The 144,179-nt window shown below is 36.7% G+C and overlaps 2 protein-coding genes across 4 annotated transcripts; both read right to left on the minus strand.

Annotated features, from left to right (window-relative positions):
• Window positions 1-348: 348 nt before the first annotated feature.
• LOC148070187 (uncharacterized) lies at window positions 349-9,264 on the minus strand. Its single transcript, XM_087801023.1, has 6 exons — window positions 9,261-9,264; window positions 9,009-9,077; window positions 8,732-8,857; window positions 6,643-6,801; window positions 1,238-1,408; window positions 349-1,176 (listed from the first exon to the last, which is right to left on the minus strand). Exons 1-6 carry the CDS (start codon window positions 9,262-9,264, stop codon window positions 1,148-1,150), a joined length of 558 nt encoding a protein of 185 aa, XP_087657149.1. The 3' UTR covers window positions 349-1,147.
• A 1,914-nt stretch (window positions 9,265-11,178) lies between these two features.
• col7a1 (collagen, type VII, alpha 1) lies at window positions 11,179-84,984 on the minus strand. Of its 3 annotated transcripts, none has more exons than XM_087800055.1 (113): window positions 84,787-84,984; window positions 77,108-77,180; window positions 76,859-77,039; window positions 75,544-75,700; window positions 75,387-75,480; window positions 75,162-75,320; window positions 74,946-75,103; window positions 73,679-73,808; window positions 73,496-73,615; window positions 71,393-71,548; window positions 71,188-71,307; window positions 70,950-71,099; window positions 69,835-69,951; window positions 69,593-69,739; window positions 69,373-69,498; window positions 68,427-68,573; window positions 66,756-66,878; window positions 66,273-66,683; window positions 65,718-65,849; window positions 63,676-63,822; window positions 63,416-63,541; window positions 63,192-63,341; window positions 62,988-63,124; window positions 61,627-61,753; window positions 61,401-61,541; window positions 61,167-61,336; window positions 61,062-61,106; window positions 60,951-60,977; window positions 60,834-60,878; window positions 59,850-59,969; window positions 59,717-59,788; window positions 59,616-59,651; window positions 59,496-59,549; window positions 59,352-59,426; window positions 59,173-59,286; window positions 57,669-57,695; window positions 57,520-57,573; window positions 57,363-57,434; window positions 57,236-57,295; window positions 55,397-55,432; window positions 55,279-55,323; window positions 55,160-55,195; window positions 55,055-55,099; window positions 54,944-54,979; window positions 54,808-54,843; window positions 54,669-54,701; window positions 54,527-54,598; window positions 54,380-54,439; window positions 53,463-53,498; window positions 53,310-53,390; window positions 52,964-52,999; window positions 50,112-50,156; window positions 49,969-50,040; window positions 49,857-49,901; window positions 49,754-49,789; window positions 49,650-49,691; window positions 47,814-47,894; window positions 47,630-47,665; window positions 47,500-47,535; window positions 46,280-46,360; window positions 46,180-46,215; window positions 45,224-45,295; window positions 45,100-45,144; window positions 44,944-44,979; window positions 42,674-42,709; window positions 42,199-42,303; window positions 42,068-42,133; window positions 38,700-38,735; window positions 38,590-38,625; window positions 38,474-38,521; window positions 38,360-38,407; window positions 36,114-36,218; window positions 35,844-36,053; window positions 35,743-35,778; window positions 34,219-34,263; window positions 34,033-34,149; window positions 33,894-33,965; window positions 33,777-33,821; window positions 33,478-33,513; window positions 32,078-32,113; window positions 30,586-30,630; window positions 30,485-30,517; window positions 30,311-30,373; window positions 30,193-30,228; window positions 29,150-29,230; window positions 28,940-29,008; window positions 25,330-25,365; window positions 25,040-25,099; window positions 24,938-24,982; window positions 24,821-24,856; window positions 23,953-23,988; window positions 23,813-23,872; window positions 23,627-23,752; window positions 23,488-23,559; window positions 23,380-23,415; window positions 23,244-23,303; window positions 21,734-21,778; window positions 21,535-21,570; window positions 21,365-21,400; window positions 19,566-19,622; window positions 19,423-19,494; window positions 19,273-19,348; window positions 19,141-19,172; window positions 18,998-19,078; window positions 17,552-17,605; window positions 16,908-16,961; window positions 16,767-16,829; window positions 16,637-16,699; window positions 16,443-16,559; window positions 13,736-13,813; window positions 11,477-11,530; window positions 11,356-11,404; window positions 11,179-11,262 (listed from the first exon to the last, which is right to left on the minus strand). In XM_087800055.1, exons 2-113 carry the CDS (start codon window positions 77,172-77,174, stop codon window positions 11,246-11,248), a joined length of 8,664 nt encoding a protein of 2,887 aa, XP_087656181.1. In that variant the 5' UTR covers window positions 77,175-77,180; window positions 84,787-84,984; the 3' UTR covers window positions 11,179-11,245. The 3 variants fall into 3 exon arrangements, with proteins under 3 accessions (XP_087656181.1, XP_087656182.1, XP_087656180.1); XM_087800056.1 differs by having other exon boundaries at window positions 19,141-19,176; window positions 19,277-19,348; window positions 35,844-36,049; window positions 36,110-36,218; XM_087800054.1 differs by having other exon boundaries at window positions 35,844-36,049; window positions 36,110-36,218.
• Window positions 84,985-144,179: the final 59,195 nt, after the last annotated feature.

The following is a 144,179-nucleotide window of genomic DNA, read 5'->3' on the forward strand; positions in this document are numbered from 1 at the left end:
AAAATGTTGATTTTTCTTCTGGAACTTCTCAGTCAGAAGCTCTGGAAACTCAGGCCTGAGTCTTGACCAATAGAATGCTTCACGAGAGCGTCATCATCCAATGACACGCCTCGCTGCAGCCAGAAGACTTCTTATTGGCCGTCCTCGCCACGTCACAGGAAATGAGTGATAAAAGTAAAAGGTATTGTTAATTTAGATCCAAAATGGCCTTAAATAATTAAAATTTTCGTCAGTATATCATTAATAATTAAAATATGTATTAATAATAATTATTATCTATAATACTGTGTAATATTGTGTTTATTAAAGGGATGACAACGACAACATGAATAAAGTAAAATCCGTTTATTGCAAATCATTTCTTCTCACATAATAGAAACAGACATGCTTCAATCTTTATATATAATATTTAGCACCTTTTCTGCAGGTAAACAACAAACATTTCATTTAAAAAGAACATCTGCGCGATCATATTTTACATCTTTTTTCTTTTTTTAGGAAAAAACTATAAAACTAACTTTAAATGATGTTAAAAAGTGGAAGTTAAAGAAATAATATTTATAATACAAAACGTATTTTTTTTTAAACATTTGACATTTTTCAAAACATTATAAAATAGTATTTTTCTATCGTATTTGGTCGTATTACACCAGTTCACAGATTTTTTTTCTTGGAAGGTTGTATTTCTACTTTAAAAACACCTTGAAAAACGTTTCATTGAACATTTTTAAAACAGCTTTCTTTGAAAATTATTGCAGTTTCCATGACCTTAAGAAATATAATAATTATGTCTAATCATAAATATATATATTTTTTTAACCTATGGCTTATGAAACGCTGACAAATGGATGTACACACCAAGATATAACATTTAAAAAAATAATGTCTCTCTCGCTTTATGGAGTCAAACGAGTGTATTTTCTTCCTTCGAGAATCACATTCAGTTCTCAAAGCTATTTACACTAATGCAGTTGCACTGTACTGACAGTAGGGGGAGCTAGTAACAAATCTGTTCAATCTTCTTCTCTTAGAGTACAACGTTCAAACAAGCAGATGTTTTTTTAACCATGTTGCATATATTATCGTGTAGTTTAAAGTCAATAACATAAATAAACAAATGGTTTCGACGACAAACGTTGAGTCGAGATCACAAGGTCGTCTTCGTGGATTTGTCACCTTGGAACGAGTCATGTGTTAGTTTCATGGCGAGCGATCGGTGGTTCTGTGTGCGACTAACCTTCCCTGGCGAGGCAGGCGTCCTCACAGGCCTCCAGTTCTGCGAAGCGGTTTTCGTTTCCGTCGCAGCCGCCGTAGACGAACGGCCGACAGGCCTGAGCCCGGCTGTTGAAGTACCACTGCAGGCTGAAGCGACCGCAGCCGCCCTCGTCCATCGGCAGCAGGCAGATCTCTACTCCCACGACACGAGAACCAGAGTCAGAGACGAGCTACAGTCGAATACAATCAAGCAACGAGAGGACGGTGGAGGAGGCGGAGCTTATATGTCGTGTGAGCCAATCCGTGATCAGAACTGACTTCAAACAAGCTTCTGAATACAATTGAAAATTGTTTGATTATAGTTGAAAATGATTGGATTATAGTTGAAAATTGTTTGATTATAGTTGAAAATTGTTTGATTATAGTTGAAAATTGTTGGATTATAGTTGAAAATTGTTGGATTATAGTTGAAAATTGTTTGATTATAGTTTAGAATTATTGGATTATAGTTGAAAATTATTTGATTATAGTTGAAAATTGTTGGATTATAGTTGTAAATTGTTGGATTATAGTTGAAAATTGTTTGATTATAGTTGAAAATTGTTTGATTATAGTTGAAAATTGTTGGATTATAGTTGAAAATTATTTGGTTATAGTTGAAAATTGTTGGATTATAGTTGTAAATTGTTGGATTATAGTTAAAAATTGTTTGATTATAGTTGAAAATTATTTGATTATAGTTGAAAATTGTTTGATTATAGTTGAGAATTATTGGATTATAGTTGAAAATTGTTTGATTATAGTTGAAAATTGTTTGATTATAGTTGAGAATTATTGGATTATAGTTGAAAATTGTTTGATTATAGTTGAAAATTGTTGGATTATAGTTGAAAATTGTTTGATTATAGTTGAAAATTGTTTGATTACAGTTGAAAATTGTTAGATTATAGTTGAAAATTGTTTGATTATAGTCGAAAATGGTTTGATTATAGTTGAGAATTATTGGATTATAGTTGAAAATTGTTTGATTATAGTTGAAAATTGTTGGATTATAGTTGAAAATTGTTTGATTATAGTTGAAAATTGTTGGATTATAGTTGAAAATTGTTTGATTATAGTTGAAAATTGTTGGATTATAGTTGAGAATTATTGGATTATAGTTGAAAATTGTTTGATTATAGTTGAGAATTATTGGATTATAGTTGAAAATTGTTTGATTATAGTTGAGAATTATTGGATTATAGTTGAAAATTGTTGGATTATAGTTGAAAATTGTTTGATTATAGTTGAAAACTGTTTGATTATAGTTGAAAATTGTTTGATTATAGTTGAAAATTGTTTGATTATAGTTGAAAATGGTTTGATTATAGTTGAAAATTGTTTGATTATAGTTGAAAATGGTTTGATTATAGTTGAAAATTGTTGGATTATAGTTGAAAATTGTTTGATTATTGTTGAAAATTGTTGGATTATAGTTGAAAATTGTTGGATTATAGTTGAAAATTGTTTGATTATAGTTGAAAATGGTTTGATTTAATCTGAAAATTGTTTGATTAAAGTTGAAAATTGTTTGATTATAGTTGAGAATTATTGGATTATAGTTGAAAATTGTTTGATTATAGTTGAAAATTGTTGGATTATAGTTGAAAATTGTTGGATTATAGTTGAAAATTGTTGGATTATAGTTGAGAATTATTGGATTATAGTTGAAAATTGTTTGATTATAGTTGAAAATTGTTGGATTATAGTTGAAAATTGTTGGATTATAGTTGAAAATTGTTGGATTATAGTTGAAAATTGTTGGATTATAGTTGAGAATTATTGGATTATAGTTGAAAATTGTTTGATTATAGTTGGGAATTATTGGATTATAGTTGAAAATTGTTTGATTATAGTTGAAAATTGTTGGATTATAGTTGAAAATTGTTTGATTATAGTTGAAAATTGTTTGATTACAGTTGAAAATTGTTAGATTATAGTTGAAAATTGTTTGATTATAGTCGAAAATGGTTTGATTATAGTTGAGAATTATTGGATTATAGTTGAAAATTGTTTGATTATAGTTGAAAATTGTTGGATTATAGTTGAAAATTGTTTGATTATAGTTGAAAATTGTTGGATTATAGTTGAAAATTGTTTGATTATAGTTGAAAAATGTTGGATTATAGTTGAGAATTATTGGATTATAGTTGAAAATTGTTTGATTATAGTTGAGAATTATTGGATTATAGTTGAAAATTGTTTGATTATAGTTGAGAATTATTGGATTATAGTTGAAAATTGTTGGATTATAGTTGAAAATTGTTTGATTATAGTTGAAAACTGTTTGATTATAGTTGAGAATTATTGGATTATAGTTGAAAATTGTTTGATTATAGTTGAAAATTGTTTGATTATAGTTGAAAATTGTTTGATTATAGTTGAAAATTGTTTGATTATAGTTGAAAATTGTTGGATTATAGTTGAAAATTGTTTGATTATAGTTGAAAATTGTTTGATTATAGTTGAGAATTATTGGATTATAGTTTAGAAATGTTGATTACAGTTGAAAATTGTTTGATTATAGTTGAAAATGATTGGATTATAGTTTACAAATGTTGATTATAGTTGAAAATTGTTTGATTACGGTTAAAAATGGTTAAATTATAGATGAAAATTGTTTGATTACAGTTTAAAATTGTTAAATTATAGATGAAAATTGTTTGATTACAGTTGAAAATTGTTAGATTATAGTTGAAAATTGTTTGATTGTAGTCGAAAATTGTTTGATTATAGTTGAAAATTGTTGGATTATAGTTGAAAATTGTTTGATTATAGTTGAAAATTGTTGGATTATAGTTGAAAATTGTTGGATTATAGTTGAAAATTGTTGGATTATAGTTGAGAATTATTGGATTATAGTTGAAAATTGTTGGATTATAGTTGAAAATTGTTTGATTATAGTTGAGAATTATTGGATTATAGTTGAAAATTGTTTGATTATAGTTGAAAATTGTTGGATTATAGTTGAAAATTGTTTGATTATAGTTGAAAATTGTTTGATTATAGTTGCAAATTGTTTGATTACAGTTGAAAATTGTTAGATTATAGTTGAAAATTGTTTGATTATAGTCGAAAATTGTTTGATTATAGTTGAGAATTATTGGATTATAGTTGAAAATTGTTTGATTATAGTTGAAAATTGTTGGATTATAGTTGAGAATTATTGGATTATAGTTTAGAAATGTTGATTACAGTTGAAAATTGTTTGATTATAGTTGAAAATTATTGGATTATAGTTTAGAAATGTTGATTATAGTTGAAAATTGTTTGATTACGGTTAAAAATGGTTAAATTATAGATGAAAATTGTTTGATTACAGTTGAAAATTGTTAAATTATAGTTGACATTATTAGATTACAGTTGAAAATTGCTTGATTATATTTGAAAATTGTTTGATTATAGTTGAAAATTGTTTGATTATAGTTGAAAATTGTTTGATTATAGTTGAAAATTGTTGGATTATAGTTGAAAATTGTTGGATTATAGTTGAAAATTGTTGGATTATAGTTGAGAATTATTGGATTATAGTTGAAAATTGTTGGATTATAGTTGAAAATTGTTTGATTATAGTTGAGAATTATTGGATTATAGTTGAAAATTGTTGGATTATAGTTGAAAATTGTTTGATTATAGTTGAAAATTGTTTGATTATAGTTGAAAATTGTTTGATTACAGTTGAAAATTGTTAGATTATAGTTGAAAATTGTTTGATTATAGTCGAAAATTGTTTGATTATAGTTGAGAATTATTGGATTATAGTTGAAAATTGTTTGATTATAGTTGAAAATTGTTGGATTATAGTTGAGAATTATTGGATTATAGTTGAAAATTGTTGGATTATAGTTGAAAATTGTTTGATTATAGTTGAAAACTGTTTGATTATAGTTGAGAATTATTGGATTATAGTTGAAAATTGTTTGATTATAGTTGAAAATTGTTTGATTATAGTTGAAAATTGTTGGATTATAGTTAAAAATTGTTTGATTATAGTTGAGAATTATTGGATTATAGTTTAGAAATGTTGATTACAGTTGAAAATTGTTTGATTATAGTTGAAAATTATTGGATTATAGTTTAGAAATGTTGATTATAGTTGAAAATTGTTTGATTACGGTTAAAAATGGTTAAATTATAGATGAAAATTGTTTGATTACAGTTGAAAATTGTTAAATTATAGTTGACATTATTAGATTACAGTTGAAAATTGCTTGATTATATTTGAAAATTGTTTGATTATAGTTGAAAATTGTTTGATTATAGTTGAGAATTATTGGATTACAGTTGAAAATTGTTTGATTATAGTTGAAAATTGTTTGATTATAGTTGAGAATTATTGGATTATAGTTGAAAATTGTTTGATTATAGTTGAAAATTGTTTGATTATAGTTGAGAATTATTGGATTATAGTTGAAAATTGTTTGATTATAGTTGAAAATTGTTTGATTATAGTTGAGAATTATTGGATTATAGTTGAAAATTGTTTGATTATAGTTGAAAATTGTTTGATTATAGTTGAGAATTATTGGATTACAGTTGAAAATTGTTTGATTATAGTTGAAAATTGTTTGATTATAGTTGAGAATTATTGGATTATAGTTGAAAATTGTTTGATTATAGTTGAAAATTGTTTGATTATAGTTGAGAATTATTGGATTATAGTTGAAAATTGTTTGATTATAGTTGAGAATTATTGGATTATAGTTGAAAATTGTTTGATTATAGTTGAAAATTGTTTGATTATAGTTGAAAATTGTTTGATTACGGTTAAAAATGGTTAAATTATAGATGAAAATTGTTTGATTACAGTTGAAAATTGTTAAATTATAGTTGACATTATTAGATTACAGTTGAAAATTGCTTGATTATATTTGAAAATTGTTTGATTATAGTTGAAAATTGTTTGATTATAGTTGAAAATTGTTTGATTAAAGTTGAAAATGGTTTGATTATAGTTGAAAATTGCTTGATTATAGTTGAAAATTGCTTGATTATAGTTGAAAATTGTTTGATTATAGTTGCCAATTGTATTTCCTGGTTATATCTTCTTCATTTGACGATGATAAAGTCAATATTGTGTCTCTTTGCTCTGCAGATGTTACACAACAAGTCACTTCTTCAGCTGTTATTGCTCCAGGTTTGTTGGAAGAGAAAGTGTTTCTAGAATCATGAGTGTTCAGAGAAGACTGAAGTCTGATTTATTTACTGAGAAAATGAGTTGAATGTTCAAAACACGTTTGTGAAAACATGAACCCGCGACGGAGAGAAAGACGAGCCTCAGTGTTTCAGGTGAACTTAAATGGATGATTCATGTTTGGTCTCACACGACATGAAAGAGTGGAAGGTGACGAGGAGGAAAGAGAGAGAAAAGTGCACAACCTTGTTTACCTGCTGTGGCGACGCCTCTTTTCGACCTGATTGATTTGAGCGTCTTTTTAACTGAAACTTTCTTCTCAGCGACTGCAGCTGCAGCCAGAGTTTCACCTTTGACAGACTGATCTGCTTTAGTCTTGTCTTTGGTCTCTGGAGCGGCTCGGACAGACTCGCCTGTCAGAGCACAGGTACACACAACCACAAACAGGTACACACAACCACACACACATACACACAACACATGCAGTCAAATACACACGTACAGTCAAACACAACACACGCAGTTAAACACACACAGTCAAACACATATAAACAAACACAGCAACACACACACAATCCAACACACGTATAGTCAAACACACACGTATTGTCAAACACAAGAACACACACACAGTCAAACACAACAACACACAGTCAAACACATGTATAGTCAAACACAACACACGCAGTTAAACACACACAGTCAATCACGTATAAACAAACACAGCAACACACACACAATCCAACACACGTATAGTCAAACACACACGTATTGTCAAACACAAGAACACACACACAGTCAAACACAACAACACACAGTCAAACACATGTATAGTCAAACACAACACACGCAGTTAAACACACACAGTCAAACACGTATAAACAAACACAGCAACACACACACAATCCAACACACGTATAGTCAAACACACACGTATTGTCAAACACAAGAACACACACACAGTCAAACACAACAACACACAGTCAAACACATGTATAGTCAAACACAACACACGCAGTTAAACACACACAGTCAAACACGTATACACAACCACAGCAACACACACACAATCCAACACACATATAGTCAAACACACACGTATTGTCAAACACAATAACACACACACAGTCAAACACACACACCGTCAAAACACAACACACGCAGTCAAACACAACAACACACAGTCAAACACATGTATAGTCAAACACAACACAGGCAGTCAAACACACACATTTTGTCAAGCAGACACGCAGTCAAACACACACATATAGTCAAACACAACACACACAGTTAAACAAAAACATATATTCAAACACAACACAGGCAGTCAAACATACACGTATTGTCAAACACAATAACACACACACACACCGTCAAAACACAACACACGCAGTCAAACACACACGTATTGTCAAACACACACATATAGTCAAACACACACAGACACACACATCCAGACACACACAGACACACAAAGGTTAAAAGGGTGCAGAAAAGTGAAAACTACAGTGAGGGTGAGTTTACAATATTTAAAAACATCACAAACATTGAACATGAAATATAACTTGAAACAAAGACTAGAAATATGTTGAGAGCAGAAACACTTCTTTATGTTCCACTATGATAGCTATGCTAACTATGCTAACCATGCTATGCTAGCTATGCTAACTAGGCTAACTTTACTGACTATGCTAACCATGCTAGCTATGCTAACCATGTTGACTATGCTAACTATGCTAACTATGCTAACTATGCTTTCCACAGCTGAATACATTTGATGGTTTTAACAATTAAATATATTTAAAAATCCAATAATGTGTAAAAAGAATGAAGGTAGAAAATATTCAGTTTAAACAAATGTCAAAATTTGAGCTAAGAATTTGCTTTTAATGAAAATAGATTTAATGAAATGATCCCTTGTGTTATCTCAAGGTCAAGGTGACCTTTGCTTTTGAGCCACCGGGTCACCTTGACCCTGAGATAAAATAAGGTTCAATGTAAAAAAAAATCAAATTAAAAAGATATTCAGTGAAAATAAGAAAATGTAAAAAATGTAAACGAATTTAACGTAAGAAAAAATCCAAGAAATGTAAATAAGATTCAGTGTAAAAAATGTATATTCAGAGTCACATATTTACTGTAATATAATAGTACCAGCAGTACCGAGTACTTTTACGTGATCACATGATCGTCTGCGTGTTGCATGATTGGCTCGAGTAGATTCTCTTAACACGTTTATTTCCTTCAAACCACTCGACCCAGTAACTCCTCTAAGGATTGAGAAACTGGTCGCTGTACTCGTCAGACATTTGATTGACAGCAGAGAGATCGTCAGGGTCGTACCGTGGCTTTGATTGACAGGCGGGCTGAGGTACAGCAGCTCCGCCAGAGGATCGTCGTAGGACTCGATGGAGTAGATGTGCTCGTAGTCCGGGTCGTTGGTGTTGACCACCACGTGGAGCTCGCGACCTGGAAGAGGAAGTGACATCATAGATCCATCCCGTGAGACGACCCCGGCAGATGAAGGAGTGGAGGATGAGAAGAGGAGGATGAAAGAGAGGAGGAAGCACCCGGTGTTGGTCACGTGAAGAACGAAGAAGCACCCGAGAGAGACACTCACCCGCCTCCTGCCTCAGGTCCAGTTGCTGCTTCGGTACCGTCGCGGCCCTGCCACTGGACGGGCCTGGACCTGTGAGAGCACGGATGGGAGGACGAGGAGGAACCAGGGAGGAGGAGAGAGAGAGAGAGAGAGAGAGAGAGAGAGAGAGTGAGGCAGGATGTGTTCCTCAGAGAAGATGGTGGAGCCTGAGGAACCTCCGTCAGGATGAGCCCACGGTTTGTGAGACGGGTCGACAGTGTCGTCAACACCAACACATGCCAGGGATCACGCATGTGTGTGTGTGTGTGTGTGTGTGTGTGTGTGTGTGTGTGTGTGTGTGTGTGTGTGTGTGTGTTCTTGGTGTGACTCCTTTGTTAGTGAGTGACCGACAGAAGAGTCTCACAAACCTGCTGCTCATCCTCCAGCAAGAAGATCCAAGTAACGACAACAGAACTTTGTCAATGAGTGTCTGTGTGTGTGTGTGTGTGTGTGTGTGTGTGTGTGTGTGTGTGTGTGTGTGTGTTTATCTGTGTGTGTTTTTATCGGTTTGTGTGTCTTTATCTCTGGGAATGTTTCTATATGTGTATGTGTGTTTATCTGTGTGTGTTTTTATCTGTGTGTGTGTGTCTGTATCTCTGTGAATGTTTCTATGTGTGTGTGTTTATCTGTGTGTGTTTTTATCTGTGTGTGTGTGTCTGTATCTCTGTGAATGTTTCTATGTGTGTGTGTTTATCTGTGTGTGTTTTTATCTGTGTGTGTGTGTCTGTATCTCTGTGAATGTTTCTATGTGTGTGTGTTTATCTGTGTGTGTTTTTATCTGTGTGTGTGTGTCTGTATCTCTGTGAATGTTTCTATGTGTGTTTGTTTTTATCTGTGTGTTTGTCTGTATCTCTGTGAATTTTTCTATATGTGTGTGTGTTTATCTGTGTGTGTGTGTCTGTATCTCTGTGAATGTTTCTATGTGTGTGTGTTTATCCGTGTGTGTTTTTATCTGTGTGTGTGTGTCTGTATCTCTGTGAATGTTTCTATGTGTGTTTGTTTTTATCTGTGTGTGTTTTTATCTGTGTGTGTGTGTCTGTATCTCTGTGAATGTTTCTATGTGTGTGTGTTTATCTGTGTGTGTTTTTATCTGTGTGTGTTTGTCTGTATCTCTGTGAATGTTTCTATATGTGTGTGTGTTTATCTGTGTGTGTGTGTCTGTATCTCTGTGAATGTTTCTATATGTGTGTGTGTTTATCTGTGTGTGTGTCTGTATCTCTGTGAATGTTTCTATGTGTGTTTGTTTATCTGTGTGTGTTTTTATCTGTGTGTGTGTGTCTGTATCTCTGTGAATGTTTCTATATGTGTGTGTGTTTATCTCTGTGTGTGTCTGTATCTCTGTGAATGTTTCTATATGTGTGTGTTTTTATCAGTGTGTTTGTTTCTATCTGTGTGTGTGTTTCTATCTGTGTGAGTGTTTCTATGTGTGTATATTTCTATATGTGTGTTTGTTTGTCTCTGTATGTGTGTGATTTATCTGTGTTCGTTTTTCTATATGTTGGTGTGTTTCTAAATCTGTTTGTATCTGTATCTTTTCTTTCTTTCCTTGTGTGTGATTCTATTTGTATTTGTACGTGTATCTTTCTATCTGTGTGTGTGTGTGTGTGTGTGTGTATGTAGGTGTAGGTGTGTGTGTGCAGGTGTATGTGTGTCAGTGCTTGTGTGTAGATGGTTTCTGACACAACATTCAGAAAATTAAAGTAGCTTTGATCTCGTAAACATATTGAACTTTTAAACAATATATTTCTTATTTTCAACAATAAGTTATATTTTCTTGTTGTGTACTTGACTAGTGTCTGTCATGAACAGCCCATAATAACCCTGCATTATTATGGGCTGGAGACAGACAAGGAGTAGCACAGAAGTGCTCGCTGCTCTGAACTCTTTATTAAGTGTTGAATTTTGTCACATTTTCCCTTTATCTTATTTTAGTTTAAAACTCATTTATTTTATTGTTTTGACATAATGTTTTTAAATAAAAGTTTTAATTCAAAGTTCCATGTTAAATTTTGATTAATTTACTCATTTTATAAATTAATTAAAATCCCATTTGTATAAAAAGAATGTCATTTTTTCATGCGTGCAGCTACACAACATGTTGTCGTGACTTCACAGGTGATGGTGGTCTCGCATCACACGTGACGAACCCTTACTACACACGCGTGTGCCGTGACTCATGCGTGTTCACAGGCCGTCTGTCTCTCCGCAGCTTCTTCGCTTCACTCACCTCCACATGCTGCGCGATGGACAGATGGACGCGGCGGACGCAGGAAGAAGAGAAACATGAAGGTCAGTATCAGCTCCATCTTCACTCTCTCTCAAGACTCACCGCAGTGTTGGTTCATCTCCGTACGAACGTATTCTCTGATCTCGTCCTCCTGAGTGACGACATAACGCAGCACTTTCAATAACAACGCCTTCAGACCCGGAGGTCATCCGTCAGCACTGACCGTCATGCCTGGCTCTCCTCTGTCTCCCTTAGATCCATCTGGACCCAACTCTCCCTGAGACAGGAGAAGTTATGACGACACATACCGACAGCACAACAACACAACTGAGCGACGACATTAAAACTCTATGTCCATGAAACATGTATGACAACATATGTCATATTTGTGTGTGCACCTGTACGTCTGTTTGTGTGTGTGTGTCTGTTTGTGCAAAGATGCCGTTGTGTGTGTGAGACAGTTTGTGTGAGTGCAAGTGTGTTTATGTCTGTCTGTGTATTTGTCTGTGGGTGTATGTGTGTTTGTGGTTTATGTGTGCATGCCTGTGTGTATGTGTGTGTCTGTGTGTGTGTTTCTCGGCGTGTATCTGTTTGTTTAAGTGTATACCTGTGTGTGTGTTTCTCGCCGTGTATCTGTATGTTTGTGTGTATGCGTGTGTGTGTAAGTGTGTGTTTTTCTTGCCGTGTATCTGTGTGTTTGTGTGTATGCCTGTGTGTGTATGTGTGTGTGTTTCTCGCCGTGTATCTGTGTGTTTGTGTGTATGCCTGTGTGTGTAAGTGTGTGTGTTTCTCGCTGTTTATCTGTGTGTTTGTGTGTATGCCTGTGTGTGTATGTGAGTTTCTTGCCGTGTTTCTGTGTGTTTTTGTGTATGCCTGTGTGTGTATGTGTGTGTGTTTCTTGCCGTGTATCTGTGTGTTTGTGACTATGCCTGTGTGTGTATGTGTGTGTGTTTCTTGCCGTGTATCTGTGTGTTTTTGTGTATGCCTGTTTGTGTATGTGTGTGTGTTTCTTGCCGTGTATCTGTGTGTTTGTGTGTATGCCTGTGTGTGTATGTGTGTGTGTTTCTTGCCGTGTATCTGTGTGTTTTTGTGTATGCCTGTGTGTGTATGTGTGTGTGTTTCTTGCCGTGTATCTGTGTATTTGTGTGTATGCCTGTGTGTGTATGTGTGTGTGTTTCTTGCTGTGTATCTGTGTGTTTTTGTGTATGCCTGTGTGTGTATGTGTGTGTGTTTCTTGCCGTGTATCTGTGTGTTTGTGTGTATGCCTGTGTGTGTATGTGTGTGTGTGTTTCTCGCCGTGTATCTATGCATCTGTGTGTTTGTGTGTATACCTGTGTGTGTTGGTCATTTTGTGTCAGTGCATGCTTGTGTTTTTCTTGTACACATGCCAGTGCGTATGTGCATGTGTGGTTGTCTTTGTATACGTTTGTAAGCATTATTGTGTGTATGTATACTTTTTTCTACGTCTGTGTGCTTTTGTTTGTGCATGCCATTGTCAGTCTGTGTGTGTTTGTGTGTGTCCATGTGTGTATTTGTGTGTATATGTTTGTGTCTGTGTGTATGAATGTGTGGGTCTGTTTGTGCGTGTGCATGTCTTCGTGTGCCAGTCAGCTTGTGTTTGTGTGTGTTCGTGCCTGTGTGTGTTCATCTTTTGGGGCCTGTGCATGCTTGTGTGTATTTGTGTGTGTCTGTATGTATCCGTGTATGTTTGACTGTGTGTTTGTGCATTTGCGTGTCCGTATGTTTAAGCATGACTCATTCGTTGTTTTCATGCGTTTCATGTGTGCATTTTTCTGTTTATTTGTGTCTCTATGCTTTTGTGTGTGTCTCTCTTTGTATGTGTAACTGTGTACACTCATGCTGGTGTGTGTGCCAGTCAGCGTGTGTCTGTGTGTTTGTATGTGTGTATGCCTGTGTGTCTGTGTGTGCATCCTTTGGGGCCTGTGCATGCTTGTGTGTATTTGTGTGTGTCCGTATGTATTCGTGTATGTGTGTATGCTTGTGTGTATTTGTGTTTGTGCGCTTGCATGTCGGTATGTTTATGCATGCGTCAGTCCATGTTTACATGTGTGTGCATTTCCTGTTTATTTGTGTCTGTATGATGCCTGTGTGTGTGTCGCTCTTTGTATGTGTATCTGTGTTTACTTGTGTGTGTGTGCTCCAGCTGGTGTGTATTTGTCTCCGCGTGTGGCCTTGTGTTCACAAGCCAGTGTGACATGAGAAGCTATTACAAACCACCAGCATTACATTAACATGAGTGTCGAGGACGTGAAAGGTTTCACAAACGTTCATCAAATACACACACAAACATGTCATATAGAAGCTTCAGGATCTGCTGCTGAGTATTTCACTCCCTGGAGAACGAGATATTCTTGGCAGCCCAAATTAATTGGAGAGCAGATGCAGCTAGAAGGAATTTTTTTTTTTTTTAGAATTTAAAGTCCTCTCTTGGGAAAGTAGGCAAAGAAAATGTGTCACTTACCTGTTTTCCGCGCTCTCCTGGGATTCCTGGGACGCCTCGTGGGCCACTAATGGCCGGGCCGACGGGGCCTCGTTCTCCCTGGTCGGCGAAAGAAAACTCTCTGTCAAATACACTCCGTTTTAAATATGCAGTAACATCTTGTTAAATACCATAAACTGTCGACTAAAGCTACATGTGTGTGTCCGTTTGTGCACTGATGCTGGTGTGTTTCTGTGTGCGAGTGTGTTTATGTCTGTCTGTGTGTTTGTCTGTAGGTGGGTGTGCACCTGCATGTGTGTTTGTGGTTTGTTTCTCTGTGTGTATGAATGTGTGTGTCCATTTTTCTGTGCATGCCTTTGTGTGTGTGTTGGTTTTTTTGTGTCTGTGCATGCTTGTGTGCATGTGTTTATGTGTACGAATGACAGTGTGTTTGTGCGTCTGTGTCAGTCCGTTTGTTTAAGTGTGTAATCATTATTATGTGTACTGTATTTGTGTATGTATTTCTGTGTGGGTCTCTCTTTGTATGTGTGTGCTTTTGTGTGTGTGTGTGTGTACATGCATGCTAGTGTGTGTCTGTGTGTGCGTGCATGCTTATGTGGATTTGTGTCTGTGTGTGCACCTGTATGTGTGTTTTGTGTGGATTTGTGTGTGTGTGCCATAAACACTAAAGTCTAATCGAAACATGAGGCAGCATTATTTAGGATTGAACATGTTTGTTGCTGGCTCCCCCCACAGTTCCAAAAGGTAATTGCAACTATGTGTAAATTGTCGTCATTAGAAAATTATTGTGGTCAGAATTTTTTTGGAATTACTGAGACATTTCTCTAAAGATTATTATTTTCTCATTTTGTGAACAAATTCAAATGCTGTGTGTGGAGACAGAGGTTACTGGACATTGCAGTTAGTCTGTCTTGACACTGGGGGGAGCCAGAAACAATGTTTTTAATCTTACGTATCTCTGCTTTAATATAAATAATGTTACAACAGATGTATGTGTGTGAGAATAAGATACAAATGTAACTCTGGAACTTCATGTTCACGTCTCATCTTCTATAATTCAGGAGAATATATTCAATCATGTAGAAATGAAGTGATTCATGTGAATTCCTTCTTTTCATTTCCATCAATCTGCCTCTTTCATCCCTGCAGACACCGCGATGGCATCGGTTCACTGTGACGATGATGGTTGCCAGAACCTTCTGTCAATTTAGCAGATGATACATAAGGTTGGGGCTCGGGTGGGGGGCACCAGGGGGCCATAAACAGCTGTTTGTGCCACATTTCACCTTCTGGTGGAATTGCTGGGTTTGCAAATTGAGGTTTCAGACTTTTTTTTTTCTAAACTCAAAGCAGCTGTTCCGAGTGATGATAGGTTTGGTTCAAAACGCAGGTTTTCTGACCTCCAGTTATAACCGTGAGGAAAAGACATGTCGAGTCAATGGTGGCGTGATAGTAAGTAAGTAAGTAATTTATATTTATAGAGTGCTTTTCCAGACCAGGGTCACAAAGCACTTAAACTATCAAAACAATATTCAATAAAATGTATAATTTAAAAGATCAAGATAACACTGCGAACAACACAAGAATTCAAGAAAATCAAGGAAAAGTCTGCACAAATAAAAATGTCTTAAGATGTTTCTTGAAGGAGTCAGTAGACAATCAAACACAGAGTATATGTAGTATAAATATATAGTTACACAAGAGATTATAAATGTCAACAACTCATCTGGAATACTTTTCAGTGACTCTCAGTGGAGGTTATAGGAAAAAGTCAACTGGATCAGGTCAAGGAAATGGGGGGCAGAAGACCCCTGAAGATATATCCTCAGATTAATCCATATATATGTATTCATTGATGGGTTAAATATATATATATCCTCATTTTATGAACTCAATTGTTAACATTGATAATGTTTTCTTCTATTCAGAGTTAAAACACATTCTTGTATTTTATCTGTTAAACAACTTGTTTTTCCCAAAGAGCAGGGTTCAAAAGTTGAAGGCTCCAAGCATCTGTGCCTCAACTTTGTTTGAACCTTGGTATGCGTTTCTGATACCATTGACAGAGACATCTGTGTTACAATAGTTCCAAACTGTGAAACATGTACATGTGTTGGAAGGAGGACGCAGTGGTCTATGGCCTACAGACCTGGTTCGAGATAACATGTGTGAAGGAAGACTGAAGATTCATTGTTTAGGTCAGTGTTTAGGTAATGGCATGAATACAACATCTGTTGTTCATAATGGAGTGAACCAGGATTTCGGACAGAGACTGGACCGAGCGATCGAACATCTGGTATTTCTGAATAATTTGCATTCTTTGTTAACTGTTGTTTATAAATTGACTGTTTTTAATTCTAAATGTTACTCTTCCTCGGATCAAACGAATGCGCAGAACTCATTAGACAGGAAGGAGTTCTTGAGTTCTCTTTACCCCTCATGACAAAACAAATACATCCAATTTCAATTTAATTTATAATATTTTGAATACATACTGTATTAGAGAAGCTGCTAAGTGATGAATTGAAGTCAAGAAAAGTCAATGTTTTCTACTAAATGGAGACGCTCACAGCAAAACTGTGCTACAGTTCTTGTGTTCATGGAAGTGTGCGACACTTTTACAAATGCATCATTGGAATGTTGTCCCGTCAGCGCTGGTGAATAAACACACTCAGACACTGCGGGTGAAATATGGACGCGTTTGTCATTGAGCACGAGGATGGATCACCTTTTGTCCCTGGAGCCCTTCTGGCCCTTTACCGCCAATAGGTCCCTGGGGGCCCGTCAGTCCAGGCGCTCCGTCTGCTCCTCGAGGTCCCGTTGGACCGGCCAACCCGGACTGGCCCTACATCCGCACCACAGATTACATCCATGCTGAACATCACCGATGTAGAGACAATTTGTGTATATCAAAAAACCTACCCTTTCACCTTTCTCTCCCTGAGCTCCCTTAGGTCCCACAATGCCGTCCAACCCTCGGTCACCCTACACATGCAGAACAAAAGTTTTACTTTTATGCAGCATTAAATACCCTTGAAGACTTTCTCCCCACCTTTGGACCCATCAGACCCTCCTTTCCAGGAGATCCTATTAGTCCACTGGGTCCAGTTTCTCCCTGAACAGCAACGACGAGTTTATCACAAGAAAACCACATTAGACACAATATAAAACTACATTTTAAAACTTCTCTTACAAGTTCCCCCTTTCTCCCTGGAAGTCCGGACCGTCCGTTACTGCCGGCATCACCCTGAGGGAGAAGTCGTTCATTCAAGAATATGCTGAATCAGCGAATGTGTCCGAACTGACGGCAGTAAATCCCTCGTTTGTTGCAGGGGTTAAGTTTAAATGAATTAAACTAAAACAAGCTAAAAATCTCCACTTTCTTACACAGTTGAAAAACCTACATCATTTAATAATAAAGACATGTAGATGAGAAAACAACCCTCTCAGTAGCGGTGACAAGAACATTTCCCATAGTGCTTTGCCGCCCAGCCAACCAATCAAATCTGTCGATCAATTTTGGCATAGCAACAAAGACGTAGAATTTCAAATACAGTTTTGTAGGGACCAATTATTCGACACCAAATAGAGCAGTGTGTAAAAAGGCATGATGGGAGTTCACCGTTTTACTGGCACCATAACTAAGGTGCGGTGATGAGTCCCTTCTGTGGTTGTGTTGAAGATTGTACGTTTAAATAAATCCCCCGGTGAACAAAGACAATTTTCTTAGCTTGATACAACATCATTAAATATGTAGTACCGTGTGCACAAACAAAGATTGTTATAGTTTATATAGCTCGACGTGTTTGCTTTTGTTATTACATTCTATGGTCTTACCTTTTCTCCTCGTAAACCATCGTTCCCACACATTCCCTTGGGACCCCGGTCACCCTGGAAACATACATGTTTCATCCCGGTGTCACATTAACTAGACTGTCAATCAAAGTAGGACAAGATGAACTTTATCCACGACATATCTACATCAAACATCTGACAATACTATCATCACATTTTCATCTTGTCAAAATGAAACTCGCTACTAAATGTTTCACTAGCAAGTCACTGATATTTGACAACTTGTGAATCAAAGTCCAAACATCATCTTTAAAAGCTGCTGGTCTCTCTGGTGTTTCCTTTTCTTCTTCACTCGTTTGCTGCCATTTCACTGGTTTTGTCGTTACTTCTACACGAGCAAAATGATGAATGTCGCCAACTAGTGGCCAGATAAATAAACGCTGTGAATATTTGAGCGTTAATTGTGAAATAAAACATTGAACGATTGTCTTTTATACACACACTACATTGTGTAGACGGGCGGTATGTATATAACAAGGTATGTTAAGACGTTTTTATTTGTTCAGGCTTTTCCTTGATTTTCTGGAACTCCTGTTTACTTAAATACTTTAAAGTATTTACTTTATTGAATATTGCTTTGATTGTTTAAGCGCTTTGTGACCCTGGTCTGGAAAAGCGCTATACAAATAAAAATTATATAATATAAACCATGTAATAACTTTGAATTAAAATGTTATTTCGAAGAATTATATATACAGTATATATATATATATTTTAATATCAATACAGCATCAAGAATAAAAATATTTCGATATAAGGTTTTATCGATATATATTCTTATACCCCTAGTTGCTATGTTAAAAAGGACTTATATTTATGCAAATTACTTGAACAACAACTCAACTCTTCCATTGAGCTCGAGTAGAAAATGAGTGAAATTTGGCGAAAACTACACCTTTGAAACTAAAACAAGTTGTTTTCTAATCTTTTTGGAAGCACACAGGTGCTTTTAAACCTATATGTTGTCTTGAAATAAAAATAAAATAACATGAAAAAATAATAAAGTAAAATAAAATAAAATAAAATAAAAATGTATTGACCTCGATGGGACCTGCCTGGTAAAATAAACAAACAAAAATGTTGTCAGTCGTGATCTAGTTTGTTGAGATCTGAGCTGTTGACATGTGGTCTCCACAGCGTGAGGCTTACTCTGTTTCTGCAAGTCTTATATATCTAACTTCTCAACATCCTTGAAAATCCTACCAAGGTCATCCTGTTCCCTCCGTCCATCCGTCGCTCGTGTGATCAGCGTGAAGTCACTAATTGAGCTTTAATTAAGAGTCCAAATCAATGAAGATTACAGAGTCTGTGATCACCCGGCTCGACCCCGGACCTCGCTTTGTGCATCTATCCTTGATATGTTAAGATGACCTTGAGCCGAACGGCTCGTCATCAACCTCGGCGACCATCTCACGCCAAAGAAACTACCTTGCCGCCTCTCATTCCCACGATACCGATCTCGCCCTTATCCCCTCTGTGCCCGAGCGGACCTTCTCGTCCTGCCAGACCCTGCGGAGAAACAGAATGAATTATTCACGCCGGACGCTCGGTGGATGTTGAGAGACACAGACCGGTTCTCCGGGAACACCTGGCAGCCCGGCTTCTCCCTGCAGGACGATGTGAACGGAGGACAAGAATTATGACTCTTTTTTATGGCATTATATTTCCAGGTAAAATGAGCTGAATCGGCAGGAAAGAGCTACTTGCCTTCTGTCCTCCGGGGCCTCGGGCGCCAGGAAACCCAGTGGACCCACTTTCACCTGGTTCCCCTGACAGACCCTAAATGATGAAGGGACCAAAAACTTTGACACCTTTTTAAAACACTTTTTAATGACTATTTTGTCCATGACTACCTGCTCCCCTGGTGGGCCCCCTTGACCTTTCACCCCCTTGTCCCCCTGAAGACCTTTAGTCCCCCGATCTCCCTGTTGAGACGAAGCAGAAGAAGACGGGTTTATGAGGAGAACATTTGGATCATGATCTTGTATTGACTGACTTGTTCTCCTTTGGTGCCTCTTTCTCCGGGAGGTCCTCCCACCAACACTGTGTCCCCCTGTGAGGACATTCACACATCAACATCCCATAATATGTTACTTCTGTTCTCTTCCTCCTTATTAATGTGTGAAGAATATAAAGAAATGAATGACTGAGGATTATATAAAAGCTTTTAAGGTATTATGCTAAAGTATTTACCACATTATTGTGCCTGTTATTCCTTCACTTCCATTGATTCATAATAAGTTAAATTCTCTCTATTTTACTGCGTAACTGATGGCCTTGAGTTTGAAATCTGCTTCGTAAGCGTCTTTTTTAACAGACTCCATATTTTTGGTTTCTTATAGACATATCATGAAGTGATTTAGAAGTACCTACTACCAGGCTCTTGTGTACAGATCTTCCCGGTGTATTACTACAAAGCTTTGCAGAGCTTACTACGGAGCTTCACGAAGTAATACTACGGACCTCCCCTGAGTAATACTACGGATCTCTGCGGATTAACACTATGGAGCTTCGCAGAGTTATACTACGGAGCTTCACAAAGTAATACTACAGAGCTCCGCGGTGTAATACTCGGGCCTCCTCGGGTCATACTTCAGAGCTTCCCTGAGAAATACAATGTAGCCTCGCAGAGTAATAGTACGGAGCTTCCCAGAGTAATACTTCTGAGCTTTCAGGAGTAATACTACTGAGCTTCCCGGAGTGATTCTACAGAACTTCCCTGAGTAATACTCCAGAGCTTCTCAGAGTAATACTACGAAGCTTCCCAGAATAATACTACTGAGCTTCCTAAAGTAATACTACTGAGCTTTCGGGAGTAATACTACTGAGCTTCCCAGAGTAAGTCTACAGAACTTCCCTGAGTAATACAACGGAGCCTCGCAGAGTAATACTCCAGAGCTTCTCAGAGTAATACTACAAAGCTTCCCAGAATAATACTACTGAGCTTCCTAGAGTAATACTACTGAGCTTTTGGGAGTAATACTACTGAGCTTCCCGGAGTAATTCTACAGAACTTCCATGAGTAATACAACGGAGCCTCGCAGAGTAATACTCCATGGCTTCACAGAGTAATACTACAGAGCTTCCCAGAATAATACTACTGAGCTTCCTAGAGTAATACTACTGAGCTCCTCGGAGTAATTCTACAGAGCTTCCCAGAGTAATACTATGGAGCTTCCCAGAGTAATACTACGGAGCTTCCCTGAGTAAAACTACAGAGCCTTGCTGAGTAATACTATAAAGCTTCTCTGAGTAATATTACCTAGCTTTCCGAAATAATATTAAGGAGCTTCTCTGAGTAATACTACAAAGCCTTGCGGAGTAATACTATGAATCTCCCCTAATTAATACTATGAAGCTTCCCTGAGTAATACTACAGAGCCTTTTGGAGTAATACTATGAAGCTTCTCTGAGCAATATTACATTCATTTTCTAATTTGTGGGGGCAGTGGTCCAACAAATAAAGTAGTAAATGTACTTATATTAACAGACGAAAGTACTAAAGTCAAAAGACGGACAGTAATATTATATTGTAATAGGAATAATGTGAGTGAACTAATGACGTCTGAGGTTAGAGCAGAAGAAAACACCAATGTTTCTAATTTAAAAACTAGATTTCACAGCCATTAAAATCTGCATAATTGAAGAGAACAAATTGTGTTTTTGTTTATTTTTAACGGCACCAGTTATTGTTTTTTTGTGATCGTCCCCGTGGTCTGCCTGGGGAAGATGATCACAAAAGAAAAAAAAAAAAGTGGAAAGTGGTTTGTGTTTTTATCGGATATTAAAATGCACCTTGTCTCCTTTGTCTCCTTGCAGGCCGCCGTCTCCCTGAGGAAGAAAACAGCGACAGTGAAGCACTTCCATTCACGGGTGTCATCTTAATTCAGCGCGTCTCTTCAGAAGAACGCTCTAAAAAGGTTCAGCACGATGACACGCAAACGTGAGAAACCATTAGTATTCACCTTTTCTCCTCGCACCCCTCGCACACCTGCAGGGCCCTGACAAGAGTCAACACACAAACACAATCAGGCTTTTCAATGCAGAGCACAATCTTCTCATTAACTCGGCGCATTTGAATTTTAAGAGTCTCGGCTTTTTATCGTTTTCTCCGGGAGCCTCCGTGACTGTCGTCAATTAAAATAGAGCTGGTGATAATATTACCGCCGGCCCTCGCTCTCCATCCAGGCCTGGTCGACCCTCCTCGCCCTGGAACACACAAACATGTTTTCAAAAGTCATCGAACACCATCGACCCAGAAATTTAATTCACATTTAAAGAATGTAAATTAGTCTTTGAAGGCAACAATCTTGACTTTATTTCTTTATTTATAAAAAAAATGTTAGGCTCACGTGAAACATAAAGGACTGTTAAATACATCGTCCAATAATTTCAAGATGCTTGTTCAATATGATTGGACAGTAATTTGTCAATCAAACTCAACAGCAGTTTTCCCGCCTCCCTTATCTTTTCTGCGATAAAGAATCTTAGAAAGATAGAAAAGTTAGCAATGACTTTGTGTAACTTTGTTGCTTCTGAACAGGTTTTGACTTTTTGACATTGATTAATCCATCCACCTTTTAACAAGGGACTAGGGTTGTCTTTTGGCAATAATCTGGCGATACGTATCATGATACATATCGTGATACTTTAGTAACAAGGATATATTTGTAGTATTGTCGAGTACTTGACTCTGGTGTTGCAGAATTTAAAGACCACATGATTCTTGACGTTTGTTTTTTAAACCCAAATATGTCCAAACATCAGTTTTAAAAAGCTGCTGGTGTCGACTGTATCCTCTCGTCCTCAGTCATCACCGGGATCTTGTGGGATTTCATTGTTCTTACAGTTGCGGTGGACGTAATGACTGCTGTCATCTAGCGACCGGAAGTTTTATTGCAACACAAAAATGAACAAATGCTGTGAATATTTGCATGTTAATTGTAAATAAAATGTATTCCAATTCAAACACACTTTATTGAAATATAAACTATAAAATAACTATGATAAAAATGCAATACACATTTTTAAATTTGTAATTATATACATATATTTGGATATTGATATAGTGCTGTTGATTATTAATGTTATTTTAAAAAAACATTGCGATATTTAAGTGTAATGACATTTTCTCAAGCATTTAAACATATAAAACATAACTTTAGACTTTATTTGTTCAGGCTTTTCCTTGATTTTCTGGAACTCCTGTTGTGTTATCAGTTTTATCTTGATCTTTAAAGTATATACTTTATTGAATATTGTTTTGATTGTTTAAGCGCTTTGTGACCCTGGTCTGGAAAAGCACTATACAAATAAAGATTACTTACTTACTTACTTACTTAAGTCGAATAAAAGAAAATATGCAATTTAATCCAGATTATACTATATATGATCCTGATATGCTGACTATTGTCGTAAAACATACAGGTATCTGTTTAAAAATCCCTATACGAGATGCAAGGTTTTCAAGATGGCCGAGCATAAAGAAACTTCACATTTCTCAACAAAATTCTCGTTTTCATTATCTCAGTGTTTAAGAATCTATCCGTGTTCCTCAGCACTATTTATTGACTTGATTCGTTGGCCATTAAAATTGATGACGAGTGAACCTTAGTTTTGAACTAGAAATCAAAGACAACATCAGTTCTCTTCTCAACGTCACGATCAATCTTACTCTGATGCCTGGCTCTCCTCTCTCTCCTCGAGATCCAGGCACGCCGACGCCAACTTCACCCTGCAGCACAAATGTATCAAAAACAATATTAAAAACAAATAAAAAATGCGTCCACAAATGAAACCAGTTCGAGTACCTTGTCTCCTCTGAGCCCGTTGACGCCCGGAGAACCCTGTGATCATGAGGACATCTTATCCGAGGGTTCACAAACATGTACACACATTTAAGTACACAACGAACTCACCATAGATCCTTGTGTACCAGCAGGACCAGGAGGTCCTTGAGTGCCTATTTGACCTGCAAATCCTGGAGGACCCTGCAAGAGTTCAACCATGATTTTAAGGACATTAATCCTCCATTAACACCACAACTGTTCCTCTGACCTTCTGTCCCATCAGTCCAGGTGGTCCTGGTTGTCCATTTTCCCCTCGTACACCAGGAGGGCCGATGGTACCTGGCTTTCCTTGTGGTCCCGGAGGACCGCCTGACCCGGGCAGACCCGGATCTCCCTAAATGACATGAGTTATGAGTACGCTCGATATTCCGTCGAGAAAAGCGATCGGACCGACCTTGAGACCTGCAGGTCCGTCACGGCCAGTGGGACCAGCTATTCCGATGCCGTTCAACCCCTGCAGGACGACTTTAGTCATGACTGTTCTAGTGTTTTATTTGTGCTGGACGGTGTTTAAGGAGGAATATATGTTTTCACCTTATCTCCTTTAGGTCCAGGAGGTCCCTGCTCGCCCTGAGGTACACAAATGAATGAATAGAAAACTATATCAGTGCATATCACAATAATAAATGGTTAAATTTAACATTTTTAACATTGAAACTTTAAAAATGAATAACTAAATTAAATCATTTGTTTATTTAAAAGATGAATTTGTGTTTTATAACTTTATTTTTAACCTTTTTTTCAACAAACATACATCAACATTATTAGATATAAAGATTGTGTACAACATTAATCTTGTTGAAAAAGAAAAAAGTCATAAGTCTTGAGACATAAAATAAAAATAACTCTTTTTTAACAGAGTTTGATTAAAACATACATACATTTATAAATTCATTTTCATTCATAATTAATTTTCAATTTAAGAAATTGAAAATTCAGTGTGAAATTGTTGCTATAATAATGTCACCAGACAATACTGTAGCTGGTCACATGATCGTCTGAGTGTCTCATGATTGGCTGAAAATTTAAGAAAGGATAAGAATATTTAACTATGTGTAAACTTTTATTTTATTAATCATAGTTGAATTAAGTCATTCAATAAAAAACAACAATTCAATATATATATATATAACGTAATTATAAAAATAAAAAATTAAACATTTAAAATGTTACATTGATTAAAGTAATATTCTAATGGGTCTGATCTACTTCCATAAAACTCTTAAAAACAGCGAACAATTCCAACTCTTATATCACTTTTTAATGTTTTATATTTTGTTAATGACAAGAGAAAATGTAATTAAAATTCCTATCGTATCAAACTAAAATCAATCAGTTAAGAACTTTATTAAAACAGTGTTTTCTAAACCCATAAAGACTGAAACCATGATGAGTTACTCACACTTTCACCTGTCTGCCCGTCCTGCCCAGGTGTGCCCTGATAACAATAATTAAACAAGGTAAGAGTCCGTCAAAGGTGTCCGGGCGGAGAGAGAATATTCAGTTTGATCTCACTCACGCGCTCGCCTTTGCTGCCAGAAGCACCTTTATCTCCCCTGGAGCCCTGAATAATAAAGAACGTTTTTCAACACACTTTGTGTTGAGCTGGCCTAATTCTCACCTTTTCACCAGGCAGTCCTTGCTCTCCCACTGTGCCTGGGAGAGTTGAACCAGGAAGTCCCTACGAAAACACCATAATTATGGCACCAGGGATCAATAATATGAATAATATGAGTTATAAGTATTTAATTGTCATTTGTATCGTTCTCTAGAATCACAGTATTGTGTGTTGATGTCAAGAAAGTCACTTTAACACACGAGACGATCGATCTTTAAATCACGTCAGCGGTTCTACGGCCAAGAAAGAATGGCCGACGCCGACGTGTGTTCCTGTCAAAGTCATTGACTCACCTTTTCTCCTCTTTGTCCAGGGGGTCCAGCGACTGACTGCAAACAAGAACAACAGGAGAAAATAACAACAATTATGACCAGTCAAGATTATAGGTCTTTCTTTTCAGAATCTTCTTCAAGGCCGACTCGAGGGCACGAAAGGGAGAGGTTTTCTAAAAACAAGCATCCGAGGCGGATTCTTACAGTTCGGTCTCGAAGCGGGTTTTGTGTCTCTAGAAAATTTAGAGTTTCTTTAAACTTATTTACTAGTTATTTTCGTGTGACTTAAGATTTTTTCAGACTCATTGATGACAATAAACTAAAAAATCGGGCTTTTCAATACTTATCAAGATGCAGAGGCAACCATACGATATATTGCGATACTGTAATAAGTATTTAAGTAAGTAATTTTTATGTAAAAAGTATAAATTTGTAGTATTGTCAAGTACTTGACTCTAATCAAATGATTATATTTTATATTGAAATATAAATCATTAAAAAAACATGATACAAAAATAAAATATGACTTGAAAGCCAAAAATAAATAATGAATAAGATACTAATTTATTTTCTTAATCAATACAGCATTGTATTCTCGCCTGCAGTTGATACAAAACTCTGAAGCCAGAATTCTGACCCGCTCTAGTAGAAGAACTCACATTTCTCTGATCCTTAAATCTCTTCACTGGCTTCCAGTTTCTTTCTGGATCAATTTTGAAATCTGTTTCTTACTTTCAGATCTATTCATGATCAGACCTTCCATCAGTGATCTGATCCAGACTTACACCCCAGCTCGGGCTCTGAGGTCTGTGGATCAGAATCTACTGATGGTTCCTGAACATGCTTCAGGACCAGAGGAGAGAAATCCTTCCAGACTGTTGCTCCTAAGCTTTGGAACGATGATGATCTACTGACTCCTTCAAGAAAAATCTTAAGACACTTTTATTTGTGCTTTTTCTTAATTTTCTGGGACTCCATGTGTCTTAACCTTTTAAAGCATGTATTTTAACTGTGTTTTGTTTTTGATTGTTAAAGCGCTTTGTGACCCTGGTCTATAAAGGTTACTTACAAATAACCTTTACTTACTTACTATTGCATATCGATACGGTATTGCGGAAAAACAAATTGTGTTATTAAATTCATCAATATTAGGTCAGTGTGGTGAAATAAGAGCTGAGCCATAAGACACAAAATTGGTCCGTCTATGTTCTTAATCTCACCTCTGATCATGAACTTTAAGTAGTGACAAGTCATTTGTCAAGAATGAGCCACAGGAAAGTGACAACAATGGACAAACTTGGATTATTAAAAACAAACATTTGACAATAAAATAAAAAAACAGCCTCACAGATTCTATTGTTTTCAGTCCAGTGTTGCTCATGATGAACAGGATGATGAGCTTCATTGTTGTCGTGTCAGACATGTATCAGCAAATAACTTGTTGTTTTCTGTCAGAATGTCCACCATAGTTATTTCTGCTTGGTTTTATTTTAGTGGAACTAATGGACCCGCGTCGAGGATCGACCAGAGCAGTGACCGCTATCGAGGTATGGATTCATGATGTTAACACATACTTCAATGATTTCCTAACAACACACAGCAGCCAGGGACCGTCTAAAAATACAGCGTAAGTAAAGGAATAAAACATCACCATTGCATGAACAAATGTAGAAATAGATCCTTGTGATCAAATAAAATGCACAATATGGTTATTGTTTACATTAAAAGTTGTTACATCGGAACTGAGTCTGAAGTTTATTAATTATTTCATACGTAGTTGTAATCATTAGCCGTTGCTACTGCTAGCCTCATTGCTTACGCTAGCCTCGTTGCAACACTAGCCTTGTTGCAAACGCTAGCCTTGTTGCTAACTCCAGCCTCGTTGCAACACTAGCCTTGTTGCAAACGCTAGCCTTGTTGCTAACACTAGCCTCGTTGCTAACGCAAGCCTTGTTGCTTACGTTAGCCTTGTTGCTAACGCTAGCCTCATTGCTAATGCTAGCCTCATTGCTAACGCTAGCCTCATTGCTAACACTACCCTTGTTGTTAGAAGTAGCCTTGTTGCTAACTCTAGCCTCATTGCTAACGCTAACCTTATTTCTGACACTAGCCTCGTTGCTTACTCTAGCCTTGTTGCTTACGTTATCCTTGTTGCTAAAAGTAGCCTTGTTGCTAATGCTAGCCTCATTGCTAACACTAGCCTTGTTGTTAGAAGTAGCCTTGTTGCTAACTCTAGCCTCATTGCTAACGCTAACCTTATTTCTGACACTAGCCTCGTTACTTACTCTAGCCTTGTTGCTTATGCTAGCCTTGTTGCTAATGCTAGCCTCATTGCTAACACTAGCCTTGTTGCTAACATGCACATTGTTGCTAAAAGTATAAAAGTAGCCTTGCTTTAACACCAGCCTTGTTGCTAATGCTAGCCTCGTTGCTAACACTAGCCTTGTTGCTAACGCTAGCCTCAAAGGTACATTGTAATGATCAAATATGATCATATTCTTCAGTAAAAAATATGACAAGGATGAGTGTGTGTTTAGTTAGCTTACGCTATAATTAAGCGTTATGTCTGGATACTTACCTGAGCAAAAAAAAACAGCGAATAAAACTAGGAACAAACATGAAAAAAGTGAATAGCTTCAATGGTGTCGTTCCCCTCGTTCACAGGTGAGACAGAAGATTATGAATAAATGATAAATTAACTTTATCATTAATAGATGGGGTGGTGAAGGCTTATCATTAATACAAATCCTAATTCTCTTTTAATTTTACTCAAATAAACACATTTGTTTAAGTGAATTCAACAGAGCTTCCAATTTCCTCCAACATAAGAAACAGAAAGGCATTTTTTTTTTACTATTTTTTAAATCAACACATACAAACCTACAGTGAACTTTGGCTGAAATTCAAAAAGCTGTTGCCATTAAATAAATAAAGGTTTAAAAGGATTTTTACGAGAGAGTTTTTTTTTTGACGGTTGGCTCTGCTGCTATTTTTAGTTCCATCCGAAGCGTCGCGGCCTCTCGGGAACTCCCTTCTATTATCCGTCAGGAAGACTCAAGGGCTCTTTGCAGCAGATAATGGACTCGTGAAGATGGTTTCATTCGCCGCGATACACGGATTAAACAGATGCTGAAACGATTCCATTGCATGTTATTATTCATCTCCGTGCGAAACCACAACACCTCGAAGGTCACGCAGGAATAAAAGCCGAGACGGTGAAGGTCACACGACACCATTAAATGTTGATGGATGACATATTGTTATTGTGTTATACTTTTAACACGATTACAGTGTTACTTTGTGTTGAGCTGTTATTTAGTGCGTCACTAAAAAAAAAAAAATCAATTATTGTTTTTATAATTATATTAATATTTCCTAGCGAAACAAACCCTCAATAAAGGGATAAAAAAGGCATCACTCTGAGGGGAAGAATCAATAAGGAACAGGCCTGAGACCTTGAGTCCTCGACTCCTGCCCCCCCGTTGATAAATGAATTATGTGCTGCAGTAAAGTACGTCTGTCCGACCACGGCCGCCCGAGCAAGACCACCTCGTGTTGTGCGTTAGATGAGAACGCAGCAGGGGGAAGGAGAGCGACATAGTTTGTATTGCTTTTAGTTTGTGTAACTCACTCTTCCTGGAGGACCGCTGTCTCCCTGCTCACCCTTCAGTCCCGCCAGGCCTGGAGGTCCAGCGAGCCCCTGCAGAATGATGAGGAGATGTTACACTACTGGAGAGAATTAGGTCAGGTTAGGTGAGGAAGAACTTTATTCTACCTCACCTAACTTCTCAATTTAATTTAAATTACTTTAAAAACATGTTTTATTGAATTCATAACACACCTGCTTTCCGGGTATTCCTGGTATTCCTTCCTTACCAGGCACTCCATCTCTCCCTGGGACCCCAGGTTTGCCAGTTTCTCCCTGGAAATTAAGATAACTTTATTTCCACATTTCAGACACAAAAGCAATAAATGTAACAATTATTATTATTTTTTAAATTATTTTGGGGAACAATTCATATCAAGATACAGCGGCAACGATACAATATATTGCGATACTCCTTGATCAAGGTTATATTTGTAGTATTGTACAAGTACTTGACTCTGGTGTTGCAGAATGTTACAGACCAGGTGACTCTTGACGAAGTCGTAACTGCTCTCATTTGTTTTGAAACCAAAATATGTCCAAACACCATCTTTTAAAGCGTCTGGAATCAAATGTATCCTCTTGTCCTCAGTCATAGCCAGAATTGTATTATTTTTCCTTAAGCTAGGGAGGATGCAATGACTGCCATCTAGCAGCTGGATGGTTAATTGGAACAAAAAATTGAACAAACTCTATAAATGAAAATAAAATAAAATACATTTGAATTCTTTTATATTACAAAGACTTTAGAATATATAAAATATAAAATAGCTATGATGTAAAATATATATATATATATACAGTATATGCACAAGTTATTTTTACTTTAAACATTACAGTGCTGTTGAATATCAATACAGTATTGTGAGAAAAAAATATTTAAGCGTATAAATATTTCTCAAGCCCAAAATAACAAAACTCAAGGCCGAGGGTCCAAATCCAGCCGACAGTAGGTTAATGTTGCGCTGATAGTTCGACCTTTAAAGATGCCAGTGTTTAAGATAAGATAATACAAATAGATAATTTGTGTCAATAACAGTCAAATGTGTTAAGTTATGAAGGAGAAACTTTAAACAATATTAAAGATAGATTGAGTCTACAAGAATTAAAGACAGTTTTTGTAACACACATTTTGGTAAATATGCTTTTTGTCTGGTCCGTAACCATTTGTGTGATTGAGTTCGACACGTCTGATGAAAATGATTTGTGTTGCTCCTGACGATGCCTTGTCTACTCACCACTTGCCCTGAAAGTCCTGAAGGTCCTTGTGGACCCTGCAGATGTCAAGAAAGAGAAGCACTTCCAATGAATCCTAAAAGGAACGCAGATCACTTCTCTACAGATGGAAACACTCACCACTGCCCCCGGAGGACCCGCGGATCCTGGTAGACCTCTGCTTCCTTGGGGCCCAGGTAGACCCTGAGATACGATGATGATGTTTTACTTGTATTTTAACATATTATATATAATATAATATATATAATATAATATATATTATATTTTGTGATATGATGGAAAAACATCCTTCACCTGAACACCGATCCCTGCTTCTCCTTGATTCCCCTGTGAAGAAATACTTGGACTTTAGTAAAATATTCAGGAGCGTTTTCAAGGACTTCTCAGATGCTGACCTTCACTCCTGTAGGACCAGGAAGACCAGTCGGACCCATTGGACCCTGAAGGTAACATTGAAAGAGGTTTGTTTTTATTCGACCAGAAGAATTTGACTCACAGTTACACACACTTTCAAATTCTATGTTAGTTATAAGCTTTAACTGTAAGGTTTAAACTTGTATAATTATAGTTGAATACAGTTGAAAATTGTTTGTTTAAGTTGAAAATTGTTTGATTATAGTTGAAAATTGTTTGATTATAGTTGAAAAATGTTTGATTATAGTTGAAAATTGTTTGTTTAAGTTGAAAATTGTTTGATTATAGTTGAAAAATGTTTGATTATAGTTGAAAAATGTTTGATTATAGTTGAAAATGGTTTGATTATAGTTGAAAATTGTTTGATTATAGTTGAAAAATGTTTGATTATAGTTGAAAATGGTTTGATTATAGTTGAAAATTGTTTGATTATAGTTAAAAATTGTTTGATTATAGTTGAAAATGGTTTGATTATAGTTGAAAATTGTTTGATTATAGTTGAAAATTGTTTGATTATAGTTGAAAATTATTTGATTATAGTTGAAAATGGTTTGATTATAGTTGAAAATTGTTTGATTATAGTTGAAAATTGTTTGTTTAAGTTGAAAATGGTTTGATTATAGTTGAAAAGTGTTTGATTATAATAGAAAATTGTTTGATTATAGTTGAAAATTGTTTGATTATAGTTGAAAATTGTTTGATTATAGTTGAAAATTGTGTTTAAGTTGAAAATGGTTTGATTATAGTTGAAAATTGTTTGATTATAGTAGAAAATGGTTTGATTATAGTTGAAAATTGTTTGATTATAGTTGAAAATTGTTTGATTATAGTTGAAAATTGTTTGATTATAGTTGAAAAGTGTTTGATTATAGTTGAAAATTGTTTGTTTAAGTTGAAAATGGTTTGATTATAGTTGAAAATTGTTTGATTATAGTTGAAAATTGTTTGATTATAGTTGAAAATGGTTTGATTATAGTTGAAAATTGTTTGAAAAAAGTTGAAAATTGTTGGATTATAATTTTTTAAAATTGTATTATAGTTGAAAATGATTTTATTGTAGTCGAAAATTGTTTGACTAATGATTATGATTTTTTTTGTGTTTATGAAAAAATACCTGATTCGATTTAATTTGAGAATTGTTTAGTTTTTGTATTTAGAAATTGTTAAACTTCAGAAGAAAATGTTTTTTTGTGCAATTGTCAGAATTATCTAATCAAATACAAAAATGCAGGCTTATTTTTTAAGTGAATATCTTTAAATGAGTCTTGTCAGATGAATGCAATTCATCATTAAGTCTAATCAGACTTTTTTTTACACTTAAAATGAGACAAACTTAGTTTTCAGTTTGCGATTACAACTTTCTATGTTGTAATCGATGTTGCTATGGTAACGGTCCATGATCAATACATAGACAAATAGAACAAATGGAACAATGTCTTTGTAAGGAAATGACAACTTGAAGGTCAGACTTACAGTCGGCCCTCTTGTACCAGGATCTCCAGTGATTCCCTGTTGGATTACACAAGAGCACATGTGTCAGTATCACACATCACTTTCTCCAAAAATCAAAAATGATTTTGAATGAGTAAAGCAATACATAGAGACAATTCTTACTAAAACAGTAAATACTCAGTTTTGGGTTGAACTGGTTGATGAGAGAAAACATTTTTAATCCCCGAACGATGAAGCTCTTGCTCTGATGTCACTGTTCACGCCCGGTCCCGGCTAGAATTAACTTCAAACGTCTCTTCCAAAAAATTGTTTGGACACCAGTGATCCATATAAACATGTGAGGTAGCGTGATGCTATTTTGTTTCATGGCTGATTCGTCATCCGTGCACACGTTTGAGTGACTCACGCTGACATGCAAGTGGAACAAGTCAAACACAGAGAACAAAATCAACAAACATGGAGCAGAAATATCAGCTCTGGAGCTGCAGGCATCGGAACAAGTCATTCCTTTCTATGCATCTATCTGCTCAAATTAATCTGACAGATGGATGGACGGAATGAATGAAAGGATGGATGGAATCGATTGATGGGTAGACGGATGTATGGATGGATGGATAGATAGATAGATAGACGATGTATCATTGATGGACAGACAGATGGGTGGATGGATAGAAGGAATGAATGAAAGGATGTCTGGATCGATAGAGGGATGGATAGATAGATGGGTCGGCTGATGGATGGATGGATGGATAGATGGAATGAATGAAAGGATGGATGGATCGATAGATGGGTAGTAGGATGCATGGATGGATGGCTAGATAGACGATGTATCATTGATGGACAGACAGATGGGTGGATGGATAGAAGGAATGAATGAAAGGATGGATGGATCGATGGATGGGTAGACGGATGCATGGATGGATGGATAGATAGATGATGTATCATCGATGAAATCATAGTAATGGATGAAAAGACGAATAGATGGATGGATGGATGGATGAATGGAAAGACGCATGAATGGACAAATGGATGGATAAACGGATGGATGGATAAACAGATTGATGGATGGATGGATGGATGGATGGATAGAGAGATAGACAAATGGATGAATAGATGAATAGCTGGATGGATAAAAGGTGGACGAATGGATGGATAGACAGATACATCCATGGATGGATTGGATTGGGTAGACAGATAGATAGATGGGTAGAGAGATAGATGAAGGTTTGAAAAGGAAGGTATAGATAGACGCATAGATGGATGGATGCATAGGTAGATGGATGGATAGATTATAGACAGATAGATGAATGGATGCATATGTAGATGGGTGGATGGATAAATGATAGACGGATAGATGAATGGCTGAATAGACGGATGGATGGACGCATGGATGGATTCAGAACACGGCGTAGAAACCCTACCGGTCTTCCCAGAACTCCGGGGAACCCAGGCTGGCCCTAGAGACGACAGAGAACACATTTCTGATGATTCATGGAATAATTCAACACAGAAAACAAAAGATTTGTAAAGAATAAAACTGATGAGAGGATATTTACAGAGGAATAAAAAAACAAAAACATTATTTCTCAGCAATAATTATGTTAATAATGATAATATAATTTGATTATTTGTATACGGCAACAGTAAAAGAACGATCGTCTCTCCATCTTAGACTTTATCCTCAAAGATCTAAGACAGTAGAGGTTACTTAAGAACTTACTTGCTTCCCGTCTGGTCCCGGTTTTCCAGGTTCTCCGGGGGTCCCCTGCCACATAAAAAAAACACTTGAACAGAAAGAAACCAGTGAAGTCATTACGTTTAATCAAACCAAACACACCTGAGACCCATCTCGTCCTTGCTCTCCCGGCTCTCCTCTATCTCCCTTGACACCTCGAGGCCCGCCGAAGCCCTGAGACACACAGCAGGACAAACATCGTCGTACGAATGCGAGTATTTCTGAGATGTCGAAGTCGTACCTGCTCTCCTTTAAGTCCTCCGGGTCCAGGGAAACCCGCTTCACCCTTTTGTCCCGTGATGCCAGGTGGACCTTTGGCTCCAGGGAACTCCGTCTGAACTTGTTCCACACATTCCCCCTGAAGCGCATCGAAATAAACGATTGTCCATCATCAGTTTTTGGAATTTAAAGGATTAATCAACCTCACCTTTTGACCCGGCACGCCAGAGGATCCTTTAATTCCATGTTTACCCTAGGAATCCAAAACCATTAGAATAAAATAAGTTTAGTTTTATAAGATGAGACCCGGAAATTAAAGAGTAGTATAGAAGTGTCATTGGAATACTGAATGTTGAATGTAACATTTAAACTGTTGAAACTTTTTATTCATTAAAAAGTTCGTTTTTTAAGCATTCAATTCTTGTTTTTAATCAATTTTTTCAACTAAAAAATGTGCATTTCCAGATAAAAAAATGCAGTGTCAATGCTGAATCTGCTGAACGTGTAAATGCTTGAAAGTTTTAGTATAGTTTTAAGTAAAAATGTGTTGAAACAGTTGAAATGATGGCATGAAGAAGAAGGACTGATGTGAAAACATTGAAACAAAGTGAAAAAGGTTGAAAAGAAGAAAAAATAAGAAAAGGAAGTAGAAGAAAAAGTAGAAGTTGTAATCGAAGTAGAAGAAGTAGTAGTGGAAGTAGTAGCTGGAGTAGAAGAAGTCGTAGAATTAGCAGTAGAAGTAGTAGAAGTAGCCGCAAAATTAGTAGTAGAAGTAGTAGTAGAAGAATTAGTAGTAGAAGTAGTAGTAGAAGTAGAATAAGTAGTAGAAGTAGTAGTACCTAGTAGAATAAGTACTAGAAGTAGTAGAAAAATGAGTAGTAGAAGTGGAAGATGTAGTAGAAGCTGTAGTACAATAATTATAGGTCAAAGTAGAAGAAGTAGTAGAAGGATTAATGGTAGAAGTAGTAGTGGGAGGAGAAGTAGAAGAAGTAGTAGAAGTTGTAGTACAATAATTAGAAGTACAAGTAGAAGACGTAGAAGAAGAATTAGTAGTGGGAGTATAATTAGTAATAGAATTAGTAGTAGAAGTAGAAGTAGTAGTAGAAGTAGAAGTAGTAGTAGAAGTAGTAGTACCTAGTAGAATATGTAGTAGCTATAATTAGTAAAAGCAGAAATAAGATTAGTAGTAGAATTAGTAGTGAAAGTAGAAGTAGAAATAGAATTACTAGTAAAAGTAGAAGTAGTAGTAGAATTAATAGTATTAGTAGTATTAGTAGTAGTAAGTAGACAAAAGTGTTTTTAAAGTTAAATGAAGTTTCTATGTATGATTAGATTAATTAACAGGTCTTCAGCATTCACACAATAATTTGTAAAATTAAACTTGTTTATTTTAATAATTCAATTAAAAAATATGAATATTTTCAAAATGAATCATTTATTTTTACACATGGAGTAAAAGTGATATTGGATGAAAGTTCGATCAAGTAACAAAAAAATAGAATCTTTAGAAATTTTTTTTGTTATATATCATTAGAACAAAGAAAGAACAAATTCAAACCTGAAATATTTAAATTATTGAATTCAATTATTTAAAAAATGTAATCAAGTTATAAAAAATAAAAATTTCAATAAAAACAAAAAAACTTTATATAATCATATTTTTGACAATAGAAATGTTTAATTCAACCATTTAATATTTTGATGACCTTCAAGACTAAAGTTCTTCACTCACGTCTTGACCCTTGTCTCCCTTCTCTCCTCTATCGCCCTGAAAGAAACAAAAAGGTCCAGTTTCTCACCATCTTCTGATTCATCACGAGCCTCCTCTGATACCTTCTCTCCTGAGCTTCCTGCTTCTCCAGCCTCCCCTGCTCTTCCAGGTACACCCGGGCGTCCAGTCTTTCCCGTCTCTCCGGGTGGCCCCGGTGGTCCTTCCGATCCCTGTTCCACAACGGCTCTCCCCGGAGGACCGGGTGTCCCCGAAGAGCCTTTGTCTCCTTGATCCCCCTTCGGACCTTTAGTTCCTGCAGGACCTCGACCTCCCTGGCGAGTAAAGAAGACTCGTCAGAGTCACTTTAGATCCGGGTCACATGTTCTACTTGCATCTTCTCCAGGGTCTCCGTTGAGTCCAGGTTCTCCTTTGCTGCCTCTGGGCCCAATTGCCCCGTCCCTCCCATCACCTCCTGTGCCTGTATCAGTCCCCCCTTCCTGGGGAGGTCGAAGAGGAACATCACGTTTATGTTTTCTTTGTCCAGAGAGACTCTTGTTAGTATTCTTGTTAAATATTACATTCATTAATTTATTGAATATAATCCATTTTTTTTGTTTAACTTTAACTTTGTAATTTATTCTGGTAATTCAAGTACATTTACAACTTTATTGACACGACACAGTCACAGTAAAAATGTCTGTAATGTATTTTATAACTATTATTATACCATATATTACAATTAAAAACACAATTATAAGTGACATTGTAGTAAAACATATCGGCCATGATTACATTTACAACTTTATTGACAGCACGCGGTCACAGAAAACGATTTTATCATCTGATTGGACCAGGCAAGTCAGGAAATGACCTAATTTTCTGCCTTCTTTGTCAAGGGGTCACAAGGATCCGACAGCTGTCAATCAAAACAGCTGATTTGGTGTTGGATGGCTGGATTAAACTAATGAAATCATGGAGGGATGTGTCTGTAAACGCATGTTGTGTATGAAGTAATGTTGTGAATTAAAAGTAATTTAAAGGTTTTTATATTTAACTGGACATGTTTTACTTTTATCACTCGTTTCCTGAACCATCTTATCAACAACTGTTACGCGACACAGATAACATTTAAATCTGTTTGAAGTCAACAAACCGATGAGTAACTTAAATAAAAACTACTAATTCAACTGAATTTAATCAACAATTTATTGACACATTCGTCAAACTGACAATATGGACATAAAGTCTTTCCATCAGATTTTTTTTTAAATTCGTTTTTTCACGTTTGTATCAAAAATCGAACAACAAAATCAAATGATTAACTTTTCAAGTTTTTCAAGTCTAAGAGGAAACTGGCGAAACATTACATTTACAGGATTTGGTAAAGAAAAAACACTTAAATCTGTGTAGAAGAAGTAAAAGTAGTAATTAGTAGTACAAGTAGAATAAGTAGTAGAATAATTATTAGTAGAAGTAGAATAAGTAGTTGAAGTAGTATTAGAAAAATTAGGAGTATAATAAGTAGTAGTAAAAGAATTAAGAGTAGAAGTTGAAGTAGCCGAAAAAATTAGTGGTAGAAGAAGTAGTGGTAGTAGAAGTAGAATAAGTAGCAGAAGAATTAGTAGTAGTGGGAGTAGAATAATTCGTAGAATTAGTAGTAGAAGTAGAAGTAGCCGAAAAATTAGTGGAAGAAGTATTAGTGGGAGTAGAAGTGTAATAAGTAGTAGAAGTAGTAGTAGAAAAAATAGTAGTAGAAGTAGTAGTAGAAGTAGCCGGAAAAATTAGTGGTAGAAGTAGTAGTGGGAGTAGAAGAAGTAGTACAAGAAAGAGTAGAAGTAGCCGAACAAATTAGTGGTAGAAGTAGTAGTGGGAGTAGAAGTGTAATAAGTAGTAGAAGTAGTAGTAGAAAAATTAGTAGTAGAAGTAGTAGTAGAAGTAGCCCGAAAAATTAGTGGTAGAAGTAGTAGTGGGAGTAGAAGAAGTAGTACTAGTAGTAGTAGAAGAAGCCGAAAAAATTAGTGGTAGAAGTAGTAGTGGGAGTAGAAGAAGTAGTACAAGTAGTAGTAGAAGTAGCCGAAACAATTAGTGGAAGAAGTATTAGTGGGAGTAGAAGTGTAATAAGTAGTAGAAGTAGTAGTAGAAAAATTAGTAGTAGAAGTAGTAGTAGAAGAAGCCGAAAAAATGAGTGGTAGAAGTAGTAGTGGGAGTAGAAGAAGTAGTACAAGTAGTAGTAGAAGTAGCCGAAACAATTAGTGGAAGAAGTATTAGTGGGAGTAGAAGTGTAATAAGTAGTAGAAGTAGTAGTAGAAAAATTAGTAGTAGAAGTAGTAGTAGAAGTAGCCGGAAAAATTTGTTGTAGAAGTAGTAGTGGGAGTATAAGTAGAATAAGTAATAGAAGAATTAGTAGTAGAATAATACTTATTAGTGGGAGTAGTAGAGTTTAAAGCTTGTAACACGGACACTAACTTCTAATATTAGCAAACAGAGCAACATTTGATGACTTATGTTAAATCTGATGCTCAACACTTTGAAATCATTGAAAGAAACTATTAAAACTATTATAACTATTAAATTATAAACCACATCAAAACCAAAGATTAGATCAGTTTTAAAACAAGATTTTGATCCACCTTCATACCTTAATGACTTCATTCTTTCTCAACTCTTTCACCGCCCGCCTCACGTCCTGGCGGGAGAGAAAACCAGGTTATTATCATAAGTCACGTCCGGAGAAACCATGGATTCGTTTTACTTCTTCAGACAGAGGTGGACACGGCTTGCCGTTGCTGCCGGGGTCTCCCTGGAGATATAAACACCAGCGTGAACAAATGTTTTTTAAACATGCATTAGCAGGAACTCCTCACTCACAGAGTCGCCCTTAGAACCCGCTGGACCTCGATCTCCCTGCAGAGGAAACACAAGTGAAAACACAAGCAGAGAAATGGTTGATTATCTAGTCAAATAAAAGGGTTTTTTACCTGCGGTCCTCTCGGTCCAGGAACGCCCGGGTTACCCTGGAGGAACGAAAAGATAAAAACGTCAATAGATGAGCGTGTGGTCGAAACTAAAAGATAAACATCAGCATCGTAGCTACAACTGATGCAGACACACAACGACATGTACCTTTATGGACGTTTATCAGTTGTTTATCAGGTTATTTTAATGGTTATCAGGTTATTTGATTGGTTGAATTAAATAGTTAATAATTGGTTTTTTTAATTGAAATGTTGCTTTTATTAAAGCATTGACATTCATTTATTTGCTGCGACAGACTGGCGTCTGTGTAGAAGAAGTAGAAGTAGTAATTAGTAGTACAAGTAGAGTAAGTAGTAGAATAATTATTAGTAGAAGTAGAATAAGTAGTTGAAGTAGTATTAGAAGAATTAGGAGTATAATAAGTAGTAGTAGAAGAATTAAGAGTAGAAGTTGAGGTAGCCGAAAAAATGAGTGGAAGAAGTATTAGTGGGAGTAGAAGTGTAATAAGTAGTAGAAAAATTAGTAGTAGAAGTAGTAGTAGAAGTAGCCGGAAAAATTAGTGGTAGAAGTAGTAGTGGGAGTAGAAGAAGCAGTACAAGAAGTAGTAGAAGTAGTCGAAAAAATTAGTGGTAGAAATAGTAGTGGGAGTAGAAGAAGAAGTACAATTAGAAGTAGAAGTAGAAGTAGCCGAAAAATGAGTGGAAGAAGTATTAGTGGGAGTAGAAGTGTAATAAGTAGTAGAAGTAGTAGTAGAAAAATTAGCAGTAGAAGTAGCCGGAAAAATTAGTGGTAGAAGTAGTAGTGGGAGTAGAAGAAGTAGTACAAGTAGTAGTAGAAGTAGTCGAAAAAATTAGTGGTTTTTATTAAAGCATTGACATTCATTTATTTGCTGCGACAGACTGGCGTCCTGTCCAGGGTGTCCCCTGCCTCTCGCCCTATGATGCTGGGATAGGCTCCAGTCTCCCCGCGACCGGTAGAAAATGAATGAATGAATTAAAATTTAGAAAAAATGTATTCAATTATTTGTATATTGAAAAATTGAGGTTTAGTGAATAATAATAATGTTATTATAACATATATATTTTTTTATTATTATTTTTTTTTTTGACACATAAAGTTTTCTATTCGAATTCCAATCAATCAAAATTCCATTTTGCAAGTAATTTTCTTTCATTCGTCGCCTTTTAAATTCAATATAAAAAAGTTTCCTTTACCTCGTCACATGATCGTCTGCGCGTCCTATGATTGGCTAAAATGGTCAGTAGTAGCTCGGTGCTCTTAATAATGTTTGTTGGCACTATTATACCAGCATTTGTTCATTGAAATAAAAATTAAATGAACAAATTATCGAATTAAATTATTTTATTATTATTAATTATTAAAATATTAAATCAAATGCATGAACATATTTAATTAAAATAAAATAAAAATGAATTTATCTGCAGATTTTCCACAAAAAAAGATAAACAGCAGGTGTTTAATATATATATATATTGATGCCAAAAAAAATGTATCCGAATCTTTCTCATACTTGATTTTACTTTAATTAATTTATCATTTGTTCATGTTTGTCGCAAATCCATGCTTGCATAGATTAACAGAATTCAAAACCAGAATAATCACTAGATGTAAATTAAAACTGAGGGTCAAGACGACCAAAAACTCTTCCTTCCAAACCCCGAGACCAATTTAAAGTGTAGAACTCAGGACCAGAATCTAGTGTTGATCCATACGTTTGAATTAAACACCAAAAAAAAACACTGGATCGTCTCAGAGGATTTACAGCCTGATGGCGATGAGTCCCGCTGAGGTTTCTAATCAGACGCACCAGACGGCATCGTTAAATGTAATTATTGTCAAATTGTACGATTATTACAGACACGTCGCTGGACGGACTCTCAAAAGGAGGCCGAAAATAGAAGCAAAAGAGAGAAAACTATATAGAAAAAAAGCTGCTTGGTTGATCCCTTATGAAAAAAACAGTCAATTTGGCCATTTGCCTCTTTATTTAGGGTAAAATCCCTTGTTTGTATGACTTAATTAAAAAAAACCTTGATGACTTGTTCGGTGAGAATTTTTAAGAGACAAAGTTTGTTTCAAACCACAGGAGATTTTCTAAAAGAAATGACGCCTTTTAACTTTCGTCTTGTCCTATTGGTGGAGCCATCTAAGTCCCGCCCCCTCTCAGGTCGTCCGTCGCTACATCGATTCAAGAGCATCATTCATCAACTCTTGTTTCTACTGCGTTATGTAGTAATAGATAAAAACAGTAGAATAAATCATATAGTTTGTGCTTCACTCATTTTCACAATTATTTTTGACTGGTTTACAGGTTTATTTTTGACTAAAACAAGCGTCAAAAGTCACCTGAAAAATACTATCTTTCCACCGTCACTAACCAATAATCAATAGCTTAAATGTATCTAAATGTTTTTTCGTTCTTTGCGGGCCAGTATCTAATACTTAAGGGACCGGTAAAGAGCCCCTGGACCAGTGACCACTAAACAAGTAACGACTTACGTTCAGTCACGGGAAACAACCAGGGGTTAGTTGAAGAAATGCTGGTAACAAGCGGCTATCGTTCATGTTGCCATGGTTACGAAAAACGGTTGTGAAACTGAAAAGTCTGTCCTTCGTGTCCGTGTAAACCAGGGGTGGGCAATTTAAATTCCTCAAGGGCCACATTAAATTCTGTGAATCTTGTTAGGGGCCGTCAAGCAAAAAGAAAGACGAAAAAAAATCCCTAAAAAATATTGACATGCATCATTAGGCCGTGACATTTATTAAGCTAAATAAGCTGCAATTTTATTCTTGTATAGATGAGTTTTTTTTACAAAACATTTCTTCAACTAACTTGTGAAAATGTTTTAAGGGATTAATATATACTCGAAAAATACACACAAAAAGGAGGGAAGTGTTATGTGAAAATGTAAATTAAAAATAAATACAAAATACATTTGTTAATGCATTAAAACCATTTATACATGATCATACTTTGACAAGGGCCGCATAAATGCAGTCAAAGGGCCGCATTTTGCCCAGGGGTTTGGTGTAAACAGACTAAGGGAATTCACTAAAACTGTTGCCAGAAACTCATATACCGAGATTATCAACAAAAAAAAGCCAAACTTTGATCCAATGATAAAATTCAAATTACTCTCATTAACAATACGCCTAAATAAGTATGATTTACTACCTTTTAAATCACTTTTTATATAATATTTGTACATGTGATCAGTAAATATACACAACTTGTGGCCCACTTGTCTAAAAGTTTACTCTGACCCAATTATTTTGCTCCACTTCCCGACTTTTATTACCATATTTATGATAATTTGAACCAGAAATATGTCAAATTATTTTCACTCACTGGGATTCCTGGAGTCCCTGGAGCTCCTGGGATCTGCGGCAGCTCAACACCTTTCACATACACCACCTGAGAGACAACATTAAAGATAGGTTTGTGCCGCATGCTTTAAAAACATGTGCTTAACGTCACACCTGGCCAGGTGGGCCGATGTTACCGGGAACTCCAGGCTGCCCGGGGTGACCGACGGGGCCTCTGGGCCCATCGGAACCATCGTCTCCCTTTTGACCATCGCGGCCCTGAAGAAGAAAAAAAAAAGGTGAGATGTTTGATAGAAGTCAACCCTTCTATCTCGAGAGGGAATCAAAGCAGGTGGTCGCTCCGGCGCTCCACTGATGTTCTGGAAGATCATTCATTTGAATTTGCACATGAAAACACGAGTCTGACACTGGGCTCTGGATCTGCTCTCAGAAGAAAGTAGCTCTTGAAGGATGAGCTTGATCATTAGAGGCTGGAGATAAATATAGTTTCTTCAGAGCCTCGTGCACGTCACAGTGTGACGGTGAACCTGCCGTGATGGACGTGAGGGGCAGAAATAAACCACAAGATATATAGACGTGATTGAAAAGAAAAGAAAATATGTGTAAAAAATATGAGAACAATAATTACATCTTTTCCAGACGCTCCATCTTCTCCTCTGTCGCCCTGTCAATAAAACACATGAACGTTCTTTAATGTTGAGATATGAATTTTTTTGTGATTATGTGTTTTATTTTCATCTTAATATCAATTTGAGTCAAACATACTTTGTATGCATCAGGTACAATTAAAACAATTTTCAACTATGATCAAACAATTTTCAACTATAATTAAACAATTTTCAACTATAATCAAACAATTTTCAACTTTAATCAAACAATTTTCAACTATAATCATACAATTTTCAACTGTAATCAAACAATTTTCAACTATAATCAAACAATTTTCAACTATAATCAAACAATTTTCAACTTTAATCAAACAATTTTCAGCTGTAATCAAACAATTTTCAACTATAATCAAACAATTTTCAGCTATAATCAAACAATTTTCAACTTTAATCAAACAATTTTCAACTATAATCAAACAATATTCAACTTTAATCAAACAATTTTCAACTATAATCAAACAATTTTCAACTTTAATCAAACAATTTTCAACTATAATCAAACAATTTTCAACTATAATCAAACAATATTCAACTTTAATCAAACAATTTTCAACTATAATCAAACAATTTTCAACTTTAATCAAACAATTTTCAACTATAATCAAACCATTTTCAACTTTAATCAAACAATTTTCAACTATAATCAAACAATTTTCAACTTTAATCAAACAATTTTCAACTATAATCAAACAATTTCCAACTTTAATCAAACAATTTCCAACTATAATCAAACAATTTCCAACTTTAATCAAACAATTTCCAACTATAATCAAACAATTTTCAACTATAATCAAACAATTTCCAACTTTAATCAAACAATTTCCAACTATAATCAAACAATTTTCAACTATAATCAAACTATTTTCGACTATAATCAATTTTTTTCAACTATAATCAAACAATTTTCAACTATAATCAAACTATTTTCAACTATAATCAAACAATTTTCGACTATAATCAATTTTTTTCAACTCTAATCGAACAATTTTCAACTGTAATCAATCAATTTTTAACTATAATCAAACCATTTTCAACTATAATCAAACAATTTTCAACTGTAATCAATCAATTTTTAACTATAATCAAACAATTTCCAACTATAATCAAACAATTTTCAACTTTAATCAAACAATTTTCAACTGTAATCAAACAATTTTCAACTATAATCAAACAATTTTCAGCTATAATCAAACAATTTTCAACTTTAATCAAACAATTTTCAACTATAATCAAACAATATTCAACTTTAATCAAACAATTTTCAACTATAATCAAACAATTTTCAACTTTAATCAAACAATTTTCAACTATAATCAAACAATTTTCAACTATAATCAAACAATATTCAACTTTAATCAAACAATTTTCAACTATAATCAAACAATTTTCAACTTTAATCAAACAATTTTCAACTATAATCAAACCATTTTCAACTTTAATCAAACAATTTTCAACTATAATCAAACAATTTTCAACTTTAATCAAACAATTTCCAACTTTAATCAAACAATTTCCAACTTTAATCAAACAATTTCCAACTTTAATCAAACAATTTTCAACTATAATCAAACAATTTTCAACTATAATCAAACAATTTCCAACTTTAATCAAACAATTTCCAACTTTAATCAAACAATTTCCAACTATAATCAAACAATTTTCAACTATAATCAAACAATTTCCAACTTTAATCAAACAATTTCCAACTATAATCAAATAATTTTCAACTATAATCAAACTATTTTCGACTATAATCAATTTTTTTCAACTATAATCAAACAATTTTCAACTATAATCAAACTATTTTCAACTATAATCAAACAATTTTCGACTATAATCAATTTTTTTCAACTCTAATCGAACAATTTTCAACTGTAATCAATCAATTTTCAACTATAATCAAACCATTTTCAACTATAATCAAACAATTTTCAACTGTAATCAATCAATTTTTAACTATAATCAAACAATTTCCAACTATAATCAAACAATTTTCAACTATAATCAAACAATTTTCAACTGTAATCAATCAATTTTTAACTATAATCAAACAATTTTCAACTATAATCAAACAATTTTCGACTATAATCAATTTTTTTCAACTATAATCAAACTATTTTCAACTATAATAAAAAGAAACATCAACTGTTATTCCAAAAATTTCATATGAAATCAATCATCAAATCAAAATACACGTGTGATATTTGGATAGTATATGTTGATTACAAACCTTTCTCCCATCTTCACCTGGTACTCCTTCTTCCCCCTGTGGACATATTTAATGTTATTTAGTTGTCGATAATATAGCTGTTGTTATTATCAATAAACAAGATATTAATCACAATAAGCTTGAATTATTCTTTGCAAAAATCTAGTAAATTATTACCATTTTACCAGCTGCTCCAGGTTTACCATCCAGACCGGGTCTGCCCTGTAGCGACACATAAATGAGACGATAAATATATCATGTTTGCATCTCTAATAATCATTTTAAATACAAGTTCACTCACAGGTGTCGCTGCTGCACCGGGTGGTCCGATGGCACCTGGTGGACCCTGTGGTCCTCTTAGTCCTGCCAGACCCTGGTGGGGTCACAAGCATAGACATATTTGTCAAAAAACAAAAGGACCGTCCCTTGATGACAAGTAGTAAAAGTTTTTTTTACTTTAAAAAGTGAAATTCCTGAAACAGCTTAGTTTTTACTTCAATAACGAAGCTTTGTTGTGTATAAAATGCTTGTATATATGACATAAGTACATTAATTAATAATAATATAACTTGATTTGATGCTTTATTTGAAGATATTACTTTATTTTCGACATTAGGTTGTTACAGCAGTTCAAAAACAATGATTGACCTTACAACACAGTATTAGTACACTTAAAAACTTTAAGTTATACTACTTAAGTATAAGTAGTTTCTATCACTCTTTAATATTGATATCATTATAAATTATAATAATCATATTTCATTTTGTTTTTTAAATTCATTTCTGATTTTTCCAAGATGGCGGCGGGAAATGCAGCGTGTTTACAGCTAATAACGGCATGATTCTGATTATTTTTGATCAAATTGTTCACAAATATAGAAATATAAAGTACAGCTCAGACTAACTGATGCATTTGTAAAGTCGGTTTGGACATAAAAGCTCCTCGAAAGACGAAAAGAGAGGCAAAGGGGCTGACTATGCTAGGGAAGCTAAATGCTAGCAGGACAGTGGAAACACTTCCTGGTTGAACGTCCACCATGTTGTTGTTAAAGTTGTTGTTACTTCATTCTTGCCGAATTAAACGACAATTAAAATCCAATAAATCATAAACACTGCATATATACGCATGAGTTTTAAGTAAAAATCTGACTGTTCACTTGAATGATTAATAATATAATTGATAAATAACAATAAAAATCCTTAAAAGGAAGACACTTTTGAGACTATAAAGAAAATAAAAGTTAAATTACGACTCACGTCTCTTCCTGGATCTCCTTGTTTTCCAGGATCCCCCTTTAAAAAATGAAAAAAAAAAACATGTTGAAATGAGTTTTAGACTATATTTCGGTGAATATACCCTCAGGCCGGCGGTTCCAGCAGGGCCTGGTTTTCCATCCACGCCAGGACGTCCGTCTACTCCAGGCAGTCCTCGGTCTCCCTGCTCACACAAAATAACTCCGTTAGCAAATGTACATGAAGGTGACTGACATGAACACGAGGGTCACACAAAAAAACTCTCAAAACTAGGCTGACATTTAACAATAAATGAGGACAATTTTAACTTTTACAGTTAATGAATGAGGGCCAAATTAATACAGGGAAATGGCCACCACTGTTTTCTAGGGGCCACATTATTGGTGGGACGGTTGTGAGGGGGCGCAAGTTGAAAGACAGGAAAAAAGTGAAGAAAAAACTGAAATAGAATAAAATGCATTTACATAGTACAGAAATGTTGTTATATAAAATGTTAGTATACTTGAGTTAACAGGGTATCTATTTTGAATATGAATATAAATATTGAGTGTTTATTTTGAGTATTGATTTTGAGAAGTTTTGAGTATTTCACAACAACTGTTGGAAAAGGTACAACTGGAATTAAATGATTGAATGTATAAGATGTCAATCATTCAATTTAAACATAAAATAAAATGAAGAAATTGAAACAATATCTTTTTAAAAACAGTGACCTTGAGTCGACCCCGGATAAACTGAAGAAGAGAGATTAGCTGTGGTTCCTAAGTGACACATGTGACCCTTTTCTGGTATTTATTTGGCCCTTATTTATTAAATTTATAATTGTTATTGATATATCTAGAAGTAGTAATCATGTTTTTATCATTTTGATTTATTATTTTTGTTTTAATCATCCTATCATATATATATATATATACATATTCACACACATATAGATGTACATATACACACACACACACATATAGATGTTCATATACACACACACGCACATATAGATGTACATATAGACACACACACACATATATGTACATATACACACACAAATATATATATACACACAGATTTTTTTTATATATATATATATATATATATATATATGATTTTTTTAAGGTTTGATTCTGAATTCATAGGGGCCAAAACAATGCAAACAAAGCAAAGGGTGATATTTGGCCCCTGACATCCGATTCTTCATTAAGAGACGTACGTTATAAAAACTCTACAAAGGATCCGGTAAATGTTCCGACCACGTGAGTCATTTTAATCCCGTGACTCATCATTTATGAGCCATTGCTTGTTCTAACATGACACTGTTGATCTACGAACCTTCTCCCCCGGCGATCCTCGCTCTCCAGTATCACCCTAAACAAAAAAGCCAGTGGATCTGACGTCAGAACACCACGATGATCCGAACATCTGCGTGAGCTGAGAGGCAGCGACAGGAAAACAAACTCACTCTGGAGCCTGCAGGTCCTCGCTGTCCCTCCGGACCCTTTACAGACACAGAAGAAGAAGAAGGTCTCAGAGGAGCCTCGGTCACGCAACGGCAGCCCGACGGGGAAAAGGGGGTCAACGTGCACCATGATGCATACGTGACATCAGATGCTCGTGGAGGCATCTTCATGCAGCGTGAAACTCACACGTGAGCCTGGGGCTCCAGGAGTCCCCGCGTCACCTTTCAGACCCTTGCTGCCGATGGTCCCCGGGGTGCCCGCGTCGCCCTGGGGCGCAGAAACAGTTTCATAGACTCAGTTATTTCCATATTGTCACTTTTATACTTTTTTGTCTTGTTTTTGTTGATGTGAGGGAAAAATGACGATATCTTTTTCACGATACTATCAATTTTCAACAGGATTGTATCAGTTTTTTACATTTTATTTTTGGCTTTTGATGCATTTGATTTTTAAGCGCGTGTCAAAATTAAATCATTACATTTTCTATTTACAATTAAATTGCGAATAATCAGGGGGTCTTTTCATTTTTGTGTTGCAATTAATGCAACCAATAGCTGGTTGGCAGTATTCATTGTGTCATCTGAAGCTAAAGGAAGAATGAATTAGAGTGCATGGCTGAGGACGAGAGGATACAGTGAAAATATTAACAATGTTTGTTCATTTTTGTGGTGCAATTAAACTTTCAATGGCTGGTTGGCAGCAGTCATTGTTTCATCTGAAGCTAAAGGAAGAATGAAATACAGTCTATGGCTGAGGACGAGAGGATACAGTGAAAATATTCACAATGTTTGTTCATTTTTGTGTTGCAATGAAACTTTCAATGGCTGGTTGGCAGCAGTCATTGTGTCATCTGAAGCTAAAGGAGGAATGAAATACAGTCTATGGCTGAGGACGAGAGGATACAGTGAAAATATTCACAATGTGTGTTCATTTTTGTGTTGCAATTAAACTTTCAATGACTAGTTGGCAGCAGTCATTGTTTCATCTGAAGCTAAAGGAAGAATGAAATACAGTCTATGGCTGAGGACGAGAGGATACAGTGAAAATATTCACAATGTTTGTTCATTTTTGTGTTGCAATTAAACTTTCAATGGCTGGTTGGCAGCAGTCATTGTGTCATCTGAAGCTAAAGGAGGAAGGAAATACAATCGATGGCTGGGGACGAGAGGATACAGTGAAACTATTCAAAATGTTTGTTTATTTTTGTGTTGCAATAACACCTTATATGGCTAGTTGGCAGCAGTCATTGTGTCATCTGAAGCTAAAGGAAGAATGAATTAGAGTCGATGACCGAGGACGAGAGGATACAGTGAAAATATTCACAATGTTTGTTCATTTTTGTGTTGCAATTAAACTTTCAATGGCTGGTTGGCAGGAGTCATTGTGTCATCTGAAGCTAAAGGAAGAATGGAATACAGTCTATGGCTGAGGACGAGAGGATACAGTGAAAATATTCACAATGTTTGTTTATTCTTGTGTCGCTATTAAACTCCTGGCCTCTAGATGGCAGCAGTCATTACATCTTCCGCACGATAGGAACAACGAAACACCACAAGATCCCCAAGATGACTGAGGACAAGAAGATACAGCTCTGACATTTGTACATGTTTCGGTTTTAAAACCAATGAAAGCAGTCAGACTTCGACAAGAGTCATGTGGTCTGTAAATTCTGCAACACCAGAGTCAAGTACTCGACAATACTACAAATATATCCTTGTTACCTACGGTATTGTATTGTTGCCCCTGTATGGCAATATTTGTCGTACCGCTTGTAATTCTTTCCAATACATACCAGTCATTATGTGTTTGTTTTTTGCAAATTGTATTGCAATATATATTGTATTGCTGCTTATGTATGGTGATATGCATCATAATGCCAGGTACTTGCCAATGCACACCCCTCATTTTTTGTGCTAACCATATCACTGTTTGTGGTAGAGTTGCCAATGTATCGTGTTACGCATCTTATCAACTAATTCTTGCCAATACACATCCTTAATGTTGTGTTTGTTTTGTGCAAACCTTATCTCCTAGCTCCCCTTTAATCTGTCCTTGTAAGTCAGCCTAGAAAAGACAAAACAAAGTATTATGTTTTTGTCTGGAACGTGAATTTTTCCTCAACTCACCACTTTTCCTGGTGGTCCTGGAGGGCCCGCCGGACCCTTAAAAAAAAGAAAAATGAGTTTTGACCATTCTTTCTAATAAATAAATCCAGGCGAGAGCACAAACCTGTTCTCCTTGCTCTCCTCTTGGTCCTGCGGGTCCAGGGTTGCCCTGTGAGAAAGACAAGACGATTAAGCTAAAGCCATGTTGCGTCTGTAGATGAATATATTGTCTGTACATTTCTGCCGTGCTCTCCGGGGTCTCCCAGGTCTCCTTTCTCGCCCCCTCGTCCAGGCGGCCCCGGGAGTCCCTGAGGAACATACGAATTTAAAATCTTCTCCCAATAACGTCTTTTGATCAGCGTTTAAAAGGAAGTCCTACCCGGTGTCCTCTCTCGCCCAGCTTCCCTGGAGCTCCAGGCTCGCCCTGGAAGCCAAGCATTCGTTAGACTGTCCACTTCCACATGAAATATTCAAGATGTTGCTATTTTTCGTTTCATCTACTGTTCTGCTAGGAAGGGAATCATCTATAACTGATGAAGACACATTTATCTAAACAGAAGACGCACAGAAACAAACCTCTCACACATGGAGGTTGAGATCAAAGACACAACATCAGTATTTCTGTGTTTTTACTTGTTTTTTTCTATGTATGACATGTACTGAAGGGTCGTATGTACAAAAAAAAACACACGGATCTACTTTTCCAGGTCAAAGTTCATATGCATCAATAAGGAAAAGAGTGTTAAAAAGTTCGTACTTCCCGACACGTTTGAAGGTCGTGTACATCATTATTTACTGCTCAGATGAATGTAACATGATGTTCACATCAAAGTTACATTAACGATCAATATTGATAATATATTCACACGCATGTGTTTATAGTTACACGAGTGGATGTTAAATTAATCATAAAATTATAAATATGTTCTCATTCATCAAACTGATGATCTGCATTTATTAAGACAACATAGATCGTTTTATACTGAATATTTTAATCCGCTATTTCACGCTGTAAAGGAATTATGAGCTTAGTTTTATAAACAACAATGATTCTGATGCTTCAAGTCTTTCTCTATGAGAGTCACAGACGTTCTTGTCAAACAACATCACGTCAGTTTGATCAAACTGAAGCTACAGAATGAAAGCAGCTGAAGTTTCCCTCATGTGATCATGTGATCATGTGATCATGTGATCAGATCTCCTTGAAAAAGACTTGTTGTAAATACAACGTCACACGATTTGTAATTTGTACATAAAACGCTTTTGTTATTTATTTATATTATGCATTAAGAATTCATTCAAGTGTGTTGCGCAGCTGTACCACACATTTATATCTTATTATTATTTATATCAACGAATCTTTCTTGATCTTGGAATTCTGACTTTAATATCGGAACGTTGCTTAATTTTGGAATTCTCCATTTAAATCTGTAAATTCCTTCATTAATCTCAGAATTCTCACTTTTATATTTAATTCTCCACCCAAAGAACTTTGTTCTTGTTTCATCTAATCATTCATCCATTTATCCATCCATCCATCTATCCATCCATCCATCTATCCATCCATTTATCCATCTATCTATCTATCCATCCATTTATCCATCCATCTATCTATCCATCCATTTATCCATCCATCTATCTATCCATCCATTTATCCATCTATCTATCTATACATCCATTTATCCATCCATCTATCTATCCATCCATTTATCCATCTATCTATCTAACCATTCATCCATTTATCCATCCATCTATCTATCCATCCATTTATCCATCTATCTATCCATCCATCCATTTATCATCCATCTATCCATCCATTTATCCATCCATTTATCCATCTATCTATCTATCCATCCATTTATCCATCCATCTATCTATCTATCCATCCATTTATCCATCCATCTATCTATCCATCCATTTATCCATCCATTTATCATCTATCTATCTATCCATCCATTTATCCATCCATCTATCCATCCATCCATTTATCCATCCATCAATCTTACCATTCATCCATATATCCATCCATCTATCCATCCATCCATTTATCCATCCATCTATCCATTTATCCATCCATCTATCCATCCATCCATTTATCCATCCATCAATCTAACCATTCATCCATATATCCATCCATCTATCCATCCATCCATTTATCCATCCATCTATCCATCCATCCATTTATCCATCCATCTATCTATCCATCCATTTATCCATCCATCTATCCATCCATCCATTTATCCATCCATCAATCTAACCATTCATCCATATATCCATCCATCTATCCATTCATCCATTTATCCATCCATCTATCCATCCATCCATTTATCCATCCATCAATCTAACCATTCATCCATTTATCCATCCATCTAAAGTACCCAATTTCAGAATTTTCATTTAATCTTGAAAATGTAATTTCAACACAGAATTCTCACTTTAATGTATGCACGTTTACTATACTGTAAAATCTTAATCTCTTTATCTCTCTTCTAATTTTCTCCCTTAATATCCAATTTCTCTCGTAAACTTGGAATTCTCAGTTCAATATAGGAATTCTCTCTTTAATGTCAGAAGACTAAAAAACGTACCTTTAATAATGAAAGTCTTACTTAATAGTGAAAATTAAGAGATTAAGTGTGAATTCTAATATTATAATAATAATCTCCGAATTCTAATTTGATTTTAGAATCTTAGTGCATTTTCGGAATTATCAATATAATCTTGGAATTCTCAACCTAATCTCAGAATTCTCACTATAAATTCTTAATCTCAGAATTTTTTTCAGATGTTTTTCCCCCCAAATCTTCTTCCCTAGATTTTTGCTGGTTTCAAATAATGTTCTAATAATGATATTTGAAAACACTATAGATTAAGGAACATATATTGCTAATAATAAAACAATGTATTGATAAATGCCGCAGCACAGTAGCCTTTCCCTGAGCCGGAATATTCAGGTCTAAATGGAGCTCACAGTGTTGCTCAGGTGTCAGGAGCGCTCAGGCGTCTGCTCTGTGCACGTAAATAAATCATGAGTCTGTGACGCAGAGTTTTATAAATACTGAACATCCTTCTAGTCCATCGTTCCTGAAAAAGCTTTTGGCTGACGGTGCATTTATGAGCTCAATTGAGTGAATATCAACAGAAAGTAAAATAAAGTGACGTCAGGTTTGAAATGAAATGACGTCATTCTAAGGATAAATAAATGATATGAAGTAAAAACTTGACACTCACGGCTGAACCGTCGTCACCTTTCCCTCCATCTTCACCCTGTAACGTTGAGAAGTTCGACACAGCGTCAGAATATACACACAACTGGGGTATAAACAGTAGAAACGACTAGTTTTATTACAGAAATGACATTTATTTTACCTCAAGTGTGATCCTAAGAGAGGAAAGCATGTCAGAGAGAATACAAAAAGTTTTCTTTTTCATTGTATTAATAGACAACTCAACATTTTCTTTACCGTTTGTTTTCTTATATTACCTTTAAATAAATAGATATCTCACTCTTAAGCAGAATAAATACTGAGTGATAATCATCGGTTTATTTAGAGCGAACATTGAAAGCAGTTTGGACCTGTTTCCCCGGCGGACCGGACTTTCCCGGCGTTCCAGGCCGACCGTCCTCCCCTGGATCGCCCTGTTCTCCTGGATCTCCCTGAAAAAAATGTGCCGAGTCAGTAAAGTCTACAGATGATTGAATTAAGATGAACGCTGACGTGCATCTTACCTTAGAACCAGGCTTTCCACTCGCACCCTGAGGTCCCTGAACAGAATATGATACGTTGCATGGAAGTTTATCACAATATTGAGTGATAATATTTCACAAATATATGTTTTAATGTTAAAACTTTTATTTTATTAGTTTTACTTTTAAGTTGTTTTTTTAATATTGTAATTCAATCATATATTCCAAGGTTGAATTGGTTTTTATTGAAGAATTAAATACAATTTGTATATTAAATATTATATATATTGAATATTTTTATAAAAATAATTTCCTAACGTAGATTTTGATATTCTAACTTTAATAATAAAAAAATAGTATTTCTAAATCATTTTATTTGTTAAGCATTTAGTTATTTTCCCCAAAAAATTGAATTAAACCATTTTTATATTGAAAGTTTGTTGTTTGTTTTATTGAATAATTGAATTGAATCATTTGAGTGTTGATTTATATTTTTATTAATAATTAAATAAATAAAATAAATGAATTTATTAACACTTAAGAGTCAAAAATACATTTTTTAATTAGAACATTCTCTTTAATTCATGGCATTTTAAATTTAAAATATATATAGAAAAAATTAAGTTACAACAACACTTGTATATTTATTTTAAAAGACTATGAATTAAATAATATTGAATTGAATTTATTTTCTTAATACTGGAATAAGAATATCAAACTCTACTGTATGAAGAAATAATTATTTCATGTTGCCACTATTTTCAATAAACAACTCTTTAATATAGATAAAATTGAATTTAACTGTTAAAAAAAATAATTATTGCTTATAAAAACATTTAAAAAAAAGAAGTTTCAAGTCAACATTCTAATGACAATGGTTTACTTTTATAAAATATACGTCAAATATACGTTAAAAGCATGATGAGTTTTAATGAGTTTGACCGAGACGGTCGACCTACTTTCTCTCCGGGGTCTCCTTTGGCTCCTGGTAACCCAGACCCCCCAGATGCCGGTGAACCCTGTCGAGTTAACATTTCCGCTCAGTTGAACTCAATTCGAAAACGTTGCATCAAGAACCAGCACCTCCTCCTGCAGCCGTCACTCACCTTCTCTCCTCGTAGACCTGCCTCTCCCTTCAGTCCTCGTGGGCCTTCCTGTCCCGGCCGCCCGGACTCCCCCTGGACACGGGAGGAAAAGCGGTCGGCGTGAAGGACGGAGACGTCACCGTGTCCACAACTGACGACTTACCTGCTCGCCTTTCTTCCCGGGGAAGCCTGGGGCCTGTTAGAAACGACAGGTCAAAGGTCAGGCTGACGTTTGGTGCATTTTTCAAGATAAAATCGATCTCTGAGATTAAAAAGAAGCGACTCAGGAGCCGAGGACTCACAGATCTGCCGGGCTCCCCTCGATCTCCCTCGTTCCCCTGAAAGAAGAAGCTCGTGATGTCATCGGACGAGATTAAGAGACGATATGTGACGGAACGTCGCCTCCGAGGTCGTCCGTCACCATCCGTCCTCGCTCACCTTGTCCCCGGGAGTCCCAGCCAGTCCCGGCAAACCCTGACGAAAGACGAGTCAAATGAGTTTTCTTTTTGTTTTTTCCATTTTTATAAAACACGACAGGATGTCACGTACTCTTGATCCCGGCGTTCCCGGCAGGCCCAGCTTCCCGGGTTCTCCCTGAAGAAGAAGAAACCATTTTGATAGTTGGAAGCATGACATCCCCGTTTTGTCACTTACCCGTTCTCCTCTTTCACCGACTGCTCCTCGCTCCCCCTGAGACAGAAGGACAAAAGTTCAACGAGGGTTTGAACGATGTGTTCGTCTCGCGCTGGCGGCCATGTTGATAAAAGACTCACCGTGTCTCCCGCGGATCCTGGCTCTCCAGACGTTCCTCGCTCTCCCTGTCGCAAATGAATAACGACAACTCTTACCTTCTTCCTAAGATTCTTCTTATGTTTCTTACTTCGATCCTACCTTAGTTCCAGACGGTCCTGGAGGTCCACGAAGACCCTGTAACCAGCAACACAACATTTATACTCCAGTGATAACAATGACACACAAACATCATTATAAGAAAAAAAATCAGGATTAAACAAAAGTACCATACAGGATATAACATGATCAAAAATACCATACATGGATATAACATGATAAACAAAGTAATATACATGGATTATCTTGATAAAAAAATGAACCATACGTGGCTATAACATGATAAACAAAGTACCATACATGGATATAACATGATAAACAAAGTATCATGCATGAATATAACATGATAAACAAAGTACCATACATGGATATAACATGATGAACAAAGTACCATACATGGATATAACATGATGAACAAAGTACCATACATGGATATAACATGATAAATAAAGTACCATACGTGGATATAACGTGATAAATATAGTACCATACATGAATATAACATGATAAAAAAGTACCATACATGGATATAACATCATAAACAAAGTATCATGCATGAATATAACATGATAAACAAAGTACCATACATGGATATAACATGATGAACAAAGTACCATACATGGATATAACATGATAAAAAAGTACCATACATGGATATAACATCATAAACAAAGTATCATGCATGAATATAACATGATAAACAAAGTACCATACATGGATATAACATGATGAACAAAGTACCATACATGGATATAACATGATAAATAAAGTACCATACGTGGATATAACATCATAAAAAAGTACCATACATGGATATAACATCATAAACAAAGTATCATGCATGGGTATAACATCATAAACAAAGTATCATGCATGGGTATAACATGATAAACAAAGTACCATACATGGATATAACATGATAAATAAAGTACCATACGTGGATATAACATGATAAACAAAGTACCATACATGGATATAACATGATAAACAAAGTACCATACATGGATATAACATGATAAACAAAGTACCATACATGGATATAACATGATAAATAAAGTACCATACGTGGATATAACATGATAAACAAAGTACCATACATGGATATAACATGATAAATAAAGTACCATACGTGGATATAACATCATAAACAAAGTATCATGCATGGATATAACATGATAAACAAAATACCATACATGGATATAACATGATAAACAAAGTACCATACATGGATATAACATGATAAATAAAGTACCATACGTGGATATAACATGATAAACAAAGTACCATACATGGATATAACATGATAAACAAAGTACCATACATGGAGATAACATGATAAACAAAGTACCACACATGGATATAACATGATAAACAAAGTACTATACATGGATATGACACAATATACAAAGGATTACGTTTTTTTTTCGTGTTTTTGTGTATTTCTAATTCCTTCACATCATTGTGTGGTAAAATATTATTATTTTTCCAAAACCAGTCACTAAGTTACAAAGTTGTTTTATTATTTAAAATTTTCCACAATTATAGCAATATTATCCTGGGACCAATTCTTGAAATATATTGTATTAAGACCTTGAAAAAAATCACAATGTAGCTTTTTTCTCTTATTTTTATTTTATTTATTTTTCTTCATGTATTAACTTGTTGCTTTTTTTTTAAATTTTGTGCATTTAATTTTGTATTTCTCTTATGTTGAGAAATTTGATTCGTACATGATTTCATTGATGTTTGAAAGCGTAATGTAAAAAAGGTTGTATTTTTAAAACCCTTTGGTTGTTAAATAATTTATTGACATTCTTCTGTTACAAAAAATCCATTTGACCGTAAAAACATGTTCTTCACGTGACAGTCTGTACGACGTACCCTCAGACCAGCATCTCCGTCGATTCCTGGAGGTCCAGGTGGCCCATCAGAACCATCACCCTAAAAAAAAAGAAAAAGTAACATAAACACACATTGAACCGTTTTTACACTACGTTTCCAGCGCTACCCTTTCTCCCTTGGCCCCTGGAGAACCTGGAGATCCATCTCGACCCGGAGTGCCGGGCTGCCCTGGAATTCCCTGATAAAAAAAAAAATGTAATTAATTTCGCTCACAGAATCCATCTTTACACTTGAGCGTCAGCAGAATGTGGGTCTGAGCTTACTGGGGGGCCCCTCTCGCCCTTATCCGTCACCCCGGTGCCAAATCCTGGAGGTCCCTGTCAGCAGAACCGGGCTCAGAACATCATTATGCATGAGTGCTCCTCTGGACGTCTGTGCAGCCAGAGGACACGCTGGTGATGCTGCGACTCACCCGCTCTCCTGTGCTGCCCTTGTCGCCCTGAAGCCAGAGAAGAAGACGCTTTCATGAGAGAGTTCAGAAGCAACAAATCTGCAGCTGCTCGTCGGTTCATAAGTCATTTCAACCTCTGCGTGTGACGAGAATCTTAATTAATTGTTGAGAAGATTCTTAAATGTAGTGACCACGGATTTATTGGGTCGTTTCTGGGGACATCTAGTGGCGAGTTGCTGCAAGTCCATCTGACGGTTTCTATAGTTTGAGTCTTTCTAACGTGTCCACGGATGGGAGTAAATGTGAGACATAAGACTTTGAAAATTAATTTTGAACACTGAGGATCTATAGCATCGAATCAGACTTTGAATTTAACACTGATTCATTCATGCGTTTAAAATTAAACAGCAGAAAAAGTAACGGTGCATCAAATGTGATGGTTTTTCACATTTTAAGTCTAAAATCTGTTTGTTAAAAGTGTTGGAAATTCTAATTCTGATCGCACATATTTACATTCATACTTTAACACTAAATTATTTACACTGAAAAAGAAAAAGGGCCCTTTTACATTACATTTATTTACATTTAATATTGATTTATATTATATCATTGTTTACACTGAAAATTTGTTCACAGTCAATTATTATTATTATTGCAGGTATTAATTGAAAATAAGAACAACAGTAAAAAAAACAAAAAAACAACATTGCTTGAGTGTACAATAAATCTGGTTTAAAACTCAATTTGTAAAGAAAATTAAATGATAAATTCAAAGTTTGATTTTTATTATGTGAATAATACATTTTAGAAATTCATAACATATATTTTTGTTTGTTACTATAGTTATTTTAATTAAGTCTGTGAGAAATCAAATAATTCAATTGTCTTCTAATTAACATGCAAATATTCCCAGCAAGTTCATATTTTTGTAGCAATAACAACTTCTGTCCGCTAGATGGCAGCAGTCACTAAGTCCTCCGCTGCTAAAGGAACATTGAAATCCGGCGGCAACTGAGGACGAGAGGATACATTGGATTCTAGCAGCTTTTAAAGTTGATATTTGGAAATATTTTGGTTTCAAAGCAAATGAAAGCAGATACGACTTTGTCAGTAAATAGCAAATTTCCTTAATAACGTATTGCTCTCAATCCAGATTAAAAACAGGAATTTCTCCTTCAAAAATTGTTTGCAAATCACGTTATTTAAAAAAAAAATAGATACAAACTAGGGCTGATTTGAAGCTTACAACAAATAAGGGGGGGAAATACATTTCAAAAAATGAGATCCAAGCAAGAAAGTTATGAGAAGAATAAGAAGTCATGAGAGACTCCAAGAAGCTACTGTGAAGATAATTGAGAAACTAACACAACAAGAACCGTTTCCTCACTGTAATGAAAGCATGTTATGTCTGTTGAGTTCCATTGATCTGACACCAGGGGAATCAGAAACAATCTTTTCAATCTCTCCACACAAGAAACTATGACTTGCGCCTCCATCCGACCATAGAGAATGTAGAAAAGCGCACCTTGATAGAAGCCCCGGGTGATCCCGGGATACCTGGACGACCGTCCGAACCAGGGAGACCAGGAAGTCCCGGACTGGCCTTTAGTCCGTCATTTCCTGGCCGACCAGGATTTCCCTTCAAACACAGTCAAGATTCTGATCAAAACAGTCTCAAATCGTGTAGATTAATCTCTTTTTTACCGATATGCCCGGGAACCCTGGTTCCCCCTTTCTCCCTGGAAGACCCCCTCCAGCCGTGGAGGAACCCGGCTCGCCCTGATCAGAGAACCAAGAGAATCGTTTTTCAAACTCTTCATTTTAAATGAAAACGCAACATTTTCTTACTCTTTCTCCTTTGTCGCCCTTCGACCCTGGAGTCCCCGACAGTCCTGAAACGCCCTGAAAGAAACCAAAGTCACAGTCGTGTTCATGATCCGACTTCTCAATTCAAACAGTCTCACTGACCGTGTCTCCTCTGATTCCCGGAACCCCCTGTGATCCCTGCCAAACACAATTTCATCCCTCGCTCACGATCGCTTTCAAAATGTAATTGTGTCTTTACTCACAGGAATACCTTGACCTCCGGGAGACCCTGGTCTCCCTGGCAACCCTGAATTCCCATCAATGCCCGGAAAGCCCTTGATCATATTTGGGATTTGAGTTATTGATCCAAAATGATCCAAGTCTTTGTTTACTCACCCGTTCTCCCTTTTCACCCTTGACCGCCTGCGAGGGGTCGATCGGGATGGTCTGACCCGGAGAACCTGGACGACCCTCAGGACCTCTGGGGCCCTCCCTCCCCGGTTGACCGTCTCGGCCCTGAAACAGACGAGTGTCAGAAGTTTTGTTGGTTTTTTTAAGCATCATTTTGTTTTAAAAAAATAATTAATAACTTCTTTATTGAAATGTTGAAATTGTTGTTTATTTAATAATTACATTTTTTTTTATTGAATATTGTCCAAATTATTTTTTTACACATGGAGTTTGATATTCCAAGACAAATAATTAAAAAACTCATTTTCTAAATTCAATATTTTCTAATTCGTAGCCTTTTGAATTCAATATAAAAAATTGTTATAATAGAAGATTCATTTTTAAATGACATTAAATAGACTCAAAATAGAATTTTAATATCAAAAATGTATTTTTAATCATTGGAATTAGAAAATCAAAACTTTGTTTGGAAAAAAAAAGGATGTATTCATTTTCAATTTTTGAATTCAACCTTTCAAGTTCTTAGTTAGTACAACTGTTCAATAAAAAGAAAACATCCAAAAATTAAATAAATGCTCAATAAAAAATAGATAAAAAATAAAAGAATTCAATTTATTTTTATTATTGTGACAATTTTCACACCGTGTTCTTATTTGTGTTGCAATTAAAACTTCTGGCCGCTGGGGATGAGAGGATACATAAGCTTTTAAAGTTGATGTTTGGAGATATTTTGGTTTCAAAAAAAATATGCAGATTTAAGATTTTAGATTCAACCAAAATCCCAATCACAACGATTTACTCCCATGTGCAATCGTTCCATCACTTGTGAACAAGACCCAAAGACCTGGGGAAGGATCAGTCATCTGAGGATCTCTCACATTTTCTCATTTTCCTTATTTTCCAAGAAGCGTATTTTATCAACCAAAAAACACTTGAAAACTCAGAAGTTAAAAAAAAAAATGGACTCACTGACTCCCCCTTGCGTCCAGGCGTGCCATCTCTGCCTCTTTCACCCTGAGGAATCAAACACAATATCACATCCAGGAGTCTTGTCGATAAAGTTTTGTGTCTTTTATTTTATCGTACCGTGTCACCACGATCTCCTCGCGGCCCCTTTGAAGGGAAAAAAAAGAACATTTTGGTCAATAAAATTGCTGAAAATAAAAAAGGAAACATAAAAAAAGAAGGGCGACTCACCTGAGGACACTGAACGTTGCACTGGTCCGGTCGGACCGTGGTTCCCTGGAGAAAAATACCATCACGAGATTGTTTGTATTTTGATTTAAATGGACGTCATCTCACCCCCGATGATCGTCCGACGCCACAGAGCAGCTGAGCCAGGTCAGAGTGAAGCGTGTCCATCTGCCCGGCGTCACGTATGTACAGGATGTTCTGCGGGTTGTTGTCCGTCACCGCCCTCCGGAGCTCCTCCGTGTCCGCCTGGTCCAGGCCCACCGCCAACACCGTCACACCTGGCGGAGACACCTGAGCGTCAGCCATCTTGTTCCGACTCTCCCGGTCACGTAAACAAATCACCCGAAGCTTTGAGAAGAGCGGCCGCCGCCGTCAGATTATCGGCCGACTTCCTGTCAGCGATGATGACCACGACGCCGGGGACCCCCGACCTCCGTGCGGCCGAGGTCAGGAGGTACTGCCTCGTGAATGTCACTGCCTGACCTGCAGGGGGCGACAAACGCTGAGAATTCAGCGAGGAACTCCGGAGCTAAGGGTGTTCGCTCGAGGGGGGAAAATATAATATTACCGATGTTATTCCCCGGGAAATCGTCGAACGGCGGCACCAGGACCTCTTGAAGCAAACCTTCATAAATGTCGTGTCGATTTAACTGGAACCAAATCTTGGGTCTGTAACCGTACACCATAGCTGCAATCTAAAGGAAAATAAGAGGAAAGTTATTATCAATATCGAGGAGTTACCGTGACACACTTTTCTTTTTTAATTATCACACTTTTAGTGTGTCAAATTAATAAAAAATATATACAACATGATTCCAAACTAAATAACAAGCTCAGACTTGTTCAAAGTTCAAATCTTAACTAAAGACTGCTTTTTTACGTCTAAATGTTTTTTTTAAATGTGTTTTAATGATGTTTTGCTGTTTTAAATGTATCTGTTTAGTGACTTTCAGTGTCTAGAAAGTCAGCTTTAGATAAATGTAGCTAAAAACGTTTGAAAAGTTTTATATATAAAATAATAAATAGTACTTTATATGGCAAACAATGTGATTTTAATGAAACATTTGTTGAATTTCATTTAATGCGTCTCAAAAGGTTTAATAGGTTTGGAAGCAAATTTTACTGAGACTTATATTCTACCGCCAAATTTTTGGGTGATTAAACATGTTTTATGTCGATAGAAAAAAAATGTATTACTGTAAAGCATCAATATAATGTACTAGAAGATGTTTGGGGGAAATAATATAAGCAAAAGAGGCCAAAAATAAGAATATTTTATAATAATAAAGTGCAAATTAAAATGGTTTTGACCAAAACAAAATATTAAAAAAAAAATGTGATCTCACAACATTTAGCAGTTAGCTTTAGCCCATTTGTAGCTTAGCTTTAATATATTTTGAAGTGGTTCACTGGATCAAGTAAAAACACAATACAATTTTCAGCAAGTTGCTTACAATAAGAAAGTTTTATAATCTATTTACTATCACTAGATCTTGACTCGGTAAAAAAAACTTTTTTTAAATCTAGTAAATAATTCTAAATCAGTTGAAGCTAACCAGCTTGTGAAAAACATACGCACACAAATTGTCGACGTGGTTAAAACTTATTCAGAGCCACATGTATGAACATGTGAAACAAACACTAAAAATGCAGTAAATAGAGAGAGAGTCGCTGTCACTCATGGACATCACTTTCACTTTTATTAAACAAGAATCTTATCATTTAAGAACTTCAGTTTTGTGTTATTGTTCATGGTTTACCACAGTGAAACAATATATTATAAACTACACTTTGAGATGTAAGAGTTTTGGGTTTTTGTTGGCGGTTGTTTTGGGTTTCCTCGCTAGTTAGAGGGCAGAGCATGCATGAAGTAGAACCATTGTTTAAAATGCGGTCGTACATTGTACAACGTTCGAGCCGCGCACAGACCTGTGAGCCGCTGGCTTCTATAGAACTCAGTGATCCGGCTGCACTGGTGAGAAGGTCCCGTAGAGGCTGGGCCAGGTTGTACCGGTCGGTCGAAGCCGGTACCACGAACACAACATCGAGACGCCCACCGACACACACTGACGCACAGAGGACACGTCGTCAATGTTTGTCTGTAGTAAAGTTGAAATCACCAGCGAGTGTTACCGGTCCGCTCGTAGACCACGTCTTCAGCTCCGGGTCCACCTTCGAAGACGGGCTGAACGGTGAACTGGTAACGCCGACCTAAGCGAAGTCCGGTGACGAGATAAGAGTTGGACGACGATGGCAGCGTGTACGTGATCCCTCGACCTCGGTCTGAAAATATGAATTAAAAAGAAAAACTTGATCAACCACTTCGCAAACATGTTTAGCGTGAAATGTAGATTTGCCTGTAATGTCTCTCCAGCGGACGATGTACTGAGAGGCCCCGGGGGTCGGGGTCCAGGCCATGCGAGCTGAATTCTCGGTCAGGTCGTAAACCTTTAACGTTCTTGTAGAGGGGGTCGTTACACCGGCTGAAGAAAACACATTCAGTAAGAAGAGCAACAATAATTTGACATCATGTATCGTCCCTTCATGATATAATACTTCACTTCTTAACATACTACAGTCCATAAGTACCTGTCACACTGGTCCTACATTTACTTACGTGTGGACACTCTGACCGACACCGGCGTTCCTTGGCGGTTCTGGACTATGGCCGTGACCTTCACCTCATATTGAGCACCAGGGTCAAGGCCGTCCAATTCCACCGTCGTCACATCTCTACCGACCAATCGAGTCCTTTCAACACCGCCTGAATCAAAGAAAACAGGTTTGGAAACTGCTCAAAACCACAATAGAAAGAACTAGATCAGGAACGTTCATGGTATGTCCCAGCTACCTCGGGTGAGAGGCAGGGGGAACACCCTGAACAGGACTCACACAGAGACGGATAACCTTTCATCCACAGATTCCATATCTGATTGCCATGAAAAGATGGAGAATTGTAACATGCCTTTGCCACCATTTGGGATGCTAATTTATTAGCATTGATGTGGCTAATTCAATGTAGCAAAACGTAGTACTGTGTACGAGACGGTGTGAAATTAGTTGGCAAAAATGAGATTGAAATAAACAATAAACAATGAACAAACTATATTTGGTCTTAACCATTGTGTTATCCTCAGGGTCATGGTGACCCGAAGTCTCGAAAAAACAAATTTGTGGTATACTTTGTGTTGCATCTGGGTGGGATACCCCAAACACATTGGGTTTTTTTTCAAGCCTTCGGGTCACCTTGACCCTGGGATGACACAAGGGTTAAAACTCAAATATTTGGTGAAAGCTTGAAACCCTGATTTAAAGGGCAACACCAGATTATTTTACCAGTCAAGGTCAGAGTCATAAAAAAGTGTAAAAACCAAACTTAACTAAGGATTTATGAGTCAGATTATTGTCTTTTCATTGTCTGAGGTTCAATATATATATTTTTTTATTATTATTTGCATGTCATTGTCAATACATTTTTTTAAAGTTTTTTTTAAAGCAAAAATAAATGATATGTGCTTGTGTTGTGAAAAAATAAAGTGTTATCGATATTTTCTTTCATCTGAAAAGACAATTAGTGTATCCTCTTGTGCTCAGTCATCGCCGGGATCTCTTTTTTTGTTCAGCTGCGGAAGAAGTAATGACTGCTGCCATCTAGAGGCCAGAATTTTTTATATTTTTTTATTTTATTTCTCAATATATCTTAATTATCTGTGTTTGTGCTCCTTCACCAAACACATCCCTTCAAAGTCAGTTTCCTATTGGAAGTCTGTGTATACTTTTGTACTTCTGACTCCTTTAAGAAACATCTTAAGACGTTTGTATTTGTTCAGGCTTTTCCTTGATTTTCTGGAACTCCTGTTGTGTTATCAGTTTTTATCTTGATCTTTAAAATATATACTTTATTGAATATTGTTTTGATTGTTTAAGCTCTTTGTGACCCTGGTCTGGAAAAGCGCTATACAAATAAAAATTACTTACTTACTTCTGTAGTGTGTGTACATTTACTTATGTTTATTGTTGTGGATATATTTTTGATTTATATATTTATTATTGTTTTTTTTATAATTTTCATTCTTAATTCTTCTTTTACGATTATTATATTATTCTTATTAATAATATTTATATATATAAGTAAGTAAGTAATTTAAATTAATAGATTGCTTTTCCAGACCAGTATAGTTTTATTATTACTTGTATTTTTGTAGTGTGTGTCTTACAATGCGTTTCATATTTTATTGTGAACTGCTGTGACAAGTTGAAATGTGAAAGAATAAATAATCTAATTTTCTTTATTCTGTATCAGGCATCTTCATAGGTCACTATATTGTTGCTCCTAAGCTTTGGAACGATCTTCCTCTCTCTTTGCGCTTGATGGATCTACTGACTCCTTTAAGAAACATCTTAAGACGTTTCTATTTGTTCAGGCTTATCCTTGAATTTCTCGAACTCCTGTGTTGTTCTCAGTATTATCTTGATCTTTAAAGTATGTACATTTGAGTATTGTTTTGATTTTTAAGCGCTTTGTGACCCTGGTCTCGAAAAGCGCTATATAAATAAATATTACTTACTTACTTACTTATATTAGCATTAACATGGGGGCCACGTCATACGATTTGTTCTTGAGTCACTTCTCATCAGCACTTGGGGAACAAAACCCACCATCAGTTCTCCTCCACGTCACACGGTAGGCCGTCGCTCCCTGAACACCGACCCACCCGACCCGGACCGCCTCGCCTCTGGATTCTTGGATTTGCAAGGAAGTCACCGTTTCGACGCCTCCTCCATCAGAGTCTGCAGCATCAAAATTAGGTTAGGTAGAACTTTATTGATCCCTCAGGAGGTCTCCTTCGGGAAAATGTCTTTTTTCCAATTAGACACAGCAACACAGCAATTATTCATAAAAATAAAAATAAAATAAATAAAAGAACAAAGAGAAATAAAGAGAAAGAACAAGATGATACAATCTAAGTCTTAAGATAAAGAACATAGATCAAAGAAAAATAACAAAGGCAAAGGATACAAAGACTAACATAGAACAGAACATAATAATACTTTTACTCCACTCCTGCCCCCAAACTCAGAATTGTACAATCTAATAGCCCGAGGAATGAATGAGTCCCTGAGTCTATTTGTTTTGCATCTGGGAAGGAGCATTTGCGCCACTCCATTGATACACACAATATATACACGAAGAAAAACCTTTTCTAACATCACCTGTTCTGATCTTCAGGGAGGCCGGACTTCCTTCTCGGGAGCCAATCAGCGAAGAGACGTACACGTTGTAGGCGGAGTCCGACTGAAGCCCGTCGATGGTGAACGACGACACGTCGGCGGGAACGTTTCGAACGGTTTCCCGACCGTCGCCGTTGCGCCAGGAGATCTTGTAGCCGGTGGCCCTCGTAGACGCGGTCCAGGCGATGAGCGCCCTCTGGGACGTCACGTCCAGGATGCGGAGGTCGGACACGGACGCGGCGTAAGCGATGGTCCGCGAGGACAGCGTCGCCGCCTCCCCGGTCTGCTGGTCGATGACGGCCGCGACTCCGATCACCAGCTCCAGGTCCGGTTGTAGTCCGTCGATGGTGTAGTACGTGGTCTCCGTCCCCAACACCCGGGACTGCTCTGCGTCTGTGGAGGCGTCCATTGTAATCACAGAGGTTTTTTTCTCCTGGAAACGTTGAAGCCATTCAAGATACTCACTCCCGCCTTGTCTCCATATCACTTTATATCCCGTCGCTCCGGGAACTCGAGTCCAGGCGATTCGGACTCTCTTACTGTTGACGTTCACGACCCTGAGGTTCGTCACTCGGCCGACATTTTGCTCTGGAGTTCAAAGAAAACTTATCTGCACTGGCCTAGAAAAGTGAATATAGCGGAGAACAGAAAGACTTTGGCCAACTTTGAGATCCATACATGGATGTAATGATGGACAGAATATAAACTGTATCCATCAGAAGACCCCACAGATAACACAAGGGATATTATAAACACATTTGTTATCGGGCCTTCGGGTCGCCGTGACCCGTGGATAACACAAGGGATACCACAAACACATATGTTTTAGGGTTATTCGGGTCAACTTGACCAAGAGATAAGACTAGGGATACTACAAACACATTTGTTATCAGGGCATTTGGGTCACCTTGACTCTTAGATAATACAAGGGATAACACATACACATTTGTTATCTGGAATTCAGGTCCCCTTGACCCGTAGATAACACAAGGTATATCACAAACATATTTGTTATCGGGAATTCAGGTCCCCTTGACACATAGATAACACAAGGTATATCACAAACATATTTGTTATCGGGAATTCGGGTCCCCTTGACACATAGATAACACAAGGTATATTACAAACATATTTGTTATCGGGAATTCGGGTCCCCTTGACCCGTAGATAACACAAGGTATATCACAAACATATTTGTTATCGGGCCTTCGAGTCACCTTGACCCAGAGATAACACCAGGGATACCACAAACATATTTGTTCTAGGGTTATTCGGGTCATCATGACCCTGAGATAAAACAAGGGTTAAAGGCCGTATGGATTGTAGCGTCTGTTGTTTTTGTGGTCGTTTGTTTTGGGTGTGTAAAATATAAAACTGTAAAATGACTAATGAATAAATATATCATAAAAAGATAAAAAATAATTGAACTTGTCTGATATAAAGAATTCAAGTGTTGCACTCAAAAAACAAGGCAGTAGAAAAAGATAGAACTGAACATTTTTAAATCAAAAACATTCCCTAAATCTTAATCAGGTGACATGAGGCTCTTCTGTCCGTATTTATCCAACCCTAGTGAGGTCTGAGTCAAACTATAAAACTCACTTGATTAGAATATTCTGACACTTAATAATATACTGTATTATTCATCATGACTAAATGAACGTTAAAGTTCTTAAATAACATTATTTTATTTTAAGTGCTCCTTTTTAAGAGCATGTTTCGCCCCCTTTAAAATGCATTATAGAGAATATTGACAAATGAAAGTGTTTTTCAAGAATGTATTCATGATATTTTAAAATAAAATACAATTTTTAAATAAATTACTCTAACCTCGACTATGGTCACAAGTTAATTATATCATATTTCGGCCATTTCCTCATCCTTTTGTGTACTTACATGGTTGTGAAAAAGAAACAAATAGGCCCCTATATATAATAAATACAAAGATTGAAAGAATACATTTTATAACAGTTAAATTAATCCCCTTTATGGTGTCACAATGGGGTGATGGGTTTAGGGGACCCCTATCACCTACAACAGGTAAACTTTCTCCCCAAAAATATCCCAATCTTTTATTTTTTATTAAAGAGACAAAAAGTCTGTTCTAAAAACTTCTTTAAACACACAAGTGTTTACCTGGTTTGATGTACACAGTGACCGGGTCTCCCTCAACGTTGCCCACCAGAGCCGTGACCTTCACAGCATAGGAAACACCTGAGGAAAGGTCTCTGAGGTCGAAGGTGGTCTGGTTACCAGCAGTGACCTGCACCTGCTCTGAGCCCACTGCAGAATAAACAACTGGTCAATAAAGACGCAGAAACATCGTGGAAAGTGAAAAGAAAAAGAGAAGGACAAGAAAAAACACATTTCCTCCTGCAAATCTTCATTTAATAACTTCTGAAAATAGTTGAATAATCACGTGTAAACTAATATATTTAATGCTATTGATATGTACAAATAAAGAATCATTAAGTCTCGACAATAGTCAGCTCAGCTAGTGCGTGAGTTACGGTGGCCTGGAAGTGCAAACAACAACAAAAAAAAGAATTACTAACAAGAAACTTTTCAAACTTTTTAAAAGCGTATTTAAAGTTAGTTTATAAATGCGTTTCAAATGTTTTTGTTCCTTGGCTTTGTACATTTGTTTTGCACCGACCGGTCAACGTAATATAGACAAAATAAAGTCACTGTCTGACTAATACCAAAGTTGTCCACTAGGGGCCGCACGGAGTCCATTTCATTCACATTCAGGTAAATGACTGGTTCATCCTGTTTGCTCCTGTGTTTATAGAAACGGAACTGAACTGATTTATGGAACTCATTCTCATATGGACTGAAGAAAACTGACCACCATGACAACAGTAAATAAACAACTTTGAGTAGAATATTTGTATTTAAATGCTGTTGCTTAAATTAAATTAAAAAAGTTGTTTAGGTACTACACAGTAAAACAATAAAATATTGACATAAAGTGAATTTACAGAATTTAAAGATAGCATGACAAGTTTGTAACCGCTTTCATTCATTTTGAAACCAAAAAAAAATGTATCCTCTCGCCCTCAGGCATGATAAGAAGTCTTACCGTCTGTGTTTGTGATTGTGATTTGATACTGCGTCGCACCGGCGACTCCGATCCAGCCCAGTCTGACGGTGCTGCCCAAAGTCTCCACCACCCTCAGGTTAGAAACGCTGCCAATGGGCTGCGAGTCTGAAACACAACGAATACACTCTTATCTGAGCCGAAAGATTTTCTTAAACGCGCGGCGGTCGTGAATGAAATCAAAGGTCGCCCCCTGGCTGACCTTTTGAAATGGTGGTCACGGGCGTCGCCTCCTCTCGACCTTCGTACAAAGTGTAGAGAGTGATGACGTAGTCGGTGCCAGGCTGGAGGCTGGTCAGCTCGTAGCTGCTCGAGTTCGTGGGGAAGGACAAGGTCTGCACCGGACCCCCTGCGGACACCATATCACGGTGGGATTGAATCGATTAATAAAGGTGAATATGGTCTATATGCGTGTTATTTGCAATTTTATGCTCAACTTCTGACCATCTGCTCGTCTCCACTCCACACGGTAGCCTTGAGAAGACCTGATGACCCTCCAGTTGAGGCGGATGGAAGTGGTGCTGGTGCTGAAAGCCTGGAGGATCTGCGCCTCCTGACGCTCTGCCAAGAAATAAACTTTCATACGTTAGACATGTAACCTATGATTTACAACTGTTATTGACATCATACATATAATATTCAACAGTATTCATCATATTATCTCTCGGTCTCTTAAAACAATGTTGAATAGAAATGAATGATTAGAGGTCGAAGGTGAAAGGAGCTCCTTGGCAGAGTTATGTACAGTCTCTGTGCTTTTCTAGTTTATTTTCTACGTAATTCAATTAAAATAAGTTTAATCTATTTTTACAAATTCTCTTTTTAAGTTGAAAATATAAAAAATTACGTTCTATTTTTTATTGAAACTTTTAGTTTTTTAAGCTTTAATTTATTTGTTGACTAATTTAAGTCAATACTTTCTATATTTAAATGTTTTTATTTCATAATTCAATTAAAACTAAAATATTTTCCAAACAAATTATTTTATATTTTTTAACACATAGAGTTCGATATTTTAATTTCAATAATTCAAATGTCAAATTAACATTTTTTATTTCACAATTCAATACAAAGATTTTGGTTAAATAATGTTGTTTGCTTTTACGTTGTCATGTGATCGTCTACTCGTCGCATGATTGGTCGAAAGTTTGATCTAGTAGCTCGGTAATCTTTCGGTATCGTCTTAATTGGAATTCAAAAATTAAACTCAATGTTTGAAGAAAGTAATTAACTCATTTAAATGTTTTAATTCAATTATTTAAGATATTATTCATCAATTTTAAAGTCTCCAAGTTTTTTAATTATTGTTATTATTGGAATTAAGAATATTATACTCTATACTTTATGTGTAAAAAAATGTATATATATTTAGAAAAAATTAATTAAATGAAATAAAAAACCTTTTAATATTAAAAACAATGGAATAAAATTATGCAAAAAACAAAATTTTAAAGGGAAAATGAAATTGTAAACATTTGAAAAATAATGCTTCAAAGTGTGTGAAAAGTCACAAAGTACACTTTTACCGTCATTTTCATAGTTGACCGTGGATCTCGTACCTAACTTGAACCTCTTGGTGACGACGGGGCCCTCGGTGTTGCCGTCATACAGTGGGATGACGTTGACGAGATACTCCGTGTTTGACTTCAGTGCAGATAAGAGGTGATACTCCTGCCCTCCGGGGACTTCCACTGACTCCACATCTTGACCTGGGGAGAGAGAAAAAAACAAAACAAACATTTGTTTTTAGAGGAAATTCCAACTGAGTCCATCGCGTTGAGTCGTCACGTGGCGAACCTGGGAATGGACCCCAGACGAGACGGTAGGCTCGAGCGCCGCCGACCCCCCTCCAGCGCACCCCGACCCTGCCCTCGGACTCCGTCTCCACCGACAACTGCTGCACAGCCTCCAGACGCACTGACGCAAACGAACACACGGCGTCAGGAAGATCTTCTCCACAGATCTATCCGTCGAGACATTGAATCGAGAAGATGATACTCACGGGTGCGAGCGTTGAGGACCAAGGAGGAGGCGGAGTCTGTCGAGGCAAGCGGGTAAAGGTTGATGACGTACTCGGTGTCGGGCTCCAGGGACTCCATGGTGAAGGATGTGGCGTCCACGGCCAGAGACTGCTCCACCAGCTGCGACGCCGGCTGACCTGGACGTCCAACAACAACAACAGTTGGTCTCACTCCGGAAGATTCCTCCAGGACTTTGGATGAAGACGAATAGCAAAGGAATTCTTTGTTTTGGAGTCTATCCCAGCTACTTAGGGAAGGAGGCAGGGGGTGTCCACATAAATAAACAACCACCCACACACTCATTCTTTAGTGTGTGTTTTGGCAAGAATCTAGCGCATCACCATACAGAGTAAGTAAGTAAGTAAGTAATTTACATTTGTAGGAAACTATAAGATGTATTGTGATACTGTAGTAACAAGTATATATGTGTAGTATTGTCGAGTACTTGACTCTGGTGTTGCACAATTTACAGACCTCATGACTCTTGACGAAGTCGTAACTACTTTCATTTGTTCTCAAACATAAATATGTCCAAACTTCAGCTTAAAAAGCTGCTTTAGTCGACCGTATCCTCTCGTCCTTAGTCATGACAGGGATCTCGCAGGATTTTCATTGATACTTTAGCGGCAGAGGACGTTAGGAATGCTGCCATTTAGTGGCCATAAGTTAAATGGCAACACAAAAATTAACAAACACCTTTTATATTTGCATGTGAACTGTAAATAACACAAAAATATGTATTTATATACACATTTTATTGAATTACAAACCATAAAAGAAACTGAATTTAAGGCAAAAATTTAAAATACATTTTTAAAATATATATATTTTTTATTGTTTTTAAATCGTTACAGTGCCGTTGGTTATTGATGCGGCAAAAACCACGATGGCATCTTGAAGTTGAACTTTTGTCAGTTTTAAGGGGCCGTCGAGCCAAAAGAAGGAAGGGGTCAAATATAGAGTTTGATGGGAAAATGTTGAGTAGAGTAAATAAATAAAAGGACATTTGAAAATTGGCTTAGGTCTTAATTTGATTCTGTACAATTTTACTTTAATATAATAAAAAAACATGCATATTCCATATATTTGACCATTTTAATTAATATACATTAAATGCAAAATTTTGCATATTTTGCCATAACAAGAAAATCCTAATTTGCCTTCACAACACTGGCAATAACAGTTTCTAATTCTGATTGTGGCGTAATTTAACTTAATTTTAATAGTGTAATTTATTATTATTTTATATACATTTTATTCAAAAGATGTATACACAAGCACTGTGAAAAGTCAAAAAAGAGGGGAAAAAAATATTTATAAAACAAAGATTTTTAGGTACAAAAATTCTGATAAGGAAATGACATTAAGACTGGCGGTAAATAAATTGTGTAATCTTAGATTTTTGTATACATTTCATTTTAAAATATCATATAAAAGCACTATGAGGCGGACGAAAAAAACGAAGAAACAAAACAAGAGTTTGATGGAGTCAGGTTTGGTTTCCCTGCATCCAGTTTTTCAGATGGAATTTGAACCAGACAAATCATTTTAATCTTTAAAAATGGCTGCAGGGTTTTTGTTTCAGGACTTTTATCCTTCGTTTCTGTCAGTTTTGTGAGTATTAATCGCTCCTAAATAACATTTAAGAATAAATACAACTTTGTTATTCGACCTCAGCGGCGATACTGAATTATTTTTGCTCAGGTGTCTGACTGAGAGCAGCTCCACGAGAGTCTGGCGCTCCTCAAACGTTCAAACTTGCCCTCGGGGGACGTCTTTCTCCACCGGAGTGGAGCTCGTTGACAACACTTTTAAAGTTTAAACTGTTACTCTCCGGGACACACCCGATCGCTCGTTGATTTTGTTCTTGAAGAGTGAATGAATCTATTACTAAAATGTCTTTTTTTGGGGGGGTTGAAAAACCCTTCACGTTTCAAAAGGAACCGGCGAAATCGCAACATCTCTAAACTGCCACCAGCTGACAGTTTCTACTTGAACGTCTTCAGTTTGACGGCGATCCTTCACGACGACAAAGAACTCACTTGAAAATATGAAGCTGCAACCAGGAAGTCAAAAAGTCTTACCGAGAAGTCCATAGGTCAGTCTGTAGCCCTGCACCTGAGAGGAGGGTCGGTCCCATCCGACCGCCAGAGAGAAGAACCCGGCCTGGACCAGACGAAGAGTAGAAAACGGCGGCAGTTTTCCTGTGTGGACAACGGAGAACCTTCTTATAACATCAGGATGTTCCAAGTTCTAAATCCACTCACGGGTCGCTTGCTTGGCGGAGACCGACTCGCCCTCGCTGTTGGGATACTGAGGAAAGACGGTGACCAGGTAGTCGGTCCCGGACCTCAGCTGTCGTGCAGTGAACGCCCTCTGATTGGCAGCTAGGGTCTCCTGCAGGTTCAGACACTCGGTTAAGTTCACTGCCAAGCTTTAAAGTCCAAGACAAGATGTATCTTGAATCAACGTTGGCATCAGGTGAAACCGAACCCATCCACAACATGACTTTTCATTCCTTTATTTTAGGACAAACGCAACATTCATTATGAGACCTGAATGAGTCCTTGTCGGCAGCAGAACGTCTAGAGACTTTAAAAACGTAAGGGAAATCACTAACTAACTAACTTGTTCTAGTTTAATTCACTATAATGTTTTCTTAAGTATTTTTAATTTTTTTTTCCATTTGATCTTATTGGAAAATTTATTTTTAAATTTAATTTCAATGTAATTTTTCATTTTATTTCAATTTAATTCTCCAATTTAATTACTTTTTTTATTTTATTTCACAACCATGTTTAATTCAATTTAATTTTCTAATTTGATAACATTCAAAAACATTTAATTTCAATTTAATTGTTAATGCAATTTAATTTTCTAATTTAATTTAATTTCAATACATTGTTTAATTTAATTAATGTTCTAATTTAATTAAATTGTTTTAAATTTAATTTAAACATTTAATTTGATTTCCATTTAATTTTTAATGCAATTTAATTTTCTAATTTAATTTAATTATTTTTAATTTAATTTCAATACATTTTTTTATTAAATTAATTTTCAAATTTAATTAAACTTTTTTTAAAATTTAATTTCGATACATTTTTTAACTCAGTTACATTTTCTAATTTAATTACATTTTTTTTCTTAATTAATTTTAAATTAATTTCTACTTTTATTACCAGCTTATTTATTTATTTCAGCTTATTACTCTTGTTTTAATTCCCAAATCATGGCAGTCATTTAATTCCATTAACTTGATGGAACATGTGCAAATTGTACAGGGTTTTTTCTCAGGGTCAAGATGACCCAAAGGCTTGAAAACAAATCGGGCCTTCGGGTCACCTTGACCCTTAGATAACACAAAGGTTAACTTGATTGGACCATGTGCAAGTTTTCCAGTTTGTATTTCTTTCAACCCTTGTGCAGATCAGGGTGACCCATGGGTCCAAAAACAAATGTGTTTGTGGTATCCCTTGTGTTGTCTCTGGGCCATTTTGAAACGATGCAATTGCCATTAAAGTTTCGACTCACTTGTCGCAGCTCTGCGGTGATGGGTTGACCCAGGCCAGAGAGCGGCACGTACTTGACCACATAGCCGCTCACCGGACCCAGCGCCGGATCCCAGCGGAATCTCAGAGAATCCGACGTCTGGTTCGTGAACTGGAGGTTCGAGACGCCCAGATACGCCTCTAAGAGAAGAAGAACGTCAGGGCAAAAAAACCTCTCATTTGAAGTCGCTTGACGAACCATCGCTGGCGTAGACGCCGCCGACTTTGGTGCAGAGTTGAGGGCTGACGAGGGGAAGAAGCGTGTTCATCAGCTTGAACTCCCCGATGAAGAAGGTGAAGTCTTCGTTGGGTTCGGAGGAGATCTCTTTGAGTTCGCTCCGGTCGGCGCTCTTGATGCCTTAGAGTGAGATCACAGATGCTTGGACGCTACAGCGGCGCTATCGTAGTTAGCGTGCTAGCTTACCGACGGCGAAGACGTAGACCCCCTGGCCGCGCAGCTTCTGGGCCGGCTCTCGCACGCTGTCCTGGGACTTCCCGTCCGTGATCAGGATCGTGATCTGAGACCAAGATTTGGACGTTTATACAGCAGAACGACGGTCGAGCCACGAACCCTTCTTTACCTTCGGTACGTTCCGACTGGACGAAGGGTTGAAGAAGTTGTCGGAGACAAATTTTAAACCTGCTCCGGTTCGTGTGTTTCCACCTTTATAGTTCAGGTTCTGAACCGCAGAGACCACCTGAGAGTTCTCTAAGTAGGTGTTGAAGGTGAATTCCACCCTGGAGAGAAGAGAAGTTATTGACTCAGATTTATTCGGTTTCTTGATTTTTTTGTTGCGTTTTCCACCGGTGATGTTATAGTGAATGTTCTATTGCAATATTTTTACTGTATACTTTATATATATACTTAGCAACACTATATTATAAACTTTATATATATATATATATATATATTTTTTTTTTTTTTTTTGCTTTCAAATCATATTTTAGTTTTATCATAGTTATTATATGGTTTACGTTAAAAAAAAAAGTGTGTTTTAAATTAAGTAATTCGTGTTAATTTAAATTTACATGCAAATATCAAAATTCAAATATGTTTGTTTCATTTTTTAGTTGAAATTAAACCTCCAGACGCTACATGGCAGCAGTTTTCACCTCCTCAGGAGTTAAAGGAAGTATGAAATCCCACGTCATCTCTGCGATGACTGAGGACTAGAGGATGCAGTTGACTCCATCAACTTTTCAAAGATAATGTTTAGACATATTTTGGTTAAAAAATGAAGTCATCGGGCAATACTACAAATTTATCCTTGTTCCTACATTATCACAATAAATCGGATTGTACTGTGTCATGTCGCTTCTTCTTCTTTGGCATCCCAGAATGCCTTGCCAGAATCAAGACTGAAATGAATGGCGGCTAAAACCAGGAAAATGCAGAGCTACAAAAGTGTATTTCCTTTGTTAATAAAGTTGTGAAAATTACGTGGTTGTCTTAGTTTAATGTCATTTTACAGAATACATACCTCTTTGTAATTCAACTTTATTAAATATTTTTCTTTAATGAGCTTCAATGAGCTTTAATTTGTGACGTTAACTGTAGGTACGGCTGGCGTTTCCTTTTAACATTAGCTTAATGGTCATGTTAAGATTTGATTTCTGCCAAATATCTGTTTTTGTTGTGGTTTTTCTTTACAGATAATTTGGTTGAATATCTACTTACAATAACTTTAACTAGCGTTTAAGCTAATATTTGTAAGTAAGTAAGTAAGTCATTTTTATTTATATAGCGCTTTTCCAGACCAGGGTCACAAAGCGCTTAAACAATCAAAACAATATTCAATAAAGTATATACTTTAAAGGTCAAGATAAAACTGATAACACAACAGGAGTTCCAGAAAATCAAGGAAAAGCCTGCACAAATGTGGAATATTATCTCACCTGGAGGTCTCGCTGTACTGAATCATCGCGAATCGTATTCCCGACTCGCTCACCAAGCTTCCAAATTGTTTTACAATCCCGCCGATGAAGCGCTTGACCTGCAGGAAGTTGGACTTTCCAATACTTGAAGAGCCGTCGACCAGGAAAACGATATCTGCCGCCTGCACGTTGGTGCACCTGCCTGAGGTACAGAGATCAGTTTCAAACACATGTTCAGATCAAATCATCGATCAGAACGTTAGACTTTACCCTGAGCTTCACTCCACGACATGGAACACAGGAGGAAAACAACGGCGCACTTCAGAGAACCCATCATCACAACCTGGAAGAATAAGAAGGTTACACTCAAATGCAGCTGAAAAACTGAAAAAATAATTTGAAGTATAAAAAGTAGTCAATTAAACTGAACTGTTACCAGTTTAATGAAATACCACAACGGCAGTAACTTGCAAATAAGGAAAAATAAAAATGGAAATACATAATGTGGAAATTATAATAAAACTAAATAAATAACAATACATTGAAATTACCATTTTCTTTTTTAATATTTTTATTTTAAAGTGTTAGATGTATTTCCTTTACTTCTTTATTTACACTTTACACTGTATTTATTTTGTATTTTTATTTGAATTTGCATTCATATGCATTTCCAAATGTTGCTGCTGCTGTTATTCCATACAGAAACAAATTCAAAAGATGAAAAAGGATAAAATAAATAAAGCTCAATTAATAAATATTCTCATTGAAAAAAAACACTTTAAATGTATTTAATAAATGGATACCATTTTTGGGACTTGTGTCTTCCAAACTTTGGAAGGAAGCATCTTTTTTCAAGGCAAAAATGTATAAATTGCTAATGCTAATGACCCAGCGTTTTTGACCCAGAGTAGGATGTGTTTTCTGGCATGACTCGCTGGAATAGCAAACTTCTCGCATCAGTAACCTTTAGCAGCTTGACATTTTATTCACTTTTTCACATTTAGAATGACATGTAGACAACTTTGTCGGATTGTTTCTTGTTCTACATCATATCAACAAGTGTCACAGTGTGAAATTATGGACGGACCACATAACTATTTAATATCTCAAAAGAAAATAGTTTCAAGAAAAAGTTCAGGGCATTTAGAAACTAGGATATCATTTATCATAAAATAAGTTGTTATTGTCTGTATGTTTTGGATTTACATAGTTTGCATACCCTTTTTTTAAGGAGATTTTTGCTATTTTTAAACCAAATTTTTAATTCTTTCCACCAGGTTTTTACCAGAGAAAGTGTGTATTTTATCAACTGACAATCATAAGCATTTATTGGAAAGATTCTATTCTGTTTCTATAAAAATATATTTAGAAAATGTCATCAATTATGTTCCCCTCAATGGATTAAATACTTTTAATAGCAGGACACAATAAAAATACTTCTGACTGACGTGAAACAGATGAAACAGAGTCTCCTCATTAGATTCCTCAGAAACAGCAACTGCTAACTTCTCTCAGATGTCGACAGAACAAGAAAAACCTCACACCAGGAACACGACGAACCAGCAGCCGGAGGTTACCGGGCTGATTGCCCGACAGAACATGATAGTCTTGGTCGGAACGAGATCGTAAAGAACGTAAACATCACGTGAAACCACATGATTTGTACCGTCTGTGCGTCACAGTGAGGCCACTTGAAAGACACCATTGGAAACATTGACTTGACTCAATCATTCATGCTGTATTTAGGATTACTGGACTTTTTCTTTATCATTAACAATTATTCTGTTTGAGGTTTGCAAAGGTTGGTAGTTCTCGTCACGACTGATTTTGACATTGATTACTACCGGTTGAAATACCCAGTGTTTCCCAGGTATCTTAAAATAAAATAGAAAAAAATCAAGTACCGCAAAATCCGCGAAGAGAGAAGATTAAAGTCCAGGTTGATTTGCCGAAATGTGTATTAAATTAGATCATTTTTAAACATTTTTATGGGATCTTCTGAATTTGTTTCAAAAGACACTGAAATCCTGGAAATCTATCTTATTTAGTATGTTACGTAAGATTTGAATTTCATCAAAATTGGACGTTTTCCTGGAGGTCTTCTGCCTCCTTTGACCCCCTCTTCTTCTACCTTCTATGACTAGTCAATTTACGGTTTGGTCCTTTGTTAGCTGTAGCATCTATGCTAACTAAACTTCTGGCCGCTAGATGGCGGCAGTCATTGGGTCCTTTGCAGCTAAAGGAACAATGTAATCCTGTGAGATCCCGGCGATGACTGAGGACTAGAGGATACAGTCGACTCCGGCAACTTTTAACGATGATGTTTGGACATATTTTGGTTTTAAAACGAATCAGATCAGTTACAACTTCATCAAGAGTCATGCGGTCTGTAATTTCAAGTACCTGGGTAATACTTGAAATATATCCTTGTTCCTACAGCATCACAATATATAGAATAGTTGCCCCTGTATTATGATACGTATCGATTCTTGCCAATAAACCGCTCGAACACAACAGGGATGAATCCCTCACTAGGATAATCCGGATACTTTCTCTATACTGAAGACTCTTCCCCCCCACATGGAAACTTGAGACGAGGATTTAAGAAGCCTTCGGGTAAAAGAACACTCCCATCGGACCACCTGGATTCAGTATGAAAGAAGAGTTCTTGAAGGTCAAAGCCACTGTCACACAGCACTAATCCCAGCCACTCCGAACAGGAAGTCATTCAAGACTGAGCAGGAAAATGATATAATCACAAGGATTCCGCCGCAGAGAAAATAAAAAAGTCCAGAGATGGCAGGTCAGTAAAACTAAACGAAGATAACATTAACAAGACTTGTCGAGGAGGGATGTAAGGGCGCTGGTTTAATAGAGATCAAGGGTGTGGGGATGATTGACAGCAGCAAAAAAGACAGGTCACATATTTCCAAAAAAACAAATTTGTGTTTTCTCCAAAAATCAAAGAAATAAATTGTGTCCTTGAATTTCTGTGGAGCCTCAATAATTGACGCACAATCTTTTTTCCACCTCTATTACCTTTAGGTTTTATTTACTTTAAGTCTAGCCATTACATTGACCTTGACCTTCATAATCAAGCCAATCTTAACCATGAAGGCAAATCAAGCACCAGCTGGTTTTCATTCAAAAACGAGTGAAACAAGACGACATAATTAACAAACTCAGCATGAAAACTGAATTTCTCCAGGTGAAAATCTTTTACGTTTTGTAAACATAAAATATGTTTAGACTTGAGTTGAAAGACATTTGTGAGCGTTGAGTACATTCCAGAGTTCCGAGCCAAAGGTACTAAAATGTTCTTCAGAGTAACTTTGAATAGATGGGATCCTGTGACTGCTGTGGCCAGTATAGTGTGAAAACTAAACATTAAAGTTCGCTGCGGACATGTTGGTTCTATATCATGTGAGTAAATTGACTGGAGACAGTGGAAGGGCATCGTAGTAGCAACAATTCCTGAATTTAATCTAGTCATATTCCAAACATCAAATCAATTTATGACAAAGTAAGTATTTTTCTGTGACCGTGTAGTGTCAATGAAGTTGTGAATGTACTTATATTAACAGAATAAAAGGTCAACAGACATTAATGTTATCTTTAACTAGAATAATGTATGAGTCTCTTCACTCTCTGGACAAAAAACATGTTGTGGTGAGAGTCCAGAGTTAGTTTTAATCAATAATAATAAAACAACATTTTTAAAACCTTAAAAAACTTCCTGTGTTCTTGTTACATATCCATCCAGATTATTTGGTCATCATCATCTGTCTGAGATCTTTTTTGGAGTTCTATATTTGCAGCTAGCCATAAGGTTAATATTGCATTAACCCTTGAAAAGTTACCGTTTGTTCAGTTACCATTAATTATATTATAGAAAACATGTATACATGAATACACTGTAAGTAAACAAGTAATTATTATCTGTAAAGCGCCTTTCTAGACCAGGGTCACAAAGCGCTTGAACAATCAAGAACAATACACAGTTAAAAATACATACATGTTTAGAAACATGGTCAAGACAACATAGAGACAAACACAGGATTCCCAGAAAATAAGGAAAAGAATATTAAAATGTCTTAAGATGTTTCTTGAAGGAGTCAGTAGATCATCAAACACAGAGGGAGAAGAGGATCATTTCAAAGCTTAGAAGCAACAGCCTGGAAGGACTTCTATACTCTGGTCTGGAAGCGTGTTCAGGAACCATCAGTAGATTCTGATCCACAGACCTCAGAGCCCGAGCTGGGGTGTAAGTCTGGATCAGATCACTGATGGAAGGTCTGACCATGAAAAGATGTGAAAGTAAGAACTAGAATTTTAAAATGGATATTGAAAACTGGCAGCCAGTGAAGAATTTTAAAGATCAGGGAAATGTGAGTTCTTCTACTAGAGCTGGTCAGAATTCTCGTAGCAGAGTTTTGTATTAACTGCAGGCGAGACAACTCTTTCTTGTTTAGAAACCAAAATAAACTGTTACAATAGTCAAACGAGAAGAAACAAATGCATGGATTATGAGATCATTTGTTGGTGAAGATACAATATGGTAAGATCTCTTGTCACCTGCATTGGTGACTACATGTCATTTAAACAGGAGAGAGTTTAGATTATGCGTGTTGTCCCTGTACTACATGATTTACACACTTTAAAAATGTACAGACTTGTTTTCAAAACTTCCTGTTTTTTTTTAATCCAAAACTACTTCTCATTTGAGATTCAGAATTTAGTGGTTGATTGTAAAGTGTGTCAGCTTTCATGCAATTCATAACTTCACAATTGAACTTAAATAAAATTAGACCCTGAGACCTACCAAACAATGTATTGATATCTTAAAAATGTTCATCTTTACACCTTTAGAATCAACAATTCTCTGCATAGTTTCAGCCCAGGAAGTATTACTACAACAATGGCAGACTCAGCGACAGTATACAACTTTTTTCTCCATATTCACCCATGATTCTCACCAACGCTACTAGAAGCTTTTCTTTGAAAATCATAACAAGGATGAGTGTCAGTTTTTAAGTGCAACTGCAACTAAACCTCCAGACGGTGTTTTCTCAACAACAATAAAATTTCTGCCCGAGGCAACGAACGACGCCATCGCCATGTCGACGCTGCCTTAAGCTTGATGGACAAGCTGTGCTCTGTCAAACACATGTGTGTTGGTTTTAGTTATCCCGGGTTTAAATAAAGAGTTTGGCCCAAAACAGCCTGTCAACGAAGGACGCTAGCAAGAAGCTTTTCTGAGAGAACCATCCTTTGATCTCTGAAGGTTTCACTTTTTACTTGTTATGGTCATAATAAACCAGAAACTTGAGCTCAGATGAGTCGATTTGAGATAATTGCTCGTAGAGTCTATTAAAAGTAACACAAACATTATTATCTGCTTTGTTGCTCAACTGCACTTTAAGTGATGGTTCACCCAAAATTCTAACTTCACTTGTTTTCTACTCATCCTCATGACTACTAAGAGTTGGGATTATTTTCAGAGTAATCAGTTTCATTTTAGAGTTATAGACCAAAATGTTTGTTCATTTTACAGTAGCTGGAGCTCAGTTGTCTTCGTCTTCATCTTCGTCCAAAACGACACTTAAAAACATCCAAGTACCTCCATACTGCTCGTCTGTAACGTCCATCTTGTATTGAAGCCTCGACATAAGGAATTGTTCGTGGAAAAAACATACATAAATCTATATTTCGAAGTATGTTTTTAGCGTAGTATCGCGGGCCATCAACGTAAATCTTGTGCACTGACACTTGAATGAGGAAACACTTTAAATTGGAGTGTTTTCCTGTCTGTGTAGCATATTAGCCTTTTAGCTTCTGCTAAAAACATTCTTAAAATATAGACTCTTTTTCTGAACAATCCGTCATGTTGAGGCTTCAATACAAGAGGGACGTGACCGACGAGAAGTATGGAGGTATTTGGATGTTTTCAAGTGTCTTTTTGGACGAACATAAAGACAAGTTAGCGACCGATGCTACATTACCATGAATTTATATTTTTGTCTATTAATGCAAAAAAGAACAGGTTACTCTGAAAATAATCCCAACCCTGAGTCGACATGAGGGTGAGTGGAAAATGAGTGAAGATTGAATTTTGTGTGAACTATCACTTTAACGAATTACTACTTCTCATTCGTTTGTCCTGAAGAAATTCTCAATCTCAGAGTAGTAGCTCAGGGGAGATGCCATTCTCCGTGGGGGGGGGCAGGAGACCACAGGCCTTTGCAATGTGTCAGATTATTAGGATTACGCAAGATCTGGGCTCAGCTTTGGGGAACAAGAATGACACGAGTGGACGGTCAGAAGAGTTCAGAAGTTGTCACTGTAGATTAACCAAAGTTTCTCTCCTGCGGTTTGTTTGAGCAAAAAAACAACTTTAAGTGATTCTTTAAATGACCAGATGAGATTAAGATACTATGATTATGATTCTCATGCAAACTACATTTCAAACATTCTTTCTATAGAAGGATCTCTTTTAAGAGTCTTTTGATTCATTAGACTAAACAACATAATCCAGCCCAGGCCGGCACAGATGACACATCTGAGGTCCCTCCAATTCCGGCACGTCTTCAAACATGAAGGGCAAAAAAAAAAAAAAGCCAATTAAAAGGACAATGAACATGATTTATTTGTTCCTGCAGACATCATCTGGGAGAGATGAAATTCTCCATTCGGTTCAAAGATAATTATGGCAGGGATTATGGCCACTGATCTGAGGAGGACACACGAGGGTGTTGCTGTTCTGGAGCATTTGGATCGGAGCGCCTGTTGCTGAGATTCAAACGCTCACTCGTCAACACCACTTATAGGGATTTCCTGAACTCCTTAAAAGCGGCACCGTCCTCCATCTTCTGAGAACTGAGATTCTCCAGCTGGTCCAATATACCGCATGTTATTTAGACTATAGAATTGAATACATCAAATTGTACCTTTTTTATTGAAATTTTGTTTTTTATGCAGTAAAATATATAATTTTAATAATTTAATTTAATAACGTGTATATGTGTAAGGTTGTTTTTTATTTATTGAATTTAAAAATAAGTATATTGACCAAACAAAGGATATTTTAATACACAAACAGTTTGATATTCTAATTCCAGAAATTCAAAAATAAATTCACTGGTTTTTTTCTTCAATAAAAAGGTGTTTTTTTTAAGTGCCAACATGTGTTACTTATTTTTATTTATAGATTTTATGAATAAACTTTGATATACTTATTCCAATAATTGAAAACAATATATATACTTTTTTTAATACATAACCTTATTAATTCAATATAAAAAAAATCTCATATACCTCTACTTACCGTAGAGTAAAGAGAGTTAATGAGACAAAGAATATAAATAAATAAAACGATATTGTTTGAAAACACACAGAGAAAAACCTGTTGATGAATTATTTGGACGTTTCCAGTAAAAAGCAGAAGTAAATATTATTTTGTTGGTGTTATAACGATAGATAACCTTTTCAATATAAAAAACAAAACAAATGGGTGTAATAAACATTCAGTCGTGAAAAACATCCACAAGTCAAAGATCTTCTAATTCATCATCCATGTTGTGTCATTTTTAAATGGTTACAGAAGTTACAAAGTAGGCTTAAAACTAAATATTATCATTGGCATTCATAACTGACACCTATTTTTTTTTTGGAAACCTCTGAATGACACTAATGAAAATAAGTTTGTTTCTTTTAATGTGTCCAAAAACAGAAACAAAAAAGCTGCTCCGTCTTTGTTCAAATCCACTCCCTGAGGCTCGTGTAGCTCTATAACGTGGCTGAACTCACATGAACTGTGGGTCCCACCGGCCTGACCCGGCAAACGATCGCTACACTTCATCTTCTACACACACACACACACACACACAGACACACACACACACACACCTCCACGTCCGGGCTCGCCCGTGGCCACCGCGGCTCCGACTTACCTGGGGGGGGTGTGAAGTCTGAAAGCTGGTCTCCTCAGTGGGCTCTGTCCACCTCTGGCATGTCCTGGCTCTGGGTCTCAGGCCAGTGTCGTTGGCTTCGGGTCACAGTGTCACAGTATCAGAAAAATCTCCGGCGAGGATCCAGGAGAGAGAGTTAGTGCATCCCTGCAGATGTCGGTTCTGTGAGCTGCTGCACTTCTGCCTCGCCTGGACTGAGAACATAGAAGAGTCCAGACTTGTTCAGACGCCTGAAGGGGAAACTTACTCCCTCTCTCTCTTTTTCTCTCTCTCTCTGTCTCTCCTTCACTTCTCTGCCCTCGCTCTTGTTCTCTCCTCCTCGCTCATGCCTTGATTCACCTCGCTGTGCTCCAGAAGATCTGAATTACCAAAGCAGGAAGATGTTTTTTTTTAAGAAAGTATATTTAGGTTTGTACTTTCATCTTCTTCTGCTGATCCCTCCAGGTAGAAGTCCACTCTTCTCCACTGTCTCCACCTGTCAGAGCCATGTCTGAGAACATCCGGGTCCATGTCAGACAGATTAGGGTGAACAACCATGTGACAGTCGAAGCTAAAGGCTAGAATTAGTTACAATTGTTGTCCAGTGACGATTGAAATATATGAAAATAACTACCGTATTTTCAGCACTATAAGGCGCACTTAAAAGCCTTTAAATTTCTCAAAAGTGTGCCTTATAATCCGGAGCCCCTTATATATGAACATTACCTGGTGGGTGACTTGTTAACAAACACTTTCATGACTCTGCGCCGACTGAACCGACACACAGTGGGCAAAATTACATCATCACGGGGTGGGATTAACGATGCACGTCACATCATGGCAGATGTATATGGAGTAAGATTACTGCCAACGTTTTGACTGAGTGTGTCTTGGGTTTTTTTGAGAAAATCACTCTGCTGCACGCTCAACCAGTCATCCACGTGCGCTCAACTTCACTGCTGCTCGCTCAACATTTGTCTGCTCACAACACCAGTCTCACGCGCTGCTGCTTGAAGCCTTTTAAACATCATTTGAACATCGTTACCATTGGAGTGAACGGAGTTGTCAGAACGCTTAATAAAGTTTAACTTTATCTGACTGTTTTGTTGACATTCCCTTTAGCACAGCTTTAACTAGTGAATGCATAACGCAACCCCAGTCAAACGTTTGACTGCATCTTTTATTCTATGCGCCTTAAAATCCAGTGCGCCTAATAGTGCGGAATATAAGGTATTTAAATTTGAACTGAAACTCAATCTGATTTTTTTTAATCAGTAATTTTATACCTCCCTTTTCAGGTTCTTGTGGAAGGGAGACTATCCCAGCTAATTTGGGCGAGAGGTGAGGGACACCCTGAACAAGAAGCCTGTCCGTCACAGAGACACACAACCGTTCATACACACACTCACACCTACAAGCAATTTAGAGTTTTTGTTTCCGAACTGTGTGAGGAAACCAGAGTACCGGAAGTAAAGCCACGTAAAACGGTCGCATTAACTGGTATGTCACCATGCAACCTAAAAACACAACAATACCTTATACCTAATTTACACAAATTATTTATTATTATTTAGTTTTTTCAACTCTATCTCCAACTAATGGAGCAAGCCAGTTAAGAATCAATGCCTTGACTTCTTTCATTTTGGAAGTTGACCAGACACTTTACTTTTATAACTTGTTTCCTGCCTGAATGATCTTGTCAACGCTGGAGGAAACTGCTCCCCCACTTTTTGTGTGAGTCATCTGATAAGTTGTTTATATCGTTTTCCATTTCCCATGCAGCATAAAGAAGTGTGGGTGAAGGAGAGTTGAAATGATTGGACAAAAATATTATGTTTGTGTCACAACATTTATTTTTATTGGTGGAAATGTCAGCATTAAAGGTGATTTTAAGCAACTTTAAGAACCTTCAGAAACAGAATTAAAAAAAATCAATATCCAAACATAATGTTGCACTTAATATCAGCGATAATTTCCTACTTTACCGACAGTAAGTGAACGCATCGTTCTTGATAAGCCTGTATGATTGACTTATGTGTGACCCGCAGATTGAGGTCAAGGCAACAGTTCCTGTCGTAGATTAGCTCATTATTCTCTGTTCAAATGTGTGCTGTTGTGCTTCAAATGTGTTTTCATTTGCCCGGGAATGTGTTACAAAATGTCTTCATCAGCATCCAAGACCCTGCAAGGTTCTGCTCAAAAATAGAATCACAACAGAATCTCGGCTTGTTTCGATGGAAGATATTATATTTATCGTGGAAGATCAAAGTTTACTGCAGTCCAGGATCAAGACCCAAATCCATTTATCTCCTCAACTGGCTTCCTCGTTCCTCAAGATCATTTTATGAATCAGTCGTCTGTGTTGCTGTGAACTGGAAACCCATGTTCCCGAAGGAGACCTCCAGAGTGATTAAGAAAGTGTATCCATCCATTTATCAATCCATTTATCCATCCATCCATCCATCCATCCATCCATCCATGCATCTATCCATGCATCCATCTATCCATGTATCCACGCATCCATCTATGCATCCATCCATGCATCCATCTATCCATCCATGCATCCATTCATCCATCTATGCATCCATCCATGCATCCATCTATCCATCCATGCATCCATGCATCCATCTATGCATCCATCCATGCATCAATCCATCTATCCATATATCCATGCATCCATCCATCTATGCATCCATCCATGCATCCATCTATCCATCTATGAATTCATCCATGCATCCATCCATGCATCCATCTATCCATCTATGAATCCATCCATGCATCCATCCATCAATCCATGTATCTATGCATCCATGCATCCATCCATCCATGCATCCACACATCCATCCATGTATCCATGTATCCATCCATCTATCCATGTATCTATGCATCCATCCACGCATCCATCCATCCATCCATCCATCCATGCATCCACCCATGCATCCATCCATCCATCTATCCACGCATCCATCCATGCATCCACACATCCATCCATGCATCCATGTATCCATCCATCTATCCATGTATCTATGCATCCATCCACGCATCCACGCATCCACGCATCCATCCATCCATCCATCTATCCACGCATCCATCCATGCACCCATCCATCCATGCATCCATCCATGCATCCATGCATCCATGCATCCATGCATCCATGCATCCATCCATCCATCCATCCATGCATCCATCCATGCATCCATCTTTCCATTTATGCATCCATCCATCCATCTACGCATCCATCTGTCTAATAGATTGATGAAATATTACAGTTACTAGCGCTAAAGCTAGATAGAGATAAGGAACGGCTGCGGCGCCATCTAGCTGCCACGTTAGTTTGAAAGTAAGAGGAAAAACATCATCACTTCACTTGGCGACACCATTTGTCGCAAGAGAACCAAGATCATCCGTCAACATGTGGGGTTGAAAAACAGTCCATAGATTTGTAGCTCCCTTCATCCAACACAGCGAAAATACTCTTGCGTGCACGGACTGGTCGTAACATGATCTTCATAATGTTAATTATGTCGCAGACATACATTTGAAGACCATCCCTGAGACAGAATTTACTTGGCCAGTGGCTGATGGTTCTGCGGGAGATATTCATGTCAGTGCACGGTCCGTCGTCTAACCCTCACCTGCACTAATGCATTGATACTCGTCTGCCAACGACATCCATCCAAACAGAAAGAAAACGAAACATAAACGACGCTGTGGTGGTTGAGTTAACATTTCCTCTTCTCTCATTGTAAAAGGGCAGAGTTTGATGTAAATCAGAACAAAGGCTGAGCCTTCAGGAAATCTGTGGAGTGCAGATGTGATTTTTCTCGCTCGCTCGTGCAAGACACGGCTGCTCAGCCGTGATCGCTTCCAGCAGGAGGAAACTTTCACCCGAACACTGTCGCTACTTTTTTTTTAATCAAAGAGACTCTCTCTCTCGCCGTTCACGCTTTATCACAACAGGAATTTGGGAGAAACTACATTTAGCGATGAGGACAAAACAATTCTCTGGCAAATAAAGAAAGTTGTTTTTGTAAAATTCAAAAGTGTGTTTACAAAAGTAAGGAATGTGTTTTTGATGGATAGCAGTTCTGAAAATAAACTGTAACAGGTTAAAGAAAGATCTTGAGATGAAGTGGAAACACTCAATTATCGGAGAATGTCGTGGGAATAAACCCCTTCAGAGGAGAAATTATTATTATTTAAAGTTTCAGATGATTGCCTATCAAATTAACGTGTAATGACACATATAATATATCAATCTTAATTAGATGTTGGACTCTATTGTAGGATCAGTGTCTGTTTGTACAAAACTCTATATTTTTTAAATATTAACATTAGTAAAAAGGTCTTAAGCCCTGCCCACTGAAAACCCTTTTCTGGAAATAAAATCTTGTTTGACATAACCACACCCACTCTGCTGTGATTGGTCAAACATTGAGGTTTGTTACTGCACGTCATCGAACCCGGAAGTCTCCACCTCCAAGGGACTCGTTGTATGAACAAAGTGGGGCGTGATTACAGCTGGCTGGAGGAGGAGTGAAGCGTCATAATGGACTCCGCTCTCGTAACCTCTCCTTCGCCCAGATTTCAGTGCAACTTCATAAAGTAATAAGTTCAAAAAATGGTCATGATGATAAACTTCATCTTGGAGAGAAAGACTTCAACAGTTGAACCATGCGAGTGAGACAGGAGAGAAGGAGTGTCACATTAGTTGAACTTTAACAGGAAGTATGAGCGTCATATTGTTACATCATTCTTCGAGATTTTGACAGACTGATTATGTTTAGGGTAGTTTTGCATTTGTTAGCGTAGAAAAAATCCAAGCCAGTAGCCAGTAGATCATCTCAGCTCTCTATCGTACCAGAACTTTATTTGGATTTTGTAGTTTGATATTTGACTTCTTGTGAACAAACCTAAGCTATTGACCATTGAATATGGGGTTCCAACAGTCTGTTTCTCAAGCCCTACTGTCCAAGTCATGAAATGAGTGTGTACTTGTTTCACTTGAACTCTGACCCTGGCTCTGATGTGACTTTACGCTCAGTTTCAAAAGGGGCATGTTTGTGAACACGGTGTTCAGGGAAATTGCGTGACAAATGAAAAGCAGATTCATCTTTCTTCCGTCTTCCTTTGTTCATGTGACACGTTCTTGTTCTGACAGCTGTGATTTGGGTCAGATTTAAATCTTCTTGTCAAATATTCTTCTTCAAAATGAAATATAATAACAACTGGATCTCTTGAGTGTGTAAACTCTGCTGTACATGTAACGTTTATTGACTATTTTAATGCATGAATTAGCTTCACTTTGAAGTGTTTTGTTTTTTTTACTATTTACTGAAGGTAAGCTTCGTGAGTAAGAACGTCGTGTGGGAATAACTGTTTCAATGTGTGTAAACACAAGGTTTGAATTAAGTGTTGAAAGACAGATCCATGAAAATCCATGTTGTCTGATAATGATGGGATTTCTGTGAATTATGAGCTTCTCCTTCAGTCGTGCACTGAAGTCAGTCGAGGAGAGAAGTTCCCTTTCTTAGGACTTCTGGAGGCGTAACAGGCAGGCCCAGCTGGGAAGAGACCTCGGGGCAGACCCAGGAAGAGCTGGAAAGATATATATATGTATAGTGGGAATTTTACTTGAATGTTGTGTAGTGAAATAATATTTTAAAACGGCAAACAGTTTTCCACTGTAGTTGTACAATTTTCATTTGTATTTTAGCAATATACAACAGTAATCAAACACTTTTCAACTGTAATCCAACAATTTTCAACTTTAATCAATCAATTTTCAACTATAATCCAACAATTTTCAACTATAATCAAACAATTTTCAACTGTAATCCAACAATTTTCAACTATATTTAAACAATTTTCAACTATAATCAAACAATTTTCAACTATAATCAAACAATTTTTAACTATAATCTGACAATTTGCAACTGTAATCAAACAATTTTCAACTATAATCAAACAATTTTCAACTATAATCAAACAATTTTCAACTATAATCCGACAATTTTCAACTGTAATCAAACAATTTTCAACTATAATCAAGCAATTTTCAACTGTAATCAAACAATTTTCAACTGTAATCAAACAATTTTCAACTATAATCAAACTATTTTCAACTATAATCGAACAATTTTCAACTATAATCAAACAATTTTCAACTATAATCAAACAATTTTCAACTTTAATCAAACAATTTTCAAACTGTAATCAAATAATTTCAACTATATTTAAACAATTTAAACTGTCCAAACTACGACTGTATAAAACGTATAAATACACAAATCTGATCTAAATTTCAAAACTATATTGACATAAAAAAATGTGTCACCTTTTTTGTCCAAGACAGTTTTTATTTTTTTATTTTTTTTAGATCTTGTTAAATGTACATGTAACTTGGTGTTTTTGTTCTGGTTTGGAGTCAGAGTCAAGGTCAGGTACAGAATTCTAGGATGTCATCAGTCTAGTGAGTAATAACCCACTAAACACCAGAGAGTTCACAGTTGGATCTTTAATCTTAGTTTTTCTAATAACAGAGGAAATGTTGACATGTGACAGGTGCACTCCGGTGATTTAGGACTTTTCTGTTGCTCTCTATGCAGTCGTGCGGAGTCAACTCTTGTTTGAGGTCAAGAGAAGATCGCACTAAACTGCTGAGAAGAGAAGAAGCTTGTTGCAAATTTGAGGAGAAGAATCGTAAAACAAAATGGCTGAAAGTATTATTATTTTAAACACTCACATTTTTTTGAACAATCACAAGATCGCATCAAATCATCACCAATCATTCAGTGCGCTGAATATATATCGTATCGAATCAAACTTTGCGCTGAATATATATCGTATCGAATCATACTTTGCGCTGAATATATATCGTATCGAATCATACCTTGCGCTGAATATTTATCGTATCGAATCATACCTTGCGCTGAATATATATCGTATCGAATCAAACTTTGCGCTGAATATATATCGTATCGAATCATACCTTGCGCTGAAAATATATCGTATCCAATCATATCTTGCGCTGAATATATATCGTATCGAATCATACCTTGTGCTGAATATATATCGTATCGAATCGTACCTTGCGCTGAAAATATATTGTATCAAATCATACCTTGCGCTGAATATATATCGTATCCAATCATACCTTGCACTGAATATATATCATATCGAATCATACCTTGCGCTGAATATATATCGTATCCAATCCTACCTTGCGCTGAATATATATCGTATCGAATCATATCTTGCGCTGAATATATATCGTATCGAATCATACATTGCGCTGAATATATATCGTATCGAATCATACCTTGCGCTGAATATATATCGTATCCAATCCTACCTTGCGCTGAATATATATCGTATCGAATCATATCTTGCTCTGAATATATATCGTATCGAATCATATCTTGCGTTGAATATATATCGTATCCAATCCTACCTTGCGCTGAATATATATTGTATCCAATCCTACCTTGCGCTGAATATATATCGTATCCAATCATACCTTGCGCTGAATATATATCGTATCCAATCCTACCTTGCGCTGAATATATATCGTATCGAATCATATCTTGCGCTGAATATATATCGTATCGAATCATACCTTGCGCTGAATATATATCGTATCCAATCATACCTTGCGCTGAATATATATCGTATCCAATCCTACCTTGCGCTGAATATATATCGTATCGAATCATATCTTGCGCTGAATATATATCGTATCGAATCATACCTTGCGCTGAATATATATCGTATCCAATCATACCTTGCGCTGAATATATATCGTATCCAATCCTACCTTGCGCTGAATATATATCGTATCCAATCCTACCTTGCGCTGAATATATATCGTATCGAATCATATCTTGCGCTGAATATATATCGTATCGAATCATACCTTGTGCTGAATATATATCGTATCGAATCGTACCTTGCGCTGAAAATATATTGTATCAAATCATACCTTGCGCTGAATATATATCGTATCCAATCATACCTTGTGCTGAATATATATTGTATCGAATCATACCTTGCGCTGAATATATATCGTATCGAATCATACCTTGCGCTGAATATATATCGTATCGAATCATACCTTGCGCTGAATATATATCATATCGAATCATACCTTGCGCTGAATATATATCGTATCGAATCATACCTTGCGCTGAATATATCGTATCGAATCATATCTTGCTCTGAATATATATTGTATCGAATCATACCTTGCGCTGAATATATATCGTATCCAATCATACCTTGCGCTGAATATATATCGTATCGAATCATACCTTGTGCTGAATATATCGTATCGAATCATATCTTGCGCTGAATATATATCGTATCGAATCATACCTTGCGCTGAATATATATCGTATCGAATCATACCTTGCGCTGAATATATATCGTATCGAATCATACCTTGCGCTGAATATATATTGTATCCAATCCTACCTTGCGCTGAATATATATCGTATCGAATCATATCTTGCTCTGAATATATATTGTATCGAATCATACCTTGCGCTGAATATATATCGTATCCAATCATACCTTGCGCTGAATATATATCGTATCGAATCATACCTTGCGCTGAATATATATCGTATCCAATCCTACCTTGCGCTGAATATATATCGTATCGAATCATACCTTGCGCTGAATATATATCGTATCGAATCATACCTTGCGCAGAATATATATTGTATCCAATCATACCTTGCGCTGAAAATATATTGTATCAAATCCTACCTTGCGCTGAATATATATCGTATCGAATCATATCTTGCTCTGAATATATATTGTATCGAATCATACCTTGCGCTGAATATATATCGTATCGAATCATACCTTGCGCTGAATATATATCGTATCGAATCATACCTTGCGCTGAATATATATCGTATCCAATCCTACCTTGCGCTGAATATATATCGTATCGAATCATACCTTGCGCTGAATATATATCGTATCGAATCATACCTTGCGCTGAATATATATCGTATCGAATCATACCTTGCGCTGAATATATATCGTATCCAATCCTACCTTGCGCTGAATATATATTGTATCCAATCATACCTTGCGCTGAAAATATATTGTATCAAATCATACCTTGCGCTGAATATATATCGTATCCAATCATACCTTGTGCTGAATATATATTGTATCGAATCATACCTTGCGCTGAATATATATCGTATCGAATCATACCTTGCGCTGAAAATATATCGTATTGAATCATACCTTGCGCTGAATATATATCGTATCGAATCATACCTTGCGCTGAATATATATTGTATCCAATCATACCTTGCGCTGAAAATATATTGTATCAAATCCTACCTTGCGCTGAATATATATCGTATCGAATCATATCTTGCTCTGAATATATATTGTATCGAATCATACCTTGCGCTGAATATATATCGTATCGAATCATACCTTGCGCTGAATATATATCGTATCGAATCATACCTTGCGCTGAATATATATCGTATCCAATCCTACCTTGCGCTGAATATATATCGTATCGAATCATACCTTGCGCTGAATATATATTGTATCCAATCATACCTTGCGCTGAAAATATATTGTATCAAATCTTACCTTGCGCTGAATAAATATCGTATCCAATCATACCTTGTGCTGAATATATATTGTATCGAATCATACCTTGCGCTGAATATATATCGTATCGAATCATACCTTGCGCTGAAAATATATCGTATCGAATCATACCTTGCGCTGAATATATATCGTATCGAATCATACCTTGCGCTGAATATATATTGTATCCAATCATACCTTGCGCTGAAAATATATTGTATCAAATCTTACCTTGCGCTGAATATATATCGTATCCAATCATACCTTGTGCTGAATATATATTGTATCGAATCATACCTTGCGCTGAATATATATCGTATCGAATCATACCTTGCGCTGAATATATATCGTATCGAATCATACCTTGCGCTGAATATATATCGTATCGAATCATACCTTGCGTTGAATATATATCGTAAACAATCATACCTTGTGATGAACATATATCGTATCGAATCATACCTTGCGTTGAATATATATCGTATCGAATCATACCTTGCGTTGAATATATATTGTATCGAATCATACCTTGTGCTGAATATATATCGTATCGAATCATACCTTGTGCTGAATATATATCGTATCGAATCGTACCTTGCGCTGAAAATATATTGTATCAAATCATACCTTGCGCTGAATATATATCGTATCCAATCATACCTTGTGCTGAATATATATTGTATCAAATCATACCTTGCGCTGTATATATATCGTATCGAATCATACCTTGTGCTGAATATATATCGTATCGAATCGTACCTTGCGCTGAAAATATATTGTATCAAATCATACCTTGCGCTGAATATATATCGTATCCAATCATACCTTGTGCTGAATATATATTGTATCGAATCATACCTTGCGCTGAATATATATCGTATCGAATCATACCTTGCGCTGAATATATATCGTATCAAATCATACCTTGCGCTGAATATATATAGTATCGAATCATACCTTGCGCTGAATATATATCGTATCCAATCCTACCTTGCGCTGAATATATATCGTATCGAATCATATCTTGCGCTGAATATATATTGTATCGAATCATACCTTGCGCTGAATATATATCGTATCGAATCATACCTTGCGCTGAATATATATCGTATCGAATCATACCTTGCGCTGAATATATATCGTATCCAATCCTACCTTGCGCTGAATATATATCGTATCGAATCATACCTTGCGCTGAATATATATCGTATCGAATCATACCTTGCGCTGAATATATATCGTATCGAATCATACCTTGCGCTGAATATATATCGTATCGAATCATACCTTGCGCTGAATATATATCGTATCCAATCATACCTTGTGCTGAATATATATTGTATCGAATCATACCTTGTGCTGAATATATATTGTGTCGAATCATACCTTGCGCTGAATATATATCGTATCGAATCATACCTTGCGCTGAATATATATCGTATCGAATCATACCTTGCGCTGAATATATATCGTATCGAATCATACCTTGCGCTGAATATATATCGTATCGAATCATACCTTGCGTTGAATATATATCGTAAACAATCATACCTTGTGCTGAATATATATCGTATCGAATCATACCTTGTGCTGAATATATATCGTATCGAATCATACCTTGTGCTGAATATATATCGTATCGAATCGTACCTTGCGCTGAAAATATATTGTATCAAATCATACCTTGCGCTGAATATATATCGTATCCAATCATACCTTGTGCTGAATATATATTGTATCAGATCATACCTTGCGCTGAATATATATCGTATCGAATCATACCTTGCGCTGAATATATATCGTATCGAATCATACCTTGCGCTGAATATATATCGTATCCAATCATACCTTGTGCTGAATATATATTGTATCAGATCATACCTTGCGCTGAATATATATCGTATCGAATCATACCTTGCGCTGAATATATATCGTATCGAATCATACCTTGCGCTGAATATATATCGTATCCAATCATCATATCTTGCGCTGAATATATATTGTATCGAATCATACCTTGCGTTGAATATATATCGTATCCAATCATACCTTGTGCTGAATATATATCATATCGAATCATACCTTGTGCTGAATATATATCGTATCGAATCGTACCTTGCGCTGAAAATATATTGTATCAAATCATACCTTGCGCTGAATATATATCGTATCGAATCATACCTTGTGCTGAATATATATTGTATCGAATCATACCTTGCGCTGAATATATATCGTATCGAATCATACCTTGCGCTGAATATATATCGTATCCAATCCTACCTTGCGCTGAATATATATCGTATCGAATCATACCTTGCACTGAATATATATCGTATCCAATCATACCTTGCGCTGAAAATATATTGTATCGAATCATACCTTGCGCTGAATATATATCGTATCGAATCATACCTTGCGCTGAATATATATCGTATCGAATCACACCTTGCGCTGAATATATATCGTATCGAATCATACCTTGCGCTGAATATATATCGTATCGAATCATACCTTGCGCTGAATATATATTGTATCCAATCATACCTTGCGTTGAATATATAATTCGTATCGAATCATACCTTGCGCTGAATATATATCGTATCCAATCATACCTTGCGTTGAATATATATTGTATCGAATCATACCTTGCGCTGAATATATATCGTATCCAATCATACCTTGCGTTGAATATATATTGTATCGAATCATACCTTGCGCTGAATATATATCGTATCCAATCATACCTTGCGTTGAATATATATCGTATCCAATCATACCTTGCGCTGAATATATATCGTATCCAATCATACCTTGCGTTGAATATATATTGTATCGAATCATACCTTGCGCTGAATATATATCGTATCCAATCATACCTTGCGTTGAATATATATTGTATCGAATCATACCTTGCGCTGAATATATATCGTATCGAATCATATCTTGCGCTGAATATATATCATATCGAATCATACCTTGCGCTGAATTTATATCGTATCCAATCATACCTTGCGCTGAATATATATCGTATCGAATCATACCTTGCGTTGAATATATATCGTATCCAATCCTACCTTGCGCTGAATATATATCGTATCCAATCATACCTTGCGCTGAATATATATCGTATCGAATCATACCTTGCGCTGAATATATATCGTATCGAATCATATCTTGCGCTGAATATATATCGTATCGAATCATACCTTGCGCTGAATATATATCGTATCGAATCATACCTTGCGCTGAATATATATCGTATTGAATCATATCTTGCGCTGAATATATATTGTATCGAATCATACCTTGCGCTGAATATATATCGTATCCAATCCTACCTTGCGATGAATATATATATAGTATTGAATCATACCTTGCGTTGAATATATATCGTATCGAATCATTCCTTGCGTTGAATATATATCGTATCGAATCATTCCTTGCGTTGAATATATATATTGTATCGAATCATTCCTTGCGTTGAATATATATCGTATCGAATCATACCTTGTGCTGAATATATATCGTATCGAATCATACCTTGCGATGAATATATATAGTATTGAATCATACCTTGCGCTGAATATATATCGTATCGAATCATTCCTTGCGTTGAATATATATCGTATCGAATCATACCTTGTGCTGAATATATATCGTATCGAATCATACCTTGTGCTGAATATATATCGTATCGAATCATACCTTGAGTTTAATATATATCGTATCGAATCATACCTTGTGCTGAATTTATATCGTATCGAATCATACCTTGCGTTGAATATATATCGTATCGAATCATACCTTGCAATGAATATATATCGTATCGAATCATACCTTGCGTTGAATATATATCGTATCGAATCATACCTTGTGCTGAATATATATCGTATCGAATCATACCTTGAGTTGAATATATATTGTTCCGAATCATTCCTTGCGTTGAATATATATCGTATCGAATCATACCTTGCAATGAATATATATCGTATCGAATCATACCTTGCGTTGAATATATATCGTATCGAATCATACCTTGTGCTGAATATATATCGTATCGAATCATACCTTGAGTTGAATATATATTGTTCCGAATCATTCCTTGCGTTGAATATATATCGTATCGAATCATACCTTGAGTTGAATATATATCGTATCGAATCATACCTTGCGTTGAATATATATCGTATCGAATCATACCTTGTGCTGAATATATATCGTATCGAATCATACCTTGCGTTGAATATATATCGTATCGAATCATACCTTGGGCTGAATATATATCGTATCGAATCATACCTTGTGCTGAATATATATCGTATCGAATCATACCTTGTGCTGAATATATATTGTATCGAATCATACCTTGCACTGAACATATATCGTATCGAATCATACCTTGTGCTAAATATATATCGTATCGAATCATACCTTGTGCTGAATATATATTGTATCGAATCATACCTTGTCCAGAATATATATCGTATCGAATCATACCTTGTGCTGAATATATATCGTATCGAATCATACCTTGTGCTAAATATATATCGTATCGACTCATACCTTGTGCTGAATATATATTGTATCGAATCATACCTTGTCCAGAATATATATCGTATCGAATCATACCTTGCACTGAACATATATCGTATCGAATCATACCTTGTGCTAAATATATATCGTATCGAATCATACCTTGTGCTGAATATATATTGTATCGAATCATACCTTGCACTGAACATATATCGTATCGAATCATACCTTGTGCTAAATATATATCGTATCGAATCATACCTTGTCCAGAATATATATCGTATCGAATCATACCTTGCACTGTACATATATCGTATCGAATCATACCTTGTGCTAAATATATATCGTATCGAATCATACCTTGTCCTGAATATATATCGTATCGAATCATTCCTTGAGCTGAATATATATCGTATCGAATCATACCTTGTCCAGAATATATATCGTATCGAATCATACCTTGTGCTGAATATATATCGTATCGAATCATACCTTGTGCTGAATATATATTGTATCGAATCATTCCTTGAGCTGAATATATATCGTATCGAATCATACCTTGCGCTGAATGTATATCGTATCGAATCATACCTTGTGCTGAATATAAATCGTATCCAATCATACCTTGTGCTGAATATATATCGTATCGAATCGTACCTTGTGCTGAATATATATCGTATCGAATCATACCTTGTGCTGAATATATATTGTATCGAATCATACCTTGTGCTGAATATATAATGTATCGAATCATACCTTGCGCTGAATATATATCGTATCGAATTATACCTTGCGCTGAATATATATTGTATCGAATCGTACCTTGCGCTGAAAATATATTGTATCAAATCATACCTTGCGTTGAATATATATCGTATCCAATCATACCTTGTGCTGAATATATATATCGTATCGAATCATCCCTTGCGCTGAATATACAGTGGTATGAAAAGTTTGGGCACCCGTGTACATTTTTATGATTTTCCTTTATAAATCATTGGTTGTTTGGATAAAAAAATCCAGTTAAATATATCTTATAGGAGACAAACACAGTGACATTTGAGAAGTGAAATAAAGTTCATGATTTACAGAAAGTGTGCAAGAATTATTTAAACAAAATTAGGCATGTTCATAAATTTAGGCACCCTTATATCTTATTGAATTTAATACCTTTAGCACTAATTATTGCAACTCAAAATTGGTGTGGTAACCTCAGTGACCCTTGACCTCCATACACAGGTGACTCCAATCATGAGAAAGGGTATTTAAGTAGGCCGATTGTAAGTGTTTCTCCTCTTTGAATCTTCTCTGAAGAGTAGCTGCATAGGAACCTCAAAACAACTCTCAAATGACCTGAAAACAATGATTGTTCAACATCATGGTTTAGGGGAAGGATATAGAAAGCTATCTCAGAGATTTAAGCTCTCAGTTTCAACTGTGAGGAACATTGTGAGGAAATAGAAGACCACAGGCACAGTTCTAGTTAAGGCCCGGATTGGCAGACGAAAGAAAATCTCAGATAAACAGAGCCGCAGGATGGTGAGAACAGTCACAGTCAACCCACAGACCAGCTCCAAAGACCTGCAACATCAACTTGCTGCAGATGGTGTCACTGTGCATCGTTCAACTATTCAGCACACTTTACACAAGGAGATGCTTTATGGAAGAGTAATGCGGAAAAAGCCTTTTCTCTGCACACGACACAAAGGGGGTCGCTTGAGGTATGCTAAAGCACATTTGGACAAGCCAGCTTCATTTTGGAATAAGGTGCTGTGGAAAGATGAAACTAAAATAGAGTTATTTGGGCATAACCAGGGGCGTTATGCAAGGCAGAAAAAGAACACAGCATTCCAAGAAAAGAACTTGCTGCCTTCATTAAAATTTGGTGGTGGTTCCATCACGCTTTGGGGCTGTGTGGCCAGTGCAGGGACGGGGAATCTTGTTAAAGTTGAGGGGCGCATGGATTCCTCTCAATATCAGCAGATTCTGGAGAACAATGTCCAGGAATCAATAACAAAGTTGAAGTTGCGGCGGGGCTGGATCTTTCAACAAGACAATGATCCTAAACACTGCTCAAAATCTACCAAGGCGTTCATGCAGAGGAACAAGTATAACATTCTGGAATGGCCATCTCAGTCCCCAGACCTGAATATTATTGAAAATTTATGGTGTGATTTAAAGCAGGCGTTCCATGCTCGGAAACCATCAAACCTGACTGAACTGGAGAGGATCTGTAAAGGAGAATGGTCCAAAATACCTTCCACCAGAATCCAGACCTTAATTGGAAGCTATAGGAAGCGTTTAGAGGCTGTTCTATCTGAAGAAAGAGGATGCACAAAATATTGAGTAATTTTTCATTTATGATGCCTAAATGAATGCACATGCCTAATTTGTTTTAATAATTCTTGCACACTTTCTGTAAATCACATACACTTTATTTCACTGTGTTTGTCTCCTATAAGATAAATTTAACTGGATTTTTTTATCCAAACAACTAATGATTTATAAAGGAAAATCATGAAAATGTACACGGGTGCCCAAACTTTTTCATACCACTGTATATCGTTTCGAATCATACCTTATGCTGAATATATATCGTATCGAATTATACCTTGCGCTGAATATATATCGTATCGAATCATACCTTATGCTGAATATATATCGTATCGAATCATACGTTGCGTTGAATATATATCGTATCGAATCATACCTTATGCTGAATATATATCGTATCGAATCATACCTTGCGCTGAATATATATCGTATCGAATCATACCTTATGCTGAATATATATCGTATCGAATCATATCTTGCGCTGAATATATATCATATCGAATCATACGTTGCGTTGAATATATAACGTATCAAATCATACCTTGCGCTGAATATATATCGTATCGAATCATACCTTATGCTGAATATATATCGTATCGAATCATATCTTGCGCTGAATATATATCATATCGAATCATACGTTGCGTTGAATATATATCGTATCGAATCATACCTTGCGCTGAACATATATCTTATCGAATCATACCTTATGCTGAATATATATCGTATCGAATCATATCTTGCGCTGAATATATATCGTATCGAATCATACCTTGCGCTGAACATATATCATATCGAATCATACGTTGCGTTGAATATATATCGTATCGAATCATATCTTGCGCTGAATTCATATTGTATCGAATCATACGTTGCGCTGAATATATATCGTATCGAATCATACCTTGCGCTGAATATATATCGTATCGAATCATACGTTGCGCTGAATATATATCGTATCGAATCATACCTTGCACTGAATATATATCGTATCGAATCATACGTTGCGCTGAATATATATCGTATCGAATCATACCTTGCGCTGAAGATATATCGTATCAAATCATACGTTGCGCTGAATATATATCGTATCGAATCATACCTTGTGCTGAATATATATCGTATCGAATCATACCTTGTGCTGAATATATATCGTATCGAATCATACCTTGCGCTGAATATATATTGTATCAAATCATACCTTGCGCTGAATATATATCGTATCGAATCATACGTTGCGTTGAATATATATCGTATCGAATCATACCTTATGCTGAATATATATCGTATCGAATCATTCCTTGCGTTGAATATATATCGTATCGAATCATTCCTTGAGCTGAATATATATCGTATCGAATCATACCTTGTGCTGAATATATATCGTATCGAATCATACCTTGCGCTGAATATATATTGTATCAAATCATACCTTGCGCTGAATATATATCGTATCGAATCATACGTTGCGTTGAATATATATCGTATCGAATCATACCTTATGCTGAATATATATCGTATCGAATCATACGTTGCGTTGAATATATATCGTATCGAATCATAGCTTATGCTGAATATATATCGTATCGAATCATACCTTGCGCTGAATATATATCGTATCGAATCATACCTTATGCTGAATTTATATCGTATCGAATCATATCTTGCGCTGAATATATATCATATCGAATCATACGTTGCGTTGAATATATAACGTATCGAATCATATCTTGCGCTGAATATATATCATATCGAATCATACGTTGCGTTGAATATATATCGTATCGAATCATACCTTGCGCTGAACATATATCGTATCGAATCATACCTTATGCTGAATATATATCATATCGAATCATACCTTATGCTGAATATATATCGTATCGAATCATATCTTGCGCTGAATTCATATTGTATCGAATCATACGTTGCGCTGAATATATATCGTATCGAATCATACCTTGCGCTGAATATATATCGTATCCAATCATACCTTGCGCTGAATATATATCGTATCCAATCATACCTTGCGCTGAATATATATCGTATCGAATCATACGTTGCGCTGAATATATATCGTATCGAATCATACCTTGTGCTGAATATATATCGTATCGAATCAAACCTTGCGCTGAATATATATCGTATCGAATCGTACCTTGTGCTGAATATATATCGTATCGAATCATACCTTATGCTGAATATATATCGTATCGAATCATATCTTGCGCTGAATATATATCGTATCGAATCATACCTTATGCTGAATATATATCGTATCAAATCATATCTTGCGCTGAATATATATCGTATCGAATCATACCTTATGCTGAATATCTATCGTATCGAATCATACGTTGCGTTGAATATATATCGTATCGAATCATACCTTATGCTGAATATATATCGTATCGAATCATACCTTGCGCTGAATATATATCGTATCGAATCATACCTTATGCTGAATATATATCGTATCGAATCATATCTTGCGCTGAATATATATCATATCGAATCATACGTTGCGTTGAATATATAACGTATCAAATCATACCTTGCGCTGAATATATATCGTATCGAATCATACCTTATGCTGAATATATATCGTATCGAATCATATCTTGCGCTGAATATATATCATATCGAATCATACGTTGCGTTGAATATATATCGTATCGAATCATACCTTGCGCTGAACATATATCGTATCGAATCATACCTTATGCTGAATATATATCGTATCGAATCATATCTTGCGCTGAATATATATCGTATCGAATCATACCTTGCGCTGAACATATATCATATCGAATCATACGTTGCGTTGAATATATATCGTATCGAATCATATCTTGCGCTGAATTCATATTGTATCGAATCATACGTTGCGCTGAATATATATCGTATCGAATCATACCTTGCGCTGAATATATATCGTATCGAATCATACGTTGCGCTGAATATATATCGTATCGAATCATACCTTGCGCTGAATATATATCGTATCGAATCATACGTTGCGCTGAATATATATCGTATCGAATCATACCTTGCGCTGAATATATATCGTATCGAATCATACGTTGCGCTGAATATATATCGTATCGAATCATACCTTGTGCTGAATATATATCGTATCGAATCATACCTTGTGCTGAATATATATCGTATCGAATCATACCTTGCGCTGAATATATATTGTATCAAATCATACCTTGCGCTGAATATATATCGTATCGAATCATACGTTGCGTTGAATATATATCGTATCGAATCATTCCTTGAGCTGAATATATATCGTATCGAATCATACCTTGTGCTGAATATATATCGTATCGAATCATACCTTGCGCTGAATATATATTGTATCAAATCATACCTTGCGCTGAATATATATCGTATCGAATCATACGTTGCGTTGAATATATATCGTATCGAATCATACCTTATGCTGAATATATATCGTATCGAATCATACGTTGCGTTGAATATATATCGTATCGAATCATAGCTTATGCTGAATATATATCGTATCGAATCATACCTTGCGCTGAATATATATCGTATCGAATCATACCTTATGCTGAATATATATCGTATCGAATCATATCTTGCGCTGAATATATATCATATCGAATCATACGTTGCGTTGAATATATAACGTATCGAATCATATCTTGCGCTGAATATATATCATATCGAATCATACGTTGCGTTGAATATATATCGTATCGAATCATACCTTGCGCTGAACATATATCGTATCGAATCATACCTTATGCTGAATATATATCATATCGAATCATACCTTATGCTGAATATATATCGTATCGAATCATATCTTGCGCTGAATTCATATTGTATCGAATCATACGTTGCGCTGAATATATATCGTATCGAATCATACCTTGCGCTGAATATATATCGTATCCAATCATACCTTGCGCTGAATATATATCGTATCGAATCATACGTTGCGCCGAATATATATTGTATCGAATCATACGTTGCGCTGAATATATATCGTATCGAATCATACCTTGTGCTGAATATATATCGTATCGAATCAAACCTTGCGCTGAATATATATCGTATCGAATCGTACCTTGTGCTGAATATATATCGTATCGAATCATACCTTGTGCTGAATATATATCGTATTGAATCATACCTTGCGCTGAATATATATCGTATCGAATCATACCTTGTGCTGAATATATATCGTATCGAATCATACCTTGCGCTGAATATATATCGAATCGTACCTTGTGCTGAATATATATCGTATCGAATCATAGCTTGTGCTGAATATATATCGTATCGAATCATACCTTGCGCTGAATTCATATCGTATCGAATCATTCCTTGCGTTGAATATATATCGTATCGAATCATACCTTGCGCTGAATTCATATCGTATCGAATCATTCCTTGCGTTGAATATATATCGTATCGAATCATATCTTGCGCTGAATTTATGTCGTATCGAATCATATCTTGCGCTGAATATATATCGTATCGAATCATATCTTGCGCTGAATTTATGTCGTATCGAATCATATCTTGCGCTGAATTTATATCATACAGAATCCTACAGAGAGCTGAATATATCGTATCGAATCATACCTTGCGCTGAATATATATCGTATCGAATCATATCTTGCGCTGAATATATATCGTATCGAATCATATCTTGTGCTGAATATATATCGTATCGAATCATATCTTGCGCTGAATATATATCGTATCGAATCATACCTTGTGCTGAATATATATCGTATCGAATCATACCTTGTGCTGAATATATATCGTATCGAATCATATCTTGCGCTGAATATATATCGTATCGAATCATACGTTGCGTTGAATATATATCGTATCGAATCATACCTTGCGCTGAATATATATCGTATCGAATCATATCTTGCGCTGAATATATATCGTATCGAATCATACGTTGCGTTGAATATATATCGTATCGAATCATACGTTGCGTTGAATATATATCGTATCGAATCATATCTTGCGCTGAATATATATCGTATCGAATCATATCTTGCGCTGAATTTATATCATACAGAATCCTACAGAGAGCTGAATATATCGTATCGAATCATACCTTGTGCTGAATATATATCGTATCGAATCATATCTTGCGCTGAATATATATCGTATCGAATCATACGTTGCGTTGAATGTATATCGTATCGAATCATACGTTGCGTTGAATATATATCGTATCCAATCATACCTTGCGTTGAATATATTCGATACGATATATATTCAACGCAAGGTATGATTCGATAAGATATATTCAGCTGTCTGTAGGATTCTGTATGATATAAATTCAGCGCAAGATATGATTCGATACGATATATATTCAGCGCAAGATATGATTCGATACGATATATATTCAACGCAACGTATGATTCGATACGATATATATTCAACGCAACGTATGATTCGATACGATATATATTCAGCGCAAGATATGATTCGATACGATATATATTCAGCACAAGGTATGATTCGATACGATATATATTCAACGCAACGTATGATTCGATACGATATATATTCAGCGCAAGATATGATTCGATACGTTATATATTCAGCACAAGGTATGATTCGATACGATATATATTCAGCACAAGATATGATTCGATACGATATATATTCAGCACAAGATATGATTCGATACGATATATATTCAGCACAAGGACAGCTGAATATATCTTATCGAATCATACCTTGCGTTGAATATATATCGTATCGAATCATATCTTGCGCTGAATTTATATCATACAGAATCCTACAGAGAGCTGAATATATCGTATCGAATCATATCTTGCAGCAAAGAGGCTGAAGATGGATCTGTAACCAACATTGGTCTCCTGGTGAGAAATCCTGTCGACTCGATCATTTTAATGATTTCATGAGGATATAATCAATCATTTTCATGACTCCAGGTTCCTCCCCCGCCTAATTGAAGCCGTTTCAAGGCTATTACATGTACAGGCAGCACTTCACATGTACTTACACACATGAGGTGGTGCTCACATAAAGAACTTGACAAGTGACACCGGCATCGCCGTCAATACCCGTCACTTCCATCCGCTCCCATCATATAGGAGTAGCAAGTCCGTGCACAGAGAACCCTCTGGTTGACTCCAGGCAGAAATGTGCAGCTCGTATTAATCTCCTTCTTTCTAATAACAGACTGCTAACGTGTCTCAACGTACTGACAGACAATACTTCTCCCTTTGATGATTCACCAGCCGGCGGAGGAGCTTCCTCGGCTGCCGACACGAGCACCACACCAGACGTTGGCTCCAATAAAAGATATTTATCAAAGAAAGAAATGACTCAAAGCTTCCATTGTGGACACGTCTTTGAGAAGGAGAGTGAAAATTATCTGTATCCAAAAGTTCACAACTTTAGGTGTGGTCGTGCGTTTACCTGTGATTTTGCTTTTTTTTTTAAACACTACTTTTCTTTTCCACTCTCCTCTGTAACTCCCTGTAACAACAGGGTACGCTGCGACTGAATCAGGGGTTGCCTCAAAGTATACCTCTGTGATTGACAGCTATATTAGTTTTCCTCTAAATGGTGAAGGTATGTGAAGGAAAGAGAAAATACTCGAAAAAAAATGTGTATTTATTTAAGAAAAAGGGTCACCTAGACAAAGAGTTATGAAGAAAAATATAAATAATATATAATAACAACAATTAAATGTTACTTGTTGCTACTTTCAAGAGTGTTTGTGATTTAAGCTTAAGTTTATTTATCTATTTGTTCACATCAAAGCCACAACTCAGACACACAACAATCACCTGAAAGTTCACTTAAACAACTATTTTTTTGATCAGAAGTGTTTGTTCTGGAGAAGAGCGGCTTCTTTTGATGATTTATTTCTGCAATGGTGGGAAGAGTCTTGATTCGCTGACATTAAACAGTTGTTTAATCATTTCATGTTCTAAGGGAAATGACTAAGGACTTCCACAGACTCACAAACACATGTAAAAAGCACATCTGTCTCGAGATTCATTCGACGTGAGTCAGAGACGGTGAAGGACACTGTGACTGTTTGGTGACCTCTAGTGTTTGAGTTGGGAGTTGCAGCGAGATTTTAAGTAGCATATGAAGGCATCAGTGCCAGCGGAATATTGAACATTATTAACATTAAACATTTCACAGGTTAAAACTTTGATTCTTTTTTGGGGGAGATATGTTTTTTAAGCATTGATTGTTTTTTAACTACTTCATTCAATAATGTATATATTAAAATATTTAATTACATTTTATTGAATAATCGAATTAAATAAACTTTGTTGAGGTTTTTTTTATTTGATTTTTTTGTATGTAATAATTTCATAATAGATATATTTTGTTTTACACATGCAGTTTGATATTTTAATTATAATAAAAATAAAAGGAATTTAAATTAAATGAAAATCTAATATATTTCCCTTCTTAGTATTTTAAATTCAATGTAAAAATATTGACACTATTAGAATAGATTCCCAAGATCTATTTCATCATTAATAATCATAATCTTCTTCTTTTCTTTATCTTATTATCTTATATTTATTCGTAGCTTGATTGTGTTTTTTTTCTTTTTTAAAGTTCCAACTGTAAATATAAACGCGTTGTGAAGTATAGTTTACAAACACTAGAGGGCGCCAGGTGACCACATTAGAAATAGATGACGTCTCGGTTTGACGCAAAAATCGAGTTCATCCGGAATAGATGTTTGAAAATTATAGAAACCAAAAGTCTTTGAGCGTGAAAGGAAAAAGTTGTCTTAAAAAAAATAATTTATATAAAGGCTTTATATAATTTGTATAATTTTATAATAAAGCTTTATAATAAATCGTAGGTAAAGTAAGTAAAGTATTCATTTAAGTGACGTAGAAGTCACGGTAATAACAATAAGACGAGGCTCAATAACAAGGTCGCCGTAAAGGTCAAGGTTCAGGTGAGTCACGCATGGATTTAGGGATTAAACACTGAGCGACACATTTTCCATCAAGTTGTTTTGCTCACAACATCGTGTTTAAATTTGTTTTTATTCAAACACTTTCTTATGAAACTCACGCGTAGTTTTTATTGACATCATTTTCCACTGCGAGTTTCCTCCTGCAAGTCCACACATGCCTGCTTTTACACAGGAAAAAAAAAGGAAGATGTTGGTCATAATAATAAGACGAGGTGTGGATTAAACCTGCGGCCCATCCCATAATGATTTCAATGTAATCCAGTCTGACTTTAATGACACTTGATGCATCATTGAGGCGCATGTTTACTGTCTCCAGCTGCAAACACATGCAGAGCTGGAACACACACACACACATCCACACACACACACACACACACACACACACACACACACACACACACACACACACACACACACACACACACACAGATGGGCTTCATTCATGCGGGTGATAAATGTGGCTCCCTGAGAATAGACTAAGAGGTTTCTCCTACTGGTGTCTTGAGGGTCCTCTCTGTCCTGGAGGACTCTCTGTCCTGGAGGACTCTCTGAATGAAGTCCTTCAGGTCTGGACCCTGCAGTCCTGATGAAGTGAGTCTCTGGAGCTTCTTCAGTGTCGGATCAAACCGACGCATCAGAGCCGACGCTTCCTTTTCCCTGTTGTTGACTTTGATAGTAAAATAATCTGATGTAAGACTTCCAGATTAAAACCTGGAGGAGCGACAGTGTGCGTCACAGTTTCTGTGTGTGTGTCTGTGTCTGAACTTGTTGTAATTATTTTTAAAACACTCTGTGGATTCCCTCCTTTTTTTTTCCTCTCTTCCTTTTCACACTGTTTCCTGAATGTTTGTTTGCTGAGCTTGTCTTGAGCTTCTCTGCTTACTGGACAAACATCCAGGAGTCCTGAGAGAGAAGCTTGTTGGAGCTTCTGTCCACACACACACACACACACACACACACACACACACACACACACACACACACACACACACACACACACACACACACACACACACACACACACACACACACACACACACACACACACACACACACACACACAAATTTTAATTTAGCATTTAGACTCGTAAACTAAGTGAAGGTTTTAGGTGAAGGTTAACTCGAATCAATTCAACTAAAGGGGGACACGAGGGGGCAAAAGACCCCCATGAAAATTAGAATTTTTCAAATTTAAAAAAAAATCACTACTTAAAGGAGATTTTCAAAATTCTAGCGTCTCTTGATAATTGTAAGGGGGGCACTAGAGGTGCAGAAGGCCCCCCTGAAAATTTCAATACGTCCAATTTTGATGAAGACAAAATGTCTTGAAATGCAAGAGACGAGTAGATGTGTGGACAAAGTGACGGTCTAGGGGGGGTGACACCAATTGTTCAGGTGAGGAGCAGCGCCTGGTTTTCTCCACACATACCTCTTAGAATTGAGGCCAAAGAGTTCAATCTTGGTCTCATCAGAACAGAGAATCTTATTTCTCGTAGTCTGGGAGTCCTTCACGTGTTTTCTTTAGCAAACACGTGAAGGGCGTCATAAAGCCCCGAACTGGTCGAGAGCTGCAGTGATGGTTGATTTTCGGGAACTTTCTTCCATCTCCTCACTGGGTCTCCGGAGCCACAGTGATCTTTGGGTTCTTCTTTACGTCTCTCAAGGCTCTTCTCCCACCATTGCTCAGTTTTGCTGGACGTCCAGGTCTAGGAAGAGTTCTGGTCGTCCCAAACTTCTTCCATTAAAGGATTATGGAGCCTCCTGTGCTCTTAGAAACCTTGCGTGCTGCAGAGGTTCTTCTGTAACCTTGGCCTGATCTGAGCTCTTCGTGGAAGTTCCTTCAACCTCATGATTCTTATTTGCTCTGACGTGCATTGTGAGCTGTGAGGTCTTATATAGACAGGTGTGTGTTTCATAATGAAGTCACTCAGTTTAATGAAACACAGCTGGACTTCAATGAAGGAGTAGAACCATCTCAAGGAGGATCAGAAGAAATTATGAGTTAAATATGAGGGTCACAGCAAAGGGTCTGAATACTTATGATTGAATACTGATCACTTTCTGTACCCACTGTAGACACACACACACACACACACACACACACACACACACACACACACACACACACACACACACACACGTGCACACACACACACACACACACACACACATTTTAATTTAGCATTTAGACTCGTAAACTAAGTGAAGGTTTTAGGTGAAGGTTAACTCGAATCAATTCAACTAAAGGGGGACACGAGGGGGCAAAAGACCCCCATGAAAATTAGAATTTTTCAAATTTAAAAAAAAATCACTACTTAAAGGAGATTTTCAAAATTCTAGCGTCTCTTGATAATTGTAAGGGGGGCACTAGAGGGGCAGAAGGCCCCCCTGAAAATTTCAATACGTCCAATTTTGATGAAGACAAAATGTCTTGAAATGCAAGAGACGAGTAGATGTGTGGACAAAGTGACGGTCTAGGGGGGGTGACACCAAGGAAGAGGGGTAACAAGGGGGCAGAAAAACCTCAAGAAAACCCATGTATTGCCAAGTAATGGAGGTTTTCAGAATTTCAGCTCCTTTTGTCAATTGTAAGGGGGCAGAAGGTGGGCAGAAAACCCCCTTAAAATTATAATACATCCCATTTTGATTAAGACAAATTGTCTTGAAATTTAAGAAGTAGACTAGGTGAACTCCATTAGACGAACGGAAAGGGGGCTCAAGGAGGGCAGAAAACCCCCTGAAAAAAATTGAAATAAGACTAATTTTGATGAAGACGAAATGTGGTGAAATTTAGCATCTAGACTAGTAGACGTCTGGAAAGTGTTAGGGGTGGAGCCAATCCACCCGACCAAGGGAAAGGGGGCAGAAGGGGAGTAGTAGACCCCCCTGAAAATTCAAATGTGTCCCATTTTGATGAAGACATCTAGTCTAATAGACATGTGGACTCAGTGAAGGATTTAGGGTTAGGACAACTACATCTGACCAAGGGGGGCAGAAGACCCCCCCCCCCATTAAAATGTTATCAAAATGTATCAAATATTGATGAAATTTAACAACAATTGTTACTTCCTAATTCAATTATCTTTCCGGAATTCTAGATTTTCTTTTAAAAAAAAAAACTGTAAGGGGGCACTAGCGAGGCAGGAGACCCCCCTGAAAATTAAAATACTTTTTGATGAGGACTAAATGTCTTGAAATGAAGCATCTAGACTAGTTTGAGGTGTGGACTAACTAAAGGGTAAGGGGGGAGACCAAGGGAAAGGGGGCAGAAGGTGGACAAACCCCCATGAATTTTATGTTTTTTGTCCAATTTGTATGAAATTCAAAACATATGTATTACTGTCTAAGTGACGGACGTTTTCCAGAATTTAAGCTCCTTTTGCTAATCGCAAGGGGGGCACAAGGGGGGCAGAAGACCCCCCTGAAAACTCAACTCAAATTCTAATTTATTGAAAGTTGTTTTGTTTCGGAAAAAAACACCATATTTTCTCCGAAGTAACATCAACACGTGACTCTTGACATGTCGACGCTTTTCTCACTGGAGTTTAATGGAAAACAAACCTGTTAACTCGTGGAAACGAGTGAAACATAAACTCTTTTTTTTTGGATTCACTTTAGAGTGTTTTCAGGGAAAGTGAAGAAGCTTCTGTCTGACCCGGTCCCGACCGGTCGTCAGACCCTCATGAGTTGTGTGTGTCGGGAGGACCCGGGCCTGGCACCCATCACACACAGGAAACGGGCTCTGGCTCTGAGCTGCACATTAAACACACACAGGAAACGCACACAGGAAACGGCGCCTCAGGTCCTTGTGCTCGCTTCACTCCTCCGTCCTGCACTCGTCTTCTGTAAACCCGACAGGAGGGCGGTCTGCCAACATCCCTGCTGCTGGCTCAGCTGACGACCCGTCTCCTCTCTAGTGTCCAGCCCCCCCTGGACCCCCCTAAAGACCCCCCACACTCCATAAATACGAGTCCTGTGTTCATTAGCTGCTGGTTTGTGTCTGTAGGTTTGTTTTATAGGCAGCATGTGTTGGATCGTGGTTCGATGAAAACCAACCTAAAAGTGTCTTTTTTTTACTCACCATTTGTTGACTTCATCATGTTCTTGGCAGTGAAGTACGAGCTTCTCTCGAAGGGAAGTCGTCGGTATTTAAACTCTCGTCTGTTCGATCCAGACTTTTCTCAAACTTCTTTTTACCTTGTTCTGCTGGATTTATGCAACGTTACCAGATCAACCAAATTAAATTGATCATTCAAACTGACCAGAAGGTCAACTGGTTTCTTTGATTATGGTTGAAAATAGTTTGATTATAGTTGAAAATTGTTTGATTATAGTTGAAAATTGTTTGTTTACAGTTGAAAATTATTTGTTTACAGTTGAAAATTGTTTGATTATAGTTGAAAATTGTTTGATTATAGTTGAAAATTGTTTGTTTACAGTTGAAAATTATTTGTTTACAGTTGAAAATTGTTTGATTATAGTTGAAAATTGTTTGATTATAGTTGAAAATTGTTTGTTTACAGTTGAAAATTGTTTGATTATAGTTGAAAATTGTTTGTTTACAGTTGAAAATTGTTTGATTATAGTTGAAAAGTGTTTGTTTACAGTTGAAAATTGTTTGATTATAGTTGAAAATTGTTTGATTATAGTTGAAAATTGTTTGATTACAGTTGAAAAGTGTTTGTTTATAGTTGAAAATTGTTTGATTACAGTTGAAAATTGTTTGATTATAGTTAAAAATTGTTTGATTATAGTTGAAAATTGTTTGTTTACAGTTGAACATTTTTGATTACAGTTGGAAATGTTTGACAACAGTTGTTTGTGTTTGATGTTTCAAGTGTACGGTTGTTTATAAACATTTTTTCTAAACTGAAACTGAGATCTGAGCAAACACATAAAAATACATAAACATTTCCGACTCATAGTCGCTGAATCATCAACTGTTTACAGAGGAATCAGTTCATTTCATGTTCTCACGTCCAAACATGGACCTTGCAGTCGTGACAGTGATTGACAGCAAGCGATTGGACGTCTGCCCTCCGTTTCCTGTATTTATAGTCGTGTGTCACACATGAAGCTCTGGTTTCCTGGCGCTCACAGCGATACTGTATGTTTGGTACGAACACGTGGAGGTCGAGGGTCAACAGTTCATTTCCTGCGTCAAACAAAAGTTAAACATTCCTCTCGCGCCGCACGACTTCTTTATTGAAGTCCATCAGCGGAGAAGACGTTGGACTGGAGGTCAGACCTGGAGACTCGAGCCCAGCGTCTCCAGGAGATAAAGTGTGATCGATGAGAGAAAGTGAGGATGACGAGCTCGGTTCATGTTTGATAGCGACTCCTGGACCTCTGAGCGTCGGACGCCAAGATGGATGACGAGTTTCATCTCCAGAAGAGCCGGACCGTCCATATATCCCAGAGACACTTTGAGCCGCGACCTAATTGAAAACCGACCCCGGGACTTTCAAGAGTTTCAGGGGCCGCCGTCGACCCCAGCCTGGGGAGAGGCGACCCCTCCGGGCGACCCCTGGTGACCTTCTGCTAGAACCCGAACAGCCGCGTGAGTGATGGTCACCTGGTTCTCATTACTTGTCAATCAACACAGGTTTCACTTCAGCCTCCATTTTGAATATGTGTGTATTTTCGCTGAAATAAATCAGAAAAACGTTTTTTTTCAAGTTAAAAAAATATTAAAATTGTTATTGTGATTGAAAGATTTTGGCATTTTATTCAAGAACAAAGATGAATATTTACATTTGTATACATGTACTTCTGAGTCAGACATATCTCAAGTACTCCAGAATTTTTTGTTTGTCAGTCATTTTTATTTTTTTTGACACTTTTTACGTAGAACACAATGCTACAAACGTTAGCTAAATATTAGCATGTGCATTTGGATGATGTGACGATGATCTCTCCGTTATCAAAGTAAATAAAATGGTAAATAAAAGGTAATTTTCAGGAAAGTGTGGCTGGATTACCATCTGAATCTGGAAACCTTTTGAAGGATTCTTCACGCCATCACTCTCCTTTAAGCCTTCTGTGTTTGTTGTGTTTAGTTTAACGCGGTTGTGCGCACAAATTCTCAAGCATTTCTGCTGTACATAAAAATTTTTTTTCAATAATTCAAATCACAAGAGCGGAGAAAATAAGCATCTTGGCAGAGGTCTGCGCTCGCCAAGTGCTCCGCTCTTTTAGCATCTTGGAGTTTTGAGTGAAAAAGAATGGTAAATGTTTAATATCTGGTGTAGGTTACAGATCAACTTCCTATGTGATGATGTCACATCCTGTAGATGTGAATTTAAGGAAACTTAAATAAAGGATTTAAGGAAACTGTGTACTACACATACAGATGGGTATCGAGCGTCAGTTATTTGGAGGCAGTACTGTAGTATCGAGTATCGAAACACGCTTCGTCTTTCTGAGCCAGGTTTGCGATAAAGACTTGAAAACGCTGCCGTGATCAGCTGTAATGTTTATACAAGCTTCATGTTTGAGGAGCGGAGAACCTTCAAGCCTGATTTAAAGTCTTCTCTACCGAACTCTACTGTCTGAGACATTAACAGGTAAATGAACTTAACATTAACTTAACACATGCATAATACAGTGAGTTAAACATGGATCAATGTGACGCCAACTTATTATTGTGTACGTTTATTTTATAGGTTTGCTTTTTTGGTCACTTCTTGAGTTAGAGACTTTGTTTCCCTGTAAAATTTGAAAGGAAATGTGTCCGTGAAGGTTTTTATTCATCCAGGTCATGGTTATCCAAGTTATATAAAGGCAAGTCAACTGGAATGTGAGTTCTAGAAGACGTTTCATCTCGATTTACTTTCCATTTCTTCAATCGTTTTTTTGTTTGTTTCAGTAGCTTGTAGATTTGATTCAAGATTTTGTTTAAGAATTTTGGATTTTTCAATGTTGTGTAAATGCGTTACGATGTTTTGTAAATGTGTTTCAATATTTTGTTAATGCGTTTCAATGTTTTGTAAATGTGTTTCAATGTTTGTAAATGCGTTTTAATATTTTTTAAATGTGTTTCAATTTTGTAAATGCGTTTTGATATTTTGTAAATGTGTTTTGATGTTGTGTAAATGCGTTTCAATGTTTTGTAAATGTGTTTCAATGTTTGTAAATGCGTTTCAATATTTATTAAATGTGTTTCAATTTTGTAAATGCGTTTCAATATTTTGTAAATGTGTTTTGATGTTGTGTTAATGCGTTTCAATATTTTGTAAATGCATTTCAATGTTTTGTAAATGTGTTTCAATGTTGTGTAAATGTATTTCAATACTTTGTAAATGCGTTTCAATGTTTTGTAAATGTGTTTTGCTGTTGTGTAAATGCGTTTCAATATTTTGTTAATGCATTTGGATGTTTTGTAAATGCGTTTCAATGTTTTGTAAATGTGTTTCAATGCTGTGTAAATGTATTTCAATACTTTGTAAATGTGTTTCAATGTTTTTTAAATGTGTTTTGCTGTTGTGTAAATGCGTTTCAATATTTTGTTAATGCATTTGGATGTTTTGTAAATGCGTTTCAATGTTTTGTAAATGTGTTTCAATGCTGTGTAAATGTATTTCAATACTTTGTAAATGTGTTTCAATGTTTTTTAAATGTGTTTTGCAGTTTTGTAAATGCGTTTCAATGTTTTGTAAATGTGTTTCAATGTTGTGTAAATGTATTTCAATACTTTGTAAATGTGTTTCAATGTTTTGTAAATGTGTTTCAATGTTGTGTAAATGTATTTCAATACTTTGTTAATATGTTCCAAAAAAACACATTAACATGAATCATTTATATGGATAAAAATAAAAACAAATAGCTGTCATCGCTTCCGTCCGTTTCGTCACTTCCTGGTCTGATGCTTCATGATTGGCTAACATGTCTCCGGACACTAAACCAACACCAAACTACAAGTGTTGACTGCGACTCTTATTTGGCGCCAGGTTCAATGTCTTCTTATCAACGTCTCAAGTAATAACGAGTCAAGATCCAGGAGACGCAGAGTCAACCAATCAGAGCCCAGAAGCCGACAGGTGTCACTCAAATGGTGTTCGATGTGAACTAAAAACTGAAGCAACATGCAGCTCGATTCTTTGATGCTGCAGAGAAGATAGTTTTTATCACTCGTGTTCCTTCTCAAGGTCAGACACAGGTTTGCTTTATTCAAAAACTCTTCGTCTGCTGCTGTATTTTGTTACGGGTCGAGTCGTACCTGACATGTGTTCCTGGAGCAGCACCCAGATGGAAGTCATGGCAGCAGGAAGGCTTCCTATTACACACACACACACACACACACATATATATAAACACACACACACACACACACGTGTACATGCATATGCATCTCTGCGCCGAACCCCACGAGAGGAAAGTATCATTTAACCCACTCTAGTGATTTTCTGTGTGGAAACAAAAGGTGATTCTGATTGAGGGGAAAGATTGTGTAACTGCAGTTCTGTGCAAATCATACGGTGGCTGGGAAGGTCAAAACTAATTTGAATCAAATTAACACATTAACTCAGAGTTTATACACGTGTCAGAAACTGTGCTTTTGAATCATGTGTTATGTAATAACCCATTTCTTCATTTGTTTTTTTTGTTCCACTGTTTTGTACATGAGTTTCAATAGTGTGTACATTTGTTTCAGAATGTTGTAAATGTGTTTCAATGATTTGTTCATGTGTTTCAATAGTTTTTGAAAATGTTTCAATAGTTTGTAAATATGTTTCAATAGTTCGTAAATATGTTTCAATATTTCGCAAATGTGTTTGATTAGTTAAATATTTTTCAATGGTTTGTTAATGTGTTTCAATAGTTTGTAAATGTGTTTCAATAGTTTGTAAATGTGTTTCAATAATTTGTAAATGTGTTTCAATATTTTGTTAATGTGTTTCAATAGTTTGTAAATGTGTTTCAATAATTTGTAAATATGTTTCAATATTTTGTTAATGTGTTTCAATAGTTTGTAAATGTGTTTCAATAATTTGTAAATATGTTTCAATATTTTGTTAATGTGTTTCAATAGTTTGTAAATGTGTTTCAATAGTTTGTATATGTGTTTCAAAAGTTTGTAAATGTGTTTAAATAATTCGTAAATTTGCTTCAACAGTTTGTTAATGCGTTTTAATATGTTGTAAATGTTTTCAATAATATGTTAATGTGTTTTAAAAGTTTGCAAATGTGTTTCAAAAGTTTGCAAATGTGTTTCAACACATTGCTCTGTTGTTTTTTTTCACAAAATGACAGTGGAGACACTCACACCTTCCAGATCCATCCCATGTTCTCTCAACAGAGACTTTAACGTTGCTTCCAAAGGTTTAGTGGTCTCTGGAGATGAGACTCACAGCAGCTCCTCACTCTAACACAACTCTCTCCGTTTACAACGAGGCCCTAAACGTCTCTTAAAGCCACTCATCCGACCTAAAGTCAACTTGACCCTCGTCTTGGCTTCTTCACCACGAGCCTGAAACATGTTTATTAGAGTCAGGAGGACGCGGGAGGGAAACCTGTGAGTGATTCTTCACGCTCGTCTTACACACAGACCAGTGAACGAAGACACATTTATCAGCGTAATTAAAAACACTAAATCACAAACTTAAGCAGGAATATTTGGAGAAGAAATATAGTCAACAAGTTATGAAAAAAGAATACGTGAAATTATCCAAGATTATATGAAACAAATGTAACAAATATTTAAGTCTAATTTGAAGGTTCAAAGCAGTTTATTTAAAAACAATCAATAAAAAACAATAATATATATATTTTAACATGTTTCCAACTGTGTTTTATGACCCGTATCGTTAAATATATGCAAGTATTTTTCACCAATAAAAATAAACTCAATCAGGTCACAGGAGGCTGAAGACTATCCCAGCTAGAAAGGGAAACAGGCGGGGAAACCATCATAAAAAACATTTATTTAGAATCACAAACTCATTTATTACGAAGACGGTTCGTTACCAAACATGTGTTTTTATCGTCCTCTCGACATCAGAGATAAAAGGACAAACTTGGACGACGGCAACGATGTCAAGACACGTGGTCTATGACTTCCACACAATTGAGCGAGTGGTCCGATGACGGCGGGTCACGGCGCTCCTCTGGGGCCGGACCCCGAAAGAAAAGTGCCGCGAGTCATTAAAGCCACAAAAGAAAAAAGGACCATCAGTAAAACCCCCCGACGTCGTTGAGACATTTGTCCGTCTGTTCATCACGTGATGAATCACTGACAAACATGACACTTTATTCTGGACATGAGGGTCAAAATGTCACGAACATTGAATTCATTGGTGACTTGTTAGCAAGAGTTGAAATTAATTGTCAATATTTTCTGCAAGAAAACTTTGAGTGGAAAATGTATTGAAGATAAAATAATACAAGTCAGGATTAGTTGTTTTTTTCAGTTAGAATTGATCTAAAAAAAAATCACAAAATCAAAGAAATAATATTTTTCAAAAAACGGTTCAGGGTCAGTACCGATATCAAATACTTCCTTATAAATACCCAGTACTACACGTGTGTGGAAGTGAACACTGCATTGGTTCTGTGTTGTACATCATAGAGTTTCTAACCACTTTCTAATAGTTTCAAGCTGTTAAATGTATTTGTTCAGGAGAACGACATCAACACCACAGCGGTTAGCGTCGAAGCTAACTAGCATTAGCCCTCATGTTAGTTAATAATATCGACTTTAAAGAAAAAATTGTTCTTCCCAGAATGATTCCCTAAATATGAGACAAAACTAACCGTCTACGAAAATGGACGGACGATTTAATGGGGCGCCCCCTACTGATGTACTGTCGCCTTTACATTAGTGCTGACATTTTTTTTTTTACTTGCCTGTGTGTGACAGAGATGAGACCCGAGCTGTGTCTCAAATCACATACTTGCGTACTTAAACTTAGTGTTATTAGTGCATCTCAATTCTTAGTATGCGAAATGTAGTGCTCCATACAAACTAAATTGTCGTTCTAAAACACTCACAAAACTGAGTATGGATCAATGGACACTTTCTACCCTAAACGGCCGCCATCTTAGAGACGTTGACTGAAGTTACGTCATATATATATATATATATATATATATATACTTACAGGTGTATTTTCAGCCAGTAGTTGGAGGATGACACGTCTTCGGTGCTGATACCGGTGTAAATATCTCGCCAATATTTTGTTTCTCATATTTCTTGATCAAAACAAAACGTGCTGCCAGCAGGTGTCAATAGCATTCAAACAGCTGGTTGAAATCATCATTAATTAGTAGTAGAAGAAGAAGCTGTCCCGTCATTTCCTGTTAGTGCGTAGCAGCAGTGTTTGATTTAAGACATACTGTCTGTGGAGAATTTGCTACTAGTTAGTACGTACACTATCCTGATGCATACTAACCAGTGCACTAAGAGAAGTATGTGATTTAAGACACAGCACCGGGCTGGGTCCCAAATTGAGCACTTATATAATAATAATAATAATATTTTGAGGACAAAAGTGCGTCCCGATGAGTGTGAAAATGTAGTGCGCAATGAACACTCAATTGGCCAGAAAAATTGAGTGTGGATCGATGGACACTTTCCACCCTTAACGTCCGCAATCTTAGTGACATAGATGAAGCTAAACTGAAGCTACGTCACTGACGACGCGTCTTCGGAGCAGATACTGGTGTAAATGTCTCGAGGAAACAGTAATTTTACCACAAAACAACACAACAACAGTAATAACACAATGAAACACAACTTAATAACTTATTTCAATTGGCGAAAATTGCTGTCAAGTGTCAGTGATAGTGTTCCAACAGCTGGTTGCAATCAGTGTTAAAAAGTAGTAGAAGAAGAAGCTGTCGAGTCATTTCCTGTAAGTGTGTAGCAGCAGAGTTTGATTTGAACCAGTACTACCCTGTCACATTTGAGCACTGTGCAAGTAAGTGCACTGTCTTACAGTGTACTGTAAGGCAGTGCACTTAGAGAAGTGCACGAGTTGAGACACAACAGATGCAATTACGACTTCTCCCCTGATTGAGATTCAAAGAATTTATTGAGTTAAAAGGATAAACTTGTCTATTGATCTGTTGGTGTTTAAAAGCAACTTGAAATCAAACCACAGGACACAAGGATGCTGGGAGGAAACAGGAGTTCTCAGCACGATCATGGCAGGACGGCACAGGAGGAAGTTCCCATTTTCTACTCATGTTCACTCTTTTATCGTCAACGTGTTCTGAGGCAAAAACACGAACACAGACTGATTTGAAAAGCAGTGGAAGCTTCTCTGGTTCCCACCACGTCCTCCGAGGCTGAACCCCCCGAGTCGGTTGAGGTATGTGGTGGGAGCGCTGACAGCCGCTCCCCGGGGAAATATTCAGTTACTGCTGCTGGTTTCCAGATCTTGAAATAGAAGTCCGGACCGTCTGGTGCTTTTTGGATCAACATGTCGGTCGGAGATTTAAAGAGCAGAGTCATGTGACGCAGGGGGATAGAACAGCGGTGCTGACACAGCGCTTTAAACCCCTCACCTCCTCCATCTCCATCCTCCTCTAGGAGGGTTTTTACTGCAGGAGCCCAAGATCTGAGAAGTCATAACACATTAACGGAAGACACCGGAGATGTTTCCACACGGAGAAGAGCGTTTCATCTGCTTAATGAATTGAATCACGTCGTCTGAAATTTCACGTGCTGGAAAAAAAGTTCACGAACGAGTCGGTCGAGCTTCTCTGTTCAGAACCAACGGTCGACTTAATGGAGTTAAAGTCCAACGTCTGCCCAGAAATTAGAAGATGATTTCCAGCTTCATACTCATGGGTTTTATCCAGAAATATGAGGATATAAATTGAGTTATTTGAGCTTGTTGTTTATTAGCTGATGCTAACGCTGGTTTGCAAGCGCTGCGGCGTAAATACCATTTTGATTTCTACGTGATGACATCACACACTGCAAAGGTCTTTTTACAAGCTTTTTAATTGGAGGAGAATTTCTACAAGATATTTATATTGAGAAAAAGACGATCCCTTTGTTTTTGTCACTTCCTGGTTAGGCGGCTCATGTGACTTTCACCCCGGCTAGATGTGACGACGCCTCTGATTGGCTGAACCGTGTTTGACTGTACAGTTACGAGTTTATTATTTTCAATGAGATACAAACCTTCAAGTGACTAACAAGGATCATAAAATATAGATTTTAACATTTTAAAAGGAAACATTTTAAAATGAATTGATAACTCTTAAGTTTTAAAAAACAACAGCATAGTACACGGTTCAGCCAATCAGCAGCGTTGTTACATGTCACATTCTGTGAGAGTCATATGCGTCTTTTTGTTATAATAAATGTTTATTGTTACTACATAGTGTCCGCCAATCAAAAAAGCTTTTAAGTTTTGCCGATAAAATAGAAACAAATCTTAAGCCTCGACATGCGAGTCCTCAGATGGATTTGCATTATTTATACATTTCTAGTTACAAAAACAAAACAGTAGACTGGGGGCGCTTGCGATATTTACACCAAAAGCACTACACAGGAAGCGCTCACGATATTTACTTGGAGTACTTCCTGTCAGTGTGGTGTGTCTGCTATAAAAACAAGCTTAAAAAAAAACAGACTTTTTTAAGTTTTTCTGGAACAATTCCTCGTGTCGAGGCTTCAATACAACATGGACGTCACAGACGAGCATTATGGAGGTATTTGGATGTTTTTAAGTTTGTATTTTGAAGTGAGATGTACCCGAGAGTAGAACATTTTACCACTTTTCAATTCAAACATTGGTGAATACATTAGTTTAAAAGGGAAACTAAGGAAATACAAACCAAGATTTAGCATAACAATGCTAGCTAGCATCAGCTAGTAGTCGAACACAATCCTGGCTATCATCAGCTAGTAGTCAAACACAATTATAGCTAGCATCGGCTAGTAGTCAAACATAACGCTAGCTAGCATCAGCTAGTAGTCAAACACAATGCTAGCTAGCATCGGCTAGTAGTTGAACACAATACTGGCTATCATCAGCTAGTAGTCGAACGCAATCCTGGCTAGCATCGGCTAGTAGTCTAACACAATCCTGGCTAGCATCAGCTAGTAGTCGAACATAATCCTGGCTAGCATCAGCTAGTAGTCAAACACAATCCTAGCCATCAACGGCTAGTAGTCAAACACAATGCTAGCTGGCATCAGTTAGTAGTCAAACACAATGCTAGCTAGCATCGGCTAGTAGTCAAACACAATGCTAGCTAGCGTCAGCTAGTAGTCGAACACAATGCTGGCTATCATCGGCTAGTAGTCGAACACAATGCTGGCTATCATCGGCTAGTAGTTGAACACATTGCTAGCTAGTATGGGTTAGTAGTCAAACACAATGCTAGCTAGCATCAGCTAGCAGTCAAACACAATGCTGGCTAGCATCGGCTATTAGTAAAACACAATGCTAAACAACATGCTTATTTTTTAGTGAAGTTTGAAATATTTTTTGTCTGCTGGACTATCCTTTAGAAAACATCAATATAATCTGTTAATTTTAAGAACAGAGCGCATGTAAAGAATGTTGATTCAAATAACGTTCTCCTGCTCAAGCGAAGCAGCAGACGTGCAGTAGCTTCGGCTCCGGTTCCTCACAGAGCTGCTTTGTGCCCCATTTCCTGTCCACACAGGAAACCCTGGTATTGGAAACAGATTTGACAGAAGATTTTTCCCAAAACTACTCTCAGCTGTTAAAGTCACAGACACATGGAGCTCCGACGGTCCAGCTTTGAACCTCCAGCTGTTTGGTGTTTCCTTCATTATTTCTTTTTTTCCCTCAAACCCTCTGAGTCACAGCTCCACTTCCTGTTTGCTCTCCAAACGTCAACACTGAGGCGGCGTCCGGCGGCTGGACGTCCAGCTCGACAGTCCAGACCCTGAAACATAAATACCACGAGCAACACGCCGTCTCAGTCAAACAGAGAAGCTGCAGCATCACATCACAGTTGTCGTGAGAGGGTCTTAAAAATGTCAGGACGACCCGGGACTCGACCCAAGACTCGACCCAAACACACGTGCAGGCAAACACTGTTATTTACATTCACTCAGAGTGAAAACCAACATGGCCGCTTCTCCTCGTCGTATTTACTTTATGTTAAAAAACAACAACAAAAGGTTTTGATTCATCCTGTTCTGTCCTTTGGGCTTTAATTTAATTTTCATGATGTATATCGAAGGGATCAAAGGTCATGTCAAGTGCCTGAGAAGTAAAATATATTCACTCCAAGTTGAGTGTTTTTCAGTGACAGAAGTCATTTTCAAACATGAAATACCGGTAAGTAATGATAGATGATACTTTATAATAATTCCGTTTTTTTTAGATGTTACAATGTTCGCTAATATTGTTTATAGTTTAGTCCTAACATATTTAAACATTGTTTCTTTATTTGTATTTTCATTGGGCCGGGCATAGACTGTCAAAGGCCCAAAGGTGGCCCACGGGTCAGGATTGATAAATGTTTCGAGAGAAGATGCTTGTTTGGAATTTTTAGATTCTTCCTTAATGTCCTCAGATGTTTGACATTCATCATGAATTTCTTTTTTTATATTGTTATTTTTAATGTATAGTGTTCATTAAATATTAAACATTAATTCAACACTTTATTATATTTAAATAAATATTCGTTGTTGTTTTTTTAGGGACATGAACAACTTGCAAATAAAGAATAAAAATAAAAGCAATAATTATTTAATTCAGTTAAAAATTGTAAGATCATTGTTGAAAATTGTTTGATTACAGTTGAAAATTGTTTGATTATAGTTGAAAATTGTTTGATTACAGTTGAAAATTGTTTGATTACAGTTGAAAATTGTTTGATTTCAGTTGAAAATTGTTTGATTATAGTTGTAAATTGTTTGATTATAGTTGAAAATTGTTTGATTATAGTTGTAAATTGTTTGATTATAGTTGAAAATTGTTTGATTATAGTTGAAAATTGTTTGATTACAGTTGAAAATTGTTTGATTATAGTTGAAAATTGTTTGGTTATAGTTGAAAATTGTTTGATTACAGTTGAAAATTGTTTGATTACAGTTGAAAATTGTTTGATTATAGTTGGAAATAGTTTGATTATAGTTGAAAATTGATTGATTATAGTTGAAAATTGTTTGATTATAGTTGAAAATTGTTTGATTATAGTTGAAAATTGTTTGATTATAGTTGAAAATTGTTTGATTATAGTTGTAAATTGTTTGATTATAGTTGAAAATTGTTTGATTATAGTTGAAAATTGTTTGATTATAGTTGAAAATTGTTTGGTTATAGTTGAAAATTGTTTGATTACAGTTGAAAATTGTTTGATTACAGTTGAAAATTGTTTGATTATAGTTGGAAATAGTTTGATTATAGTTGTAAATTGTTTGATTATAGTTGAAAATTGTTTGATTATAGTTGAAAATTGTTTGATTACAGTTGAAAATTGTTTGATTTCAGCTGAAAATTGTTTGATTTCAGCTGAAAATTGTTTGATTAAAGTTGAAAATTGTTTGATAATTACTTGATTATATGTGAGTGATGTATACAACGAAAAAATGTGCACGACTCAAAGTGTGTAATTGTATAGAAAACCAAACAAAAAAACACATTAACACTGGAATATAAAAGGACAAGATGAGATATAATCAATGTAATTAAACAATTACAAACACCTCTGATGTTCCAAAAGACAGACCCTCGGTGACCAGAACACCAGCTGGAGTGCAGGTATCACCCAGTAGCACCAGCGTCATCCCTCATGGGTGCTGTAGCCGGGATTACCATGACGATAACCTCCAGGTCAAGGGAAGTGTGCCGCCTGCAGGACCCCCCACCGTGCGAGCGGGGTCCCAGCGGACCCACATTGTTACCTCTGGGAAGACTTTTGTTTACGTCTTGTTCTGCTAAAGTGGTAAAACTACTCGCGGACCTGCTGTCACACTCTGTTAGGAGAGGCCGGCGCTGACGGCAGCGTCGTAGATCTTTGGACTCAACTATGAGCAGCTGAGAAATAAGTGGATATTTTTAAAAGCTAGGTAAGGTAAGGTAAGGTAAGGTAAGGTAAAACTTTATTGATCCCTCAGGAGGTCTCTTTCGGGAAATTGTTGTTTTCCAATAGCCAGCAATTTTTCATAAACAATAAAATTAATTAAAATGAATTAAAATAGAATTAAGTGAGTAGATCCTCAGTTTTTAGACAAAAAATATTTGTATTCTTTAAGTTTTTGTGAGGTATAAACTGATTTTCTTATATAGTAAAGAAATGTATATAGATAGATAGACTTTACTAAACCCCCTGGGGATCTCCTGGAGATAGTTTCATAAAAAGCAAAATTAAAGTGCAAATAAAAAAGGTCAAAGTGCAAATAAAAAAGGTCAAAGTGCAAATAAAAATAACAAAGTGCAAGGGATGGAAAAGTGCAAACAGAGAAGAAGAACACAAGAACATAGAGCAAAGAAAACAAAGTGCCAGTTTATTTACCGTTAATGTATATTTATATTTATTTATCGGTAAAACTGAGTAAATATATTATTTGTCAATGCCAAGTTCATTATTATTTTTTACTTTTTTTATTCACTTTCTAACCAAGCTAGCGACTAGAGTTAACAGGTGATCATATCAGGTCCATGTAAATATATTTTATATATACTGTATATATATATATATATTTTGAATGTATTATAAATATTGTCCTCCATGCCTTAAGAGTGGAGTTTGCTTGTTCGTTATTTGTGTTTTAATCATTTTAATATTATTAATATTAATATGATGGTTCATTATTTCTCTGTACGACTGTCATTTCCACTTTAACTGGCCTCTTTTTTTCCATTTTAGTAGTTTGTTTGATAAAAAGATAAAAAGTATGTTGTACAAAAAGTGACTTTTTAATCAAAAAAGATAAGTTTAGAAAGAAAACATAATAATTCTCAATCAACCTCTGTATGTTTTTGAACTGTGGAAGGACACCAGAGTACCCGGAGTAAACCCACTCCATCACTGTGAGAACATACACAACCACACAGACTGCAGTAGACGTCATGTGTATTATCGATGGAATACAAAAGTGTATTACTGAGTTAATCCTCAAATAACCCATTTATGTCTCAAGATGTTTCAGCTCTTTTCAGATTTCCTTCATGATCCCTTCGGTGTCGTTTTTCCTCTTCGCCTAATCCTCAATTCAAGCCAGTTCCGTCCACATCTCCGACTCGGACCTGAACATCCAGGGGTCCCCTTTAAGCCCGGACCCCCCTCCCAGGTGTTCTTTTATCAGCTGGTATCCTAGCAACCGAGCGGGCAGGTCGGACCATCGACCTTTACAAACAAGTCCTGAATGTTTTTCCACCATCGATGACCACGGAACAGTCCGACCTCATGCATTAATGCACCGTCGTGCTAATGGAGGCTTTAAAAATACATTAACTCTGTGGGAAAATCACGGTGACGTTTGCTAACGAGATCCATATTTGATTGTTTTTTTTTCTGCCACAGAGTTTGTTTTCGCTTCTATTTTCGGTGTGCGAGTCCGATTGTGCGTGTTTGTGGAGGTTGTTCTTGGCGTGGCCTTGAGAGTAAGTACAGGGACTGATGTGCAGATATGACCTCACACCACCGACCTCCACGCTCAGGGTCTCACACACTCTCAGGCATGAACAGTTGAGTTGGAACTGCTGATGTCACGATAACATGATGAAGAAATGTTTTGTCATCTTTGTGTCGACAAGAAACTTGTTGTCTTGCACTTTGCACTGTAATAAATAAAAACTTTATTTTTATATTAAAACACATGATACAAAATATATAATTTTAAAATCGGATTTACTATATTTCCAGCATTTTATATTTGTGGTGAGCATTTTTTTTACGTTAGTAGTGGAACACGATGCTGGCTAGCATCGGCTAGTAGTCAAACACAATGCTGGCTAGCATCGGCTAGTAGTCGGACAAAATACTGGCTATCATCGGCTAGTAGTCGAACACAATGCTGGCTAGCATCGGCTAGTAGTCGAACACAATGCTGGCTAGCATCGGCTAGTAGTCGGACACAATGCTGGCTAACATCGGCTAGTAGTCGAACACAATCCTGGCTAGCATCGGCTAGTAGTCGAACACAGTTTTTTCCACCTATACGACATAGATGACTTCAAAGATGAATTTGGACACATGAAACTCAACTGATCACATGACACTCAGAAATGATCACTTGAAACTCATAAATGTGCAATTTAGACATACGATGTTGACTTGACATAAATTACTGATCAAAGGACAATGATAAAAACAACATAATGCAACATTAAAAAAAAAAAAAACTACATAATAAAATCAACTATGTAAAATACATTTTTAGTGAAATAGAAAATGATGAATTAAAAGATAAATCACTCCAAGTTGAAAATATTTGACTTAAAATATATATATAATTTACATCCATCCAGCCTCAAACCTGAAATACTTGTTTATTATCAAGTAAAAAAATAAACTAAATATGAGAAACTACATGCGACTCAATAATATAAACATTTAAAAAAAAATGTATTTTAGGAAAGTTTTTAGGACAAAACAAAGACGTAATGAACAAGGTTTTTTATTATTACTTTTACATATTATATACATGTATTTACTATTTTTACTTTGAGGAAGAAAATATGCTTAAAAAAATGGAATACAACTGAGAAATACTAAGAAATAAACGACAGCAATATGGATTCAGTTGAAATATAAAATGTAACTGAGTGGCATAAAGGAATGGAGAGATGGATATAAAGATTTTTTTTAAATGACGTACATGATCAGTGTTTATAGTTTGACTCTGATCTCATGAGGGCCGTATAAAAACAAGCAAAGGTCCCCATGTGGCCCCCAGGCCTTTCGTTAATACCACATCTGATCATTTTATATGAACTCTACATCCTATCCTCCAGCTCATAGTTTTCCACTCATTATGTTTGTGGCCGTGATCACCTGATCGTGTCCAGGCCTGCCACACATGTGTGAAGAGCTGCGAGAGCATATGTTGGAGATTTTATCCCCTGTTGCTTTCAAAAGCTCTTCACACCTCCGTGTCACGAGAGGAGGGAGTGAAGTGATAAGACGTCGGTCGTGAAACGAGTCTCATTTAAGTTTTATCAATACAACAAACTCTTCTTAAAGGTTTATAAATAAACTCAAAACACATTAGTAAGTAACTCATTTATATTTATAGAGTGCTTTTCCAGACCAGGGTCACAAAGCGCTTAAACAATCAAAACAATATTCAATAAAATATATACTTAAAAGGTCAAGATAATACTGAGAACAACACAGGAGTTCCAGAAAATCAAGGAAAAGCCTGAACGAATAAAAAGGTCTTAAGAAGATCTTAAGATTAATATTAACATGTTCACCAAAACGTTTTTAGGTTATTTTCCCCAGAGTTAAAGGCATCATTTCCGAGTTCTAACAAAGCAAACTTCTTTTTTATCATTATTTTTGTGTGTGTGCAACACTTTCTCATCATGTGAGTAACTCGTAAAATGTTCAAGTCCAAATGAACTAGCTACTAAACTAAAAATCATTTATAAATATCATCCGAATTCCTTATATACTGTATATACACACATATAAACGAGGCTAATGTACCTTCACAAACACGTGAGCTAATATTTCACAAAACAACACAATAAACTAGGCTCACTCTGTCATTAACGTTTCTTTACTTTAATCCAAACATCGTCCAAACACCAGATCAGCCGTTTTGATTGACAGCTGGCTGTTCCGATGATACTTTTAGAAGCAGAATCATTTCGTCTTTTTTGTCGACTCGTCTAAAACGTGTCGACTTTCCTTGAGCCGTTTGAAAAATGGCAGGAATATTTTGACAGCCTCGACCAATAAACACATTCCCATATGAGAGGAAAGACCCTCGCCCTCCTCCCCCCTCGACTCCCCCCCTCCCTCTCTTTGTACTTGCAGTCTGGTGCCAATTACGGTGATTGGGCCGGGCCTGCTGTGAGAGGGTGATTACATCCACGGCACTAAACCCTCGCAGCATCAGGTGTGAGGACCACATGAGGACCCGTGAAACCAGAGACGACCACTTGCCTGAGAACTTGTCGCACTCGTTCACTCAGCAAAATGAGTTTTCGGTCGAATTCCTGCGTGAGCGTAATTTCATTTCCCAGGTTCCACGAAAACATGTCGACGCTGTGGTGCAGCAAACGAGACCTCGCGGTCCCTGGATGGACATCTTTGAGGAGCTTTAGGGGTCGAATATGTTTGGAGAATATCTTGTTTTATCGAAGATGTTTTTGAGTCACTAATGCAAGTCTCATGCAAGTAGTAACTGTTCTGGACCAGGATCTCACCTGGGAATCCATCAGTGGTTTTCACCTTTACACGGGCCATAGTGCGAGTATTATCTCCTGCAGACTGAGGTGTATATTCTGTGGAATACGGTAACATTTCTGACTAGTCACACTTTTACAAAGACGCTCATTATCTTACTTATGGTGCCAATAAAACGGTCGACTCCCATGATGCCTTTTTTTACACACCGCCCCATGTAGTGTCGCTACGATCCTTTTTAGCTGCGATGGGTTGACTGGGCGGCAAAGCACTATGAGCTCTTCAGGTTAATGTAACTAAAGGATTTGTTGAGAGGGATGGAATCTCAAGTTTGAAAGTCCAAATACAGCTTTTTAAATAATTGGTGGGCTGTTGTGCAGAGCAGCTGCCTCTTATTATTATTATTATTATTATTATTCATCCTCATTCAGTTTTAGACACTTTTCACACCCCGTACAATACATCAAAACATGTGGCTAGATCGAACTCGCACAGCTATTATTTTTATCAACAGAACATAGTTTTTTTTGCAACGTAAGTTGTGAAAAAGTTCTTTCTCTTTATTTCTCTTTGTTCTTGTTTATTTTTTTTTATGAATAATTGCTGTATTGCTGTGTCTAATTGGAAAAAAACAATTTCCCGAAGGAGACCTCCTGATTGATCAATAAAGTTCTACCTAACCTAACCTAAAAAAAACGCGATCAATTTTGAATGAATGGGACAAAGTCAATAAAGGCGCAAATCTGCGACGTTTTTCAAACTTTAAAATGTAGATACAAGTCCAAATTATCAATGTGGCTTTTTAACTCTTTTGTAGCCTTCATAGCTTTTTCGTCACGAGGCAAAGCGCACAACCCACTCTGGTGATTTCCCGGCGGGGAACTGCTATTTTAATATGTAGTTACTAGATATTGTTAATTTAAACAAGTATTTAAACAGTTTCTACTTTGATTATTTTAGGGCGAGGATCAAGAACGTTACCCCTGCAATAAACGAGGGACCAGTGAACACAGAAGTATATACTGCATCTCTCTATGGATATGGTTGGAGAGTCGTTTCTTTGTTCTTTTCCCAGAATTAAGAAACATTGTATCTTTAATAAATCCTTGTTTATAAATGCATGTAGACAGTAGTGATGGTTAATTAAATATTGTATTTTCTCCACAAACGATATCCATATATTCACTTATTATCGTATACGTTAATATCCATCATCCTTCCCTACAACAGGACTTTTTGTTGTCGTTTTTTGACCAGTTACAGACGATTTGACAGACCAAAAAAACTTCTAATAAATGTAATGTTATCAGGGTTTTTGTAAATGTTTGTGGTTATTGTTAACAGCTTCAAAAAAAAAAAAAAAAAAACTCAAACTATAAAATGTGGGTTTGGCCATTTTGCGAGCGACCACTAAGCTTTGCATTTTTTACATTTTGATCAAAGTTATTGAACTTTAAAACAGGTTTTCTGAATGAAAGTAAGGCGTCTTGTTCCCCCAAGAAGTCCAGACGTGCTCCTAGTTTTGCCTCCACTTACATGTTTCAGTAGAACCAGGATTAACGTGGGAAGCAGTCGGATCGTTCCGATAAAGCAGCAGAAAAGTACTTTCTGGATACATTAGAAAGCACAAACACTGTCTCTGGTGTTTTCCTTCACTTCCCATAAAACTGTCGCCCCTTCGTCCAAATATGGCTCTGGTCACGTTTTTGTGAAACTTCTTCTCGCCGGCGTTTGTTTGGACAAGACGCCGTAAACGTCTGCGCGGGCAGAGGTCCTGTCTACATGATCGGCTGTGTTTAAACTCAGCGTCTCTCCTTATATAGACGGAGTTCCTCCTGGTGCCTCGGCTGCGACTTGACATTTTTTCTCTCAGGAGAGTTCGAGGCGCGAACCCCACGGGGAGAGAAGGGGGGGTCAACGGGGTCACCGGCTCAAAGGACAGAAGGACTGACCGGCCTTTTGTCTCGGAACGCTGCCGCACGTTAGCGAAGCGAAAGCCTGTCGTGTAGTAAAATGTTGTCGACCTTATTGATCTTCTGTCGACCGTCCGCCACATCTGCTGGACGCTAATGGAGAGTTTTATGTGCACGACTGTCGGCCAGTGGAGCGTCAGAGTGTCAAGAGCGTCAGAGTGTCCGAGAGCTGTTAAAGTCCTTCTCACAAGCCTGTCAAACTGGACGACACATTTGTCGCTCACGGTCATAGTCGACCGTCTGCTGGAGAGAATCGTGAAGAACTCATTCTTTCGTGACTTTTCAAACCATAGGTTTACCTTTATTATGTTTGCTAAATGCAAAGATTTTCAACCGTTAACGCACTCTGATGGGAGTAGGCTGCGACGCAGCTCGCCGGCTCAAGATTGAGGAGCAAACACGACAACACCGACTGGTAATGAACCAGCAACCTCGTGGAAGACTGACCGACCAAACCATCTGAGCTTTGACATGCTTTTTTTTTTGGGTCAAAAGTCGAGGGACCCAAGGTGCATAGAGTGTTTCCTGTCTGTGTAGCATGTTAGCCTTTTAGCTTAAAATACAGACTTATTTAATTTTTTTTTATGAACAATTCCTCATCGAGGCTTCAATACAAGAGGGAAGTTACAGACGAGAAGTATGGAGGTATTTAGATGTTTTTAAGTGTCTTTTTGGACGAAGAAGAAGATGATAACTGAGCTCCTGTTACTACATTAAAATGAACAAACATGTTTGTCTTTAACTCTAAAAAGGAACAGATTACTCTGAAAATAACCCTTAGTCGACATAAGGGGGGGGGGGGGTAGAAAATGAGTGAAATAGGAATTATTGGTCAAACTATCATTGTATGTTACGTTTATTTATGCTAGCTGTTAGCTAGCTATCCAGGTTGACATATTTTTAATCCTTCCTTCGGTTCATAAACTTGAGCAACTAATCAAGAAAGTGCAAAAAAAGGGGATGAAAACTGTCACAATGGAAGTCAGGAAAGTAAACAAAAGCTAAACATTTAACAACTAATTTTGTGCACAAGAACATTAAAATAAAGAAAGGAAAGAACATGGTGGTCAAAGTGTGTTGGGATCATAAGAAAATATATAGTTAAAACCTTTGAGGAAAAAGGAAAATACACAAGATTAGCAAATTGAAAATATTGATATTTGTCTTTTCAGCTGCTTCTTGACATGACCTTGTGTTTTTTTCTTCTTCCTTTACCGTTTCCGTTTTTTTATACTCTATTTCATAGAGCAAGGTTTCAAACTCAATCACACAAGGGGCCAAAATCCTTTAGCAGTCCAAGTCGGCGCCACAACTACGAGTGTGATGGTGATATTCATTTTTATTAGGTTAATTATCCGTGTTTGTCTTCAAAACAACTCAAATACTCACAAAGCAAATTCCTTTTCTTCAGTTTTATTATAATTGTAAGTCTTTGTATGATTGTTGACATTGATGTTCTTTACCTTAAATCAAACACTTACTTTAGCGGATCTGAATTCTGCCTGATTAGATAATAGTTTCTTCATGTATTCACTGAAAACGGTCTTTAAAATGTTCCAAAAAAATACATCTAAATTCTCTGACTGAATGGATCAATAATCCGATCTGAGGTCAAACCGGTCCATCAATAGAGCTCTCAGAGCTCGGCCTAGAATAGGTCGTAGATCTCACCCTAGGCTGGAGGGCTGACGCCACCTCAGGGGTCAGAGGTCAAGAGGAGCCACACTTCCTGTTGCCTTTTCCCTGGAACCCCTGCCGACTGCTTTACGGCCCTCATTGTTCAGATTTATCATGGCTGCCATTGATGTGGGCCGCTCGCTGAGACCATTAAAGACCAAAGAGCAGCACCCCGAACCAGATGTTCGGGTCCAGACGTCCGCCACGAAGACGGTCCACGCAGCAGATTTACTGTAGTGTCCAGGTATGGATCCAGTTAACAGAAGATCTCTCGTCAGGAGGGCTCAGACCCAGATGTTGAAGATGATGATGTGAAGATCAGGTGAAGAGAACAGGTCATTCAAACATTACTTTTAATCATATATTTAGTAAGTAGAGTTTATTAGAAAGGTCAATTTTTTTGTGGCTTATTTTAGAATTAGGAATATTTAATAATACATTATTTTTCTTTTTATATAAAAATGTTGTAGGGTCGTGTTTTTAGGCTCCAAGGAATGAAAGTATATCATCAGAATGGTTGAACATTTGAACTTAACGTTTAAAAAAGTTAAAATAAATTCTAATTAAATATGGCTCAAAGCTCTACTTCGACAACTGTGAAAATCACATTGTTTTATTTATTTTTTTGTTAAAATAATTAATAGAAAAAATGTTTTTTTTTATTGAAATGTTCTTTTAAGCATAGGATATAAGTTTCAATAAGTGTTTTCAATATTTCTATTTTTAAAGGTTGCATAATTTTTGTAATAATCTGATATTTTCAAAATTAAGTAATTGCATAATATATATATATATTTATATATATATAATGTTCTTCTACACACAGAGTTTGATATTCTTATTTTTAAAACTCAATTTCTCAATTGAATATTTTTTCATTTTTTTCCTTTTAAATTCAATTCAAATGTTTAAATTCAACATAAAAAATGCCACTATTATTCCAACATCTTTATATTGAATTTAAAATGCCAAGAGTAAATAATTATAATAATAATAATTTGAATTAGAAAATCTAACAAACGTGTAAAACAAACCATCCATTTAGTAGATACATTGTAATGCTTTTGTTGAATTGTTTTTAAACAAGTGGAATAGAATGTATTAATTTGAAATTCAACCTTTACAATATACAAATTATTGAATTTAATTACTTAATATATATATATATATATATATATATATTTCAATTTAAAAAAAAAAAAAAAAAAACAACATTCAAATTTTAAAACTAATCATTCAATACTCTAATGGCTGAATAAGACACTAGCCTGGTATTATCTGGGTATAAAAATGCATTTAAACAACAAATATACAAATATAAAAGTAACATATGGTTTAAATTTCATTAAAATTGGACATATTTGAATTTTCATGTTTTTCGTTTTTCATCTTAAAACTGATTATGTTTCCTTGAAAAAAAGTTCTTAAAAAAGCCACAGTTTTCATCCTAAATCCAACAATAGGTTTAAACATGAGAAAGAACATTTCCAATTTCTGTGGATCTATATCCCTGAAGCCAAAAACCTCATCCCAGCGTCACCAGCACCGCAGGAATGTGCACGAAAAGCTTGCCTTTAGAGTGTTTTCTGAAATGTGATGTTTATATTCTCATGACAAGAGTCGACTCATTGTTCCTCATCGCTCGTCCGATCTCAAGTCACCTTGAATCCCAGCTGAGAAGCTCTGGACCATCGTCGGGAACATTTCCGAAAAACCTTCTACCACAGAAACGAATTTACAAGAGCAGCACAAAAGACCAACAGTCCCACTGGTTGTGGTTTTGTTGCTCAGATCTTCCAGAAATAGCTGCATGTGATCCACAAAGGAGTCGGTGGTTCGGCTGCTGACATCAGCCACAGCACGCTCTCTCCTCACATCCCATGATGAACAACCTCCTCACCTCAGGCCTCCTCTGATGTCGTCGACCACCGGAACCACAACAGTGGAAACACGGCCCGGAGAGAAACTTCCAAACACATGTGATCGTCCAGAGATCCTTCAATTCCATGAGAATGTGTTCTCGTCCTCGGGCTTCTGGGCGGTTCTTTTTCCAGATCAACTTATTTATAAAGTTGTATAAAGTTCAATGGAAGTCCAAAAGTTACTTAAATAAATTAAATAAAGCGAAAATAACCAAATAATGTGTCAGAAAAAGAGCAGAAAAGCACCGCAGCAGCTCATACATACGCCAAGGAGCTCCGTTTTATTTGTGCCTATTTGTCGAGCCACTAGTTAGAAATTTTTTGCATCTAAGAATGTTTTGTTCGCACATAAGTGAAAGTCTGCATGTATTTTTACTTAAAAATAAAGTGGTTTGCGCAAACAAAAATCTCTTTAACATTCAATAAATCTCACTTTGCACAGAATTTCTTTTTACAATCGCTCAACTTCTACACAGCGCTTCATTCGTGCCAATGAGCCAACCAATCACAGAGACCGGAGAAAGCTCGTTTCTGATTGGCTGTTTGGTTTCATGAACAACAGGCAGAAGCAAACGTGCAAAATATTGTTCATTCGACATTTTTACTTTTTCTTGCTGGCTGAAGTGAGCGGTTCAATGTTCAGAAACACTTGAATGCAACACTTTTCAAATCACTTTGTTGCCGTATGAAACCGAACAGCCAATCAGAAACAAGCTTTCTCCAGTCTCTGTGATTGGTCGGAATAAATGAAGCGCTGTGTAGAAGTTGAGTGATCGAGAAGTAAGTACAGCAGTCGCAAAGCGTGCACAAACTGAGATTTATTGAACCTAAAAGAGATTTTTGTTTGCATGTAATTTTCCCTCCAGCAAAAAATAAAGCGGTTTGAGCAAAACTGTCACTAACGTGCGCTCAAAACATATCTTCAGGTGCTCAAAATTAACTAACCGCGCTCAACAAATAGTTCCAAATAAAAGGCCACACGCTCCGATCACTTCACGTCTTGTTCCAGAGCAATAAAGAGACACAAAAGAATGAATGATGTGGTTTGTGTTCAGCCTGGCTTGGCTCAGGATGTCACGAGGAGTCACAGCGGGGGGGCGCCGAGGTGTCATCGGCACACTGGGCTCATGTGTTGTCGTGACGTCCAGCCCTGCAGCGGCGATGGAGTCACCGAAGACGATGACATCATTAGATTATGGCGACATCAAAGGGTGAAGGAGGCGGTTCATCATGTTCGACATGTTCGGTCGTTTCTGTTCAGGCCCCCGAGGGCCCGTGAGAGACGGACTGGGAACTGAAGTGATTTCATCTTAAAAGGTCCGTGAAATTGACTTTTATTTTACACCCTTTTAACCAGTCGTTGACTCCTAAAATAGTGACAGAACTTGTTTCTTTCTTTGATTTATTTTAATGTTTTTTCTAATGTTTCATGGACAAAATAAAATCCTTAAACATAAAGAAACTCTTTTTTTTTTCTACACAAATCTCTAGATCAATCTGTACCTTGCTCAAGAGCACCAAACATCCACCGGCCTTTTAACCAGTTTTTGGGGTTTATGTAACAAGTAAAAATTAAAATCAAGACACATTTATTAAAAAAATAAACTATGTAATATACATTAAAGTTAGTTTTGATTCCAAAATCCTGGTGACTTAAGAAATCGAAAAGTAGCCAAAAAACAACAAATTAATTAATTGTACATTATCTATCCATCTATCTATCTATATTTAATCTCTACATTCTATATTAGGGGTTGAACAGTGAGGGCGTCAGAGGGGTTCTTAAAAAAAAAAAAGAAAGAAAGAAAATGGGTCAGAATACTGCTCCGTCTAAAAAAAAAAAATGTTTTTAATTGAATGTAAAAATATATATTAACTGGAATTCCTAATAAAGCTGTTGCTGTGGGAGATGATTAACTTAAATAAAAAGAAAATGATATTCACAAAACAGTAAGTATCAAATTCAAAGTCTAGTAACGTTGACATCCATGATCTATGTTTCTCACCTCAGCTGGCCACCGCCATCTTTATTGGTCTCCATGACAACATGAACATTTATCGACTTATTTTCAGCAGTGCATTCGGAGGGACACATAAAATGATTTGGTGGACCAAATTTGGCCCGCGGGCCATGAGACGTTTTTAAAATAAAACTTGTCCTTTTTCTCTCTTCGTCAGTCACAACAAAGTAAAGAGCAAAAACGTTGAAATTATTTAGAGAAGAATAATTTTTTGAAGTCTCTGATCATTAGAAAATATGCACTTTCTTGAGAGACTTTTCTAAATCAGAGTTAAATCCTTCAAGTTGGGGGTTTTAAGGTCATGTGACTGACAGTCGTGGGTGGGGGGGCGGGTAAATTAAATTACGCTGCTGCAGTCGAACTGCTGATCGGTCAGATGAAACTAGTTAGTCTAACAAATGACCTCCTGCTGCTCACTTGACTTCTTTTATTGGAAAAGTAACCTGCCACTCAAGCACTTACTCAATTATGAACTGAGAATCTCAGACATGGACCGTTTGACTCACGTCATGTGACTCGACCGGTTTCACAGTCCGAGGGAACAAATCCCGAAAGTCTAGTTATGATGTGGCGGTGTGTGTGTGTCTACAGTGGCTACAGAAAGTAATCAGTATTCAATCATAAGTATTCAGACCCTTTGCTGTGACCCTCATATTAAACTCATCATTTCTTCTGATCCTCCTTGAGATGGTTCTACACCTTCATTGAGGTCCAGCTGTGTTTCATTAAACTGAGTGACTTCATTATGAAACACACACCTGTCTATATAAGACCTCACAGCTCACAATGCACGTCAGAGCAAATAAGAATCATGAGGTCGAAGGAACTTCCACAAAGAGCTCAGAGACAGAATTGAGGCCAAGATCAGGCCAAGGTTACAGAAGAACCTCTGCAGCACTCAAGGTTCCTCAGAGTTTGGGACGACCAGAACTCTTCCTAGACCTGGACGTCCACCCAAACTGGGCAATCGTGGGAGGAGATCCTTGAGAGACGTAAATGAGAACACAAAGATCACTGTGGCTCCAAAAAACCAAGTGGGGAGATGGAAGAAAGTTCCCGAAAGTCAACCATCACTGCAGCTCTCCACCAGTCGGGGCTTTATGACGGAGTGGCCCGACAGAAGTGTAAGTCTTCTCAGTGTAAGACAAATGAAAGCCTGCATAGAGTTTGCCAAAGAAAACACGTGAAGGACTCCCAGACTACGAGAAATAAGATTCTCTGTTCTGATGAGACCAAGATTGAACTCTTTGGCCTCAATTCTAAGAGGTATGTGTGGAGAAAACCAGGCGCTGCTCCTCACCTGAACAATACTATTCCAACAGTGAACATGGTGGTGGAAGCTTCATGCTATGGGGGTGTTTACATTTCTGTTTAGTTTTTTCTGTCAAGATGTGGTGAGGAGTGAACATTAATGAGGAAATAAATGAACTTAAATTAATTTAGCGAATGGCTGCAATGTAACAAAGAGGGAAAAAACGGGAAACTGGTCTGATTACTTTCTGTACCCACTGTATAGGTGTGTGTGTGTGTGCGTGTGTGTGTGTGTGCGTGCATAGGAAGTCTTGAAAATAGTTCAAGTTTAAATGTGAAAAATCAAGGTACGTCTTAGTGCCTCTAACAAATGACTTGTACGCATTTATCGGGATCATATTTAACATGTAGAGCAAGAATAAGTCCAGGATAAGAGTGTCGGAGACTTTTAGTTTACATTAAATGCCAAAAACGCGTCGCGTTAATATTGTCATTTATGATAACATCTATATTTTTTGTTGATTTTTTTTTTTTCCTACAAAGATCACGACAGGAGCCATTTTTTGCACAAGACCTCCCCTTAAGTTGACCATAATTTAAAGTTGTTGTTTTACTGCATATCGATCCATAATGATTGAAAACATAATCACAACGATTCTACTGTATAAACAACCATTTCATGTATCAGATTACAAAGTTAAACATGTTAATTGTGTCCACAGTGGTGTCAACCTCAATCACACATCTTTCAGTCAAGTTTGTGGGTCGAACAACATAAGAAATGACCAAACAATCTCAGAATGTGTCCTTTATCTCATGAAATTAGTATTGAAAAAGAGAATCCTTCAGAAACCACTTCAACCAGTTCCACAGCCCTAGACCATCAGACTCAGTTGATCTGTAAAATGTAATATTCAGCTGGAGCTTGTGAGCCGAACATCCAGTCATGCCTCTTTAATTTGGACCGACAACCTTTTTTTATCCAACAGTCGTCTCGGAGCTGCTGCAGAGGAAGTCTGTGTTGATTCAAGACCTGCTGAATGAAAATATGACTCGAGCTATGCACTATTTAAAATATTATGCATTTATTCTATTTACAACATTAGTAGTATTGTTAACTTACATACATTAATAATTATATGCAATATGTATAATGTTATTCTGAGTATACTATATTGCACTATTTTTAACTTTAATATTTATATTTATACTCTTTATATATACACATCTCTCTGCTGTGTTGTTTAACGGTTGCCAAGCAACGAAATTTCATTTCCAGTTTCACTGCTGTGTTTTCTGTGCAATGACAAAAGAAAGTCTAAAGACCTGATTCAGCGTAAAACATGAGCTGCCATGTTTTCTCAACTTTGTTATGAGATTTGAATCATATGTGCATTTATTAAAGTGCAAACTATGTTGAACTCCAAAGTCGTTAGTCTACAAAGTTCCTCTGAAATCTGGGCGAACAAGAGGTTACGAGAGCGGAGTTTAAATTGACGTAATAATGGCTTCACTCCTCCTCCAGCCAGTTTTAGTCACGCCTGCTTTTTTATACAACGAGTCTCTTGGGTGTGTAAACTTCAGGGAATAATGAAGCGTGGTGACAAATCTTGATGTTTGACCAATCACAGCAAAGTGGGCGTGGTTATGGTAAACAAGATTTCAGCTCCAAAAAAGTGGGCGGGGCTTAAACACATTCTAATGTAAATATTTCAATGAAAAGAGATTTTTGTACAAACAGACACTGATGATACAATAGAGTACAAAATCTATTTAAGACGCACACAAACTTCTCTCGGGGTCAGAACTACGTTAGAAAGGTTTGATCATCAACTGGTGAGCATCTGTTTTTGTCCATGTAGATAGATAGCTGGAGGTGGTCCATCCTGGTCCAGGTTTCACTTTCAGCATATTTAAAATAAATCTCTGCTAGCGTAAACAACCGGTGGGGGGGGGGGGGGCACACCAGGATTATAATTTGTGGAGCCACTGGCGGCTCTCTGGGGATGATTTGGCTCATTTTTCTCCACATTCTTATTTACACTGAGCTGCCGCTCTGGCATGCATCAAGACAAGAGGTCTCTAACAAATTGTCCACAAACAGACGCCGCATGAGAAGACGTTTGGGAAAGACTGTCGGCTTCCACGGGGCCCGGAACAACAGCCGTTTATTCTGAGGACGTTAATCTGGCCCCTTGAATGGGAATTGCATTTCTATTGGAGTCAACAGCGAGGACTTGAGATGATGGAGGAGGAGGAAAGATGGGGGGGTCAGCAGGAAGTGAAATGTCAGGGAAGACGAGGGAGGGAGGAAGCAGAAGACTGAAGATCTTTGAGAACACACACAGTCTGGTTTGTGTCTGGGGCAGAGAAGGACACCATTGTGTCCATCCTGGAGACTGAGGACGTGAAGAGACGGTGGAGCATCGAGTCCACCTCTCCTGACCTCCGCTTCCTGTCCACCAGAGTGACCGCTTGGTTTGCATTGGTGAGACGTCGTCACTCTCCGGTGGACCGGAGCATGATGGGACATCATCGGTGCGAATCGGAGGCAAAAGTGTAACCACAGGGGGCGTCAAAAGTCAGAATAAAAAAATTTAACTGATATCTATACATTTATCCGACATTTAGGTTAGTATGAAGTTTGCCTTCAGTCTGTGGCCCCTGAGCAAATGTAATCGTCCGCCTTAGAGACCGTTAACTACAGATGCCATGTTCACTCGGAGTGTTTTTTTCTGATCGTTTTCTATGAAGTAAAAAAGATAAACGAGCGTAAAAATGGTGTAGTAGGAATGCCGGGCCTGTGTGTGGCGCTGTTACTCGCTCACAACTAAACAATGAAAAGTATGAACCTACACTGTGAAGAAGCCCTTTTGTTTGGTCCAAAGTTCATGTTGGAATGAAGGGTCACACTGGCTGCTGACCTCTGTTCTCAGGCCGCTTGACCGTCTCTCTCGAACCACAAGCTATGGACAGATTATTGAAAATATTCAAATTGTGATTATTATCCAAAATATTGCGATTATATATGCGATGACCTCTTTTTTATGCATTTTTTATCTAATACAATAAATAATTAATTCAACAGTAAAATGCATGTATTTGTGATTGTTCAGATAAAGTTATTAAACCATTTTTTAAGATAAAGGCAAATTAAACATACATTGAAATAAAGGGAGAAGGTTAATTTAGTTACTTTAATTACACTTAATATGTTCACTTTAAAAACTACTGTAAAAACGTGCTAAAAGTGTGATGTAAATATATTTACAAGTCAATAATATATCAAACTTTACGCACACTCAGACACACATCTCAATTCAAATATACAAACCGATGTCAGGATGTAAATGTGTTGAAAACACTCGATTCTGAGCTTCCATCGACATATTAGACGAGTGGTTTGTGAGTCACAACTCACTAGTGGGTTGAATCTATTTAATAAACGTGTGTTTGTGTGAAGCTTCTCTGTTGATAACTATCGTGTGAACCTTTGCTGCTCATTATAATAACAGAAGATGAGGATTTCCTTCAGAAAAATATAAAATAATGGCCATTCCTGGACTATATTTCTGCACAAACAATGGACCCCAAAAGTGTTTTTTTGATTGTTTTTTCATGTGGGTGTGCTGGGATGGGGGTTTTGACTGGGTTTTGTGTGTTTTGTCTTGCTTTCTGCAGAATTGAAAATTTAAAAAAACATCAAATAAAAACGATATTTAAAAAGAAACAAAAATTGACATAATTTCTCTCGTCTGTTATTGTTCTGAAGTAAAGATTTGGGGAAGAAAAACGAGGCGTTTGAAATGTATCCACATTGAAAAGAAAGTTGCAGATCCAGTGATTAAAGAGCAGGAATAGGAGAGAAAAGTCTTGGCCTCCCTTTTAAACCTGCTGCCCCCGCGACCCCGATGAGCTGAAGAAGACGTGAACTCAATCCAACTATTTGAACCGAGATCCTAGAAGACAAACCTTCTTCAAAAAGCCACGCGGGGCCGTGTTGACAAGAATGTGTCTTCTTGTGCTTCCATTATGTCACAACCGTTGCTGATCATAAAGTTTATTGTGTCTTCATTGTGTCTTCATTGTGTCTTCATTGTGTTTTCACAGCCACACATTTGTTTGTCCGAGTGTGTTTGAGCTTCTTGAGCCGTCCGAGGCGGCGTCTGGTGTTTGTGTGTCGCAGTGAGACGTTCAGGTTGTGGACTCTTCCACAGCCGAGGCATGAAGGAATGCGAGCCTCACTCCGCTGCCATATGTGGCTCCTCTCTTTGGGTTTTTTTTTTCGTTCTGGAAAAGAAACTGTGGTTTCTTGTCCAATTTTTCTAAATTCCACAGACGAACCGTGTTTTCAGTGGACGAGCGAGAGCAGCGTCTGCTTCATTGTCCGGAGCTGCTGCCGCGTCCGAGTCTGTTTTTACTGACAGGAAGTGACAGTTTTATGAGGCTGCAGAAAATAGAAAATCATTAACTGTCTCAAGAGGAACCATTGTTTTTGGGCAACCTGGCTTCCATAGAGTGACTTCCTCTCTGATGCTGCAGCGACTTGTGGTCGAGAACCAACAACCATACGGTACAACAGGATTTTTTTAGTAAGTAAGTAATAGTTATATGTAAAGTGCCATTTTAGACCAGCGTAACAAGGCGCTTGAACAATCAAAAACAATACACATTTTTAAAATACCTACAGATTTAAAAACTCTAAAAGGCAAATACACAAAAGACAAACACAGGAGTCCCAGAAAATATGAAAAAGTTT

The sequence above is a fragment of the Callionymus lyra genome, chromosome 10 (genome assembly GCF_982586985.1).
Source record: "Callionymus lyra chromosome 10, fCalLyr1.hap1.1, whole genome shotgun sequence".
NCBI lineage: Eukaryota > Metazoa > Chordata > Actinopteri > Syngnathiformes > Callionymidae > Callionymus > Callionymus lyra.

Coding starts and splice junctions, on each gene's coding strand:
- LOC148070187 (XM_087801023.1), bottom strand. Junction 8,858..9,008: donor GGACCTGAGGCAGGAGGCGG/GTGAGTGTCTCT, acceptor TTCCTCTTCCAG/GTCGCGAGCTCCACGTGGTG. Junction 6,802..8,731: donor GCCTGTCAATCAAAGCCACG/GTACGACCCTGA, acceptor GTGCTCTGACAG/GCGAGTCTGTCCGAGCCGCT.
- col7a1 (XM_087800055.1), bottom strand. CDS start 77,174: ATGATGGGTTCTCTGAAGTGCGCCGTTGTTTTCCTCCTGTGTTCCATG. Junction 75,321..75,386: donor GGTCTACGTCTTCGCCGTCG/GTAAGCTAGCAC, acceptor TCTCACTCTAAG/GCATCAAGAGCGCCGACCGG. Junction 54,599..54,668: donor CCGGGAAGAAAGGCGAGCAG/GTAAGTCGTCAG, acceptor TCCCGTGTCCAG/GGGGAGTCCGGGCGGCCGGG.